The 144179-nt window shown below is 37.1% G+C and overlaps 3 protein-coding genes across 3 annotated transcripts; 2 read left to right on the plus strand and 1 right to left on the minus strand.

Annotated features, from left to right (window-relative positions):
• The first annotated feature begins 10239 nt into the window (after positions 1–10239).
• LOC145630585 (putative LRR receptor-like serine/threonine-protein kinase At4g29180) lies at positions 10240–16539 on the plus strand. The gene is made up of 9 exons (XM_081682825.1): positions 10240–10375; positions 10468–11017; positions 11904–12352; positions 12831–12966; positions 13050–13121; positions 13200–13271; positions 13592–13663; positions 15859–15930; positions 16013–16539. The coding sequence occupies exons 1-9, from the start codon at positions 10312–10314 to the stop codon at positions 16059–16061; spliced, it is 1536 nt and encodes a 511-aa protein (XP_081538951.1). The 5' UTR covers positions 10240–10311; the 3' UTR covers positions 16062–16539.
• Positions 16540–17839: 1300 nt separating this feature from the next.
• Positions 17840–18972, minus strand: LOC145632729 (uncharacterized). The gene has a single exon (XM_081685071.1). The coding sequence runs from the start codon at positions 18970–18972 to the stop codon at positions 18154–18156; it is 819 nt and encodes a 272-aa protein (XP_081541197.1). The 3' UTR covers positions 17840–18153.
• A 37528-nt stretch (positions 18973–56500) lies between these two features.
• On the plus strand, positions 56501–97532 carry LOC145632730 (uncharacterized). The gene is made up of 3 exons (XM_081685072.1): positions 56501–56851; positions 96629–97269; positions 97403–97532. Exons 1-3 carry the CDS (start codon positions 56501–56503, stop codon positions 97530–97532), a joined length of 1122 nt encoding a protein of 373 aa, XP_081541198.1.
• The last annotated feature ends 46647 nt before the right edge of the window (positions 97533–144179 follow it).

The raw sequence follows: 144179 nt of genomic DNA on the forward strand, positions 1-144179 counted from the left end.
TATGGTCTAGGCTTGATCACACCTATTGGGCCATTTCCAGAGCCAAAAGCTGAAGAAAGGAGCTCAAAATGGAATCCCAATGCCCATTGCAAGTACCATCATTGAAGGGGCCACACTACGGAGCAATGTTGGAATTTGAAGGACGACATTCAAGACTTGGTGGATGCAAACAAACTTCCTGTCCCTCCAGGCGGCAAGAGCGAAGTAATGAACACAAGGCGCACAGCAGATCCTTCGTGCAAGATTTCATTTTTTTTTCTTTATCATTCATCTCCATTCCCCCATTAATGTCTAGCATAGGTTTTCCATTTCGAATTCTTACATGTTTCATGTGTTTCGTTCACCTTTTCCATTAATAAATGAGAAAATTTCCTTTACATTTCGATCATAGCATTTTTCATTCACTCATTCTAAAAAAAAAAAAAAAAAAAAAAAAAAAAAAAAAAAAAAAAAACCCTTAATACAAGGTACACCAATGACTTGAGGCACCTTTGCAACCCTGTCATTCCCTATTAACCGTTCAATCACATTCCATTTCTTCATCAACCACTTTGAGCCTCGTCTAACGTTTGGCCTTCATTTCTTCAACCCACATTCACTTAATTTCTGGGATTGGAAGATGTGAAATTGTATAACATTTAAAAAGCAATTAAAAAAAAAAAGCAGCAAAGCAACAATAAAACAATGTCTAAAGGCAAGTGCTCCAATGTCTTTGATACGAATACGTCTCGAATTGCATCTCTTATCGAGTGCTTGGTAACGTGCTTGAGAAACATAAATGTTAAGTGAGTGATGGACCGCATGATCCGAGATTGCCTTCATTGATTCAAAAGAATTAAAGAAAAAAAATGAAAATAAATTCAAAACAAAATATATATGAAAATAAAACTTGCAAAGTCTAATACATAATTTCATATCTTGGGGGCTTCTCACGGGTCTTAAGCATTTTACCCCTTTCTTCCTTAAACCATCAGCTTCACCACATTAAAACCCTTGAAAGACCTCTTTGAGGTGTACATACACTTGTGCAAGGTTCGGTTAGAGCTACGTTCGGCCTGATTCCTAACGGATACGTAGGCAACCTCACATTGAGGTGCGGCCACATTCATATGCATGATCGAGTCAATGAATATCCAATGCTTACCCCTACCTATTTAGAGCTAGACTTGGGGGCTTGAACCCACATCACATTATCCTACCTAGACTAAAGAGTCATCATCTTTGACTCTTCTCACATATATTTCCATCACTATAACCCTTGCAGCCAGCCTTAGTATCACATTCACACACTTCACTCACACATACATATCCATATCACCTTTCCTTCTAGGAACCCTCTATCATGAAATCTTACTTCAACGCTGCGCATGTTTCGTCATCTTTCAAGACAACATCAAAAGAGACATTGTATACTTGCTTAGCTTCTAGACCTAAGCAATGTTCATGGTTTCATACATCGCAAATCGTGCTTAGCTCCTTGACCTATGTAACATTCATTATGCGATACTCATCGATCACTTCATCTATATACGTACTTAGCTTCCAGACCTAAGTAACGTTCAAGATCGTTTCTTTATACCATATATGATGCTTAGCTCCATGACTTAAGTTCATTCATCTATCGTGTCACATGACGTGATTGTCCTTAGCCTCCTAGCCTAACAACATGCATCATGCATACATTAATTTCGAGGGAAGTTCGAGAATAAAAGTTCAGTTTTCACGTCTTTCTTTTTCGAGAGAAAGTCGATACCCTCCACTCATGACAAAAATGACGAAAAATTTTTGCTTTTGCATTTTTAATTGTTTGTGTCAGTGCACACACTCACTCAAGACACACACAATCACAAGTCATACACATGCCATGTCATGTCAAGTCAAACTTGGTCAAGTTAGTTGGTCAAGTCAATCACAGTATATACGAGTCCCTTGGCAAATTTTATTTTGCAGGTCTCATCTACAGCCCACGTCCGGGGACAAACGGACCATTTACAGCCCACGTCTGGGGACAAGCGGGCCATCTACAGCCCACGTCCGAGGACAAGCGGACCATTTACAGCCCACGTCCGGGGACAAGCGGATCATTTACAGCCCACGTCTGGGGACAAGCGGACCATCTACAGCCCACATTCGGGGACAAGCGAACCATTTACAGCCCACGTTCGGGGAGAAAGCGAACCAAATATAGCCCACGTTCGGGGACAATCAAACCTGCCAAAATCAGACAAGTATTTCCTCAAGCATGGAAAGTGTCATCTGGTGAATTTCTTCGATCATAGAAAGCCGCCAAATTCATATGTCGACTTTCCTCAAGCATGGAAAGTATTATCCGGTGGATTTCTTCAAGTATAGAAAGCCGCCAAATTCATATGTTGACTTTCCTCAAGCATGGAAAGTATTATCCGGTGGATTTCTTCAAGCATAGAAAGCCGCTAAATTCATATATCGACTTTCTTCAAGCATGGAAAGTATCACCCGGTAGATTTCTTCAAGCATAGAAAGCTACCAAACTCATCAGTCGTCTTTCTTCAAGCATGGAAAGTGTTTCAGCGAAACATCATCCGGTGGATTCCTTCAAGCATAGGAAGCTACCAAACTCATTTGTCACCGATACACTGGTGTTAGATACATATTCTATCCCTTTACACTTTTATCTGTAGAACTAATATTTTTCTGCAGGTATTGGCGTATACAGAGTGATTTAGGATCGTAGAATGTCTTAAATCATTCTCCGTCCCTATCGACTACTTTGACTATCGTTTTTGAAACTGACGTTTCCACAAACTCAGTCAAAGTGGGGGCTTCTATAAACACCTAAATATGTCTCCCCAAAACCAAACCCGATGATGAACACCTTTCACCTCCATTATTGGTTGGGTTAAGTATTTAATATTTGGAGTGCTTAAGTCCATGTTCTATCCAATACATTTCATAAACCAATCCATTTCCTAGCTCATTTCCCTAAACCATTACTTGTTATCCATTTTTCGTGTCCACATCGCAAAACCGAGCTGAACTGATTTTATGGCTATATAATTTTGATCCAATTATTATTTTTTTTATAGGAATTGAAATAATCTTTCCAATCATATATCATAAGCCCAATACCGAGCTATAACGAAAAAGATATGAGCAAAACACTAAACTCGGCCCAAAACCGTTACCCTTCCACTAAAACGGCCATATCTTAAAATCTAATAATTATTTTGACCTTATTATAATTGGTTTGGAAATTATACTTGATAAGATTTCCAATGATATATTATATGCCTTATTCCGAGTTACGGATCAAAAGTTATCGCAATTTTAAAAACGTGTAAAAATCTGGAATTACCACGCACAATGCAAAAGCACCGTGTCACGGCGCGTGATGATGTGGCACGGTGCCTAGTGCCGTGACACGGTACATTACATCGTGTCACAGCGCTATTTTCGAAGCTTTTTTGCGTCAAATGCCACCGTGGCACGGTACCTGTTGCCGTGACACGGTGCCTGCTGTCGTGACACGGTATTTTTCACTGTGTCACGGTGCTTTTTCCATCTAATTTTCCTCATTTTCCCATACCGTGACACGATGTACTGTACCGTGCCACGGTGGACACTGCCGTGTCACGGAACTTTCTCGTGTCTTTTCCGCGTAAACCCTTCACGCGTTTTCAGTTCCCGTAGGTCAAATATGTCCCGCGTCACTCCAATTTTCTCCGCGTCGCGGGATTTTCCCCCATCTGACGGTGCCTGGCACCATGTCACGGTGTTCTCTGCCGTGTTGCGGTGTTAATTTTTAGGGTTTTTATCTTTTTAGGGTTCCGTGTGTTTCCTCTACTCATTTTCCCTATAAATACCCTCCTCCTTTCTGCAGTTCAGGGCATCAAATCCTTCTCTCTTCCTCTCTTTTACACCAAAAATCATTCTATTCTCTCCCATATTCTAAGCCTTAAACCTATATTCCTAATTACACCATTCTTCCCCTAAGCACTCCAAAGAGTCCATACTTAACCCGAGGTTCCGTCCTTAAACCAAGGCGTGAAAGGCACAAGTAACTAAGGGTTTGGACCAAATCAAATCTACATATATTTTATTTAATTTTCATTTGCTTTATATTTTTTATTGAAGTTACTGACAGTTTATTCATGATGTAGCAATTTAAAGGAACGCGCGGAATGTGAGTAATTAATTACTTTAATTACTCTTATTTTATTTTTTAATATTGCTAGTATCATGATTAGGTTTATTTATTATTCGATTTGACTAACAATTTATTGTTAAATTGCTTCCAATATTAATGTTTATTCTATTATTATTATGATTATCATATTGCATGTTTAAAGGGAATATGTAATTGAAAATCACGCCTAATAAGATAATTTGGACGACCGGTTTAGGTTCCTTTTTAATCTTGTTATTTAATCAAGTGATCACAAATATTTTAGAATTATGTGTTGCATTAATATTCAACCAATTTAGCTTAATAATAGTTTGGAGCAAATTGAATATTTTATTTGTATGCCTTTGAGATCGCATGAATCACTTTTCACAATAAGAATCGAGTATAGGCCAATACGGGCGAATGTGACTCAATGACTCACTTCGTACCATCATCCCCGATCCTCCTTTTGTGGTTTCGAACCATATGGAGTTAGTAATCTCATGGATTATGAATGGGGTGTAACCTTCACGGGTCAATCGTTGTTGCCTTCGTTGTCCCTTAATCGTGGTTATCTTTTATGATCCGTGAACGGTTTAGAAGTTCCTTAAAAACTTGTTGGCGGCTCCCTACTTTCCTTGTCCCTAATCGTATTATGTCAATTCTCACTTCCTATGAGTGTCAAGCATATTCACACATGCTAACGTAGGCGCACTTCGAGCGACGCCTACAATTTGGCGACTCTACTAGGGAGGTTCTTGGTTATCGATCGTAAACAATTAGGTCACAACAGGTTATGGGTCGTAAATAGTTCGGTCTCAACGAGTACGGGTTGGAAACAGTTCGGTCATAACGGGTTACTGGTTATAAATGGTTCGGTCTGGTCGGTTGGACCAGTTCAGGTTTATCGAATTTGGTTTAAACGGTTTCCGGCTTAAAGTGGGTCGGCTTACTATCGGGTTTAGACATTATCGGTTTGGGTTGTATTCAGTTTGGGGTTGTGAAGGTTTATCTTGATAACTAATTGGATTAGTAACGGTTCACACGAATTCAGTTCTATTCAGTTTTGGGTTATTGGGTTCGGTTGGTTTTTTATTTTCAAAAATTGGGCTTTTAACGGTTTAGTTTCCTTTCAGATCAGTTTAAAACAGTCGGATTTAACGATTTGGGTCACAAACTCACAACTCTAGTACTTATGCTGGCAATAAAAGCAATAAGTCTATTGTAGACCCTGGTCCATCTAAATTAGATGGACCACCGAGCCCATATACACTACAAACCTCATATCTTGCAGCCCAAACACTCTCAAAATTTATTCAGTTTCTTTCTTTATGTTATTTCACTGCAACAACATATTTCTCTGCTCTACAACAGCTTTCATTTATTACTTTCATTTCATTTTTCAATTGCTCAACTAGTTATCTCTCTCTTCTATAAATATCCATGGAAGATAAACAAGAAAATGGTCCAGAAAGGTAATTAAATATCTGAACAACTTAAAACTTCTTTAGATTTCTTTAAATTCGTTTATTGATTTCCTTCGAAATTGTTGTAATTTGTTAAAATTATTTAAATTTTTGTAATTTGTGAATAATTTCATAACATTTTTCACATTTTTTTTGTAACTTGACAAATTATTCTACAAGTAGTGATGAAGATGAATTGTTGAAGCTAATCCAATCGATTTCAAGGCATGCAGTGGTACAGTGAAATTGTTCGGATATTTTTACCAAATGTTCAAAATTTGCGTTGTTTAGATTTTTTTTAATAAAAAGTTCAAATTTTGAAATTGTTCAGATTTTTTTACTAAATGTTCAAAATTAAAGGTGGGTACATTGCGATTGTTCAAATATTTTTACTAAATATTCAAATTTTACGATGTTCGAATTTTTTTACTAAATGTTCAAAATATGCAATTGTTCAATTTTTTTTTACAAAATGTTCAAAACTATAGGCGTGATACATTGCGATTGTTCAAATTTTTTACTAAATGTTCAAAAAAATTGATGTTCAGTTCAAATTTTTTTACTAAATGTTCAAAATTTGCAATCGTTTAGATTTTTTTTACTAAATGTACAAAAATATGGGCATGGTACAATGCGATTGTTCAAATATTTTTACTAAATGTTCAAAATTTTCGATGTTTTAATCGGATTTTTTTACTAAATGTTCAAAATTTGATCGTTCATAATTTTTTAGTAAATGTTCAAAAGTATAGGCGTGGTACATATAACTAATTTTGAAACAATCAATTAATAAATTTCATACAAATTAATAAGATCGATAAAATTAATCGATCAAATTAATGAAAACAATAAAAAAATATCAATTAATCAATCATTATTGATTGAAATCTATCATAATGGATTGAGATCGATTAGATTAGCTTCAAGAAATTCAATTAATATTAAAACAAGTATTAAATCCACACATTCATCTCAAAAACAAAAAATAAATCAATATTGGTCACAATGAATTCAGAATAACTAACTTGGATTGATCACTTCCAAAATTTTGACGGTTTCCGTCATGTTTAATGCAGCCAATCAATGGAAAATATAATGGGAAAAAAAAAAACCAAAGAACAGAGGAGAGAGGAAATAAGAATTTGAAAAACAAAAGAATTATAATCGAGAAAGAAAAAAAGACAATCAGATTAAGAAGGGAAAGAGAGCTCATGTGAAGAAGAAAAAAAAAAAAAAAAAAGGGGAAAATGAAGCTGTGTTTAATTCAGAGAAGCATGTGTTTAGCAATGGTTCATCTAAAATAGGTGGACTAGGGTCTATAGAAGAATTTGTACAATAAAAGTTGGATACCAACAAAATATCACGACTCCTCAACATAGTTGGCGGCCCACGTTACGCATCACTAATGTTTAGTACTATCGTTGTACAGATGAACCGACTCCATGTTTTTCACAAGTTTTCACACCTTACCAACATACGACAACACCAACAATCTCACTTTTTCTTTATTTTTCTTTCAAGTTTTGACCCCCTTCTTCATTTCCTCATTTTTTAATTGCCGCCTCTTACAAGCCTTTTTTTACTCCCTCATTATAGGATGTCATATTATGATTGTTGATCATATTATCAACATTTTGATTAAAAATAGGACGGTTTGATCATAATATTTAAATACCCAACTACTCACTCAGATCTTACAAGTTGCTAATTATGTCCCAAATTACATTAAAAGTTTACAATATTTTAAATTAACACCTTTAACAATGTACAATTTAACTAGTAATATATAATTATATTACTGTAGGGAATAATTTCAAGCGTTAATCCCGTAGCTTGAGCCCCACTGTGATCATACACTAAAGTACGGTGGCGTCCAAAAGGGAAGAAGATAGAGTATAAGAGTCGCCAACAAGTTTTAGGAACTTGTAAACCGTTCACAAGGTGAAGGTTACACCCCTCAACGATCCAAAAAATCGTCAACTCCATAAGGTCTTGAACCAAATAAGGGTTCGGGGATGAAGGTACAAATCCAACCTAAAAGAGATTGAACCTGCCCTAATAATAGGCCTCTACTTTATTCTGATCGTATTCATGTGCGCTTTCTGACTAACATGCAATCAATAGGATTATCCTAAAGCTGCTTATCTATGTTGGTTGAATTTAATGCACAAATAAAACTATTATTGGTGATCACTTGAATTATAATCAAATTAACCCTAATAAGATTATTAATTATTTTATTAAGCGTGATTACAAGTACAAATTCCCTTTAAACATGCATAAAAGGTGTGATCAAGCAATAACAATAAATATTGTATCAAGCAACATAATAATCATAAATCATAACAATAATTATAACAATTATAATCATAAAGAATAATCATAATAATAATCATCATAATAGCAATCATAATTAATAATAAATAATAATCATGTTAAAGCATAGCAAGATCCTAGGCATGATACTAACAAGATTAATAACAAACCCTAGCATGTCACTAAGCAATAAAAAATCAAGTCTTTAACTCTAACATGATACTAATAATCATAAATATTAGGAAGAACACAGGAAGCATCGCAGAAATCATAATAAACATATTTGATATTATAACATTTTCCCTAAACATGATACTAGGAATCAAAATAACAATCTAAACATGATTTCTACATCATAACATCAATAAAAACCATTAAAGCACTTACTTTAATGCCTCGTACCTCTTTCTAATAATAAAATACACACGTTAGTAACTTCAAGGAAAATAATAAACAAAACAATTAAATTAAATAATTGAAATAAATATTTGGGACCAAATCCTCAGAAATATCAAATCTTTCACGTCTAGGACGAAGGCAACTTCGAATATGGCTAGGTGTCTCTGGATCTTGTGAATGCGGAATTTTGTATGTAAAAAGCTAGTTTAGAAGAAGAAAGAGAGTAATCAAGAAAATTGATGAGAGTTGGTGAATGATTAGAAGAGAATGAGAATGAAAACTGGTTGTAGGTCCATGAAAACGGAGTTTTTACGACGTTATTTATAGAGAAAATCAGCCAAAAAGATAAAATTATCAAAACAGAGTCTGGCGCATGTGAAACAAGGTTGGCGCCAACGCTGGCCATTGGCGCCAGACGCTAACCCTGGCGCCAAGGCTAGCGTCAGGCGCTACAGCTAGCGTTTGGCGCTGACCTGAAAATTTACGCGTTTTCCTAAAATCAGATAAAAATTACCGTACAGGAGGATAAAATCGTATTTCCTTCAAAAATGCTCTTTGATTTTAATTAAAACTCTGAAAAGTCAACAAAATTCAATTTATCAATGCTAATTGAATTAGGAATGAAAAGAACCTTCTAGAAAAATCTAGAAGACTAAAATCATTCCTAATTGCATTAGGAATGATAAATCTATATTAGGCCCTCCCCTAGATCATTGGGCCGCATATAAGGCTCAAACCGGGCCCAGCTTAGTAATTGGCCATAACTTCCTCAATACTCATCGGAATTGGGCATATAATATATCGTTGGAAAACTCTTGTCAAGCCCCATCCAACTACACTACTATTGGACCCATATCATGGACCAACCAAACTGGATTGACTGTTTTCTTAAAATAAGTTTTCAAAAACAGAGAGAAGAGAAAAGAAATTAAAACTATCCGCATCACTAAACTTTCCACACTTTCACTTCATTCGATTATGATTCGACGCGAAAGACACTCATCACTGGGTTTGGTTTTGGGGAGACACAAATGGGTGTCTACAATTACCTACATTATTATAAGTTAATAAAGATTAAAATTTGAAAAATATACCTTAAAATAAATTCAACATTTACGGTAACATTTACCATTTATATTAGCAAATAAATATAATTAAAATTAAATGTATAAATATTGCAAAAAAATCAAAACATGACAAATAATGTGAGACTTTAAGGGAGTATTACATTAAAGGGTGTTTGGTTACTTCTTATGAATTTTTTGTAGGGGTGAAAACGGAATCAAGTTACTATTTCCGATAGAATCCTTTTGGTTAATAAGTAACAAAAATCGTTTCTATATATTACTCCATTTTATTTCCGGTGTAAAAAGTGAAACAAATTTACAGTTTTTACCTTTAACCCAAAAAACACTTTGTAACCCAAAAAACCACTACTTTACGTCTTTGCGCTCTTCGCTCTTCTCTCTCCTCTCATTCGATGATTCTCCAATAGCTCGAACTTTGTAAGAATTTTTTATATACATCCGGGTGCACAGTACACTTAGGAGTCATTTGCTCATCTAATCAACAAATGAGCAAATAATATTTTAATTCATTTGTTGATTGAATTAGCAAATAATTCTAGGTGTATGGTACATCCGGGTGTAAATAATAGACTCTTGAACTTCGTTGATCAATTTCCCTAATTGACCTGTTCCATTTCCCTAATTAATAACTGCCGTCTAATCCAAACGCTGACCTGGTTAGTTCTTTCATTCACTTATCTTTTCCCGCGTTAACTCAGTCAATTCAATTCACTTTCTCTCTCCTCAATCATCAATTCCTTTCTCTCTCAACCAACTTTCACTTTCTCTTATTCCTTTCTTCCTTCAACCTCTCCAATGACTCTTTCTCTCTCCTCCCATTTTTTATTCCCGATCACCAAAACCAAAACCCCTTCTCATTCTCATGTCTTGACCTCCATTTTCTCTCTTACTCGCCGCCATGTCTTTCTCTCTCCTCCTTCTCCTCCTCTTCCTCCCTTCCTCCCTCTCCCTCGCTCCTTACAGTACGCATCGCATCGTACTCTCTTTGAATTATTTTCATTACAATTGTTATGATAATTTATGCTGTTGTTCTGATAGTATGTTAATTTTGTAGGTTTTTATATAAATTGCGGTGGTTCGTCGGTGATTAACTTTGAAGGGCATTTATGGGTTCCGGATTCGGATTTCATCTCTGTTGGGGAGAACAAAACGGTGTCGTATTCTGGGGTTTTGCCACTCCTATCAAGTGTTCGATCATTTGCGCAAGAGAGAAATACCCACAAGAAATTTTGTTACCAAATTGGTCCTGTGATTCGTAATGCGAATTACTTGGTTAGGACTACTTATTTCTATGGTGGGGTTAATGGGAAGAAAAACCCTCCTGTTTTTGATCAAATTGTTGATAATAATTTGTGGGGTTTGGTTAATACAACCAAAGAATATGATCATAATATGACATCTTATTATGAAGGGGTTTTTCGAACCGTTGGAAAGACAATGAGTGTTTGTATTGGGGTTAATGAGCTTACTGATTCTGATCCTTTTATATCTGCTATTGAGCTGGTTTTGTTGGAGAGTTCGGTTTACAATTCGACTGATTTTGGAAAGGTTGGGTTGAGCTTGGTTGCTAGGAATAACTTTGGATATACTAGATCGACTGTCAGGTTAGTGCTTACCAATTTTTCGTGTAATTCGAATTGTTTTGTCTAAGTTTTTGTTTGAGCTAGTTTGTTAATCTTTCTAGGTGTTTGGTTGTTGGATTTTTGCTTTATTTGTGTAATGGTTGCTTGATACTTTTTTGGGATCAATTGACAAAAAATGGTGTGGTTGAAAAGTTGGCTTTGACCTGGTATGGGATGTTTTTTTTCACCTAATTATGAGATAGTTATAAATAATTTAATAACAAATTTTGATAAAGGCTAATTGAAAGTCAACATTTAAACGGTGAAATTTCTTGGCAGCTTACATAGCATTTTTTTGTTTTATTAGTCATTTACAGACTACAATTTTAATACAAAGTATTTGAAACATTAATGGGAGAGTGTCTAATGTTGAGTGTATTAGTGATTTGAAGAAGACATTAGTTATAGGCTTACTGTATAATCTTGTAATCAGGTGGAATTCAGAACTTTTCTATGGGTGAAAGTTAAAACTATGAATGTTGGTTGGTGATGAACCTGTTAATAATTGCATGTTATCTTAACATTGAAGCTGTTGACTTATTTTTAGAAAAGTGGCTATAATGTTATATGCCTTTGTTTTTTATGATTGCCTCTCAGATGTTTTCTGTCTTGGTAAATGAGTAGTGTTATCATGGCTACTTGTTTACTTAGCCTCTTAATTGGGTTAGTTGATTCATGTTTAACTCAACATATCATTTTAGGAGTTGGAAATCACCCTAGGCTAGTGATATACCACTAAGAGAATCCTAGAAACACGAGTGTTACTTCTGTTGCACACTACCTGTAATACAGGGAGACTTGTAATCAAATGTAACTCAGCTTATACTTTTGCTTCAACTTAATTTTTTTGATAATTTTGGGATTTCAGGTCACCAGATGATCGATTTGATCGCTTCTGGGAGCCTTTTGGACCTCACCAAGCTGCTGCTCGAGCTCCAAATGTGTCTGTTTCTGGGTTTTGGAATCTTCCACCTGCTAAAATCTTCGAGACCCACTTAACAGTTTCTGCAGGACCAATGGATCTTCAGTGGCCTGCTTTACCTCTTCCAAGCTCAACATACTACATTGCTTTATATTTTGCTGATGACCGTGCCTCATCAAGGCGGGCATTTGACATTAGCATCAATAATGTGCCATATGTTCGTAACCTGAGTGTGACTCCATCTGGTGTGGCTGTGTTTGCAACCCAATGGCCCCTAGACGGTCTGACAAGGCTGAGATTTACCCCAGTTGATGGATCAGATGCTAGTCCCCTGATCAATGGCGGGGAGATTTTTAATGTTTTACCACTTGGGAATAAAACTCTCGTGCATGATGGTACGTCTCTGAAATTTACAAGTGTTGTGGTCTCATTTTGTACTTGAATTATGAAAGGGTTATCGCCCCCTCCTCCTAAGAACCGTGTCATGTAACTAGGTGATAAGCTATTTTTAAATCGTTGACCAAAGAACTTAAGCTGGAGACACCACAATTAATTCACCTAGCACGAGAATTAAAACATGTCAACCTTATGTTTTAGTAAGGAGGAGCTTATTTTACAACAACATTTGAAAAGAAATAGAAAAAGGATAATGATTGATTAGCTATGTCAGATAAATATTTATTATTTTATGTCCTAGATAATATTAGTTCGGACGACCTGGTTTAGAAAAGGTGTTGTTGTATGCATTTAAAGCTGAGTATGTTGTGACCTGGTTGGAAATTTTCTTTCTTTTAGATTGATTAAAAGTATAGAAAATTGCTTGAGGATTGTTATTTTTCAGATTTACTTATTGACTTTTGTTTCTTGCCTCAGTGATTATGTTGGAAACAATTAAACGCAGTTTCCTGAACCCTCCTGAAGATTGGAGTGGTGACCCTTGTTTCCCAATTGGGTACTCCTGGACTGGGATCACGTGCTCTAATGGTACAAGGATTCGCATAATATCTATGTGAGTTTTTGTTCAAGTTTAACATACTTTTCTTAAGTGATCTCTTATTCTCATTGGCACTTGCTCTTTTCTTTTGTGACCAGAAATCTGATGCATATGGGCCTTCAAGGATCCTTGGCACCTGAAGTTGGAAATTTGACTGCATTAAACACATTGTAGGTGCCTGATCTTAAAGATACTTTGCTAGTCATTTTTAGGTTGGTACTAATCCTAGTGTTTTATTCTGTTGACAGAATGCTTGGAAATAATAGCTTGTCTGGACCTATACCTTCCAGGCTCGGTACATTGAATCATCTAAAAATATTGTAAGCCTTTATTCTTCTTGTTTGCATGTTTGTGTGCGCACTTTTAACATGGAATCATTATTTATCTATGAGTTTGTTTCTTCAAGTGCTGGATGTTTCAAATCTATGTCTCAAAATCTGGTATTCCTGATGATGATTATGGATGTATAGAATTATGATAAAAGATGTGTTAAATTTTTGGTGATTGTGACAGCATGCTCCATCGATAGAATGTTAGTGCAACTTAACATACTTTCAATACTAATTACTAGGATTTCACTTGTGTCTGTATGCTGAGTTGGTGTTTTTATATCTCTTATATGATGTTATCATTTTTTCAGGAGCTTGGAAAATAATCGCTTCAGTGGAACAATTCCTTCATCACTTGCAAGAATAAGAAGTTTGCACGAACTGTAAGTTTTTATATCATCTGTAGCTTTAATCCCTGAAGACTAACTAATCTTATACAGTTGCATACTTTATTTTTGAAGTACTTCGTAGTTAGTTACTTGTGAGAGAGAAATACGCGGTGACATAGATGCACGTCCATGAGAACATCTACAAATTATGTGGAAAAGAGTACGTAGTATTAATGACATAGATTAAGAGGAATGCTCAACCAAAAGCCAATTGAATTGTTTCCTTTCTCTAACTTTTTGCTCAACCAAAACGCGTGAATTTAGTTTCTTTTTATTCACAAGATGTCCAGGTGGGCACAGTGTTATATTGTATAGACTTTGTTCCAGGAATTCGGAATTCCTCATCATGCCTTTTCCTTCCGTTCCTTTAAGTTTGGCCCATTTGCCTTTTTAGGTCATCCCTTATAGACTGACCCATACTATAAATGTCCATTAGGGACTACAACCTTACTCTCACAAACTTTAGGTCTCACCAATTTTCTCTCATCAATTCCACTCAACCATAAATTAACATAGTACAGTATAGTTAGGTCTTATGTTATTCACCTTGAAAAAACATGGTTAATGGTATTTAAGTTTTGCATAGGTATATAAGTTCTGACTTTAGATATGGATTATCAAGTTCCACTTACAACTAATAACTGGTTTCCTTATATCCGAGACCAATATATTCAGTAAAAAAAAATTCAGATGAAGGCCTCCTTTGCTATTGTGGAGTGGGTACCACGTGGCTTACCTAGTACATCAGTATATACTGAACCAATCTTCTCTATATGTTGATTCATCAAATCTTCAAGTTACTTCTGAGTGACAATTATGATAAGGCATTTACTAAATTTGATTTGTGCAAATGGCATCTTGGTCATTTTTCTTAACATAATGTTGGTTGATTATTCAGGATGCCTTTACAATTGATTCTCCAGGTTGGGCCATTACTAACTGCTTAAACATGCCTGTTTTTCAGTAGTATATCCCAGCCTATTTCAGTATATCTTTGGACCTAAAACCACTTGTTTTCAGATATTTGTGACACGAATAATATTTTGGCATCTCTATTATGATTTCTCTTCCTGTCTTAGTATTCCCTTCGACTTTTGCCACATGGAATTTGTTCTGCATGAGAAACTACTGGTCTGACAGATGCTTAGATCCAGTATGCCTCAACCATTATTTGAGGTTTCTGACTGCATTCCTTTCTCATCCGTGGTTGGATTGAGTCTGACTGGCTGATTGAAGGCCGGGGTCATTGCATTTTTACCCGTCGCCTGCTGATATCTAGTTCCACTCTTTCAATACTACTGATAGTAGCTGACCTCTGTTGTATAACAGTGCTAGTTGATGCTTGCATAAATGATTTCTATAAACCTCATTGCCTACCAATTAGTCCTACTTTGGTTAGGTATAAGGAAGCAAAGTACAGGTATGCTCTATATTAGACCAAATCATCAATCCACCGCTCCAAGAGGACCTACTCATAGTTACATCTAGGTCTAATTCAAATATACAATTTCTAACCCCAAAACCACAATTATAACTCTACACCTGATTAAACGTGCACATATATTGTCAATTGGCAATACTTTTGATTCAGAACATTGTACTGATATTCGAAATTTTGCCCACTCAATGGGTTTAGGTGGTCAAAACTGATATAGTTACTTGCTACGAGACCTATGACCAAGTGCAGAGAACTGTTGCTAGATTAGAGTAAGATCTTGCTATTTGCTTAGATGTGTAATTTGCTAATTGAGCATGGTGTTGAAAAAAATGCTTTAACTTCTCTGTTACCTTCTGTTTAATAGTTGACCAAGTCTGGCAAATATGTTGATGTGCTCTTAATCAATTTTATGCCTTAACTTCTTCTCTGTTACCTTCTCACTTTTATCATTTTTAACTAATTTATGCTGTATTAGACGCTCCTCTTAATCAATCTTGTCCCAATCATATTTCCACATGGGAGATTTAGATTGGTCAAAGGTCTGAGTTGGTACTAGTTTAGGGTCAACAGAAAAATTTAGGTGTTGCTAGTTTGGTATTTCAATAAGGACATAATGATCTAATAAGAGAAGCTCAAATTTTATTAAAGTATTATGGCACTTGTATTAGTGGTGATTATTTATTAATTTCTTGAGGTTCTTTCAATAATTTTCCCTTCCTTGTGATTATGACATAATGCTTCTACATTGCAGCCATGTAGAGAACAATAATCTAAATGGGACTGTTCCGAAAAGCCTTCTACAAAAACCCGGGCTGCAGTTTTCGTAAGTGTGAAATCTTCGTATCTGAATCACTTGAGGTGCATTCATCTTTCAATCTAACAATCTTATATGATCCGCTTTTCAGGTTCACTCCCGGTAACAGTTTCTCACAGTCGGCTGGACCGAATACATGATCCTTCCTAGTCCTCAATGAGTGAATGTTATTTGGCTGTCCCTACGATGTGAAAACGGTATTTGATTCATTTTTTGGCAACTTCAAATACAGCTGGAAACTTCTTGGTATTTTCTGCTCTTCGTCTCAGAACTAGTTGTCTGAATATGAGTAAAAGCTTCTGTGTTTGAAGTACTTGGTATAATTAAACAAGCTCCTCTATGCTGCCTGAAAGTCAGGCTGTCATTTTGTTGTACAAAAAAAATTTTCTGAGAGGTGCTTCTGACTTTGTTTAGCTGTATATGGTCCCCTGCCCCTCATAGGGAGGAAGGAAATACTTGATATTGTTCGTATACTAGTATTTTTTTTTTTTTTTCAATTTCGCTATTTTCGGCTGAAGAGTAATTACTGTAAATGTTAATACCCGTTTGTGTACTTGTAACTCTGTAAGTATTCATATTTTCTTCTGTTTGTTACATGGAATACAATTGAACAAATTAGATCATTTTTGTTTAAGTAGCTAGTTGCTTTGGTTTGAACTGCCAAGATACTAACCCCTCATTCCTAATTGATGTAATGTACTATCAATGTTGCTTTGTGTTGTCAGATTCAGAAGAAATGAAGCTATCGTAGCCAGTCCCTTGTCAAAAGCTTCTTCCTGAGAATCATGACATACAAAACTGTTGTTACTTGTGTCAATGGATTGCTAGACTTAGTTCCTTAGAGGTCGTTTAGTAGACATAGATTTACATATGAAGTTGAAGTTCTTAAGAGGTGGACAATCCTAATGTTTAGTTGACAGAAAACATACAACTTCCTTAGAAGTTTGACTCTTTCAGCGGAATAAGTCGTTTACCTAGTTCCTCTATATGTAAGTTGAACTTGTTACAAGAGATCTACTTCCTACGTTCAACCAAATAATGTTGGGCACTCTTTGGAAATTAAACTCATCGGGACCATTTTCGTGTCCGGCCAAACAGCTATTTAAAAGCTAAAGTACATTATTTGTTTGCCCTAGATGGATCGACAAAAGCATTTAGGAGATTATTGGATTATGGGAGTAGATAAAACAAGGGTATGTACTCAGTTACTTTTGGTACAATCTACTTGTGCCTTGTCTGCATAAGGAAAACTACACTTTACAGTTCACACAACACCTTTCCCATAAATCAAACATCTATATTTGCTTATTTAAGGACAATTCACTAAAGACCTTGCAATCAACAATGTTTCTATCTTATGCTCCATTTATTCCAAGGTCAATCATTGACATTCTCAGTATAGTTCTATCTATTTTATTTTGTAATACAGGAAAAATCTGAGAACTGAGATTTTGGCCAAATTTACATTCATTATATAGTCTGTGAACTGTTCTGAAAGAGTGACTGCTCTCAGAAAGAAAAGTGTATATGAACTTCTGCAGTGACTAATCTTCTACCATAGACTCTTGTTCTGTTTCTAACTAGGATTTATCAAAATCCGGAAAACTGAGTTTTTCGACCTGCATTCTCTATTACACCTTTCTACCAAGATCGGTAACTCTAAGGGTCAACTAAACATTTCTAAAGCGAATAACAAAGATTAAGATTCAGTCTCCTGTAACCTTTTGACTTCCCCTCCAAATATTGTGAGGAGACTGAACAGAAATTCAAAAAAATTCTGAGATTTCCAATATTCTTTTAGACCCTAGACTTCTGGTCAAGCTCATCAAATGCAGTTGCAGTAAATGAATGACATTAGTAATTAATACACATTAATTGTGAATAGCATCCAACACATAGACAATGTCAGGCATGTACATGGTAGTGATTCACTCACTTCTGATATCAGATCCACTAAAACCAAATTTTCTGAATAACATCAATAAAAAAGTGGAAAAAAAATAATATACCTCCAAAAAAGGGAGAAAAAGGGGGTGGAAATAGAGATAAAGGGGGGTCGGGAAAAAATTGAAAAAAAAAAAAAAAAAAGTAATAAGACAAGTTCATGAACATAATCAATCAAGAATCCTACAGATTCACAAGCTGATTGAGAACTAAACCCCAAAAACCCAAAAAATTAAAAATAAATAAAAATTAAAATTTAAAAAAAATAAAAAAAAAAAAATCCAATTTTTACCTATCAATCTTGTTTTTCTTGAGAGGAAACAAAGGAGGCAATGAGCTGCTCTTACCACTCTGAGTGCAAATAGGTACATTAACCATTGGCCTAATCCTCATACTTGCTGATCTAGTTCTCTCTAATCCCTTTTTAATCCTCTTAATATGCTTCTCTCTAGTACTTAACCCACTTTCCTTTTCCTTCTCTTTCTCCTCCATTGCAGCAGCATCTCCTAATGAACTCGAAGACGACGACGACGAAGAGGAAGACGACGAAGGGGACAAAGTAGAGGACCTTGTTTTCTTCAACCTAAGCAACTCTTTCCACAATACAGTACATTTTGGCGGCCTTGGTGATGGGTCATCGTCTACAAACCATATCCTCGGCTCCTGCTGGTCTCTCCCCAGCATTATCGCACTCGCATTCGCCTGTTGATCTCTGGAAGAAGTTGTTGTAGTAATGTTATTGTTTTTTAGCTTCATTTTCCCGGAGGACTCTCTGGTGGTAGTGTTGCTTGGGTTATCGTCCTCGTCGGGCGAGGACGATTTGAGGTTGATTCTAGTGAGCTTCTCAGCTGCATGGTTGATTTGCCAGTAAGGCAGGAGTTTCCCTTCAAAGAAAAGTTCATCTGCTGTCAACATTGTTGAATGACCTGCATCTAAACTGTTTTTACCTGATAAAAACTCAAACTCTGCTGCTGCATTCTTAACTATTTCCCTTTCGATTTCAATTTGGTCATCTTTATCTAATGACGAGCCTGGGCTTATGGAGATGAAACTGTCATCATCCATAAACTCTGCTGAAAATGAGATCCTCGGACTCGTCGTCGTCATCGTCGTTGTTGTTTCTCCCATTGATCTACTTCTTTCAGGTGACACCATTTTTTTTTCTTTATTTTTTGGGATTTTTGTGCTATAATGAGATAATGAAAGGATCTTGTTTTTTAGGAAGAGAGAGTAAGAAATGAGGGGAGAGAAAGAGAGAGAGGGGGGAGAAAAGGGTTGATTACTGGTGGGTGAATGTAGTTTTTCCAAGTTTATAAAGGAGAGACTGAAAGTAAATGGTTTTTTTGGGTGTTTTTTGGTTTAGCTCTGTTTTAAATCATGCTTTGAGTATTAACTTTTTTTTTTTTATTAAGGTATTGACTCTTGTGTATGCAACGGACGTATTGTACTTGCTCATAACACGTTTTAGTCTCTTTATATCACTTAAAAGTGGCTTTGTATTACGGTGATAAAAAATGTTGTATACAATACATTGGTGAAGTTCCAATAAAAAAAAAATTACTCGTCTAGTAAGGCCGAAACAGATTAGCTACATTGTGTTTAACTATACGGGAACAGAACTGCACATGGACACACTTGGGAGCTAAAAGACAAGTGATGCTCTGCTTATTTTTATTTATTTTTACCATTTTTTTTATATCTTTATGATTGATTTTTTTTTTATATAAAAAAATTTCACCTCTTTAACAATCTCTGTGACAGTACACTTTTGCCATGCAGATTTCTGTAGAGTTGCAGGGTTAGTTATATTAATTGTTATCAGAAATAATAATTAAAAAGAAAAAGACAAATAATTAAGAATAATATATTGTTAAGATGAAAATGCTTTTCCCTAATTCATGGTAATGAGAGTTATGATGGATCCACTTAACAAATAAGAAAATGCTAAGATTCCTATTCAACACTGATTCCAAGAGCAAAGATTAATACACACTCTGAACTCACAACCAAAACCTGTCTCTACAAATAAACTATGGAGTAAATTACAAGATATTGTACATATTATGTTTATATTCTCTCATTATGAAATATTGAAATGTATAAAATAAAGCTAATTTTTTCTCCTTTTAAGGATTATTTTTCACAATTATACTTTGTTCAAGGATAACTTTTTTTGGGGTTCATGAGTTCATCCATTTGATATGAAAACTAGACATATTTAAGTCAAAAAAGAGGGAAAAAAGGACATGGATCTTTGGCCAATGTGGCATGTTGGTATCTAGTAGGAACTTGGAACTCATAATTTTTAGAAAAATGAAATATATCCTACTCCGTATTTATTTTCATAAGTCATAAGTATTCAATTTTTAGCACAGCTATAATCGATTTGAGCTAGGCTCCCTCTAGAGTTTTTCTGGTTCTCTCTAGAGTTTTTTCCTTTAAAGGGTTTTCTAGCCTCCATTGCTAGATATTTTCTATTTATTTGAAGGTTTTCCTTCATCCTTCTCCTTTCAATTTTACTTTTTCATCTCTTTTCTTCTAGTCTCAATTATGAATCTTTGTAGGGGTTTCCACCGGTGTTTTACAAGTGGTAAACCCCCAAAATTTTTTTAATTGCTTTTAATAAATTAATCTCACCTCTAAGATGGTGGTTATTTGTTAGAGATATGTGTTATCGGAAAATATATGTGTGATATATTTTCCGTAGATATCATTAAAGGAATAATATATTTCACAAACTTTCATATGTGGCTGGCCACACCGTGTGGCCGGCCACAAATTAATTTTTAATTTTTTTTTTTTTTTAAAAAAAAAAAAAAATACAGTACACCACTTTCCTTCTTCCCGAGATAGCTATTGGATTTTCTCTCTCCTCTTTTCTTCTACACCACAAATATGGGTTTTCAATTAGGCGAAAATCGAATATGCTCCTTATCAAATTGTTGCAATTAATGGCCGAAATCATTATTATTGGTCGCTGAAACACTAATTGCCAGTGGATTAGAAGTCGAAATTGTTGTTGCTGGTTGTTTGGTTGCGTAGGGGAAAAGAGCAGGAGGAGTTGTGGTTTAACAATGGAGTTGAGAGGAGGAAGAAGAAGTTAAGAGTGAAGGAATGGGGGCGGAGATTCGCTGGACTACTTGGACTACTCGTACTCCCTCGTCAACCGTCATTCCATCAATGTCGTCATTTCTAGCTACTTTTTTTCAACACAATTTCCTAGCTACTTGATAGCAATCAAGGAAATATATATGGTAGGACTTTTTATTTTGTTTTTATCTTTTTCAACTTATTTTTGGGGTCATTTTGCACCCATTCAAATTCATAGATTTTGGAAGTGCGTGAGAGGGGAGATGGTTGATTGTTGTGGTGGTTGGAATTGGTGATTTGGTGCTGCTTTAGTGGTGGAATTGGTGGTTAGGTCCGGGGTTACTAGGTCGGAAGGGTTACTAGGTTTGAGGGGTTACTTGGTTAGGGGTTACTAGGTAGGTCAGAGGGGTTACTTGTCAGAGGTTACTAAGTAGGTCGGAGGGGTTACTTGGTCAGGGGTTACTAGGTAGGTCGGAGGGGTTACTTGGTCAGGGGTTACTAGGTCGGAGGGGTTACTAGGTAGGTCAGAGGGGTTACTAGGTTCGAGGTTACTAGGTAGGTCGGAGGGGTTACTTGGTCAAGAGTTACTAGGTAGGTCAGAGGGGTTACTTAGTCAGGGGTTACTAGTTACTAGGTCATCAATAGAGGTTACTTGATTAGGGGTTACTTTTATGTTAGCTGGCCACACCGTGTGGCCAGCCACACACAAAACCTACTGAATATATTTAGGTTTATTTTATGTTAAGATATGATTTAGTGAATATATCATTAGGATATATGGTATATCTTATGGGAAGATTGTTTCCTATCTTATGAGTACAGGTTTTGTATAAATACTCAACCTATTGATGAATAATAATCAAGCAATACAAAAGCTATTCATTCTCTCTTCTCCCTAATTTGTCATTATTCTATTAAGTTGATTTCTTAAGATGGTGGTTATTCTATTAAGCTAAACCCCAAAAACTTCTTAATTGCTTTCAATAAATTGATCTACGGAAGTATCTAGAAGACCATATGAGTATTTTTGCTAAAATAAATATTCATCAGTGGATCACAAGCCGAACTAGTGCTAACTCATATATTCTATTGCTTCGGATAAATATTTATATTAATGCGATCGTTGATCGAAGCTGCAATGTAACTAGTTCTAAGGTGATTTGTACTTGTATTGATATTTTAGATTTCTTGCATTGTTTTTTTATATATATTAAGGCGATCATTGATCGAATCTGCGATGTAACTAGTTTTAAGGTGATTTGTACACGCTTGCCCAACTATGAAGCCAGATGCTAGCATAATGGGTCCCCCTCCTTAGCACCACATTGCAACTCCTCTTTGAAACCCTACTTGTTGCCGCCTTTTCATGTTCCTGGCCATTGTCCCTTCTCTGATTGCTCAACATGTCCCCCTTAAACTGGTTCGAGTAGTAGTCACGAACATACCCTTCAGTCCTGTCGAAAGGCGTTCCCGCACTGAGCTCGCTCGTCTACTCCTATGGTTGACACACCATCCACACCGCACTCTGAGTGCCCCACCAACCCTTTATACCCGTGTCAAACTTAGCTGTGACGGCTCCCTTTCGCAACAATTGAAATGGTGGACCTTATTGATGGTGAATGGAACCTCCCCACTTGAGCGATGTTGAGATGACTCTGATAGTACATGTCACAAGATGAGCACCAATCTCCTACAGCGCAGTGCCTGAATATCTAAGACTCGATCCACGTCAGCCTTCCTTATGTGCATAACTAGCTTATAAATAGAGGAAACAAAACGTAATTACATTAACTTACACCAGAAACACATACATCAGAAAGACACATTGACATAGAGATGTTGCTCTTATAGGACTTGTTGTGCATGAATATCTAAGACTCGATCCACGTCAGCCTTCCTTATGTGCATAACTAGCTTATAAATAGAGGAAACAACACGTAATTACATTAACTTACACCATAAACACATACATCAGAAAGACACATTGACATAGAGATGTTGCTCTTATAGGACTTGTTGTGCTGAGACATTGTAAAAATTGTGTGACTTTGTGCTCCAATAATTAGTTATTAGCTAGCTATTTCAATAAACTAGTTGGAAGATTTTTTTTATTTAATATAACATTCCCCTTCTTTTGGCAATTTTTTCTCAGGCCAATTCGTTTTCCCAAGCTCATTTTCTTGGTCAAGCTCAGGGGTGCTTATGAGACGAAACAACCCGTAAGCTACCCGAGTTTGACTCGGTCAAAACTCGACTCGAGCTGTTAATGAGTCGAGTTGAGTAGCTTAGTACTCGACTCGAAAGCTCGTAATTAAGAAGCTCGAATTCCCTTATATAATAATATATTTACTAAAAATTAAAATATTTTAATAAATTTTTTTTCATTGATAATTAATAAATACAGAGTAAACATTATTTATACACTCGTACCATCACAAGTATATTTCTCAAATTACAAAATTAAAAAGAAAGAAGAGATGTTACACTAAATAGAGAGTTTTACTAAAACGGATCAAATTACAAGGCACTCAAGATCGATTCGGTCAAATCTCGTCTCGGTCAAATTTGGTCAAAGCTCAACTCGATCAAGACTCGACTTGATATGTTAATGAGTCTAGTCAAGCTACCCCAAACTCAAATTAAACTCGACTTGCATCATAAATTCATAAGTACCCCTAGTCAAGCTATTTTCATATTTTAGATCTAATGATCGAGCTAGTATTTAAAAACATTAAAAAAAAAATTATAAACAAGTCCCTGGTTATAACTGGTTAGAATGCAGGAAGTAATTTTCAACAATCTCAATGAGTTCATTTTTCAATTAGACTTTTATGTACTCTGTATTTATAACTCCGTATGACGGAGAGAGTAACCGTATTTCACTGGTGCATATTTTCTTCGTGTCTAGGAACGTGCACCTAAGTCAGGATAGACGTAATTCAGCAGTGAATCTATTTCCAAAACGTGATGATGGGACATTAGCAACGGCTTTACTTCATTTATGTATGGAATTTTACTTGCAACAACCTAAAAACCCAATTATGACTGCTAGTACTTGTGGTAACTCTAGTCTTACTTTACATATTATCATATTACTACTGTACCTATTACAATATTCGTATTAATCACCTAGCTATTTCTGACCGCGCCTGCTAATTAGTTCTATCTTGATTGACATGTCTTATAGATCATCTTCAATTTCTCATCCATATTTTTATTCAACAACAAATTAATGTTTTCTAGTAGTAATTAATTTGCAAATTACAGCTATTTAAAGTTTGTATTTTGTAAATTGCAGCCATTTAAAAAAAAAATGCAAATTGCAGCCCAAAAGTTCATATAAATAGTAAACTGCAGTCCGATTCAACTTTTTCATCGGTTTAAAAGTTTAAAAATATTCGATTAAGCTCTTAGGGGTCCGAATTGAGCTCGGAATTAGCAAAAAATAACGCAAGTATCTCATTTTGCGTAACGAAAATGTATCGATTTGTGGGAAACTGTAAATATGAGACACTTATATTATTATTATTTTTGCTAATTCCGAGCTCAATTCGGGTCCTTAAGGGGTAAAATGACCCCTAAAACTTTAACCGATAATTTTTCAACATGTAAACTGATGAAAAAATTGAATCGGGCTGCAATTTACAATTTATACGAACTTTTGGGCTGCAATTTGCAAAAAAAAATTTAAATGGCTGCAATTTGCAAATTTTCCATTTTATTTATATAATTTGAGGAGTCCCATTTCATCTTCATGATGAACAAAAAAAAAAAATGTTTTACTAGTAGTAATTCCGTAAATAAATCAATTTAAAATCTCAATTAGTTTGACATTTTTGTAAATACATCAACATTAATGGGGTCCACATTTGACAAAAGTTTTTGATTTATTTACAAAAAAAATGCAATTAGATAAATATTTTTTTTTTATCATGAAGATAAATTTGTATTTTTTCTTTTTTTTTTTAAAAAAAAAAATTGGAAACTTATTAATATTGATTAATGATAAACCCGTTTTAGTAGGTAGAGATCATGGTAGGGATAAGAGAACTTGTGAAGGAATGATTATGTAATAAATATGCATAGCAATATAGCAAGACTTTTCAATTAATTGAATTTAAACTCTCAACCAAATAATGGAATTATATAAAAAGCTTTATTATGATTTGGGAAAAATTAAAATAATGTTGTAGAAAGAATTATTGTTAAAAGAAAATATAAATACACATGTGAGTTGAGTTGAGTTGAATAAGCTGTCCATTATTTATGAAAATGAGGGGAAGATTAGCATATGACTAACAGGTACGGAGTACTATAGGCTTCATATAGCCTTATATAGTCAATATATACTTTATTTGTTTTTTAGTTGAATTCGTTTGGCTTTTACACTATTCACACAACACAATTTGACTCGCATTTGTGGTTTTTAGATACGATAAAACATATTAATGTGAGATTTTGTTTGAAATGTTTCAATATATATTTTTTTTAATATACACATTTTATAATTTTACAATGTTGATAATCAAAGATATTAATCGTTTAAAACATGCGTTGACAAGCGTAATAATAGAAATTTGTCAACTAAAAAAAACAAAATAAGTATATACTACTCCATATAAAACTTGTTACAGTAGACTATATAGATTCTCCTATTATTATTATTATTATTATTATTATTATTATTATTATTATTATTATTATTATTATTATTATTATTATTATTAATCTAAAAAACGTACAAAGTTATACAACCTATAGAAAATTAGTGGGAAGTCGAGATACAATCTGGGCCCCCACTCCTCTAGCTATTGAAAAGCCGATCCTAGTAAAGATATGATATGCAGCACGCGCCCCAATGTCCTGAGTCTTCGAAAACTCCTGGATCCGCTTCAGCAATGCAACAACCTCCTTTTCTAACTCCCCAAGAGAAGAGAAAGAGAAAGGAAGGAAGCCATATCCTATTGCTCGACAACTAGATTCGTACTTCACCCGCTTTCGATTAGCCGCATCAGTCACTACCCGTCCAGGAACAAAGTCAGAATGCCCAAACCGTGTCAATGGAGAAGACCCTGTCAAGTCAACACAGACATCGCGACCACGATCCCATGAATAAAGTAACACATCTGCAGGTTTGAGAGTCCCGTCGTTCCCTCCAGATAACCCAATGTCCACCTCCTTCCTAGCAGAAATCCCTGACCGATAGCAAATATCAACAAGGGTATCCCGAACAACATTATGTCTATGTTTAATACCCACCATACCAGCACACGACACCGCGTGATCACCGAAAATATCCCCTGTGAAAACCCTTGAACAAGTAGAGCACGACGACGAGACAGAGAACAATGGAACACCCAATCGGTAGCATAACACACATCGGTAAGTCTTTGCATTCATCGTCTGACCCAACCCTGAAATAGGAACCGCCCGAAGCCAAAGAGAGGTATGATCTCCCTGCTGCGATTTCCACAATGCTGATTGTCGAGGAGATAAAGAGAAGGCAGATTTTGCAGAAGCGGTAACCTTTGTGAAGTATATATCTGCCAATTTCTTCATAAGTTTAGGGGCAGCGACCTCAGTAGGATTACTCATAATGTCAGACTCAACCGTTCTATCAAACAGACTCAACGCATCCGCAAAGGCTTGACCAAGGCCAACAACGCCAGCGTGTCGTAGTAACTTTGTCTGCAACCCAGCAGACTGTAACTGAGAGGCAAGAAAAGCATAATGACGAACATCACCAGCAGAATAAACACCAAATCCGCCAAACGCAAATGGTAAGGTGGCAAGTCTCCACTGCCCATCGCCAAACCCAGGCCCCGAAGCAGTAACGATACGCTCCAAGGAAGAACGAAGAGCCTCGTCGAAAGTGCGCTGAGCCACCTCAAAAATACTCGGAGGACAAGTACGCAAAACAAAGTAGAGTTTTGAAACTCCGGTACATGCCCTAAGCAACAACAACTCACACTGGGGATCATCAAGCTTAGCAACCTTGTCCATCAGAGAAATGGTCTTGGTCTTGGTCACCCTTATTATTATTATTATTATTATTATTATTATTATTATTATTATTATTATTATTATTATTATTATTATTATTATTATTATTATTATTATTATTATTATTATTATTATTATTATCTCAAAAACAAAAGTCATACAACTTGCAATAAATTAATTGGAAGCCGAGATACAATCTGGGCCCCCACTCCTCTAGCTATAGCAAAGCCTACCCTAGTGAATATATGAGTTGCAGCACGAGCCCCAATGTCTTGCGCCGTCGAGAACCTTTGAATCCGCTTCAGCAACGCAACAACATCCTTTTTTAAATCCCCAAGCGAAGAAAAGGAGAAGGGAATGAAACCATATCCCATTGTCAGACAATGAGCTTCATACTTAACCCGCTTCCGATGAGCCGCATCAGCCACAACCCGTCCCGAAACAAAGTCAGATAGCCCTGTCTGTGTCAAAGGAGAAGACCTTGGGAAGTCGACACATACATCATGGTCCCATGAATAAAGTAACACATCGGCAGGTCTGAGGGCCCTGTCATTCCCTCCAGATAATCCTATGCCAACCTTCTTTCTTGCTGAAATTCCAGATCTGTAGCAAATATCAACAAATCTATCCCGAACAACATTGTGCCGATGTTTAATACCTAAAATGCCATCACACGACACCGCATGGTCGCCGAATACATCCCTAGTAAAAACCCAAGAGCAAGCAGAGCACAGTGTCGAGACAGAGAACGATGGAACACCCATCCGATAACACAGCACACATCGGTATGTCTTAGCGTTCATCGTCTGACCCAATCCAGAAATAGGGACTGCCCGAAGCCAGGCGGAGGTGTGATCACCCTGCTGCGACTTCCACAATGCCGACATTATTATTATTATTATTATTATTATTATTATTATTATTTTATTATTATTATTATTATTATTATTATTATTATTATTATTATTATTAGAAAACCTAAAAAGTCAATCAATTTACAAGAAATTGGTGGGAAGCCGAGATACAATCTGGGCCCCCACCCCTCTAGCTATAGCAAATTCGATCCTCTGAAAATGTGAACAGCTGCACGAGCACCAATATCCTAAGTCTTAGCGAACACCTGTACCCGCTTCAACAACGCAATATCATCCTTCTCTAATTCCCCCAATGAAGAAAAGGAGAAAGGAAGAAAACCATAGCCAATAGCTCTGCAACGCGCCCCATACTTGTCCCGCTTCCATTGAGCCGCCGCCGACACAACATGACCAGGAACGAAATCAGACAACCCCGATTGCATCAAAGGTGAAGACCCCGTCAAATCAACACATACATCAAGGCCTCTATCCCAGGAATAAAGCAACACATCTGCTGGTCGTAGAGCCCCGTCGTCCCCTCCAGAAAACCCAACGTTAACCTCCTTTCGAGCAGAAATCCCAGACCAAAAACAAATATCAACAAGGGTGTCACGAACAACGTTGTGCCGATGTTTAATACCCACCATCCCAGCACAAGACACTGCATGATCCCCATAAATATCCCCATCAAAAACCCTTGAGCAAGCAGAACACGGTGTTGAAATGGAGAACAAAGGAACACCCAGCCGGTAGGAAAGAACACTACGGTAAGTCTTACCATTCATAGTCTGACCCAAACCCGATATCAGGACCGTCCGCAACTAGGCCGAAGAGTGATCCCCCTGTTGGGACTTCCATAAGGCAACTTGATGCGAAGATAAGGAGAAAGTGAATTCCGCAGATGCAGTGACCTTCGTGAAATATATATCTGCCAATTTTTTCATGAGTCTAGGGGTAGCGATCTCACTAGGGTTACTCATAAGATCAATCTCCACAGTCTTGTTAAAAAGACTAAGAGCATCATCGAAGGCAGGTCCCTAACCAACAATACTAGTATTGCGAAGAAGCGTAGCCTGAAGACCCCAAAGACTGAAGACGCGACGCATAAGATCAGTCTCCCCAGTCCTCATTCATTATTATTATTATTATTATTATTATTATTATTATTATTATTATTATTATTATTATTATTATTATTATTATTATTATTATTATTATTATTATTATTATTATTATTATTATTATTATTATTATTATGAATTTATGAGTGACTATCTGACTTCAAAATATAATTACTCTCGGTTAAAGAGTACTCCGTAATACATAATTTGCTTAAGTTTTTACTCTTCTTCAAAATTAATAAGATCTAAATATCATTACAAATGACAATTAATGGTTATGTTTTAATAATTTATTTCATATGAGGAACATATATAAAATATATATTTATTTCAATAAATTTTTTATGTCGTGCATCGCACGGGACTTATCTAGTTATTATTATTATTATTATTACCCCTTCCGTCCCTATTTGATAGTCACTTATTTCATTTTTGGTGCCCCAAAATATTCACATTTGCTTTTTTTTTTCAAGTACCATTAATATTAATTTTTTTACCAAAATCCTCTCCAATTTGCAAAATATTTGTGCAAATTTAACTTTCCCATAGTTTTGCTTTGCCATGTACTTTAATTACTTTCACTCTCCACTATTTTGTATACCTAATGTAAATTTACTTTTTCAATGTACTTTTGATACTTCTTATTCATGTTTATTAATTCCCGTGAAAAGTGACTATCAAATAGGGATGGAGGGATTATTATTATTATTATTATTATTATTATTATTATTATTATTATTATTATTATTATTATTATTATTATTATTATTATTATTATTATTATTATTTTATAAAAATAACAAAATCTTATAAAGTCAATCGATTTACAAGAAATTAGTATGGAGCCGAGATACAATATGGGCTCCCACCTCTCTAACTATAGCCGATTATATTGAAAATGTGAGCAGCAGCACAAGCACAAATATCCCGAGTCCTAGCGAACTCTTGAATCTGCTTCAACAACGCAACAACATCCTTCTCTAATTTCCCCAATGAAAAAAGGAGAAAGGAACAAAATCATAGCCAATAGCCTTGCAACGCACCCTATACTTGTTCCGCTTCCATTGAGCCGCAACCGACACAATACATCCAGGAACGAAATCACATAATCCCGATTGTGTTAAAGGAGAAGACCCCATAAAACATTATTATTGTATTGTTATTATCTCAATGTGAGATGGAATGGACGTATTTTACTTACATTTATATTTAGTTAATTAATTTGATCATCATTGATTGTTTTGATCTAGAATTATAAATCTGTTTGTTTTCTCATAAGACAATGTGAATTCAAAAGTTGATGAACTTTGACTATAATAAAGAAAATGAAGCAAACAATTAGAGACGGAGAAAGATTTATTCTTAAAAGATAAAAGGGATGTTTGAATAATTAATTTGATCATTATTATTGCTTTGATACTTGAATTATAAATCAATTATGGCTTAATAAGCATATTAGTGATTTTATGGCTACAAATTGAATCCTAACTCCTAGCGAGTATGTAATCAATCTAATGACCATATCATATAAATGAAATCGAATAAGTGATGGTGGTTATATTTAATAATTACATGGATTACAATGGAGCGATACGGATAATTGACATATAATATGTGGGTTATTACTTATGCATATATATATTATGGATATGTGGATGATTATATGGATTATTTTTGTATGACTATGATTGATTCAATCTAATTGATACTTGCTAATACCTACTGTCATCTTTCCCTTTTGGTACCTAGGTGTTCCCTTGTGTTAAAATCCAACTCCTTTTGATGTATTATATTCCCTTTAGATGCTTTCTTTAGAGTTTACTTTATGTTTTCTAAGCTCGAGGTCCCATTATTGTGTTACCGTCAATTCAATGTTCATTAGGGATTCTCCTTGTAATCAAATAAAAGCTCTTTAGAGGGTGAATGATTAATAAAATCTTAAGCCTTCTACCAAGTGTTGCCTTGCTTTTATTCTTGTTTGTTGTTAGACCTTTATAGATATTGTGTCTTACTTGCATAATAGCTCCCCTCCAAACCAACTTGATGCACTATGCCCGCCTTGAAGTATCGGCCGTCACAAGCCCCAACCACCTGCACCCCGTCGCCCAAATAGATGTGAGTGCTCCTTTGATTTAATTGTCTGCTTGTGTTGCTTTGTGCTCACAAGCCCCTCTTCTTCTCAAAGCTAGCGTTCTTCCCACCAAAAGGCTAGAGCGCGCCGCACGTTTCGGGGTCCAAAGCCTCGGACCATGACAGTTGGTATCAGAGCCGAGGTCCAAATCTCATCGTAAGCAACCCGTGTAGGCACCAAGGAGGGCTACACAAAGATGAAGTTCATAGAAGAAAGGCTCTCTTGGCTCGAGGAGAAGGCGAACGAATGGTCCAAACTCCAAGTCATGGTACATGAGCAAGCTGAGAAATAGTGAAATTAATGAAAGATAGAGATGCTCTCTGCGAACAATTGCAATTTGTTCAAGGTCAAGCTGATGCAGCACTAGAGAAATGTGCTACCCTTATTCGCGCTGTGGGCAGAGACGCACTTGGTGTTGGTGCGGAGAAGATCAAGCCGCCCAAACCTCGCGACTACAGTGGCGCTAGAGATGCCAAAGAAGTCGACAACTTCCTCTTTGACATGGAGCAGTACTTCCGAGTATGTCAATTGAGTGACGATCAGAAAGTGGGTACTTCCATCATGTACTTGTCCGAGGATGCTAAGATTTGGTGGCGCACCAAGCACACAGACATTGAAGCAGGATGGATAAAGATCGATACATGGCCGGAGTTCAAAGAGGAACTCAAAGAACAATTCTACCCCGACAACACAACATTTGTTGCTCGGATGAAGTTGCTGGAGTGCCGCTAGAAGGTCTCTCTTTGCGACTATGTGAAGGAATACTCGACGATAATGTTGGACATCACAAACATGAACGAGAAAGATCGTGTGTTCAACTTTGTCAATGGGTTAAAGGAATGGGTTCAGCGAGAGATTTTAAGGCAGAAGATTGATACCCTCGCTATTGCTATGTGTGCTGCCCAGAGATTGATGGACTACTCATTCAGGAAGGGTCGTCAATCCAAGAATGATTTAAGTGGGACATCAACACACTCTAATAGCCCGACACCAAGCTCTCCAAAGGGTACAGAGAACAACTCTCGAGTATTGTCTAACACCGTCAATACATACCATAGAAGAAGTGGATGAGGTGATGCTTAGAGATCAACATCTACTCCCTCCCACAACTCCGGAAACTCAAAGGCCGACACATCCTCGGCAAACACAAGGCCAATAAATTGCATTCTTTGTCAAGGCCCACACAAATGGTGGGAGTGAGAGCATAAAGAAGAGCTTGACAAGATCCAGAAGAGATTGTCATCCATGTTTGTTCAGGAGGCCTTAAGAGAGACCAGCAACGATGAGGATCCCACATGCAGGATGGGTTCCATGTACCGAATGAGTGCTATGACAATGGTAGCACCTGAGGAAGAACCGAAAGTCTGATATCTATCGGCAATGCGAGTGATGGAGCCAGATAATAAGGCGACATCGAAGAAACAAGCTTGCGCCAGAGACACCCAGATTCGAGAGATGAAGCCTAGTGAGTTGACAACATCCAAGATACATCCCCGCCAAACTCAAAATCAGACACCTAGTTTGAAGCAAAGAGCAACAAGCCCAGAGACACCAAAGAGGCACCAAAGGAGAACCTCCCAAGAGAGAGGGAAAATAGTGGTCCAGCAAACAACAAAGGTCAGGCGTAGGGGATCAAAGAAACAATGGTCACCTAAGAAGCACCAGCCACAACTTGATGCTCACCACCACAATCTCAAGGAAGCAGCTCCCCAACAGATGATCGTGGTAGCAGTTCTCCCCCAAAGCTCAACAGACACTACTCCTAGGAGGAAATTTAGAGATGAAGCTCTCAACAAGTTGTTTGAGCACAACAACCCTAAAGACAAGCTCCTCGACAACAATTAAGATCCAGCTCTAGAGTTAACAAAGATTTAAGAAGTCAGCTGCATCAACGGCGCACCAGAGACTCAAGATAGTTTAGGATTTTCTAATTTTGATTGTAACTCTTGTAAGTCGATGAGGTTGTCAACATCTTAAGTGGTTGAGGATGTTAGAATCCGACTCCTTTTAATGTATTAGATTCCCTTTAGATGCTTTCTTAGAGTTTACTTTATGTTTTCTAAGATTGAGGTCCCGTTATTGTGTTACTGTCAGTTTAGTGTTCACTAGGGATTCTCCTTGTAATCAAATTAAAGCTCTTTAAAGGGTGAATGATTAATTAAATCTTAAGCCTTCTACCAAGTGTTGCCTTAATTTTATGCTTGTTTGTTGTTAGACCTTTATAGGTATTGTGTCTTACTTGCATAATAGCTCCCCTCCAAACCAACTTGATACACTAAGAACTCGTGGTTCGGACCTGCTTGTGCTCGCCTTGAAGTATCGGTCGTCACAAGCCCCGACCACCCGCACTCCGTCTCCCAAATAGACGTGAGTGCTCCTTTGATTTAATTGTCCGCTTGTGTTGCTTTGTGCTCACAAGCCCCTCTTCCACTCAAGGCTAGCGCTCTTGCCTCCAAAAGGCTAGAGCGTGTCCCACGTTTCGGGGTCCAAATCCCCGGACCGTGACACTTTGGCTAAAAAAAACTTTCCTATGATGAGTGTAAACCTCTGATTGACAAGGTAGGTAGTAGAGCAAAGACTTGGACTACTAAAACCCTTGCATACTTTAGCAGACTGCGGTTGGTTATGGTGATTCTCCTGAGTTTGCAGTCATACTGGTGCCAAATCTTTATCATTCCTAAGAAGTTCATCAAGGAAATTTGGAGAATATTTAGGCTGTTATTATGGACTGACAACATTATTTCTTCAAAAAAGCTCTTATCTCTTGGAATACTCTTTGCCTTCCTAACATTAAAGACTTGGTTTTGTGGAACAAAGCTGCTATATGTAAGCTTCTTTGGGCTATTTCTTGCAAGAAGGATAAGCTATGGGTAAAATGGATTGATGCTTATTAAACTAAGAACAAAGATCTTGCTAATGTTAACTACCCTACTAACAACTCTTGGGCTCCAAGGAAATTTTTTGACTGTATGCAAATCATATTGTCTGCTAGTGGATGAAGCAGATTTTTTAGGAATGGCTCCTTCTCTATTAAAGAAATGTACAAGTATTTGCATGGAGATCATGATAGAGTGTCCTGGTCTAGATTCCTTTGCCAAAACCAGGCTTCTCCTAGAAGTTTTTTTGCTACTTGGATGGCTATTCATGATAGACTGCCTACTTGAGACAGGTTGTCTGCTTAAGGTATTGTGCCTACTGTGACTTTCTGCTTATGCAAGAATAATCCTGAAATAGCTGAGCATTTTCTTTCATTGTGATTTCTCATCTCAGATTTAGTCTATGACTTTTAGAATGCTGGGTTTCAACAAAAGACCTGGCCTGCTACATTTAGTGAGTTAGAGTGGGCTATTAAAAGTGCTAAAAAGAGTATTGCTAAGCATAAGTTGTTTCTTATGTACTTTGTTGAGTGCTTGTATGATATATGGATGTATAGGAATGATCAAATTTATAACCAAGGCCAAAGGGCTATGACTGCTGCTATTCTATTTCGATAAATCAGCTTTAAGGTTGGTAGAAGATGTAGTGAAGATCAGAGGAAAATTTTGATTAGTTGATTGTTGTTTTTTTTTTGGTTAATTCTAGCATATAAGTCAGACTCTTTTGGGAGTGTGGGTGTAATTTTCCTATTCTTCATTTCGTAATTAATTAACAACAAATACAAGTTTATCTGCCAGATAAACGAATTATTGTTAATCTGGTGGCATTTATGTAAATATATTGAAAAAACTTGGTCAATTATTCAGTACTTTTGGTGAGCTGTCCAATGACCGTTTGCAACTTGATTTTAGTGTTTGGTGAGAAAATTACACATGTACCCCTCAACCAGTACATAAAAAGACGCATGTACCCCTCAACTGGTATTTGAAAAGACAATTATACCCCCAAATAAACAAATTTTGTTTATCTGGGAAATTAACTGGACACCGCTCATTAATAAATTGCTTTTATTTCCCATTAAAAAAAATAAAATAAAAGCTGAAATCATAGAATGAACGAAGAGATACCCTAACCATAAACCACCCAATTAATAAATTTTTTATATTTTAGTGTGCATGGATAAAGTGGCAATAAAGCTTAGAAAATAATTAATAAGAGAAGTATTGGACTTAATTAAGAAGATAAAGAAATTCAATTTCCTAATACCAAAAGAACATATAGTAGTTACTATAATGTGATACCAAAGAAATGGAATCTGGTACTTCATGATCGATCTAGTACAATTGCATGATCAATGTGAGTATTTTAATATCTTCAAACAAGAATAGTAAGTAAGTAGAGCTAAGAGCCAAACTATGAAGCTTCCTATGAAGCTTTTTAATCCTAGCTAACATCTATATTTGAATATAATTAAAATATTTTGATGATTTTTCAACGTTTTCAAGTAATAAATATTTATTAATTTAGTGCAATTAGGAAATATAGAATGAACACTACATTTAGATTGAAAAGATCAATAAAGACAAGATTAAGAAGGGAGATATAATTATCTTTGAACATGAGCTAAGTCTTGTTCAATAATAAGGGTCTGTTCTGAATTGAATTGAGCTAAGTTAAACTGAATTGCATTGAACTGATTATTGAAGCTGAAGTGAACTGAATATTTTATGAGATAAGCAAATTAATTAGGAATTGAACTAAACTGAACTAAACTAATTGGAGCTGAAGTGAACTGAAGTGAACTGAACCGAAAATAAGCTGAAGAGAGCGAGCCCTAAGTGTTCTTGGATAAAGGTATGTAATATACTCATTAAACATATAGTTGGAAAGAACTTAACTTTAATTAATGTTTTGTATGATCTGAGTTTATCTTGATAACTCTTAGGGGGTGTTTGGTATGGAAATTTGTAATGTAGGAAACGTAAACAAATAAGTGTTTCCCTTTTTATTAGTTTGGTATGAGTTACAAGTAACAAATACCGTTTCCAAAGGGTAACAAAATCCCCCAAATTGTTACCCTTACCCAACTAGTGGAAACAAATGTGTTTTCCCCCTCAATCATAAACTCCTCAATTTGTTTCCATTCCATAAAGATACCAAAAATATATCAAAGGTAACGTGTATCATTATCATTTCCCTTACTTATATAAATCCTTTTCATTCCGTTTACGGAATTTATACCAAACGCCCCCTCATTGTGAGCAATGATCATCCTTCAAGCTCACCTTTGATTACTTATTGTCGATCTTTTTACATACCACGGGCTCAATTCCGTCTCATCAAAACGATGATCTTTCACATATTCAGAGTAACAGACTATGCGGTTATAATAAGCTAATATTATTTAATTGTTAAGTACCATTATTTATTAGTAGAGCATAGCATTTTTTGTCGTTGCTACTACTAGTAGTAGTAGTGTTACCCCTAGGTTATGTAAAGAGATCATTCAACATGAGAGGTAGTGTAAAGCAATGTACTCCGTATTAAGAGTGCAACTAGTGCCATTATTTATTAGTAGAGCATAGCATTTTTTGTCGTTGCTACTACTAGTAGTAGTAGTGTTACCCCTGTTATACTACTAAGCAATAAAATAGAAATTACTTATCTCTTGATGCGTGAACCAAAGTGACAATAGCCGCGTCGTGGAAAACCACTGACCTAAAAGACGATTCCGCGCTACCTCCCGGTGCAGTAGACTAGAAGCGGTCGCCCTCTAGGATAAGCACGGCGGCGGAGTTTATGTGCACTCACAAACCCGACTGGAACTCAGAATACTTGCCCAGAAAACAGAACAGAAGAAACTCGTGTTTAGATAATTTTAGAGAGGAGAGATAACTGAATGTGTTGTGTATTTTTGACTGGAAAAAGCAACGAGTATATATAGGCAGAAGAAGGGAGACATGAAACGTAAAACGAGGTACGAATCTGGCTAAGAAAACGACCAGATTCATTCAACCAGTCAACAACGTAAGCAAGAAACAAGGAATTAATTAATCAGCTATAATCAAGGGATTAATGACTGACTTAATTCCGTAATCCCAACAGTCAGAAAATAATATTCCCAACAGACAGAAAAGAATATTCCCAACAGACATAAAAAGAATATTCTGTTTAACAAGGAAAAAGAAATAAAATTCCTCCAAAAAGATAACAAGGACCCACGCCCGCGCATCGCATTCCCTAAGACCCAAGTCCCGAGCCTGAGCCTGAGCCCGACCCGGCCCGGCCCGGCCCGGCTTGGCTCGGCGCGCGCGCGCGCGTGTGTGTATGGAGTAACACTTAACTCCCACTCACTCAACTAAGTAGTGTTAAGACACTACAATATAAAAACAAGGAAAAACCTTTCCCCACAACCAATGTGGGATTTTCCCCTTTCATTTGTTTTTCTCTCTCTCTTGTTTTCCCCATCCCTCTTATTTTATATCAAGAACTTCCAACAATCCCCCACAGGTTCGAAGATATGAAAAAGAAAGGAAGGAAAAAATGAATTCTGGGCAAAACAAAACAATTGCATAAGTGTCAATGTCTCGCGACTTGAATTAACACATAGTGGACATCAAGCTATGATCCCTCACCTACCAAGTGACTTTCGTCTTGAACTTAATAGGGAGTTAGGAACCCGTCACTTTGAGCCACACAATTGAACATGTATAATATTCTGAAATTCCGCGAATAAAGGTGACGCATTATACTGGCCATACGTCCAGCCTGGATGCTCATAGGTGCTCTAGAGTATAAGCCCACGAAATACTCATAGGAAGCGGCCACACTTCCACACCTAAGTAGGTGAACTCCATCAAGTGTGAGCTACAACACACCTCCAAAAATATGGATATGGGTTCATTAAGAGCCATATGCTCAACCTCCTTCTCATTTGTAGCTAAGCACAACAAACATCTAGAGATGGTCCAATAAAAACAAAATGTGCTTTCGAATTATTATATAATGTTCCCCTTTGAACTCATGGTGAGTAGGAGTTCACTATTTCACAATTCATACAACGGGCTTTAGCCCCATCTCTTCCGATGTTTCCAAAACTAGTTTTTTACATAGGCCTTTAGTTAACGGATCCGCAATGTTCTTTTCGGACTTAACATAGTCCAGTGATATCACCCCTTCAGACAACAGATTTCTGACGGCTTTATGCCTCAGACGGATGTGTCTCTTTTTCCCATTATAGGCATGGTTGTGAGCAACAGCAATAGCAGCTTGCGAATCACAATGAAGTGCAACTGAAGGAGCTGGCTTCCCCCACAGCGGAATATCTGCAAGCATGTTCCTCAACCATTCTGCCTCATGACCTGCCAATTCAAGAGCAATAAACTCAGATCCCATAGTAGACATAGCAGTACAAGATTGCTTACAAGATTTCCAGGATACAGCTCCACCACCAAGGGTGAAGACATAGCCACTAGTAGAGTTAACTTCATCATTATCGGATACCCAGTTGGCATCACAAAAACCTTCTAAAACTCCAGGAAACTTGGAGTAGTGCAAACCCCAATCCGCAGTACCCTTAAGGTACCTAAGCAACCTCCTAAGAGCAATCCAATGATCACTGCTTGGGTTATGAGTGTACCTGCTCAACCTACTAACAGAATAAGCAATGTCAGGTCTAGTGTAGTTCATTAGAAACATAACACTACCAATAATTCGAGCATACTCAGACTGATTAACTGGATCACCATTATTTTTCTTTAGGTGGAAACTTGGGTCATATGGAGTCTTAACTGGATCGACATTAAATGAGTCAAACTTTTTAAGAAGCTTTTCAACATAGTGTGACTGATTAAGACAGATGTCTTTTGGAGTCCTTTTGATTTTTACTCCCAAAATCACATCTGCCTCACCCATGTCTTTCATTTCAAAATTCGAACTCAAAAACTGTTTTGTCTCATTTACTCGATCCAAGTCAGTCCCAAAAATCAACATATCATCCACATAAAGACAAATAATTACACAACCATGACTATCATGCTTAAAATAAACACAAGAGTCACCTTCATTAACATGAAAACCATTACCAGTCATAGTCTTATCAAATTTGTCATGCCATTGCTTTGGAGCTTGTTTGAGCCCATACAATGACTTGACTAACTTACAAACCTTGTTCTCTTGGCCTGGAACAACAAACCCTTCAGGTTGGACCATATAAATCTCCTCATCCAAGTCACCATTCAAAAAAGCAGTTTTGACATCCATTTGATGAACAACAAGATCAAAAATGCAAGCAAGAGCAATTAAAGTCCTAATGGTTGCAATTTTAGTAACAGGGGAGTAGGTATCAAAATAATCAATGCCAAACTTTTGAGTAAAACCCCTTACCACTATCCTTGCCTTATACTTGTCTATGGATCCATCGGCCTTTAACTTTTTCCGAAAGATCCATTTACAAGTAATGGGCTTACAACCTCTAGGAAGTTCAACCAATTCCCAAGTGTTATTATTGAGAATTGATTGTAACTCACTATCAATTGCTTCTTTCCAAAAAACAGCATCAACTGACCTCATTGCCTCATCATAGGTTCTTGGATCATCTTCCAAAACAAAAATATGCACAAAATCATCATCAATTAAGGAAGATTCAGATAAACAGGAAGTAATAAAATCAGGACCAAAACTGTTTTCCTTTCTTGCCCTTTTGCTTCTCCTTGGCTCTAAAACAGAATCATCGTTAGTAATAGGAGCATTAGCAATAGGCAAACTAAAAGAACTACTAGCATGCAATTCACTATCATTAGAAGAAGACATCTTCAAAGGAAAAATGTTCTCAAAGAACTCAGCATCTCTAGCTTCAATGATATGACCACCTGCATAAGAGTTGTTAGCACCTTTAACAAAGAAACGATAAGCTGCACTTTGATAAGCATAGCCAATAAAAATAGCATCAACAGTTTTGGGACCAATTTTATCCCTCTTGAAACTAGGTATGCCTACTTTTGCTAGGAACCCCCACACTTTCAAGTATTTCAGGTTTGGCACTCGACCTTTCCATATTTCGTATGGAGTCTTGTCAAGCTTCTTGTGAGGAACCCTGTTCAAAACATGACAAGCAGAAAGAATAGCCTCCCCCCACATGTTATTAGGAAGCCCAGAACTAATAAGCATAGAATTCATCATATTCTTTAAAGTTCTATTTTTCCTTTCAGCTATACCGTTTTGTTCGGGTGAATAGGGAGCTGTCGTCTCATGAACAATGCCAAGTTGCTCACAAAATTCCTTAAGAGTGTCAGGGCTGTACTCACCACCCCTGTCACTCCTAACCCTTTTAATCTTTTTGTCCAATTGGTTTTCTACCTCAGCTTTATATTTGAGGAACATTTCCTCAGCTTCGTCCTTAGACCCGAGAAGATAAACCATGCAAAAACGTGAACAATCATCAACAAAAGTAATATAATACTTTTTACCCCCTCTACTTTCGTGATTATTAAAATCACCTAAGTCACTATGAACAAGCTCTAGTACTTCAGTCTGTCTATCTACTGATTTAAATGGCTTCTTTGTAAATTTGGCTTCAACACAAACTTGACATTTTGAAAAATCCGTATTAGAAAAACTTGGAATCAAATTTAAGTGTTTAAGCCTTTTAACAGAATCAATATTAACGTGACCTAATCTAGCATGCCATAAATCAATAGACTCAGCAATATAAGCAGAAGAAGTACTAGCATTCTTATTCATAGTGTCAATCTTAACATCAAGAGTAAAAAGCCCCCCATTACAAAATCCCTTCCCCACAAATTCCCCATTGCGAGTAAGAACTAATCTATCAGAATCGAAAGAGAGCTTCAGTCCAGCTTTCATGAGTAAACTGCCAGAAATTAAATTCCTGCGCATTTCTGGAACATGCAAGACATTAGTCAGAGTAAGCAATTTTCTAGAAGTGAGAGTGAGAACGATCTTTCCTTTGCCTTGGATAGAAGCAGAAGCTGAGTTTCCCATGAAGACATTTTCACCTTCAACCTTGTCATAGGTAGTGAACATGTCCTTGTTGGCGCAGATGTGCCTGGTAGCTCCAGTGTCAACAATCCACTCAGCAGCATTACCTGTAAAATTAGCTTCTAAAACAACAGCAACAATAACGTCAGAATCCTCAATAAGATTTGCTTGACTTTGCCCATTCTTCTTCTTGACCTTGCAATCTTTAGCCTTGTGACCAGTCAGACCACACTCAAAACAAGTACCCTTAAACTTGTACTTCTGAATCTTCCCTTTAGGCTTAAGGTTACTGTTTTTGTCTTTGGACTGGTTGTTTGATTTGGGTTCAACAAGGTTGTCTTTGGCAGAAGAAGAGGAAGGAAAAACAGAAGGGGTTTTGTCTTTGATACGGTTTTCCTCCTCGATTTTGAGGTGGGTAGCAAGTTCCTCTAAGGTTAGGTCTTTCTTTTTGTGCATGAGTTGGTTACGAAAATCCTTCCAAGAGGGAGGGAGTTTCTCAATCAGAACAATAGCAAGGGTAGTATCACAAATAGACAGACCTTCAGCAACCATATTAATACAAACACTTTCATAAGCATGAATCTGATCAATAATAGGCTTATCATCAACAACTTGAAAACTTAACCACTTACTAACATAATAACGTTTAGTACCAGCATCATCAGTTCCATATTTTTTCTCTAAAGCATCCCAAATAGCCTTAGCATGATAAAAACCCATATAAATATCCAACAGACTATTCGACATATAATGCAACAACATGCCCTTACAGGTTCTATCATCCTTAGCAAACTTAACATCACTTTCAGACAAATTATCCTTATCATCAGGTTCAACAATATCATCAAGAACATATGCAACATCAATTTGCTCCAAATAAAAACGCATCCTAACAGCCCAACGTTTATAATTCTTTCCATCTAGAGGTTCTAACTTAGACATATCAGGAATCAGAAACTTGGAAGCCATAATCGTCTTTTAGATTGTTACACTACTAAGCAATAAAACAGAAATTACTTATCTCTTGATGCGTGAACCAAAGTGACAATAGCCGCGTCGTGGAAAACCACTGACCTAAAAGACGATTCCGCGCTACCTCCCGGTGCAGTAGACTAGAAGCGGTCGCCCTCCAGGATAAGCACGGCGGCGAAGTTTATGTGCACTCACAAACCCGACTGGAACTCAGAATACTTGCCCAGAAAACAGAACAGAAGAAACTCGTGTTTAGATAATTTTAGAGAGGAGAGATAACTGAATGTGTTGTGTATTTTTGACTGGAAAAAGCAACGAGTATATATAGGCAGAAGAAGGGAGACATGAAACGTAAAACGAGGTACGAATCTGGCTAAGAAAACGACCAGATTCATTCAACCAGTCAACAACGTAAGCAAGAAACAAGGAATTAATTAATCAGCTATAATCAAGGGATTAATGACTGACTTAATTCCGTAATCCCAACAGTCAGAAAAGAATATTCCCAACAGACAGAAAAGAATATTCCCAACAGACATAAAAAGAATATTCTGTTTAACAAGGAAAAAGAAATAAAATTCCTCCAAAAAGATAACAAGGACCCACGCCCGCGCATCGCATTCCCTAAGACCCAAGTCCCGAGCCTGAGCCTGAGCCCGACCCGGCCCGGCCCGGCCCGGCTTGGCTCGGCGCGCGCGCGCGCGCGTGTGTGTATGGAGTAACACTTAACTCCCACTCACTCAACTAAGTAGTGTTAAGACACTACAATATAAAAACAAGGAAAAACCTTTCCCCACAACCAATGTGGGATTTTCCCCTTTCATTTGTTTTTCTCTCTCTCTTGTTTTCCCCATCCCTCTTATTTTATATCAAGAACTTCCAACAACCCCTAGGTTATGTAAAGAGATCATTCAACATGAGAGGTAGTGTAAAGCAATGTACTCCGTATTAAGAGTGCAACTAGGCGCATAGCTCCTAGCTACTATATTTTTAGGATGCATATAGGAGGGTTAATTGGTAAATTCATTTAGTTTTTGAGAATTTTTTTATTGCTACAATGGTATGTTTGATGTATCATTATATTTACAGTGAAATTTTTAATGTACTACTAAATTATAAGCTATTTTAGTAGTACTATTTATAGTTATTTTAGGTAACAGACTAACAGTGGTACAAATATTGTACCACTGAGAAAAAAAAAATTCACCACTCTTTTGTCGTATAGCTGCTATTTACTTGGTATGTAAATAGAAGCTATGCGCCAATACTTAACCCCGTATTTAAATTCGTTTAAAAGAAGTTTAAGTGCCACACAAAGCTCTCCATCTTTTATTATTAATTTTTTTTTTAATTATTTATTTTCATGTCATCAATTACGTTAAAAATTGTAATGATGGTGGATGTAGGATTCAAACATGTAACCTCATTAATTATACTAGTTGCCTTACCAATAATCTAAGTCATCATATATATTTCATGTGCAATAGTGACAATATGAAAATCAAATTTTAACTAACATTATTAGCTTTGTAAAATAAAATTAGGCAATGAATAATTTTTTTCCTGTGTTTTTTAGGAAAAAAAATATTTATTTTCATAGATAAGAACTAGTTAACAACTACTTTATTGATCACTAGAAAATCATAAACAATTAGGAAATTATTAGAATATAAACACTAATTACACTGATTTACGCGTGTTTTTGTCATGAATTCTTAATTTATACAATTTTTAAGAGTGTATTTAATGTTTTTATATAGCCCTTAGGGCTACATAGCATTACCCATACTAATTTAATTATATATCTTCACAATTATAACTAACAATTACATGCACAACTAGCAAAAATCTTCATAAGTATGATTATGGGTCTGTTCTCATTGACTGAACTCAGCTGAACTGAACTGAACTGAGCTGAGCTGAACTGAACTGAATATTTTATAAGAGAAGGAAATTAGGAGCTGAACTGAACTGAACTGAGCTGAGTTGAACTGAATTGAACTGAGCTGAACTGAACTGAACTGAGCTGAGTTGAACTGAATTGAACTGAGCTGAACTGAACTGAACTGAATTTCAACGTAAGAGAACAGACCCTATGTTTGTTAGGCCTATTGCAACCATTCCGAAGAAGATGAGATTTTTGCTTATATTAATCATTTATCTCTACAAATGCATCCCTTTGAATTTTTAATTCGTGACTATATTAATGAATACCAAACAAATGTTACTGTATCATGTAAAATAACTAGTGTTATACTTGTATTTTTTTTAAACCAATGTTATACTTGTATTAAGTACAAATGTACAGTGTATGTTTTAATTATATAAGTACTCCGTAATTCATTCATAGATAATAAATTATATTAATGGTCAAAATTATATATATACAAGTGTGTTAGTCAAAATAATGCATAAATGCATCTATATATGTAAATGATAAAGAAGGAATATTTTAAAACCAACATGTTTGTACTACAAATTTACAATACATTGACATGTATAGTCATATAAATAAGATGAAACAACGAGTGAGTGGAGAACTCACCTTGTGACATTGAGGTCACAAGTTTGAGCTTCACCAACTACATTTGTTTGGGAGTAGGGGTGCTAATTGAGTTGAGCAGCTCGCGAGCAACTCATACTCGACTCAGTCAACGCTCGGTCAAAACTCGACTCGAGTTAGCTCGACTCGAATTCGACTCGACTTGAGATGTTAACGAGCACGAGTTGAGCAAGCTCTAACTCAACTCGATAAACTCGTGAGCAACTCGATAGTATATTATTAATATAGAATTTGCAAACAAAGTTACTATCTTTAAACAAATTTGACACTTATTAAGCCTTAATTTATATCATAAAAAGAAAGAGAAATTTTTTAATAATATCTATATATAATAAGGAAACACAATATAAATTGAACAAATAATAAATAAAGAATAGAAGGACCAAAATTTTAACGAGCTGATTGTGAGCTACTTGACTCGACTCGAAACTTTAACGAGCACGAATCGAGCATGTTCTATTTGCTCGAAACTTTAGCGAGCACGAGTTGAGCACATGTAAAAAGTTTTCGAGTTGAGTCGAACACCCCTCAGCTCGTGATCGACTCGCTCGATAAGCCCGAGTAGGGGAATTCCATTACCTCCCCTCTCTTCACTCTCAAGCGTTGACTTATCGAGCTAGGCTGGCTTAACCTGTAAGAGATGCCGATTCAATAAGGTCTTTCATCTTACCTTTAAAAAAATATATAAAAATAATATGAAACTCAAAATGAATTTATAACGGTAAAGAAGGCAGCACTGTGTAAAATGTCGATCATATTAATTTGCTCTTGGATAAAATAGTACTAGTATTACTATTACCAGCCTATCTGATACCACATACCAGTAAACATAATGTAAACTAGAGATATAATTTGCATTTACTAATCTATTCATCAATATTATATTATTATTATTACTCCATCCATTACATATTACTCGCAACAAATGAATATTTTATATCTCACAAATAATACCCCTTTGTTGCGAGTAATATGTAACTGAGGGAGTTTATGTATTTATATCAAATAAATGATACTTCCTCTGTTTTTTTAGTTGATGTCGTTTGACTTTTACATTATGTACACAACACGCTTTGACTCGCTTTTATGGTTTATAAATACAATATAACATATTCATGTGTAATCTAGTTTGAATCGTTTCATTTAATATCCACTTTTTATAATTTTACAGGGTTGATAATCAGAGATACTAATCGTTAAAAACATGCGTAGGCAAGCGTGATAATAAAAAGGTACTCCCTCCGTTTATGAATACTTGCTCCATTTCCTTATTTGAAAAGCTTTTACAATATTAAATCCATTTCTCTTGCATAGTAAACCCAATATAAATCGTATTTTATTAATGGCTTTCATATAATTTTGTCAAGTACTTTTGCTTTTTACAATTTTTTTTATTCTTTCGCCTACCCCATTACATCCATATTTTATTACTTTATCCAATTTCTCTTAAAACTCCGCACATGAAAAAATGGAGCAAATATTTAAAAACGGAGGAAGTATCCACTAATAAACAGAGGAAATTTTTTTTAAAAAATGAGCAATATTATATGGATAAAATTTGAAATTTGGTTATTTGTCCTATCATATGATATTTATTTTTAAAATTTGTTTGTTGTATGACAGGACTATTATATATGTACAGAGTCTGCTTTATATTGGTATGGCAGGACTATAATGTTATGTATAGCAGCAGTCTGCCCATCTAAGATTCCAGCACTAGGCAGCTTCAATTCTGTCTATTCACCCCAACCGTCTAATCTCTCTCCCTAACCCAAAACCCATATATAGGGTTGGCAACCCTTATTATTCTTCCCTTAAAAAGGATAATAATATTGGTAGGATGAACAACTAAGCTAGGAATTAACTACTGTGTAATTCTTACTTTTATATGAACGACATTTGTCTATACTAGTGTGGATATTTTTGCTTAATCTTCATTAGATTTGGATATTTTAATTGAAGCATCTCATTGAACTAAACACGTTTATTGAACTTACTTGGTGTAGTTGACAGGATTCTGACGATGACATCAACTGAAGAACTATACTCATGTTACATGCTTAATTTGATCTCGTTTTGCAATGAGTTGTTTGACTAATGTATCCCGTAGCTAGTAGATTTATTTTTTTATTTTTATTTTTTATTATTATTATTATTTTTTTGTTTGTGTTATCAGTGGCGAATCTAGACATACAATAAAGTGAGGTCAAAATATATTTGCTTAACTACTCATATTATGATCAAATTTTGATAGAAAATATGAGAAACTCCCAAATTTTATAATTGAAAATTTCTATTTTGCAAATTCAAATGGGGTAAAGGGATCCCGCTCCATCGTATACTGCTTGTGACTTCACGTGAGTGAATTAATTAGTCGATGTTAAACTTGACCATATACTAAGCTTATTTTGTGTGATTTAGCAAGATTTTAAGGTGTCAATATTCCAAGTTTTTTTTTTTTTTTTTTTTTTTTTTTTTTTTTTTTTTTTTCCTGTATGGTTTAGCAAGACTATAAATGTAAATACAAATCCCCTTAACCATGATTCTTAAGATTGCAGACTTACCCTGACCTATATATCCTTTATTTCCACCAGTTCAATGACATACTATGATGAGTATGATTTGTTGGGGATTTTGTGTTTTAACAAGGGTCACAAAGAAAGCAAACAAATAGACCGGTAAAATCTTCGAGGCGTGAACGGAATCACTTTCCCAAAAGTATAATTCCGACCCTATACTATAACCGGGTTTCACGGAAATTTACTTAGGAGATACAACGAAGAACAATTGCAATCACAAATAGGATGATTAGAATTCAATGTAGATAAGCCTTTGGATTTATGATGATGATAATAAGTTGCAAAAAGGTTTCAAGAAAAATAAATGTCTCATTATTTTTCTCAAGTTCTTCCTCAACATATGTTCAAGAACATATATATATTAAAGCTAAAACAACCAACAGTTACCATTCGTAACCGTCAAGACCAAGCAAACCGACGAAATAAACTGCCAGTTTCAAGCTCCGCTGACGCGCGCCCGATCGGGCTAACTAGAACGCCAGAAATTTCGCTTCCCCTCGCGCCCGATCGGGCGGTGGTTGCCCGATCGGGCGATAGCCCCTTTTTCCAGAAACTTATTTCCGTCAAATTAACATCCCTCACGCGCCCGATCTGGCGGTGGTGGCCGATCGGGCGACGGAGAGAACAATTTTCAGCCTACCCTCGCGCCCGGTCTGGCGAGCACCACCCTGACCGGGCGGCTGACCGGGCAAACAAATGGTGAAGCGACTTTGTCTTGTTGAATCAGAGAAATAAGTTTTCTCAATTATCAATCTTTAACCATGACTAATAGCTTTAATATTCTTAACTAATTAAATTACAACACCATTGCCTAAGTAATTTAATTATTAACTTGAGATTTGTCTACAATTCTCAAAATAATTCAACATGATTCTTAGGCTTAGATAATTATCTCACATCTTTTTTCTCCACTCCAATAACAAAATAGTTTAACTTGAACTAAGGCCCTGTTTATTGGACTTCTCTGCATACGTTATCAGTTTATTTCAACAAATTTTAATTCAATTCAGTTTAGTTTAGCAAATTTCAATTCAATTTAGTTGAGTTCAGTTCATCAAATTTCAGTTTAGTTTAATACAACAAATTTCAATTCAACAAATTTCAGACTATAAGATTGGGGCCGAAGTCAACTAGTTAGAGACCAGATTCATTTGTGTCTCAATATTTTAATGTGTTAAGGAAATCAAAACACTTAGATACATATATTTGGTGGTCGAGTCAAGTGTATGTCCAAATAACTAGGGGGGAGAAGAGAAAATGAATGAGCAGCAAATGTACTTTATTCTTAAGCTAGATTCACAAAAGGACAAGGGAACCAGGTGTGAGAGAGAGAAGGAAGAGGGACCTCTTTTAAGTGTTTGATTTAATGTATTTGTTAGCTTCGGTGTCAATGGATGTCCACATAATAATAACGACTAATTAGTCAAAGAGAGATAAGGCATTGGTAGTTTGACTGCATCCTCCTCATTATCCCTCTTACTTCCAAAGATTATTAACATGGGACTATCCTTAACCATGTGGTCACATGAGAGTTAATTTCTTCCCATGTGACTTCCCATTTTCCAACAAAGCCTATGTGCCATTTTTGCATTTTTATTACCAAAACTAACCTCAATCATAGATTTAGATTTAAGGTGGTTGTAATTTCTACAATACTGTAATCGTTTCTGGATATATGTATTATTTTGGCTGAACTCGTGAGTTAATGAATGACATTATTAAAATATTCACGTATAACTCTATCATTTAGAAAAATAATGCTTCATATTATACACTTTTTTTAATTTTATTTACAACATATGACATTTAGCAATATTTATAGAAAAGAAATGTTAGATAAAAAAAAGGAAATAAAACATTTGTTACAATATTTGCAGTTTCCATTTAATGTAAATGTTACAAATATATTGAAACAAAAGTACGAGTAGTATTAATAATTAAATGTGATCAAATTAGGATATATGAATTACATTAAACTCATGCATCTATTAAAAAATATATGCAAGGTTTTTTGTTATTCACATACTTAACACACAAATAGCAAAGGGGTTTGCTTGTCATTTTATAACTAGCTAGCTAGTTCCCTAAGCATTTAGAGATGCTACTATATGTATATATATATTGGTGGCTTTAATTAAGATTTGGGTTCATATGATCTAATCTTAAGACAACTAAACAATTGAGAGTAAATCTTTTGGGTATCATATAAAGCCAGCAAAGGTAAATTATTGTCGACTATTTTATTTAGTCGATTAATTAAATAATAGGGTAAGTATCAAATTATTCTCGTTCCCCAAAGCAAATTACTCACTCCCCTTATAAACTTAAGGTTATCATTACTGTTCATAGGAATCGATGATCATTTTTTTTTTTTAGGGGTAAGGAGTGGGCCCACCTTAATTTCCTATCACAGGAATATCAAGGGGGTATTACCCACAGGGGAGGAGGGATATGAGCCTCCAACCCGGGTGACTACCAAGGGAACTGAAGCTTAGCTCCACTGAGCTATAGGCTTCTTGCTCGGAATCATGATAATTTATCTCCAGCTTAACTGCCTATTTTAGCACACTGTATTATATACTTTGTTTAATCACAGTTGTTGAATTCTAGCATAATTGGTAGAGTACATTTTATCTTATTAACCCTAGTACCCTACTATCATTACGAAGAAGGCTACACATACAGTGGTTGTATGTGGTAACCATTGATGACATCATTTGATTGGTTTATATTTTGGGGTCCACCTTTTCCATCTTACTTCCCCTATTTTTCCCCTCTTATTTTCATCCTCCCTTTTAATGTGGCATACATACAATGGTATTGTAAGTGGGCTACCACATACAACCATTGTATGTGTAGCATTTATTACACATACAATTGTATGTTAATTATTACTACTGTAGTATTACCTTCGTTTCATAGTCCATCCGTCCTTTTATTAAAAGGAAAAATACATTTTAATAATCCCAACTATGGGCGATTTACCTACAATAATCCCAACTAACGTTTATTTTCTAATAATCCCAACTATGCCATGAGTTTTCCTTCAGTAGTCCCAACCGGTAAACATAAAGTCAATGACCTGTTATAACAGGTACCATGACACGTGTCAACACTGGATTGGTCAATTTTTTTAAAAAAAAAAATAAAAATTAAAAAAAAAACCCAAAGTGGCAGCCACTCTCTCCCCCACCCTAAACTCGCCGGCACCCTAACCACAACCCTCGATCTCGCCGGAAATAGGCCGACCAACCACCGAAAATGGTCGGTCGACCTCTACCACCCACCCCCAACCTCTGAAACCGCCCAACCAGCCCTCCCCGACCCCCAAAATGAGATCCCAACCTCGAATTTGACCACCTTAAAGGTCGTCACAGGCATGGATTGGGTCTGGAGGTTGAAGATGATGTCAACGTTGAGAATTCGGTGGGTGTTCGTGGGTGTTTGTCAGCGTGGGTGGTCGTGGAATCATGGGTATGGTGTTCGTGGAATCGTGGGTGTTCAGCGGAGGAGAGAGAAAGAGGCACGAGAAGGAGAGAGAAGGGGGTTTTGTGGGTGTTCTTCGGGTCAATCGGGTGGGTTGCGCTGTTGCGGTTGGTCGTAGGGGATAGGCGAAGGTGGAGGCGGCGGAGCCGCGGTGTTGGGTGAAGAAAAATGATAGAGCCGCCATGGTCTAGGGTTTCATGGTGGGTGTTCAGGTGGCTGAAGGGAGGAGATGGTGGCTGGGTGACTTTTGATATTTTTTTTCTTTTTAATTTATTTTTTTATATTAAGCCAATCATGTTTTGACATGTGTCGTTTTTAAAAAAAAAAAAAAGTTCACCCTTTTAGCAGGTAACCGGTTTTTGGGACTGCTGGAGGAAAACTCATGGCATAGTTGGGATTATTAGAAAATAAACGTTAGTTGGGATTGTTGTAGGAAAATCGCCCATAGTTAGGATTATTAAAGTGTATTTTTCCTTATTAAAATTCCATTTCTACCATTTATTATTCGCATAATAAAGAGAAATGAGACTCTAATAAAAGGATGGAGAGAGTAATAATTAACACTAGGTGCACAATTAGGAATGAAAATTATTGGGGCCAAATTTGTTGTATTATTACTTTACTAGATTAGTGCCCGTACATCGCACGGTAGTAACAATTTTTTTCATAATTAATTTGTGATATAATATAAAAAATGACGCAATTCACTAAAATACACAAATGCAATGTGTATAAGAAAATTGAAATAATTAGGCCATATTATTAAAATTAAATTGAGACAAATTATTGTTGATCAGTTGTGTTGAAAATATTTAAAAGTAGTATACATTATATTGCATTAATGATGCATCTCTTTTCCAAAAATAACTATACAATGTATTTTTAAAAAATACGCTAAGTAAAATAACAAAAACAAAAAAAGTAAATAAATAAATTAATGATGACATCTTATATTGTTTTGGCGGGAAAATTTTTAATGATAGTTTGACATATATTTTTTTTTGAAACAGTATGTTCAGTTTTAGTATTAATTAATTAATAGATAGATTAGAATAACATATTAAAAATAAATAAATAAATAAATAAATAAAATAGGCAGTGCAAGTGTAGAACTGAACTCAATTGGGCCACAGGAGGGTCGTGGCCCTTGCCAAAAATCACTTGGTTTTATTCCTGATTGACATTGTCAAATTTAACACAATTATCAATGTACTATTTTAACTTTAAATACTACCTCCGTTACATATTATTTGCAACGATTTGACATAAAGTAGAGAGGAAAAATATCTAATCGTTGCATACTTGCACATAATATGTAACGGAGGTAGTATAAATTACTTTGTACGAAGTATTATAATTACTAAAAATATAGGGTAAAAAAAAGTTATTATGAAATGCTATATCATTACTTATTTAAATTAATTTACCTTAAATAATTTTTTTTTTTAATATATGTTGGTAAATAATCATAATCAAAGTTAATAATTTTTGATGAAAAAATTTTAGTGTGTCAATTATTATAAAACAGAAAAATTATTACAAGTAATCAGTATTATTTTTGTTGTTATTATTAGTATTTGGTTTCCAAAAGCTTAAAGACAAGACATGGTCCATGCTACACAACCATTTGGGCATAATGCAGCAGTAATCATGATAGGGCCTATGGGTCATGTCTAAGGACGAAGGCCTAAAGAAGCCCAATCATTGTGCAAAACCCAATGGACAATATACAAGAGTACTCCGTGATAAATAGCACAGTACAAACTCCAAAGGTAATAATAACAACAATAATAACAACAATAATAATAACAATAATAACAATAATAATAAGAACAATAACAACAACAACAATAATAATAATAATAATAATAATAATAATAATAATAACAATAATAATAATAATAATAATAATAATAATAAAGTTCAAATGTAGCTAAGAATCTAAGAGTAAGACACATTATTTATACAACCTTCGTCACATATTATTTGCAACGATTAGACATTTTTTCTCTCTACTTTATATCAAATCGTTGTAAATAATATGTAACGGAGGTAGTAATTTTATACTCCCTTCATTTTGTAATAATTGCATCACTTCATTAGTTAGTAAGATTTCATTAATATTTTATTAATTTTCTTTCTTACCAACCCCACTTACTATACTTTTTTCAGTCCGTCTTGTGTGCAGCTAGCCACACTATGTGGCCAATTGTAAATGAACTAAGTAGGGGTGTCAATCAGGTTTTCGGTTTGGTTTTGGGTTTGGTTTACCGGTTTTCGGTTTGTAACGGGTCGGTTATTAACGGGTTGGTGTGTGAGCAACTTATATGGTGAAGGTGCGGAACAGCATGCTCGTTTCAACACCTTCTGGGTTAAAGTAGAGGCTGCGGGCGAGGCTGGTTTGTTGAGCTACCTGCTAACCACCCTCGTGCTGCCAGTTACAAGGTTCCTGAGCATGCTGTGCTGAACTTGGAAGTTCCCCATTGTCCTGATGTTGCTGAAGCTATTGGGGTGGAGTCCTTGGTTGGTGGACAATAAAGGTTATGGCGGCTGTCACCTTCCTACTCCAGTGGTTCCTCCGAGTTTCCTTCACCTAGATCTGTTGTAACTAGGTAGTTTTTGTTACTATCTTTGGGGTGTATAGCCGCTAAAGATTATGTTTCTTTGTGTTTCCTCAGAATACTTTGTCTTTTGTTGCTGGGTCTGTCCAGCTTAACTTGAATTTGTGCCTTTCTGGCTTTACTTGTTGAGTGTTTCCTTATCCTGGTGGACGAGGGCTCAGCTTTGCATATGTTGTAACTAACCTGCTGAATGTTTACCCTGCCTTGGTGGGCAGGGATTCAGCTTTGTATTGCATGTATTTCTGCTACCTTGTCTGTTGATTATCTCATAGTCTGCGTGTTTTATTAGCATTTTCTTTGTTGCGCTCGGCGAGGCCTCGTAGGATGGGCCTTCCTGCTTTCCTGATTTTTCTTTGGGTGCTTGTGCCTTATGTACTCTGTTTAGGTTTGATAGAGACTCGTGTGCATGTTGACTAGTTTATTCAGTTGTTGCCTTTCTAGGCATTACTCAGTCTGCTCTATTGAGACTTACTTGTGTCAATCAGCTCTTTAACCGCGCTTGTTTAGTGTCGTTCAGCTTGTTTTGCTGTGACTTATTTATGTCGTTCAACTTGTTTTGCTGTGACTTATTTATGTCGTCCAGCTTGTTTATGATGCGACTTGCTGTTTTGTGCCACTTACTCCTTTTTGTAAGGGCTTATATGTATCTACTTCCTCTTCCTCTCCCTCTCGAAAAGGTGAGCTGGGTGGGACTACGAGAACCTTAGTGTTGCCCACATAGCTCATCGTCTTCGTTTTCCCTGCCCTCTCTTGCTCAAGTTGAACGTGCCAGGCCTCCCCCTCAGGCGTCCCCGAGGTGGTGCCCTGTTTTACTTGGAGCATGTGAGGTTGGGTTTTTGGGAGGGATGCTTTCTTCTTAGCTTAACGTTGTTTTGTTGCTTTGTGCTAGAGTGCTTTAGTGCCCTCATCACATGCATTTTTATTGCTCTCTTCTTTCCTTTTTATTTTTTTTATTTTTTTTTTTATCTTTACTTCTGTATGTTAGTATATGATGCTAAAGCATGATATGTCAAAATAGGTTTACGCAATATACTTCTCACGTAGAGGCTTGTATTTCATTAAATTAAAAATGACTCATATGCCTTAGTTAACATAACATGAACTAAACAGAGTTCTTGCAAAATTGAAATAGCTGTCTCCGTTTCTACTTAACTTCTTGCCTTTTAAACAAAATATTTTTTTAACACTTCAAAATTAAAACTATTTCTTAAGTCCTGACCTTCTTGATCTGCAAGGAGGAATGCACCTGGTCCTACTTGCTCATGAATGATGAAAGGACCTTCCCAATTGGCTGACAGTTTTCCATGTTGATTTCCTCTTCCCACTGCTGCTGTCCTTTTGAGGACCAAGTCTCCAGGCAGGTCCCTGTGCTTGACCCTTTTATTGAAAGCTTTGGAAATCTTGCTCTTCTGGGCTGCCAACTTTAGGGCTGCTTTTAGCCTTACCTCCGGCAGGAAGTCTAGCTCTTTTAGCCTGCACTTTTTGTTTCCTTGTTGTTCATAATGCTGTATCCTCAGGCTAGGAATCTACACCTCCACTGGGACAACTGCATCAGCCCCATAGGCCAGGGTGAAAGGGCTTTTACCAGTAGACTTTTTCTCAGTGGTTTTGTTTGCCCATAGGACCTCTGGGACTAGGTCAGCCCATAGGCCCTTGTGCTCCTTTAGCTTTCTCTGCAGGGCTGTTAGGATCAACTTGTTTGCTGCCTCGGCCTGACCATTTCTCTGAGGGTGGAAGACTGAGGCAATTGCATACTTGGTGCCCATGTCCTCCAGATAATCCTTGATTGTGTCGCAGTCAAGTTGGCATCCGTGGTCAAAGACTATGCACTGTGGCACTCCGAATCTTGTGATGACGTTCTTCCATATAAACGTTCTCACTTGGGTGGCCTTTATGTACTTGGTCGGCTTAGCTTCTATCCACTTAGTAAAATAGTCTACCGCCACTATGAGGTATTTTTTGCCCGCTGACCCAATGGTGAACGGTCCCAATATGTCCATTCCCCACTGGGCAAACAGAATCGGGCTGAGAATTGGAGTCAAATCATTTGCTGCCTGGTTTATGACTGGGGAATACTTTTGACATTTGTTGCACTTTTTCACATATGCCAGCGCGTCTTGAGCTAGAGTTGGCCAGTATGCGCCTCTTCTTAGAACTTCTACTCCCAATGCTTTTCCACCAATGTGGTTGGCACATATTCTTGAGTGGGCTTCTTCCATAATGCTTTCCTGCTCCCACTCGGGAATACACCTCAGCAGTGGTTTCGAGAAGCCCTTCTTGTTAAGATCCCCGTTCATTACCACGAACCAATTGGCGTCTTTCTTTACCTTTTTAGCTTAGACTTCGTCGTCTGGCAGCGAGCCATGAACTTTGTAAGCCAGAATGTCTGTGAACCAAGCTCGCTGTTGTCCAATGCAGTTCACCTGCTCCTTTTCGGCGACACAATCAAGGATTATCTGGAGGACATGGGCACCAAGTATGCAAGTGCCTGCAGATTCCCAGCCTGAGGATACAACATTATGAACAATAAGGAAACGAAAAGCGCAGGCTGGAAGAGCCCGGTAGCAAGCCGCTCTGCATGGCCAGCAATACTACCTCCTGGCTCATATTCGGGATGGTTGTTGCCTCCTTATTGAATCTGGTGATGAACTCCCTCAGGGGCTCATCCTTCCCCTGAACCAGTGACATTAGCTCAATTGTCATCTTAGTTCGATCTACCAAGGTTATGAAATGCTCCATGAACATCCTCTTCAGCTGATTATACGAGTATACAGAACCTTTAGGGATGGCTCCATACCATTCCGCAGCTAATCCCTCCAAGGTTGGTGGGAACGCTTTGCACCAAACCGAATCCGTCATGGTATAGAGCACCATGTGGTTCTCAAAGGCTGATATGTGGCTCTTAGGTGTTGTGGTTCCATTGTACCTACAACTCGACATCTTTATCTTCTTCATTGGTTCTTCCAGAATCTCCGACAAAATGGGGAATCATCTGGAATAACCTGGATCCGCGCTCGCTTGTCTCTGTCCGGGCTGGGCCCCCACTCTGAGGCTGGTGACCTGCTGCGGGGAACTCGCCTCTCCGGGCTCGTCCCAGCCTGGGCTATCTCCTCCACACTTCATTATCGGTTCAAGTTGCGAGCTTCCAACTCCAGTACCTTCTTCCTCAGCTGAACGAGCTCCTTCTGCTCGGGGGTAAGGATTGGGGGTGCTGGTTTCTTTACCGTTGGCTCCGCAGCTGCCGTTGTTGGTGGCGAGCGCGTTCCCTTACCCATATTGACAAGGACTGCCGTCATTGCCGCCAGCTATTCCTTACTGCACTTAGAGAGGTTCTGTAGAATGACTGGTATGTTTACAGGCTGCGGTTTTTGGGCTATGGGTGTTGAAATAATGGGTTCACTGTTTGCGCCTGCCAACAACATTCCGTATTTGAAAATGGAATTGGATCCTGTCAGATCGATTGGTTTCGACGCTGCTTTAGCTGCAGCTGACGTCGGTCCGATGGGGTTGGATTTTTGTAAGATGGTTGATTTGGGTTTTTCGGCGGATCCTTTTGGATCGACAGTTGCTGCTGGTGTTTTTTGTGGTGTTTGGTTGGTGTCGCTGGCTTTGGGTATGGGTGTTTGTACAACTTCCTCCCCGACCATGGTGGTTTGTCAACTAGTCCCTAGCTCAGTTGGTGAACCTCAGGTTAGATGATCCTACCCCTCCTTCTAGCGCCAATTGTTCCAAGTATGGATCCAAGGGTTCTGCTGGGTGAGCCGGGTCTCGTCGGCAACCTCCACACGACAACACACGTAAACTGCCCTCGGGGGAGGCTTGAGGAACCCCCCTCCGAAGCTTAAGTCAGAGAGTGTTTAGAGAGAGAAAGTGTACTTAGAGAGATATAGAAAGTACAATAACTTTAGTGTCTGACCTCTTTTCCGCTGTACCTTACCCTCTATTTATAGGCGTACTATCTCCTTTATGGAGAGTCTAGCCTCGTCAGCCCTGCGGGCTGACTTCATTAGGCTGTAGAGCCCTTCTTAACTACTTTCTCGGCAGTGAGTGCGCACCCTGAGGGATGGGCGATAGTTCAGCGGGAGCTATCCTATACATGTGTGATTTAGAGATTTAAGCAGTAGAGTTGAAACAGGAGGAGCTTATCCGGAGTTTGACGGCTGCCAACGACGAAGCTAACAGCCGGGCTAATGACCTTGATCAAAAACTGAATGATGCTAAAGCTGAGCTCAAGGCATTGGAAGACTCTGACAAGGAGAACACGAAGCTCCATGCAGACGTCGCCCGATTGGGGTGGAGATCGTCAACATGCGGAACCAGCATGCAGATGAAATCGCCAAGGAGCAGACCCGACTGATGGAGGAAAACGAGCGGGACAATGCAGCCCGCCTAAAGATAAATTGGGGTCTCCTCTATCCGGATATAAACTTTGAAGTCTATAAACTTAGGTATGATTACGCCACTACGGTGTATGATGCCCAATTGTTGAGAGAGGCAGCTTCGCCTCGCTTCAAGGAATGGGCTGCAGAGCTGGGATATGATGTCTCAGATAATGAGGAGGAGCCGGCGGAGGATGAGCAGAATGAAGGCAGCCAGCCTCAAGCAACTGATAACCAATCAGAGACCCTCCCAACCATTCAGAACCAGCCAGATCAGCAGCCTCCACCTCAGCCTTATGCCAGCCTCCCCAAATTCAGCGGCAGTATGCCAAGTTTCTTTCTTTTCCGGCTTGTAAGCCGAGTATGTTGTATTTTTACAACCTGTGGAGTTGGGTTAACAATTATTTCTTTGCTTCTTCACCGGATGTGATTCCGGTTACCAATTATTATGGCCTTAGTGCCATTTTTAATATTTATATGAAGTATTCTAACTCAGTCGGTTGTTTATACATATTTGTGTTTGAATTTTTTCAATTTAAATTTTGCGTATATACTGCAATTCTTTGATATTTTGCCTAACTTAAAAAAGCATGCGGCAATTTGCATTCCAGCTGTTCTTGCCCCTGGACGGCTGTGTGGTTGGTTTCATTTCAATATTGATTGATTGGCTTGAAAACACTTGATACTTGGAGAAGTATGAGGTGTTTTAAGGCCAATCAATCACAATGGTGATTGCCCTAAACCAAGTGCACAGGCGGTCATTTAAACGGGTGCTTCGAGCCTCTTACCCAGGCGGTAATTTTCCGTCTGGGTTTATTGCATAGCCATTACACAAAACTCTTTTACACAAAACTCTTTTAGAATAAATAATCTAAGTAAGAACTTCAGCCGGTTATCGACTGATGCCTCAGGGCATCTGGTATTCGGAAACTTAATCGTTCTTGTAGACTATTCCGGTCAGACGGCTATGAGTTGACCAATTTAGTCGTTCAATCTTTGCCGTCTGCATGGGTACATAGAGTTGACAAAGAGTTTGCTCTCTACGATGATTGCACCCGGAGGGGTGTTGCCGGACGCCATTGTCCATATCGGGACAGGCGGTTTTGTAAATTAGGCAACTATCAGGCCATTGGCCTTTGGTCTTGTTTGAGACCGGTTGTATAGCTACTAAGAATTTTTGTGCTTAGTTTTTTCAATCTGGAAATTGGCCGCGTGTTATTTGATCATTGAATTTAACACTAAGTATCGAACTTAGTTGGTTAAGCAAATAAGCCGTTTGGGTATTACCCAGACGGATAAGTAATTATAAAGATAACAAAACAATTTTGAAAACAAAGCCTGATTTCTCATTAATAGATTCTTTGTTTACAAAAATTTACAATTCTCAGAAGTAGTACTTTTTTAAGTTATCTACATTCCAAGTTCTAGGTAGGCGTCTGCCTTCTGGGGTTTCCATACGGTAGGTGCCATCCCTGACTTCTTCATAGATCCGGTGGGGACCTTCCCAATTGGGGCTCATTGGCCCTACCGGTTGCCTCCATTTTTCGTTACACAAAGTCGTCAACTTTCAAAGGACGCTTGTGTACTTTCTTGTTGTAGGCTCTCGTCATTCTTAGACGGTATATCTCATGACGCAGGGCAGCATTGCCCCTGCGTTCCGGGAGGGAGTCCAATGCCAACCGCATGGCCTCCCAATTTTCCTTTTCATCATAAAGCATGACTTTAAGAGTCGGCTCGTAATGTTCAATGGGCAAGACGGCTTCAGTACCGTACACCATGAGAAATGGGGTTTCACTGGTTGCCCCTTTGGCAGTTTTCCGGATGGCCCATAGGACATGTATCTGTTCTTCTGCCCATAAGCCACCGGCTCTTTCAATTTTCTTTTTAATGCCGTCTGAGATAAGCTTGTTGAAGGCTTCAACTTTGCCGTTTGCTTGGGGTCGGCCGACTGATGCAAAACAATGTGAGGTTCTCTGATCTCCCAACCAAGTCTTAAGGTGAGGAGTTTCAAACTGAGGGCCATTGTCGAACACCATAGACATAGGTACCCCAAACCGGGTGATGATGTTCTTCCAAATGAAAGAGATGACATCCTTTGTCTTGATGTTCTTGACCGGCTCAGCCTTTACCCATTTGGTGAAGTAATCCACAGCCACCAAAATCTAACGCTTTCCGCCTAGCGTAGGCGTATAAGGACCAAAGATATCCATGCCCCACTTAGCAAACGGGACTGGGCTGTGGATTGCCGTCAGATCAGTAGCCGGACGATGTATAAGCTGGCCAAACCTCTGGCATTTGTCACACCTCTTCACCAACTCTTTAGCATCTGCTTCAAGAGTAGGCCAAAAATAGTGCCGCCTGGCTCTGACGGCTAGGGACCTGCCGCCTATATGAGAGGTGCAGTATCCCGCATGCAATTCTTCGAGAACTTCTTTTCCTTTTTCTGGGGTAACACATTTCAATAGTGGTTTAAGGAAACCCGCCTTGAAGAGCTCTCCATTTATCATCTCAAAATTTGCTGCTCGTTTCTTCATGACGGCTTCCTCCTGTGGTGAATCAGGAAGTGTGCCGTCTGTTAAATATGCCCGGATGCCATCCATCCAGGTAGAGCTTCGGTCCAGGATTCCAATGGTTCTTCATATATACTTCTTTTTTCCAGAACTTCCCAAAAGACTGACCGAGGCGTATCACAGCATGCGGAGGATGCCACTTTGGACAATGCATCCGCCTGGTTGTTATCTGACCTGGGCACTTGACTCAGACAGAATTCTTCAAGTGTCCCAACCTCTTATTTGACTGCCTGAAGATACTTGATCATAGACGGATGAGTTGCCTCATATTTTCCCTCATACTGGCTTACGACCAACTGTGAATCAGAGTAGGCATCAATTTTTGTTGCCCCTGCTGCCTTACACATGCGGATTCCGGCTAGCAGAGCTTCGTATTCCGCATTTTTATTCTAGGCCAGGAACTTAAACCGCAGTGCATATTTAAATCTGTCCCCCTCAGGGGACTCATATATAATTCCTGCACCGTAGCCGTTCTTCGTTGAGCTCCCGTCTACGTACACTTTCAAAACCTGATCAATGTTATCCGGTGGTACCGGTCGTGTCATTTCAATAATGAAGTCGGCAAATGCCTGACCCTTCACCGCCTTTCTGTGTTCAAAAGTGATTTCAAGACTTTTCATTTCAATAGCCCATTTCAACATTCTGCCGGATGACTCCAAGGTAGACATTGGCCGCTTGAGGGGCTGATCGGTGTAAATTACAACCAAATGTGCCAAAAAGTACGGCTTCAATTTCTTGAATGCCATATATAGAGCAAGGCCAAAATTTTCAACCATAGGGTACCGGAGTTCAGCATTTTTTAGCACATGGCTAATGAAATAGACTGGAAGCTAGATGCCGTCTCTCTCAGAAAGGTGAATAGCACTGAGGGCATGGTCTGAGACGGCTAGGTACATGTATAACGTCTCTTTGGGCAGAGGGCTAACAAGCCTTGGCAAAGAGTGCAAGTGTTCTTTCAGCTTTTGAAAGGCCGCCTCAGCATCATCCCCCCATTTAAATTTGGTCTTCTTCCTGATTGCTTGGAAGAAGTAAAGTCATTTGTCACTTGACCGACTGAGGAACCACCCTAGTGCCTCCAGGCAACCGGTTAGTCTCTGTACTTCCTTAACAGTGCGGGGCGAATTCATGTCAATTACCGCCTGTATCTTCTCAAGGTTAGCCTCTATCCCCCTTTGATCAATCAAGAATCTGAGAAACTTCCCAGATTCAACACCAAAGACGCATTTCTTAGGATTTAACATGACATTATGCCGCCTGAGTGTGGTGAAGGTTTCTCGGAGATCAGCAAGGTGATCCGCCTGCATCTTGGATTTGACTATCATGTCATCTATGTACGCCTCCATATTCCTCCCAATTTGATTAATGAAGACTGTATTAATCATCCGTTAGAATATAGCTGACGCATTTTTCAAGCCAAAAGGCATCACAGTGTAACAGAATAACCTCTGATCAGTGAAGAAGGTCGTCTTCTCTTGATCGTTTTTCCACAGGGGTATCTGATGGAAGCCGGAGTAGGCATCCATAAAACTCATCAAGGCATGCCCGACTGTAGAATTGACCAGACTGTTGATCTTTGGAAGCGAATAACTATCCTTTGGACATGCCTTGTTGAGGTCTGTGTAATAAACACACATACGCCAGGTACCATTCGACTTCTTTACAAGCACAACATTTGCACGGAGTCGGGGAAATTACATGGCCGAATGAACCCAGAATCCAGCAGCTTTTTTTACTTCGGCAGCTGCCGCCTGACTTTTTTCCTTCCCGTGATTTCTTTTCTTTTGCCGGATGGGCTTCTTTTTTGGATCCACGGCGAGTTTGTGGACAGTATGATCCGGGCTGATGCTGACATCTTTTCCACTTCAAAGGCAAAAATGTCTTTGAATTCTTTCAGCAATAGGTGCAGGTCTGCACCCAGCTTAGCATAAGCAGCCGTCCCAACCTTAACAGTACGCTCTAGACGAATGTTGTCCATAGGTATATCAATGTGTTCTTCAGCCGGTTGGGGACGGAGTTCATTTGACCGTTCCCCAGTCAGTGATTGCTATTTTTTCTCTTTCTTCACCTCCACCAGCTGAGGAGCCTTTATTTTCTTCCCGGCTGCTGGTAGGGCTGGATTGGCATCCTTGACATTTTCAAGGTCTATTGGTTCCTGCCCTTGGCCGTCTGGGGCCACAGTATCCTTGACGGATGAGAGGTAGCACTCTCGGGCCGTCTTTTGGTTGCCATTAAAGGAACTAACAGAGCCATCATCCCTCTCATACTTAATGAGCATGAGAGAAGGGATGATTACAGCCTTGGCTTTGTTGAGGGTTGGACGGCCTAGGATGATGTTATAGGTGGTCAGTTCCTCAACGTCCAAGAACTTGACGACCAGGTGTCGTCCTTTTCCTTTTTCACCTAGCCGGATAGGTAAGTCGATCCTACCGACTAGGTAAACCATCCCACCCCCAAAACCAACCAAGGAGTGGGTAACCGGATGCATGTTGCTGAGGTTGTATTTCATCTTTTGCAGGCACCAGAGACTTATAATGTCCGACGAGCTGCCAATGTCAATAAGGGTTCGACCAACCAGCTGGTTGGCGGCCTTACATTCAATGACGACCGGATCGTCATGTGGACGGCGTACAGTGCCCCTGTCCTTCTAAGTGATCAGTACGTCTGGGAAGGAGGAGCTAACTGTCGTCTGCTCATCATCATCATCATCATTGTCCATCTTTCGAAGATGGCTCTTGGTGCCCCGGATGGTAGGGCCACCGCATGAGAACCCGCCTGCTATGGTGTAGACCGGTCCTTATCGGTGTCCGAACTACTAGCAGGCTGGGGTGTCTTAGATGATTGCCCCGGGTTCTTCTTATTAGTCCCTTTGGACTTAGAAATGTAGGACTTTAACATCCCCATGTCAGCCAGACGCTACAACGCCCGTTGAAGGCTGAAACAGTCGTTGGTGTCATGGCCAACTTCCTCACAGTATTGGCAGAATTTATTTTTGTTCCTTGATTGAATGGAACTTTTCATTGGATTCGGCTTCTCTAGAGACAGTCGGTCCTTGATCTCCATGAGGATAGAGTTGCAATCCTTGTTAAACTCGTACCTGGGGACGTACGGTTTAAATTCTTTCTTTTTCTTCTAGGACGGCTGGTCAGAATCACTCACCGCCCAGACTTCTTTTCTCTTTTTGCTCTCATCTTTTTTCTTGGCCGGATGAGCAGGCCGGCTGTCTTTTCGCCTGTCTTTTCCTTATTTATTGGCAAGTTTTTCCAAGTTCGGATTGTCATACATTCATCGGCTCGTTGGCAAGTTTTCCGAGATTGGATTGTCATACACCTAGTTCCCTATGGAAAAATTTCCCAAAGGATTGTCGTAGGTCTCTACTCATCATAAATTTCGGCAAAGGTTCCTCAACGTGGATTGTCATTCATTTCAATAAATGGCAAATTTTCCCGAAGTGGATTGTCGGTCAACTCTTTTTGCAAATGTTCCAAGACGCGGATTGTCAATAGTGGCAATATTTTCCCAAAAGGATTGTCGCATAGCGTTGGCAAATTTCCAAGGTGGATTGCTTTCAAGAGTTATATTCCAAGATGTGGATTGTCAATCGTAGCAAAGTTCTTATGAAAGATTGTTACGAAGCATTGGTAACTTTTCCAAAGATTAGATTTTGGCAAATTTTCCGAGATACGGATTATCGCTTCATCGTGGCAACATTTCCAAGGATGGATTGTTACGTGGCATTAACAATTTTCCCTAAATCGGATTGTCATACATCATACAAGAGTTGTGTTGGCAACTATTCCAAATAAAAGAGAATTGTCGACATACTGGTTCACAAGCAGCAAAGCGCCGACGTACAGGCAAAGCGGAAGCAAAGTTCAGGCGAACTTTTAAAGATCGACAGGTGTGGATCTTCGGTAATTTCCTTTGGAAAATTATCGCATCAAATGAGGATGACTTCAAGTGAGGATATCTTCGACGACATTCCCTAGCTTGCGGAGAGTTGTCACAAACAACTGGAGGTAATTTCGGGCGAAGTTGTCTTCGATCATATTCCCTTAGGCATGGAAGATGGTCATACTGCGGATGGAGATTGTTTCCAGAGAAATAATCTTCGATAGTATTCCCTTGGACGCGGAATATTATCAATGCGGATGAGGATTTGTTTCAAGAGAAGCAATCTTCGATTTGGAAGCAGTTACTATCATAGCGGAGGAGGATCGTTTCGGGCGAAGCAATCTTCCAATTTGGAAGCAGTTACGGGCGTAGCGGTTTTCAAGCGGGATAACATTCTCTAGCTTGTAGGAGGTCATCAAAACAACAAGGATACAACAACAATCGGTTACTTTTAGAGATGTGTGCTCGACGGTGCAAGATACGAGTTTCTTAACTCTTTTATCTGTTTAACTAATGCTAGTTTTGCAGGTATCGGCGTTACAAGATTGGTTTAGAATCGCAGAACGTTCTGAATCATTCTCCGTCCCTATCGCTACTTTGACTTTTGTTTTTCAAAACTTGCGTTTCTCAAAACTCAGTCAAAGTGGGGGCTTCTGTAGACACCCATTTGTGTCTCCCCAAAACCAAACCCGGTGATGAGTACCTTTCACGTCGAATCATAATCGAATGAAGTGAAAGTGTGGAAAGTCTAGTGTTGCGGATAATTTTATTTTCTTTTCTCTCCTCTCTGTTTTTGAAAACTTATTTTAAGAAAACAGCCAATCCAGTTTGGTTGGTCCATGATATGGCTCCAATAGTAGTGTAGTTGGATGGGGCTTGACAAGACCTTTCCAACGATATATTATAAGCCCAATTCCGATGAATATTGAGGAAGTTATGGCCAATTTACCAAACTGGGCCCGGTTTGAGCCTTATGTGCGGCCCAATGATCTTGGGGAGGGCCTAATATTATTTATCATTCCTAATGCAATTAGGAATGGTTTTAGTCTTCTAGAATCTTCTAGAAGGTTCTTTTCATTCCTAATTCAATTAGCATTGATAAATTGACTTTTGACTTTTCAGAGTTTTAATCAAAATCAAATAGCATTTTCGAGGAAATTATATGATTTTATCCTCCAGTACGGCAAACTTATCTGATTTTCGAAAACGCGTTGAAAATAGGCTTGGCGCCTAACCCCAGGCCTTGGCACCTGGAACCAGGCCTGGCGCCTGGCGCTAGTGTTGGTGCCTGGCGCCAGTTAGCCAGGGTTTGCGCCAACTCTGTTTTTTGTGCGTCAGACTCTGTTTTGTTTAATTTATCTTTTTGGCTGATTTTCTCTATAAATATCGTATCAAAAACTCCGTTTTCATTCATCAAAAATCATCTACATTCATCTATGTAGACACCCATTTGTGTTGCCCCAAAACCAAACCCAGTGATGAGTACCTTTCGCGTCGAATCATAATCGAATGAAGCGAAAGTGTGGAAAGTCTAGTGTTGCGGATAGTTTTAATTTCTTTTCTCTTCTCTCTGTTTTTGAAAACTTATTTTAAGAAAACAGCCAATCCAGTTTGGTTGGTCCATAATATGGGTCCAATAATAGTGTAGTTGGATGGGGCTTGCAAAGACCTTTCCAACGATATATTATAAGCCCAATTCCGATGAATATTGAGGAAGTTATGGCCAATTTACCAAACTGGGCCCGGTTTGAGCTTTATGTACGGCCCAATGATCTAGGGGAGGGCCTAATATGATTTATCATTCCTAATGCAATTAGGAATGGTTTTAGTCTTCTAGATTCTTCTAGAAGGTTCTTTTCATTCCTAATTTAATTAGCATTGATAAATTGACTTTTGTTGACTTTTCAGAGTTTTAATCAAAATCAAATAGCATTTTTGAGGAAATTATATTATTTTATCCTCTAGTACGGTAAACTTATCGGATTTTCGAAAACGCGTTGGTATCAGGCTTGGCGCCTGGCGCTAGCCATTGGCGCCTGGCGCTAGTGCTGGTGCCTGGCGCCAGCTAGCTAGGGTTGGCGCCAGCTCTGTTTTCTGAGCGTCAAACTCTGTTTTGTTTAATTTATCTTTTTGGATGATTTTCTCTATAAATATCGTATTTAAAACTCCGTTTTCATGGACCGATCATCTACATCTATCATTCATCAATTGATTTCATTCATCACCTATTTTCTCTTAATCTCTTTCTCTTCTTCAAACTTTGTTTTCATACAAAATTCCGCATTCACAATATCTAGAAACACCTAGCCATATTCGAAGTTGCCTTCGCCCTAGACGTGAAAGGTTTAATTTCTGAGGGTTTGGTCCCAAATCTCTCTTTCAATTATTTAATTTAATTGTTTGATTATTATTTTCCTTGAAGTTACTAACGTGTGTATTTTGTTATTAGAAAGAGGTACGATGCATCAAAGTAAGTACTTTAATTGGTTTTTATTGATATTATGATGTAGACATCATGTTTACATTGTTATTATGATATTCCTAGTATCATGTCTAGGGTAATTTTAATATTAAATATGATTGTTGTGATGCTTCCTATGTTCTTCCTAATATTTATGATTGTTAGTATCATGTTAGGGTTAAAGATTTGATTTTTATTGCTTAGTGACATGCTAGGGTTTTTTATTAATCTTGTATGTATCATGCCTAGGATCTTGCTATTATTATGCTTTAATATTAACATGAACATGATTATGATTATAATTGTTATAATTTATGATGATTATTATTATTATTATTATTATTATTATTATTATTATTATTATTATTATTATTATTATTATTATTATTATTATTATTATTATTATTATTATTATTATTATTATTATTATTTTGATGATGATTATTATTATTCATGATATTGATTATTTGTTATGTTGCTTGATTATATTTTATATTTATTGCTTGATCACGCCTTTTATTGCATGTTTAAAGGGAATTAGTACTTGTAATCACGCTTAATAAGATAATTAATAATCTTGTTAGGGTTAATACGATTATAATTTCAAGTGATCGCCAATAATAGTTTATTTGTGCATTTAAATTCAACCAACATAGATAAACTGGTTTAGGTTAATCTTATTGATTGCATGTTAATTAAAAAGCGCACATGAATACGATCAGAATAAAGTAGAGGCCTATTATTAGGGCAGGTTCAATCTCTTTTAGGTTGGATTTGTACCTTCATCCCCGAACCCTTATTTGGTTCTAGACCTTACGGAGTTGACGATCTCTTGGATCGTTAAGGGGTGTAACCTTCACCCCGTGAACGGTTTACAAGTTCCTAAAACTTATTGGTGACTCTTTTGCTCTATCTTCTTCCCTTTTGGACGCCGCCGTACTTTAGTGTATGATCACAGTGGGGTTCAAGCTAGTGGGATTTAAAGGTTTGAATTTATTCCCTACAGTTTTTGGCGACTCCACTAGGGAGGATTTCTATTTTAATTCCTGAATTTGTTTCGACAATGATTTAGAATGAGTGGATGAGACTCGAAAAGTTCTAAGTATTTATGTGCGTAATTTTGATTAACATTATTGTCATATGCATAAAAAAGATCTCATTGGAAAGACCATCCGTAATGAGTTAAAAACATAGGATTTTACACGTAGGAAATTTGAGAAACGTCTTTCACAACTAGGACTGAAATAACACCGCGCGAAACTGGAAAATTTTATCGAGCACAGAAAGCTGCTGAGGCATGTGGGAAGTAGCGTCAGGGGCCAGAGCTTGGCGCCAGAATTTTAGTTGTAGCGCCAGACGCCAGCATTGGCGCCAGGCGCTACAGTTAAAACCTGGCGCCAGTCTCTGATTGCTGGCGCCAATTTCCCCCAATACCGAGCCAGAAATATGCGTTCTAATTTTGACCGGTTTTTCGTATTGTTTGCTCGATCCTACTTCCTGATTGAATTTTTTCTCACTTTTCTGAAACCCATATGTGTTCTACATATGGACATAACCCTCTGGGAATTCATGCTCCATCTACCCGATTGAACTCTCCGTGCAACAAAGGGTACATCCGAGATGTTGAATTCACCAAACCATGGAAGCGAGTTTTTTCTAAAGCTCGCGGTGTCCCATTCACTCGCGCCAACCCTTCACGGTTAGGCTTCCGCGCGGTGCATCCGGACAATTAACCGTGGTCCCTTTTTGACTAAACCATATCCCGAACTTTAGAGAACTTGAGCCATGGTTAGGTTGCGAACTCATTGCATCATATTGTGCCTACTTGACTAATTGTGCATTATTTGTTGTGCATATATATTCTATGTTTTTCTTAACCGTTTGTTGACTTGTGTTCAGACTAAATAAATTAATGACTTAAAGAACTTTGCCTAATTAATTAATTAATTGGAGTCAATAAAGTCTAACATTTTAATCGGAATTGACCTAGTACGACTTTAGGCATACCCTAGTTGACTAATAATACCAAAAACAGTCCCAGACCGAAGCTCCAATATTGGCGCCAAGGTCTGAGCTGTAGCGCCACACTATGAAGTGTAGCGCCTAACGACAGCTCTGTCGTCTGGCGCCAAGATCCATGGTGTGACGCCAGTCCTGTTGCTTGGTCGACACTTTGGATTATTGGTCGAGTCATCACCTAGGGTCTAATTAACCAGTTTGCTAATTAATTCGGTTAATTTTCGCTGTCAATAACACCTTGTCGAGTCATTAATCGAGTCTAGTCACATAGTCTAGCCACATGGTCATGACACGAGTCTTAACGTACCATCTACACTCACTAGTCTTAGCACACACTTTGTACATACTCTTTTCACACCATGACCCTGTCTTAGGTTCATGCATGAGTCGATCTTTCCGTCATTTGAGTTGAGGGTAAATTTTACTCCTAATTCTTCATATCCCTCCACCTAAATCTTCTTCACATTCTATTCCAGTCTTTCTTCACTTCCTCCATCCATTGCATGTTGAATAAAGTTTGAGTCAAATAATTAACAATAAGTATCCCCAAATTCCTTTTCCACAGTACTTGGTCAAGGAGAGAAGGGCGATTAATCAAGGACAACCTCTTTATTCAAGTCTCACTTTTTGATAAACCGATTCGTCAAAAGAGGAAGGCTAAGAAGGTAATGGCAACTCAAGAAGAAGTCAATGATCTTAAGAACCAACTGGCTACCGTGACTGAGACACTGAAGCTTCTCGCTCTCAAGATAGATGATCCCGTGAAGCAGCAACAGATGGACCTCATGCAAGAGAGCCTAAGCAAGTTGTCTAGCGATTACAAGTTTCAAGAGCTTACATCACAAGGGGTCTCGGTGGACAAAGATCTTCTTCCGCAGAAGTTCAATGCCAACGACATCCCAAAATTCAAGGCAACGGATAATCCTTACTTTCATCTAAGAGCTTTCGAAACTATAATGAGCATTAAGGGTATCGATAAGAAGGTTTTCCCCTCTCTGTTCTCACTATCTCTTGAAACCGTTTGCCAACAGTGGTACTTCTCCCTTGACAAGGAGAAAACCTCTACCTGGGAATCGATAGTAAACGCTTTCGTTGATAGATACAAGTGCAATATTCAAGTTGGAACCGATCATAGACAACTTGAGATGCTAAGACAAAAAGAGAATGAAGGTTTTACTTCTTTCTTTAATAAATGGAGGGAAACTTCTGCCAAGATGATTGAGGTCCCCACCGAAAAGGAGTCTGTGAGGATGTTTATCAAGAATCTTCAAGAGAAGTATTCAAAGCACTTAAAATATCAACACAACTTGAATACTTTCAAGGCCGTTTATGACATTGGAATTGAAATCAAAGACGACCTCGCAAAGCAAAAATCTACTAACAATAGTAACCACGGTGGCTAGAAAGGAAAGAATAGCGACAATCCTTCTTCTTCCAAAAACGCCCACTCTAGTAATAATGTTAGTACCTTTGACCATAATGATGTCTTAGCCATGGACAATCAAGGATCTAAAAGGAAACCCAGGCGGGAGTTCACATCCATTGGAATGACCTACGATGCTGCTTTCGATCGTCTCTATGATCGAGGATTAATTAAACCTATTGGCCCTACCGAGGACCTAACACCAGAAAATCGATCTTCGAGATGGAATCCAAACTCCTATTGCAAGTACCATCGAGGAAACGGTCATACTACTGATGAATGCTACAGGTTTCAAAATCTCATTCAAGATCTCATAGAGGCAAATAAGATCCCATTGCCTCTAGCTAGCGAGAAGACTGGGTGATGATGAAGCGAATGACACAAGACAAGAGGCGAGCTTTAACGACAAGATTTCATGACTTTTTTTTTTCTATTTCTTTTTCTTTTTTTCCTTTCCCTAATAAGTCTAGCATAGGCACCTTTTCTTTTCCTTTAGATTATTTTTTGTAGTTTTTCTTTTCTTTTCCTTTTTTTAATAAAAATGAGCATTTATTTCCTTACATATGATCATTTCATTATATTGCATCAAATAATAAAAAAAAAAACATGTCGAATTAAGCACAAGGTATACCAATGATTTGAGTCACCCCTTGTAGCCACATCATATCTCATTTCACCCTTCAATTATACATCCTTTCTTCATAAACCACTTTGAGCCTCGTCTAATGATAGACCCTTCTTTTTTCAACCTACATCTACCTAACCTTGGGATGGGATGGTGTGCAACTTATGCAGTTTTCAATTTCATAGAAAACTTGAATGATTCAAAAAAATTAAAATAAGCAAAAGCAAAAATAAAATAAAAGTGTACAAAAAGGGCAAGTGTTCCAATGTCTTTGATATGAAAATATCTTCGATAAGAACACGTCTCAGATTGCGTCTCTTATCGAGTGCTCGGTACCGTGCCTTTGAAACATGAATGCCAAGTGAGTGATAGACCGCATGATCGAGATTGCCCACACTTATAAAAATAAAATAGATGCTAAAGCAAAAGAAAAAGCTAAAAAAAGAGTAGAAAACCTCAAGCATGAAAATACAAATATTCAAAAGCAAGGTTGCACACCTTGGGGGCTTATCTAGGGTCTTGAGCCTTTATCCCCTTCTTCTTCAAACCTTTAGCTTAACCACGTTACAAACCTTAAAAAGACCTTTTTGAGGTATACACGCTTGTGCGAGGTTCGGCTAGAGCTACGTTCGGCCTGATTCCTAACGGATACGTAGGCAACCTCACATCGAGGTGCGGCCGTAATAAACATGCATTCATATTCACATTCACACACTTGCACATTGATCATATCAAGGGATTTCCTATGCTCATCCTTATTCATTTAAAAGGTAATTGAAGAAGCGGATTGGGATGGAGAGGTGGATCCGGACATGACCTGGTTACGAATGAAGAACTGTTTCCTAAGAGTGGCCAAAGAGGTCTTAGGGGAAGTAAGGGGAAGAACTTCGGTACAGAGAGATACTTCGTGGTGGAATGAAGAGGTGAAAGCAGTAATTAAGCAAAAAAGGGAATGCTATCAAGCCTTAGGAAAATGTAGGAGTGATGAAACCTTTGCAGCGTATAAGGAGGCTAAGAGTAAGGCAAAGGCAGCTGTTCGCCAAGCAAAAGAAAAGGCATATCAGGAGGTTTATGAAAAGCTTGATTCCAAGGAGGGAGAAAGGATCATTTATAAGATGGCAAAGAGAAGACAAGAGGCAAGGAAGGATATTGGCATGGTGAAGTGTGTCAAAGATAAGAACCAAATGGTCCTAGTGCAAGAGGAGGGCATCAAGGACAGGTGGAAGGGGTACTTCGATGAATTATTTAATGGAAGTAATGGAGTTGTGATAGGAGATACCTCTATGAGTGATGAAGAAATCAACATGGAGTATGTGCGAAGGATTAGGAGAGTAGAGGTGGAGATTGCACTGAGGAAGATGAAACCTAAGAAGGCGGTTGGCCCTGATGGGGTACCGATAGAGGTGTGGAGGTGTTTGGGTAAGATTGGTATTGATTGGTTAACAAACCTTTTCAACAAGATATGGACGGCTACAAGGATCCCACAAGATTGGAGGAAGAGCACCTTGGTCCCGGTTTATAAAAACAAAGGAGACGCTCAAGATTGTTCTAACTATCGAGGAATTAAGCTTATGAGCCATACTATGAAGTTGTGGGAAAGGGTGATTGAACAAAGGTTGAGGGCATGCACAAGCATTTCAGATAACCAATTTGGTTTTATGCCTGGGAGATCTACTATGGAGGCAATCCATTTGATAAGACAAATGATGGAGTTTTATAGGGTAAAGAAGAAAGATCTTCATATGGTCTTTATTGATTTAGAGAAGGCATATGACAAGGTGCCAAGAGAGATACTTTGGTGGGCAATGTTGAAGAAAGGTATCCCACGAAGGTATGTAGACCTAGTTAAGGATATGTATCGGGATGTGTCAACAAATGTGAGGACATGCGGAGGGTTGACAAAAGATTTCCCTATTACAATCGGATTGCATCAAGGGTCTGCATTAAGCCCTTTTCTTTTTGCAACGGTTCTAGATGAATTAACTAGACCAATTCAAGATGAGGTTCCATGGTGTATGCTGTTCGCAGATGATATCGTTTTGGTGGATGAGACTAAGGATGGGGTTAATGTCAAGTTGGAGCAATGGAGGCAAAGGTTGGAATCTAGAGGGTTTAAGCTAAGTCGGAGTAAGACTGAATATTTGGTATGTCGTTTTGGCACTCAGAGGGGGACAAGCAATGAAGTGGTGAGTTTGGATGGAAAGGATCTGACCATGAGTGAATGTTTTAAGTACCTAGGGTCGATCATCCAGAAGAATGGTGACATTGATCAAGACGTGACCCACAGGATTAAGTCAGGGTGGCTTAAATGGAGAGCGGCCACGGGAGTGTTATGCGACCGCAGCATTCCCTTAAAGTTGAAGGGAAAATTCTACAGGACTGCCATAAGACCAGTGTTGCTCTATGGTACAGAATGTTGGGCTTCTAAGAAAGAGCATATTAAAAAGATGGAGGTTACGGAAATGCGCATGTTAAGGTGGATGTGTGGAAACACTTTAAGAGATAGAATCAGAAATGAGGTTATTCGCAAGAAAGTAGGTGTGGCGGGCATTGTAGATAAATTAAGGGAAAATCGTCTGCGTTGGTTTGGACATGTAAGACGGAGACCCGAGGGTGCACCGGTGCGAAGAGTGGAAGAGTGGGACCATGGAGGGATTAAACGAGGAAGAGGGAGACCAAAGATGACTTGGTTGGAAGGAGTGAGGAAGGATATGAAGTGCATGGATTTACGTGAGGATGAAGTTTTGGATCGTAAGGGATGGAGGAGAAAGATTTATGTTGATGACTACACGGAATAATCAAATTTGGTTCATGTTAGCCGACCCCACTTTTGGGATTAAGGCTTTGATTGATTGATTGATTGATTGATCCTTATTCATTTAGAGCTAGACTTGGGGGCTTGATCCTTATATCATTAGCTTACCTAGCCTAAGAGTCACCATCATTTGACTCTTCTACAAATAATATTCTTTCCACACACTTAGCCCTTGCGGCATAACTTTAGTGTCACTTTCACACACATCACAGATACATGACCAAATAGTCTTTCCCTTAGGAACCCTTTGTCATGAAATCATAACGCTGAAGCATGCCTTATCATATCAACATCGCTCATCAATCATAATTGTCATTGCATCACGAAGTATGAAGTGCTTAGCCTCCGTGCCCAAGTTACCTAAATGCTTTCATCTTTGAGTCAACAGTTGAGATAGCCTATGATGAATTAATCCTTGCACCTTGAGGGACAGTATCAAATGACATTTGACTAAGCTCATTCAACATGCATCTTCAAACTTCGATTCTTTTTCGCGTCTTTCTTTTTCGGGAAAAAGTCGGTACCCTCCACAAAAATGACGGAAAATTTTTGCTTTTCGCATTTTTGAGTCACATTGAGTCAACACTATGCACACACGAGTCATGAGTCACACGTGTCATTTCACTTAGAGTCGAGTCAACCTCGAGTCAGTCGATCACATCGAGTCAAGTTTATGCCTTGAGTCGTGTCAAGTTATTGAGTCAATCAATGCTAAACCTTAGGTCAACCCTAAGATAATCGAAAAGATTGGCAAAGTTCTATGGTCAAAATAAATACAGGTGCAGCAGAATAGGGAGGACCCTACTCCAATTCTTGGCTCCAGAGATATTTCAGCAGCGACAGAGCTCGAAGCCTCTCAGAAAGGTGATTTTGACCTCATACAACAATTTCGGGTTCCTTGGTACGCCAGTTAGCCCCTCTAAGCAATTTGACATGATTGAGTAGTCGATTTGATTACAGTCTAAGTGATCGATCTGACAAAATATCGTCTCACTTAGCTTAAGAGCCTAAGTATTGGCTCATTACAAGCACCAAAACATCAGTTCAAAAGCAAGCACTTAAACGACAATATTTCCAAATATGGATTGTCGCGCATTCTTATTAAACAACAAAGTTTCCAAAAATTGGATTGTCACCCCCAACTGACAATTTTTCCAAGATTGGATTGTCATCTCTGGCAAAGTTTCCAAGCGTGGATTGTCGTGCTCCTTCTTTGTTTGGCAAGTTTTTCCAAGTTCGGATTGTCATACATTCGTAGATCGCTGGCAAGTTTTCCGAGATTGGATTGTCACACACCCAGTTCCCTATGGCAAAATTTCCCAAAGGATTGTCGTAGGTCTCTACTCATCATAAATTTCGGCAAAAGTTCCTCAACGTGGATTGTCATTCGTTTCAGCAAGTGGCAAATTTTCCCGAAGTGGATTGTCGGTCAACTCTTTTTGCAAATGTTCCAAGACGCGGATTGTCAATAGTGGCAATAATTTCCTAAAAGGATTGTCGCATAGCGTTGGCAAATTTCCAAGGTGGATTGCTTTCAAGAGTTATATTCCAAGATGTGGATTGTCGATCGTAGCAAAGTTCTTATGAAAGATTGTTACGAAGCATTGGCAACTTTTCCAAAAATTGGATTTTGGCAAATTTTTCGAGATACGGATTGTCGCTTCACCGTGGAAATATTTCCAAGGATGGATTGTTACGTGGCATTGACAACTTTCCCTAAATCGGATTGTCATATATCATACAAGAGTTGTGTTGGCAACTATTCCCAAATAAAAGAGGATTGTCGACAAGCAGCAAAACGCCGACGTACTGGCATAGCAAACATTAAGAAGCAGTGATCTTTTCGAAGACTATCACAACAGAAATTGAGTCATATCAAAAAGAAACTCTTTGCTCAGAGACGGGTAAACATCAAAACAGCAAGGTGGCGTTCCCTAGCTTGTGGAGAGTTGTCATAAACAACTGAGGATTGTTTCAAGAGAAGCAATCTTCGATAGTATTTCCTTGGACGTGGAATATTATCAATGCAACTGAGGATTGTTTCAAGAGAAGCAATCTTCGATGGTATTCCCTTGGACGTGGAATATTATTATAGCGGAGGAGGGTCGTTTCAGGCGAAGCAATCTTCTAATTTGGAAGCAGTTACAGGCGTAGCAGTTTTCAAGCGGGATGGCATTCTCTAGCTTGCAGGAGGTCATCAAAACAGATCGGTTACTTATAGAGACGTGTGCTCGATGGTGCAAGATACGCGATTCTTAACTCTTTTATCTGTTTAACTAACGCTAGTTTTGCAGGTATCGGCGTTGCAAGATTGATTTAGGATCGCAGAACGTTCTAAATCAGTCTCTGTCCCTATCGATACTTTGACTTTTGTTTTCGAAACTCGCGTTTCTCCAAACTCAGTCAAAGTGGGGGCTTCTGTAGACACCCATTTGTGTCTCCCCAAAACCAAACCCAGTGATGAGTACCTTTCGCGTCGAATCATAATCGAATGAAGCGAAAGTGTGGAAAGTCTAGTGTTGCGGATAGTTTTAATTTCTTTTCTCTTCTCTCTGTTTTTGAAAACTTATTTTAAGAAAACAGCCAATCCAGTTTGGTTGGTCCATGATATGGGCCCAATAGTAGTGTAGTTGGATGGGGCTTGCAAAGACCTTTCCAACGATATATTATAAGCCCAATTCCGATGAATATTGAGGAAGTTATGGCCAATTTACCAAACTGGGCCCGGTTTGAGATTTATGTACGGCCCAATGATCTAGGGGAGGGCCTAATATGATTTATCATTCCTAATGCAATTAGGAATGGTTTTAGTCTTCTAGATTCTTCTAGAAGGTTCTTTTCATTCCTAATTCAATTAGCATTGATAAATTGACTTTTGTTGACTTTTCAGAGTTTTAATCAAAATCAAATAGCATATTTGAGGAAATTATATTATTTTATCCTCTAGTACGGTAAAGTTATCGGATTTTCGAAAACGCGTTGGTATCAGGCTTGGCGCCTAACCCCAGGCCTTGGCACCTGGAACCAGGCCTGGCGCCTGGCGCTAGTGCTGGTGCCTGGCGCCAGCTAGCTAGGGTTGGCGCCAGCTCTGTTTTCTGAGCGTCAGACTTTGTTTTGTTTAATTTATCTTTTTGGCTGATTTTCTCTATAAATATCGTATTTAAAACTCCGTTTTCATGGACCGATCATCTACATCTATCATTCATCAATGGATTTCATTCATCACCTATTCTCTCTTAATCTCTTTCTCTTCTTCAAACTTTGTTTTCATACAAAATTTCGCATTCACAATATCTAGAAACACCTAGCCATATTCTAAGTTGCCTTCGCCCTAGACGTGAAAGGTTTAATTTCTGAGGGTTTGGTCCCAAATCTCTCTTTCAATTATTTAATTTAATTGTTTGGTTATTATTTTCCTTGAAGTTACTAACGTGTGTATTTTGTTATTAGAAAGAGGTACGAGGCATCAAAGTAAGTACTTTAATTGGTTTTTATTGATATTATGATGTAGACATCATGTTTACATTGTTATTATGATATTCCTAGTATCATGTCTAGGGTAATTTTAATATTAAATATGATTGTTGTGATGCTTCCTATGTTCTTCCTAATATTTATGATTGTATCATGTTAGGGTTAAAGATTTGATTTTTATTGCTTAGTGACATGCTAGGGTTTGTTATTAATCTTGTTAGTATCATGCCTAGGATCTTGCTATTATTATGCTTTAATATTAACATGAACATGATTATGATTATAATTATTATAATTTATGATGATTATGAATATTATTATTATTATTTTGAAGATGATTATTATTATTCATGATATTGATTATTTGTTATGTTGCTTGATTATATTTTATATTTTTTGCTTGATCACGCCTTTTATTACATGTTTAAAGGGAATTAGTACTTGTAATCACGCTTAATATGATAATTAATAATCTTGTTAGGGTTAATACAATTATAATTTCAAGTTATCGCCAATAATAGTTTATTTGTGCATTTAAACTCAACCAACATAGATAAACAGGTTTAGGTTAATCTTATTGATTGCATGTTAATTAAAAAGCGCACATGAATACGATCAGAATAAAGTAGAGGCCTATTAGTAGGGCAGGTTCAATCTCTTTTAGGTTGGATTTGTACCTTCATTCCCGAGCCCTTATTTGGTTCTAGACCTTATGGAGTTGACGATCTCTTGGATCGTTAAGGGGTGTAACCTTCACCCTGTGAACGGTTTACAAGTTCCTAAAACTTGTTGGCGACTCTTTTGCTCTATCTTCTTCCCTTTTGGACGCCACCGTACTTTAGTGTATGATCACAGTGGGGTTCAAGCTAGTGGGATTTAAAGGTTTGAAATTATTCCCTACAATCTACAATCAGTTTTAATTAGCATTCTTCAATCTTTCAATTCTCTCTTTCTTTCTTTAAACTTTTTTTTTACATACAAAATTCCGCATTCACAAGATCTAGAAACACCTATCCATATTCGAAGTTGCCTTCGCCCTAGACGTGAAAGGTTTTAATTTCTGAGGGTTTGGTCCCAAATCTCTCTTTCAATTATTTAATTTAATTGTTTGATTATTATTTTCCTTGAAGTTACTAACGTGTGTATTTTGTTATTAGAAAGAGGTACGAGGCATCAAAGTAAGTACTTTAATGGTTTTTATTGATATTATGATGTAGACATCATGTTTATATTGTTATTATGATATTCCTAGTATCATGTCTAGGGTATTTTTAATTTTAAATATGATTGTTATGATGCTTCCTATGTTCTTTCTAATATTTATGATTGTTAGTATCATGTTAGGGTTAAAGATTTGATTTTTATTGCTTAGTGACATGCTAGGGTTTGTTATTAATCTTGTTAGTATCATGCCTAGGATCTTGCTATTTTTATTATGCTTTAATATTAACATGAACGTGATTTATGATGATTATTATTTTGATGATGATTATTTTATCTATGAAGATATTATTATTATAATTATTATTCATGATATTGATTATAATTATGTTGCTTGATATTTATTTTTATTGCTTGATCACGCCTTTTATGCATGTTTAAAGGGAATTGGTACTTGTAATCACGCTTAATAAGATAATTAATAATCTTGTTAGGGTTAATTTGATTATAATTTCAAGTGATCGCCAATAATAGATTTATTTGTGCATTGAATTCAACCAACATAGATAAACATGTTTAGGGTTAATCCTATTGATTGCATGTTAATCAAAAAGCGCACATGAATACGATCTGAATAAAGTAGAGGCCTATTATTAGGGCAGGTTCAATCTCTTTTAGGTTGGATTTGTACCTTCATCCCCGAACCCTTATTTGGTTCTAGACCTTATGGAGTTGACGATCTCTTGGATCGTTAAGAGGTGTAACCTTCACCTGTGAACGGTTTACAAGTTCCTTAAAAACACTTGTTGGCGACTCTTTTGCTCTATCTTCTTCGCTTTTGGACGCCACCGTACTTTAGTGTATGATCACAGAGGGGTTCAAGCTAGTGGGAGTTAAAGCTTGAAATTATTCCCTACAGCAATCTTTTTCTCTCTCCCTGCTTAATGGTGCTCAAGTCAAGACTTGTTTTCTTCGCAGGGATGTTCATTGAGAAGTTGGAAGCAAACAAGAAGGCAAGCTTCTTGGAACTATCAATGGAGCCGGGTGGCAGGTTGCAAAACCATTGTTGGGCAATGCCCTTCAATGTAGCCGGAAAACATTGGCACCAAGTGGCATCACCCAACCCCTATTAATACATGAGGTTGGTGTAAGCCATGAGGTGATATTCCGGGTTGGAGGTACCGTCATAAGTACCCACCAACACATTTTTAACCTTGGTCGGCTGTGCCGCCTCGGTTATTTCCTGGGTGAACGCAGAAGGTTGTTCACCCAGGCGAAGCAGACGAAGCTGCCAGTCCAGTGGCTGGACATTTCTGAATGCCGCTTGACCTCCGAAGAGGGCCGGCTGCATGTAATGAGGAGTATACGGACCGTAGACCATATGTGGTACATACGGTGCATTCCCTATCATATGAGGGCGCGAATGGACGGTATTATCGCCTATATGGCTCTCATTCAAGGATTGCACATTCCCTGCAGATGTATTCTTAAAGCTGTCTGGAAAGCTTGATGTAGAAGCAGACTCAGACAACTATTGATTCCTCTTGTGGATGATGATCTCCCGAGCATCAAGAGTTGATTTTTTGTTTCCCACCGGCAGTTCAGTCCGGCGGGTATTGTTGGTATTCCTCTTAGGCAGAAGAATCTTGGACCAATGAATGGTCCCGGCTTCCTTCTCCTTTGGATGCGGAGTTGGCTGCCTATCTTTAACCGACTTCCCCTTTCTCCAGAGGAGTCCTCCTTGCCGACTGGCCCCTGCTTGGGCCAGCCCGGCTCTTGGTGATCAAATCCTTAATTTCACCCTTGAAACTAGTCATGAATTTCATGAGTTCGTCTCGAGTGACGAGAGCAGATCCACTGGCCGTATGGGTTTCCCGTTCTGGCTTTCCAGGAGGTCGGTTTGTACCTGCTTGGCTGGTACCCCGCTCCAGAGTGTCCCTGGGCCGGATGCGCTTGGTTATCAGAGAGCCATCACTGGCTGTATAAGTTTCGACCTGAGGATCTTCGTCCTATTGGTCAGTAAAGACTTCCGGTTGGTCTACCGGACGCTCGGGAAGTGGTACAGACTCTTGAACCATCCTTGAGGTACTCTCCCCACAGACGGCGCTAAATGTTTTGGGTGTTTTTGTCCCTCAGGAGAGTTACGTCACAAAGATTGGTCTGACTGAGCTGTACCTGCAAAAACAACGGAGACTCCGGGTTGTAGGAGCTCCGTCTCTGAAGATCAAGTTAGTAACTTGAAAGAGAATAAAGAGTGCGGAAATTTAGGTGGGGATCTGCTTGGATTCCAAGCTCACGTGTGTCTCTGATGAGAGAGAAAGTAGGTGTAATAAATGATTGAATGTGTGTCCCCAAAATGAAAAAATATCTCCCTATTTATAGGGTCATTGGTAGGTGTGCCCCTATCTAGGTCACTTGACCTAGATTTTAGTGGGCTGCGCCGAATTATGGCGTTTTCTTGGGATTTGGGCCCTTGAAGGCCGCCATTTCAGAATCTATCTGAAGGAGCCACGTGTTAGATGGCTAGGGGGCCACTTGGGTCATCCTGGTCTTGACACGTGGCCTTCACTTATTGGGACATCTGTCTAGGGTAATGTTTACCCTAAAAACGGTTCATTAACAGTTCTCAAACATTTGGATCGATTCAGTTTCAGGTTTTGAAAAATTGGGTCGTAATAGGTTCTTATTGGTTCGGTTCCTTTTCGAAACAGTTCAAAGCGGTTCGGATTCACCAGTTTGTGCCGGTTTTTGACAAATCTAGAATTAAGTAATCTTACAACACTGACCAAGTAACACTTATAACACCCTTATAACACTAGTGAAGTAACCCTTGTAATTGAAGGTGGGTATCATGCCGGGCCGTGCCTGAGTGGGGCTCGTGTTGTGTGGTGCCCCGCACGGCCCACAGGACTGGCGGGCCGTGTCGTGCCAGGCTGCAGGCCAACCCATAATTTTTTTTAAAAAATATATATATATATATATATATATATATATATATATATATATATATATATATATATATATATATATATATATATATATGAACAACTTAAGTTTATATAAATAATGTTATTTTTTTTAAAAATGTTAATTTTTTTTATGTTTATGTTTATGTTAATAATTTATATATTTTTTTTAACAACTTTAATTTGATTAAGTTTATATAAATAATTTATGTTTAAGTTAATTAAGTTTATATAAACTTATTTAATTAATTTTATATAAACTTAATTAACTTAAACATAAATTATTTATATAAACTTAATTAAATAAGTTAATATAATAAACGTAATAAAATAAATTTATATAAATAAACTTATTTATTTATGGGCCATGTCGGCGTGCCGACCCACGGGCCGACGACTGTGTCGCCTGCCATGCCTGTGCCGTGCCCGTGTCGGATTTCAATTTTTTGTTCACGACCCAAGGCCCATAAGTGGGCCGCCGTGCCGTGTCGGAGTTGTGTTAGGCTTGTGCCGCCCGCGTGCCGGCACAACCCATGCCCATCTTTACTTGTAATACTGACCATTACCCCTGTAATACTGGTCGAGTAACCCCTATAACACTAACAAAGTACCCTTCGTCATGGCTGGCCACACTGTGTGTCCAACCACATATAAGAATGTGTGTACTATATTTATTTATTTATTTATTTTTACTATTTCTCACTCCTACTTATAATTAAATATATTCCTACAAAGAAAAAGTTGCATCACCAGCTAGAATAACAAGTTGATGTGCTTGGGTTTGGGAGCAGGGTGGTGAAGGTTTTTGGTTGGTTGGGGTTGGGTTTTTGAAGGTAGGGCGGGGAAGGGAGGCAGGATGGTTTTGGGGTGATGATGTCAAAGGGAAGGGAGGCCAGGCCATTTCGGAGGTGGGACTGGGAAAGGGGACGGTTTCGGAGAGGTTATACACACAGTATCTTACCATATAATCAATTTTTAAAAAATCTAACATACATGAATTTATGTACTACCTCCGATTTTTTTTAGTTGTAAATTTGGGATATTATTTGAGAATTATATAATATTCCAAAGTTGTAACTAAAAAAATCAGAGGTAGTATTATTGTAAAAAGCTAATAAATGAAGTAGACCTAAATAAGGGGGGAGAGGGTATCAATGTTTGTATAATCAATTGGTAGCTTCTTTTGTTCTTTATTGTAATATCTAACATTCACTTCTACATGTTGAGCAGTATGAGTAGTATGACCATGCTATATAGAATTTGAGAATTGATTTCGAACTTTATGGTGACTTGATGAGAATGACATGAGTTATGAGCTAGACATGTCCTACAAGTTTTGAACATATAAATTTAAAATTTAGGTTTATAAACAAATTTCTGGACATTTTATATAATTTTTTGATATATTTTCACATTCGATTTTTGATATATCAATATTTGGCATTTACACCTAAGTCTTTAAAAATTCATACTCTCTCCATTTTGTAGTAATTGCAACACTTTCCTTTAAAGTCGTTTCATAATAATTGCGACACTTTCTTAATTATTTGGTAATGATCCACTATTATTTACTTCCTCTATTTTATTTTAAATGTAACATTTCTCATGACACGGTTGCAAATGTATTATTTTAACCATTAATTCCTTTTAAAAAAAATTGGATTAATACCTTATATTACTAATATGTTAAAAAATTTTTTTAAAAATTGATATAAATCAATCAGTTAATAACTATTTACTAAAAGACACATCAGCAATGACACGTGTCATCTCCTGGTATTTTTTTCTTTGAAAAAAAATTATATTTAAGAAACAAATCTTTACGTATATAATACTGTAATAATATCTTAGGGTTGTGTAATAGAAGATTTGATGTATCATATCCTTCCAAAAAAAAAACATATTAACAATTATAAACTTAAATTATTAACATAATTTGTGATATATGGATATTTTTTTTGAAAGAAATGTACCATGGTGTGTCAAAAAAATGTACTATATTTATTATAACAAGATCATATATATTTTTTTTCTTGAATTTATTTATTTTCCAAAATTGCAAAGCTACAAATTTAAACAATGAAATGTGAATATCAAATCAACAAAGGATACTTTTGTTATTTCCTATGTAATTCTTTAAGTTCCTCTTTAATATCTAAAACAACACATATTAGTTTCTCCTTAGAAAAATGTCTTAATTCATTTTGAGAAAACCATACCTCAGCCTCGAGTTCCTTCAGTTTGGCCTTTTCATCAGTTTTGGCCATTAAACATAGATGCACATTTTCTTCGCGACGTTAGTCTTCTTCCTCTTCAAAATTTGTGTCTCCCTAGGCAGCTAGCATTGCCTTCTTCACATTGTTCTTAGTGAAGTATGGCTTATAGACCCTAGACTCCTTGGATTTCTCCTTTCCTTTAGTCTTTCCTTCCTTAAGTGGACAGTCCTTAATGAAATGATCTTTTTTCCCACAGTTGAAACAGGTAGTGTCTCTAGAATTTGTGAACTTCTTGTTCCTATCAAACTTCCTGTTATTCATCATCTTTTAAAATCTTTTAACTACCATTGCCATCTATTCTTCATCAACTTATGAGTCCTCTGAATCTTGAGCCTTTAGAACAAGGCTTTTGTTCTTGGAACTTTCAGTGTTGGAACTCAGGTGTAGTTCATGAGTCATCAACGATCCTGCTAGCTGTTCCATATTGAACTTGGTGAAATCCTTTGCTTCCTGCATTGCAGTAACTTTGGATCTCTAGCATTCATCTTGTGGTAGGCTTCTCAAGATCTTTCTAGCCGGTTCACCAATAGGAATATGCCTGCCAAAGGAACTCAGTTCATTAATTATATCATTAAACCTAGTGAAAATTTCTTCTATGGTTTCCTTTGACTGCATTTCAAACCATTCATATCTAGACATCAATAGATAGATTTTAGAACGTTTTACCTCAATTGTACCTTCATGAGTTACCTCCAATAGATCCCAAATCTGTTTAGCAGACTTGCACCCCATGTACGATTATGTTCATGAGGTCCAAGTCCATAGTGTAAATAATTTATAGCTAAAGCATTCAATTCAAGTTTCTGATAATCCTCTTTATCATAATCAGAAATAAGTTTAGGAACTACCTCGTTTTTATCATTGGTTGAAGTTACCTCAAAATCACTAGCTTCAATTACACGCCAAACCTGGTAATTTTCAGCCTTGATAAAGATTTCCATTCTGTTCTTCCAGTAGGTGTAAAACTTACCATTGAACATAAGTGGACGTTGCGTAGCATACCCTTCTTTAAGTTTCTCCTTGTATTTCATCTCTCCTCAAGAACTTACTCAGCAAAGTTATCTGCTTACACGTGAGAACCTTGCTCTGATACCAATTGTTAGTTGAAACAAACACTACAAGAGGGGGGTGAATTATATGTGAGTTCCTAGTGACTACTTTTGCAAAATATAAAACAGAATATAAATGAACTTTGCAATGCACACAGGATTTTACGAGGAAACCTTACAGGGCCCAACTGGAAATAAAACCTCGACCCTTCTAAGGGATTTCCAAACCAAACCAATTCACTATAATAGGGCAAACACCAAGTTACAACCTATTATCAAACAGACCTTTACTCACAAGTTCCAGATTGAACTTGCTACACAGTAGGACCTTATCCTACCCAGCCCAAGTTCCACAATTAGATTCACTCGTACAACTATAGTAATACCTCATAGCTTTTCACTCAAAGCTCACACACCTGTATGCAATATAAATTTCACACACACACCCAATAACCCAACCAATATAGAATATAGAACACCTAATATATGTTAGGCAAGCAATGCACAAAATTCGAAACTAATAGCTTGGCAAACTTACACAAATTAAGCTCTGAGATTTCTTCACACATAAACTCACCCAAACTTATGAAATGAGAACTCTACTATTTATACAAGATTAACTCGTATAGTAAGTAGGGTTTTTCAAAAGATAAATAAGTTAATTTAACTGAATCTCAAAACATAGTTTTATGTAAATCATTTTGAATAAAATCTTTTCGGAAAAATAAGATAAAGAAAGATTTAACAAAAAGAATAATATATTTTTGTTAAACGGACTTTAAAAAATAAAATCAATTAGAAAATCTTAAATTAAAATCTATCTTTTATCTTTTCCGTTTTAATTGAACTTGCCAAGCAACTTGTCATGCTTCTAATAGGTTTCATGTATATTTACTTAACATATTTAACAATAAATCTAGAAGATAAAATCTTAACTAAATAATTATTGTTGTGCCGCATTTCTGTAAGTGGATTACTTGGGCTTCACGCAGACCAGGAACAAGTTCCTGCTGTCACTTATGCTCCAGTCTTCAATTGGAACTTCGCAGACTAAGTTCTTTTCAGAACTTACTGTCTTCAGCTAGATGTCTCCAAGTTCTTGTTAGGGAACATTCCTGTTAAGGAGCTTAGTTCTTGTTAGAGAACTCTTCTTCTATTTTGACTAACTTTTCTTCAAAGGCCTCTTCATGTTTTCTTAGCTTGGGTTACTCTTCCACCACCAAAGTCTACTTTACCTGTACTAATCAAACACTAATAAACTTTTATGAGTTGTGTTTGCTTTAGTTTAAGTTCATCATCATCAAAACCTTTAAGCTTCAACACACATCATATCTCCTTTCACCCTTCAAATATGTAATCCTTTCTTGATAAACCACTTTGAGCCTCGTATAACGATAGACCTTTATTTCTTCGACCCACATTTACCTAAACTTGGGATGGGATGGTGTGCAACTTATACGATTTCAAAAGCTTGAGTGATTTCAAGAGATTAAAATGGCAAAAAAAAAAGCAAAAAAAATATAATAAAGGTGTACAAAAGGGCAAGTGTTCCAATGTCATTGACATGAGCATGTCTTTGATATGAACACGTCTCAGATTGCGTTTCTTATCGAGTGCTTGATACCGTGCCTGAGAAACATGAATGCCAAGTGAGTGATAGACCGAATAATCGGGATTGCCCACAATTATAAAAAAAGGTTCAAAATAAAAAAAATTCAAAAGCAAAAAAAAGAGAGCAAAAATAAACAAAGAAAGAGCTCAAAAGTGAGAAACTTCAAGCATAATAATACAAAGATTCAAAAGCAAGGTTGCACACCTTGGGGGGCTTATCTAGGGTCTTGAGCCTTTATCCCTTTCTTCTTCAACCTTTAGCGTAACCAAGTTACAACCCTTAAAAGGCCTCTTTGAGGTACACACATACTTGTGCAAGGTTCGGCTAGAGCTACGTTCGGCCTGATTCCTATAGGATACGTAGGCAACCTCACATCGAGGTGTTACCGTAATGAAAAAATGCATTCATATTTACGTTCATAATTGATCACATCAAGGGAATCCAATGCTCATCCCTATCCATTTAGAGCTAGACTTGGGGGCTTGATCCCTACATCATTAGCTTACCTAGCCTAAGAGTCACTATCATTTGACTCTTCTTAAAATAATATCTTTTTCCATACACTTAGCCTTTGCAGCCGAGCTTTAGTGTCACTTTTACTCACATCACAAATACATAGACAAATAATCCTCCTCTTAGGTTCCTTTGTCATGAAATCTCGACACAACATTGAAGTAAGCTTTATTATATCAAAATCACTCATCATTGAATCTTGAAGTATGAAGTGCTTAGCCTCCATGCCTAAGTTACCTAAATACTCCCATCCAAAATTAATAATGGAGATAACCTAGGATGTTACAATCTTCACACCCTAAGATACGACATCGACACATACATTTGTTAACGCTCAATCAACATGCACCTTTAAAAACTTCGCTTCTTTCTTTTTCGCGTCTTTCTTTTTCGGGAGAAAGTTGGTACCCTCTACAAAAATGACGGAAATTTTTGTTTTTTTTTTAGTTTTCAAGTCACACATTGAGTTATGAGTCAACACTTTGCACACACGAGTCACACTAAGTGAGTCATCATTAAGTCAAGTTTACACCTTGAAGCCATGTATGTCAAAACGCTTTGAGTCGAGTCATGATAAGTCATATGTGTTAAAAACACATTGAGTATAATTATGCAATGAGTCAAGCAACACTAAGCCTTAGGTTAACCCTAAAAAAAGAAAAGATGAGAAAAGTCCTATAGTCCAAAATATAAATGCAGGTACAAAAGATTTGAAGCAAAAGGACGCAAATGGCTTAGCAAATCAACTAAAGTCGGCCTGATCGCAGTGAGCACATCCATATTTTGATCAAGCACCTCAGACTCGGTAAAATCCTTAAGAATAGAGTTTTCAACAGAGTTTCAAGGTATAGGAAGCTATCACTTCCAAAGAGCAAGCGAGCAATAATGTTCCCGGATTTTTTGAAAAACTGCAAATATAAACGCATGAAATTCTTCCAAGATAAGAGGAAAGATTTGAGCAAGATTTGGTTGAAAGGAAACGACCAAGTTGAAGGTTCAGAAAGAAACCGAGCAACGAACAACAGCAGTAGTAGAAATGAAGAAGGAAAAACTTGTCAGTTTTAAAACTTGTCAGTTTAAAAACTTGACTCTATCGCCAAACGAAAAACTTGTCGTTTGGTGCTGACCTTCTTCGCCTGGTGACAAAGATAATTCCTGGTGATAGTATGTTCAAGCGTGCATTGGTGCGGCGACAGAATATGTGGCCCTCATAAATGACTATGTGGACCTTATGCAGCAATTTTGGGTTCCTTGGTACGCTAGTTAGCCCCTATAAGAAATTTGACATGATTAAGTAATCGGCTCGATTACAATCACAATAGGTGATCGACCTGATAAAAGATCGTCTCACTTAGCTTAAAGCGCCTAAACATTGGCTCATTGCAAAGGCATCAATATAATGGTTCATAAGTAGCTGAAGGCACCGACATAATGGTTCATGAGCAGCAGAAGGCACTGATGTAATGGTTCACAAGGAGCAAAAAGCAACGACGTAATGGTTCACAAGTAGCAAAATGCGCCGACGTACTGGCACCGCGGAAATTTTAGCAAATATCACAGCGGCAAAGTTCAAGTGAGCTTTAAGGATCGACAAGCGTTGGTCTTTGGTAATTTTCTTCGGAATATTATCGCAACGACTAAGGATGACTTCAAGTGAAGTTATCTTCGACAACGTTCCCTAGGATGAGGAAAGTTGTCAGAAAGCTAAGGGTGACTTCAAGCGAAGTTATCTTTGATGGCGTTCCCTAGCTTGCGGAGGGTTGTCTCGGAAAACTAAGGATGACTTCAAGCGAAGTTATCTTCGAAGACTTTCGCTAAAATTGAGGAGGTGTCACCTAGATTTGAGACGATAGCACGAGATGGGCGATCTTCGATGACGTTCGCAAAGATCGTGGAGTTTGTCACCTAGATTTGAGAAGATAGCACGAGATGGGCGGTCTTCGACGACGTTCGCTAAGATTGTGGAAGTTGTCACCTAGATTTGAGAAGATGACACGAGATGGGCGGTCTTCGATGACGTTTGCTAAGATTGTGGAGGTTGTCACCTAGATTTGAGAAGATAGCATGAGATGGGCAGTTTTCGACAGCGTTCACTAAGATTGTTGAGGTTGTCACCTAGATTTGAGAAGAACAGTTCGTGATGAGGCGGTCTTCGACGACATTCTCTATGATTGGGAAGGTTGTCACCATGATTCAAGAAAAAGCTCGAGATGTAGCAGCATTGATAGACGTCGTTCCCTAAGATGTGGAAGGTTGTCAGGAAAATAGAGGTTGGCTTCAAGCGAAGATATCTTCGACGGCGTTCCCTAGGATGTGGAAGGTTGTCAAAAGCAGGAGGTGATTTCAAGCGAATTTATCTTCGATCGTGTTCCCTAGCTTGTGAAATATGGTCACAAAGCGGTAGAAGATCGTTTCAAGCAGAGCAATCTTCGATAGTGTTCCCTAGTGACGAGGGGAAAACTAGGTTGTTATCTAATCTTCCCTCGGTCAAACTAAATTTATAAATACTTAACAAACCTAAATACGAGTATAAAGGAAAGTCAAGGGTCGAACCCAAAGGAACGTAATGTTCAAATGCTTTCGATTTGGGTGCCTAAGCTAAGTCAAAGCCAAAGATAAATAGAGAATACTAACAACTAACAAAACAAATAACCAAGGAAATAAAACACTAGAAACAGGAATCAACAAGTAATCATGTCAATTGCAACAACTTGGGAAGATCATGCCAATTAAAGGTTGTGAAGACTAATGATAAGAGCAATCAATTGGAATCAAAGAGCTATCTCGTAATTGTTAAGCTAGGGTTCACTATGAATAACAAACTAAGAGAATCACAACCAAACCAATCGATAATTGCAATTCCTAAATCAATTGTTCGTGTCATTAGCAATTACAATGCAATCTAGCATAATTCTCAAGGCCTAATCAAATTACACACATTCAAACCTTCATTAATCACTTTAATCTCAACAATCAATCAATACAATTCCCAAATTAATCACAATGAATCAATCATACAAGTTTAACCCAATTCCTAGCCAAACAACTATTCAAGAATCATCATCTATCAACTAACAACTATAGAAATCAAGAATCAACAATATATCAAGAACAACTACACTAATTAAGAGTCAAACATCAAAATTAAACCACACAAACATGAAATTAAACAAATCAATAAGGTGAGATAGAGTTAAGAATGCTCATTGATAATAGAGAAGATCTTCAATACAATTGTCACCCTTGTATCTTCAATCTCTCAATCACCATTGAAATCCTTCACTTTCTCTCTCTAAAACTACTCCTAATCTAGAGAGAGAGACTCCTAAACTAACCTAATCCTTATTAGAGGAGAGAGAAACTATTCTAAAACTAAAGAATTACATGAATCCAGAATAAAGAAGGCCGTACAATATATATACAAATGAAGAAAAGAAGTTAAATCGCGAATAAAACCCAGAAAGCCGCGCCCGCAGAGAAATCGGCCGCGCCCGCGGAGGAGAAAAGCTGGAACAGATCAGCCCGAGGCCGCGCCCGCGCTCGCTCCCACAGCAAGTTATTGCTCAAAATAGTGGTTTTGGGCTGCAGCAACCCGCGCCTGCAGCTGCGTGGCCCGCGCCCGCGGCTCTGGGTGCGTGGCTGCTCGAGTGTGCTGTTGCGTTGCGTGGTTACTCAAGGCTGCTGCTTTGTTGCTCGAGGTCACGGAGCTTGCTTGGTTGCTTGACTTGCATGCTTGGCTTCTCAAACTCGGCTCCATTGAATTCCTTGAATGCGCTTGAGTTCCCTCCTTGATGATTAAATCCAAGATACTCGACACACCTACAAAACAAGTCAAAGGAACGGAGAAGAAAGAGAAAAATCCGAGAAATGAATAAAATAATAACAAAACCATTAAAAGCACGCATTTTCCTAAACTTACACACAAACACGCAATTCGAGCATTATTACCTAAAAACACGACATAAAGACTAAAGACGAGCATAAAAATATGAAGAAAACCTACCCTAAGAGTGCCATAAATGGAACGCATCACCTAGCTTGTGGAAGATTATCACAGCAAAATTTGGAGGTAGTTACAAGCGTAGCAGTCTTCAGGTGGTATCCCTTAGCTTGAGGAAGATCGTCACAAATCGGTTACTACAGTGACGTGTGCTCGACAGTACAAGATACGCATTTCTTAACTCTCTTATCTATTTTAACTAACGCTAGTTTGCAGGTATCAGCGTTACAAAAATGATTTGGGATCGCAGAACGTTCTGAATCATTCTCCGTCCCTATCGTTACTTTGACTTTTGGTTTCGAAACATAAGTTTCTCCAAACTCAGTCAAAGTGGGGGCTTCTGTAGACACCCAAATGTGTCTCCCCAAAACCAAACCCAGTGATAAATACCTTTCACGTCATTTGATTATCGAACGTGGTGAAAGTGTGAAAAGTCTAGTGATGTAGATGTTTTTATTAAAATATGCTTCTTTTATTTTTCAAAAATATTTCTTTTCTTACTCTATTTATGAAAAACATTTAGTCCAGTTTAGTTTGGTCCATGATAAGGGTCCAATAATGGTGTAGTTGGATGGGGCTTGAAAATACCTTTTCAACGATATATTATATGCCCAATTCCGATGAATAGTGTAGTAGTTTATCCCTAGACCCAAGACTAGGCACCTATACCGACATCCCCTCCTAAGTCCTAAACGATGCGCCATAGTACCCACTACACAACAACTATTACAATACTTTTTAAAAAAAAAATCACCATTTTTCAGTTATTCATTTCAATTTCTCTGCACATTCTCTCTCCTCACCCATTCTCTCTTTACATCATTTCTCTTCCGCTTTCTCTCTCATAAAAAACTTTAATTGCAAAATTATTACAATATTATAACAAGAAATCTTTCTATCACTATGAAATTTAACAAAACAAGACAAAATTAGAAAGAATAAGTTGTTTGTTCAAATTTGGAACAAAAAAAAAAGTATAGTTTTATTAATTTTTTTTGTTGCGATTGTATTTTAGAAACATAATCAAAACATCAAAATAGGTAAATGTATCATTGTAAGTATCATACTGTTGTTTTAGTATTTTTTTTTTGTTCAAAAACTAGTAAATTAAACCAGTACATTCTTCAATTTTTTTACTGAGCGAAAGAAATAGTAGTACTCCCTCCGTTTTTAAATACTTGCTCCATTTCTCTTGGACACGCATGCCGATGCTAATCTTTGATCACTAATATCTTTAATTATCAATAAGTATAAATTATAACAATTGAAAATTAATAATCTATTCATTGAGATGATTCCAACAAGTACCCACAAGACTATATTTTTTCTTATGTATAAATCACAAACATTAGTCAAAGTAGGACAAATGAATAGTGCAAAAAATAGAAATGGAGCAATTATTTAAAAACGGAGGGAGCATTAATAATTAGTTTGTAGTGATTTTTTTTTTTGGACAAATGGTCATTTTCATTTTGAAAAATTTGCATTTATATATATTATACTGTCATTCACATAATAATGTTAATTATTTTTCAAAGTTTGGAGTGGAAAATTATTTTGATGAATGTTCATTTTTTTTATTGTAAGATGTTCAATTACATATTAGTATATAGTTATTCACAATTTTACATATAAACATTTTGATAAAAGTTTATATTTGTGTCATCTTCTTCCCAGTATTTCATGTTCATTTCAATTTTAAATTTCAATATATGTTTCTTCTCATATGAATATATGGTCAATCCCTTATTGATAGCTTCAAGGTTTTATTCACGTATATATATATATTTCATGTTCATTGATCGTTATCTTTCACAATCATTTTAAAACTAATATACAAAGTATGTTCATTTATATATTAATAAATATTCGTTTCCATAAAAATAGTTGATTATTTCCAAATTAATATATATTCATTCATATATTAATAGATGTTCATATTGATCATGTCAATTGTTATACTCATCCATGTTCATATGCAGATAAAAATTGATTCAATTCAACACTTATATATTCATGTTCAAATCTAGTGATTTATATGCTTTTGTCTATTATGAATAGTGGATAAATTAAATTAGACCATGCAATAGCATGAAAAAATGAAGATGGCAAACATAAAAAAAAATTAAAAAAAAATCAAGAAGGCATGGATCGGAGTCGCCAAGCAACTTAAACCAATAACACAGTACAATTATCTTGAATTGTTCGAATTTGGCCTGGATTACTACCCAATAGTTCATTTTTTGGTGATATACAATTTCATTTTGATTTTTATGAAGGACATAAACCTTTCTTTTTTCCTTAAGTAATACTATAAATCACGTCCTTCAAAAGAAAATATATACACAGTATATATATAATATTCATAATAGGAAAGCAACATGTTCATAAACAAAAAACTAAATATTCATAACAACTTGAATTGGTGATTAAGCATTAACAAATGTAAATTTAAACCTTCACTAACTATATATATTAGAATATTTGAGAAACAAGTTATACTTTGTATGTCATAATTCATACAATATTATGTATTGTTTATTAATCATTATCAATATAATAAATGTTCATTTACAAATTTAGTAATAAACCAATAAAGAAATACATTTAACCTTAGCTATAAAATAAAATATGATACAATGTTCATGAACCAAAAATCATACGATCAAAATAAATTATAGAAAATCAAACACCTAATAATTACCAAGACATAGCTACATTAAAAAATGTTCGTTTATTATTACATAGATGAACAAATTTCCCAAACAATAAATTTGACATGCAACAATAAACGTTCTTAAAAAAAGAAAATGTTAAATCTTTAGATACTTGTTTTTTTTAAATAATAATCATTAGAAACTTGTTTATTTACCAATCAAATAATTTATTTGAAAAAGACATGTTAATCACGATAAGAATTTTTTTTGAAAGAAACTAATAAATAAATATTTTTTTCCATGAACATCTACCATTACCCCCACAAATTAATTAAAAATAAGTACAAAATATATAAATTTAATACATTTTTCTATAATAATAGTTCACAATAATATTAAAATATTCAATTAAAAATAATTATATGTTCGTTTGAAAAACATTATAAGTTCAATTATGTAATAATTACATGTTTATTTATAACCATTATTAAAAAATGTTCATTTACAAAATATTGTATGTTCACTTATAAAGTTAAATACGTTAACTTGTAAGAGCTATATATCTTTATTAAAAATAAAAAAGGAAAAATCAGTAAATTGAAAAAATTAAAGGAAAAACACATCTGTAACTTTTCTCTTTTTCTTCAATACCATAGCTACCTCCATGACCACCGTCCTGTGCAGGTGAGTTGTTACACACTCCTCCATAGCTACCTTATGAAGCTTATTATTTCTCTCTCTCATGATACTCATATCACAAGAATTCATGAATGGAGGGAGTAACAACATATCCAATTATTTACCACAATCCTCAATTACACTAAATAACTTCTAGATTTTAGTCAATATTCACTCTAGAATTTCATGATTTCATCAATAATTTCTTTAATCGAGGGGGAACCTCAAAGCAAGCTACCTCCCATGGAAGTCAAACACACCTCATAATCAAAATCACAACTTCAACCAAATGAAATTAACCATCATAAACCCTACTATTTAATTAAATAAACACAAATATAATTATATTAAGCAAATTAAATGTTTAAATATCAACTACTTTTGCCTCATCATCGTCACTACCACAACAAATCAACAAAAATAGTCAATTTTGGATCAAATTATTCGAACAATTATTGTATTTGTTTGTTGAAATGGCTTCACTGCGGCGGTGGAAAGCGATGGTTTATCATTGGAGTAATACTCATGCATACATAGTGGGATTGGGAATACTAAATAAAACGGTGTAGTTTGATAGGGGTGTAGGTAGTACTAGATACACCTAGGTCTAGGGAAAAATTTGTATGAATAATGAGGAAGTTATGGCCAAAATACTAAATTGGGCCCAAACCGGATTTTACCTACGACCCAATGATCATGTGGAGGGTCCAAAGGTTTAATCCTATTCCTAAACTAATTAGGATTAATTAGAAACTTCCATAAGTTTCTAAAATATCTTAATTATCCTTTTTAAAAAGATAAGATCATAGAATTTGAATTAAATAAAAACTTTCCTTTTTAAAAACTTTCCTTTTTTAAATCCTAATTCTATTCGAATTTAAAGATGTTCAAAGACAGTCAAATATTATTTTCTTTCCTCATAATTTTTATCTAAATCTTATATGGTTGGATAGATATTGAAATTATCTTTCCAATGATAGATTATAATATTAATTCCGAGCTATAACGAAAAAGATATGAATGGAATACGAAACTCTATCCAAAATTGATACCGTCCCACTATTTCGACCATATCTTTTTATCTATAAAAGATTTTAATCTGATTCTCTGGGTTGGAAATTAGACTTCAAGATCTTTCTAATGACATATTATATGACTTATTTGGACTTCTGGATCAAAAGATATGATAAAAACAAAATTCGCAAAAAAGTTGTCCTAGCGCCAAACGACAGGTTTGTCACTTGGCGACAATACCTGTCGTCTGGCGCTAACTCCTATCGTTGGCGATAGGAGGTCTTTTATTCCGAATAGGACTCAAACTCTTTTCTTTTGATTTCCGTGCTATTTTTTCTATAAATAGGGGTCGTATCACCCCTGTTTTTAATCATTAACAACAATCATCTCTCTCTCCAATCTCTCTCTCTAAAAAGCTAGAAGATTTCTCTCTCTCTTCTTTTTCTAAACCTTCCCTCTCACAAAATTCCTCACTTATTAGCTCTAGAAACACCTATCCAAGTTCGAAGTTGTCTTCGCCCTAGACGTGAAAGGTTTGATATTTCTGAGGGTTTGGTCCCAAATCCCTATTTCAATTATTTAATTTAATTGTTTGATTATTATTTTCTTTGAAGTTACTAACATGTGTATTTTGTTATTAAAAAGACATACGAGGCATCAAAGTAAGTAATTTAATTGCTTTATTGCTCTTTTGATATAGACATCATGCTTAGATTATTTTGTTGATTCCTAGTATCATGTTAGGATGTTTTATTGATTCATAGTATCATGTTTAGGGTTAATTAATATTTCTAATATCAAGTATGATTATTATAATGCTTCCTATTTCTTTCCTAATATCATGTTAGTATCATGTTAGGGCTAAAGCTTTGATCTTTAATTTTTAGTGACATGCTAGGGTTTGTTATTAATCTTATTAGTATCATGCCTAAGATCTTGCTATTAATATTATGCCTTAATATGATTATTTTAATTATGATTGTTATTATTATTATTATTATTATTATTATTATTATTATTATTATTATTATTATTATTATTATTATTATTATTATTATTATTATTATTTCTATTATTATTATTATTATTATTATTATTATTATTATTAATTATTATTATTATTATTATTATTATTATTATTATTATTATTATTATTATTATTATTATTATTATTATTATTTATGATTATGATTATGATTATGATGATTATTATGTTGCTTGATATATATTATTGTTATTGCTTGATCACGCCTTTTATGCATGTTTGAAGGGAATTTGTACTTGTAATCAAGCTTAATACGATAATTTTTTAATCTTGTTTAGGGTTAATGTGATTATAATTCAAGTGATCGCCAATAATATTTTTGTTTTTTCATTAATATTCAACCAACATAGATTAAACAGGTTTAGGGTAAATATATTGATTGCATGTTAGTCGGAAAGCGCACATGAATACGAGAAGAATAAAGTAGAGGCCTATTATTAGGGCAGATCCAGTCTCTTTTAGGTTGGATTTGTACCTTCATCCCCGAACTTTCAGTCATGGTTCCAAACCTATTGGAGTTAACAATCTCTTGGATCGTTAAGGGGTGTAACCTTCACCCTGAGACGGTTTACAAGTTCCTAAAACTTGTTGGCTACTCTTTTACTCTGGCTTCCTTCCCTTTGGACGCTACCATGGTTAAGTGTATGATAACAGTGGGGCTCAAGTGTGGGATGGCTTAAAATATTCCCTACACACTTCCTTTGAGTGCCAAGCATATTCACACATGCTTAACGCAGGCGCACTTCAAACGACGCCTACACATACACTATTATGATGTGTTGCTTAGTTGCCTATTTCTGGAAATGCATTTAACATGTATAGCTTGTATTGATGTACAGCGCATCTTGCATGGAGTTTTAACTGTGTTGCCAAATGCAGAGCAAAGGCACTATGAAAGACAAATCTTTGCACACTGGCACAACACACATAGGGGAGATGAATTGAAGTTTCTCTTTTGGAGGGTTACTAAAGCTTATAGCATGGCTGACTACAATGAGAACCTTGAGAAGCTAGGACAAGTGAACATGAATGCTATGAATGATTTCAAAGCCCGCAACCCCAAATTATTTTGTGGGGCTTTCCTTAACCCTGAAATAAAGACAGATGCAATTATAAGTAACATTGCTGAGACTTTCAATGGCTACATTATACAAGCCAGAGCAAAGCATTTTCTTTACTGCCTGGAGGATATCAAGTCAGCTTTGATGCAGAGACTAGTGGTGAAGAGGCAGGCAATGATGAAAGCAACAACCATGCTATGTCCAAGAATTCAAGCTAAGCTGGACATTGAGAAGCAAAAGGCAGCTGAATGTGTGGTCATGCCATCATCTGAAACACTATTCAATGTGAGCTATTACTTGGACCAACTAGTAGTGAATTTGGAAACAAGGAGCTGCACCAGTAGGAAATGGGACATGCTTGGTATCCCATGTTGCCATGCAGTTGCTTCTATTTATTACATAAGACAAGAAGTTGAGCAGTTTGTAGATCAATGCTACCACAAGGCCACCTACCTCAAAGCTTATGCAAGTATTAAACTAAGTACCTGAAAACTGTTCACTTAATAGCATAGTCTAGTATAATGTATTAATTGTATGTTTGTATGGTTTAAGATATGTTCCCCCAAGTGAAGGGGAAAGGCATTGGCCTAAGGTCTCCATGCCAATTGACCCACCTCCAATTAAAATTGGACCTGGGAGATCTAGGAAGAACAGGATCAAGGATCCTTTTGAAAACCCCTAAAGGCAGGAATCATTACAAAGAATGGGGTGGAAATGACCTACTCCCTATGCCTCACAAAGGGACATAACAAAAGAAAGTGACCTGAGAAAGACACTAAGAAAGCCCCTTCTCCTCTTGCTAAGAAACCTAGAGGGAGGATTATAAAGGAGCCTGTAGTTGCAAAAGATACAACAACTTCTCAGGCTGCACCATCTACTACCCACCACTCAATGACTACTCAACTAGGTAGAGGTGGAAGGATGATTCACATTAGCAGGGGATTAAGAGGTGGTAGGGTAGGCTCTAGTTTTGATAGGGGAAGTTTTGCTACAAGGGGAGGTGGTGCTGCAAGGGGAGGTGCTGCTGCAACGGGATCTGGTGTTGTAAGGGGAGGTAGTGTTGTAGGAGTTGCTGCAAGGGGAAGGGGCAAAGGTAGAGGCAAGAACCAGCTTCCTGTTGGTGTAGGTGTCTTATTTGCACCTGATGGGTCAGCAATAACTTCAAAAAGTTTATGACATTGCATTTTTTTAAAAAATTCTATACTTAACACTAAAGCCCAACTTCTGACTCTTTATGCTTTGGCCTGTTTGCAGACATCAAGACATCAGAGAGCACCAAGGTCAGGCCCAACTGGAGAAGCTACAAGACCAGGGCATAGATCAACTATGGCTTGGTTCTAGATGAGTCAGTCAAACCAGACCTTAACCCTGCATCAGCCTACTCAGTAGTAGATGGATGTCTCACTTAGTCATAGTTTTAAAACTCTGTTTTAATCAATATTTTGGGTGACATTGTTGTGTTGTCTCATATTTTGAAAACAATGTTTATTTGTAGTGTATTTTGAATACAATAACTATCACTTTGTAATATTTTGCATTCACTAAGTGCTTATGAATTATGAATCGCAAATGATATCACAACATGTTTATTTATTCATTACTTGAACATCATACATTAGATTGATTAGGTAGCTAATAAACAACATCTACCTACCCTTAACCCCTAAATTAAGCCACCTAAACCACCATCATTAATACAAAATCAATATTAAGCTTTCAAATAAACAAGAAACATTGTAAAGAAAAGGAAATTTTGTCTAAAACCACCCGCCAAATACTGTATTTTGTCAAAAATCACCCAAAAAAAATGTTGTCTAAGACCACCCAAATACAAAATTTTGTTGTGTAAGACCACCTAGCTCAACTTTCCGACGTTGACCTCAAAATCCGGTGCGTTGACTCTGGGCACGTGATAAACACGTGACCCCCCTCCCCATTTATTTTTTTTTCCATTGATTTTTCTGGTTTCCCTTTCTCTCTCCTCTCTTTCCTCTTCTTCTCTACTAGTCTTCTTCTCTTTCTCTTGTCCTCCCTCCTCTTTCTCAATCTTCTAGCTTTTCTTTGTCCCTCATCTTCTCTCTGTTCCACCACCAACATCAATGATCATCAGCAACAACAACGGTGCAGCAACATCTCCACCAATCACCACCAACATCGACCGCAACAACACCTCCACCAACATCAACCAATCACCACCAACATCAACCGAAACAACAACAACGGTGCAACACCAACAACAACAAAGGCAACAACCACCGTCGCAATAAATTTGTAGGTCTAATGGTGGTTTTGATTAGTTTTTTATTTTTATTTTTTTTGTGTGTGGTATTTTCGATTCTTTGAATTTTCGGTTTTTTTGGGTTGATTTTTTGTTTTTTTTGGGGTTAATTTTCATTTTTTGGGCTAATCTTTGTTGTAATAGATTAATTTAAGTTTTTGGCATTAATATCTGAAATGGTGGTGCTGTGTGGTGGTGTTGCCGTGTTGGTGGTGGTGTGTGGTTGTGTGTGATGGTGGGGAAAGGGCTGGTGGGAGTGGTGTAGGAAGTTTAGTGGTTGGGGTTGTTGTGTTGGTGTGGGGTTGTGTGTGACGGTGGGGAAAGGGTTGGTGGGAGTGGCGCGGTTGGGGTCGTTGTGTTGGTTGGGTGAGCTGGTGGCTATGACGTGGGGCTGGTAGTGTGGGGGGGGGGCTGGTGGTGTGGGGGGGGGGGGGTGGTGGTGGTGTGGGCGGTGCCGCGGTGGTGGTCTTAATACCAGAAAATTCGAGAAAAAAATAAAAGAAAGGGGAGGGAGGGGTCACGTGCTTGTCACGTGCCCTGAGTCAACGCCGGAAAGTTGAGCCAGGTGGTCTTACACAACAGAAATTTGAATTTGGGTGGTCTTAGAAAATAATAATTAATTAATTAGGAAAATACGTATGAAAATACGGGGTATTACAGTCTACCCCCCTTAAAATAAGTTTCGACCCGAAACTTAGCCAAAAGAAACGAAAATCATTTTGAAATTATTGGTTCATGCACATCCTAACTTGACTCAAGACTCCAACTAAACTTAAATAAGACTCGAAATCACTCAAAAATTACTCGAAAAACAGACGCGCGAAACTCTATCGCCCTCTACCCCTCTTAAAAGGAGTTACGCCCCCGTAACTCAACCACTAACCTTAGGCAAACAACTCTGGGTAGCGTTTCCTCATATCAGCCTCAACTTTCCATGTAGCCTCTTCAGTTTTCTGATTTGACCACAACACTTTCACAATGCTCACATCCTTGTTCCTTGTGCTCCTGACCTTAGAGTCAAGAATCTTTACTGGTCTTTCCTCATAAGTCAAATTCTCATCCATCTCAATGGTTTCTGGTTGAAACACATGTGTCACATCAGGAATATACTTTCGGATTTGGCTCACATGGAACACATTGTGAACCCTTTCTAGCTCACTTGGCAAATCCAACTTATAAGCCACTTTCCCCACTTTTTGATTGATCTCATATGGCCCTATGTACTTTGGGCTTAACTTTCCCTTATTTCCAAACCTCATCACCCCTTTCATGGGTGAAATTTTCAACAAAACCTTTTCTCCTACTTCGTACTCCTCTTCCCTCCTTTTCAGATCAGCATAACTCTTTTGTCGATCCTGGGCCGCTTTAATCTTTTCTTGGATCAACTTAACCTGCTTCACCATATCCTCAATCATCTCCGGTCAAAGAACCATAGTCTCACTTATATCATTCCAACACACTAGGCTTCTACACTTCCGACCATACAATGCTTCAAACGGTGCCATTCCAATGCTTGCATGGTAACTGTTGTTGTAAGAGAATTCTATCAAATCCAGGTAGTCTTCCCAAGACCCTTGATACTCCATCACACAAGCTCTCAACATGTCCTCCAATGTCTAAATCGTTCTTTTCGTTTGACCATCTGTCGCTGGGTGAAATGATGTGCTCATTAACAACTTAGTTCCCATTGCCTTTTGCAAACTTTGCCAAAAGTTAGACAAAAATCTTGAATCTCTATCCGAAATGATATCCGTGGGTACCCCATGGTATTTCACCACAAACTTCACATATGGTCTTCCCAACTGATCCATGGTCCAAGTACTTCTCATGGGTATGAACACTGCTGACTTCGTCAACCTGTCCACTATTACCCAAATAGTGTTATTCCCTGCCTTGGTCATTGGCAAGGCTCCTACAAAATCCAAAGAAATCGAATCCCATTTCCACTTGGGCACCTCCAAGGATTGGACCTTTCCTTGAGGTCTACGATGCTCAATCTTTACCTTCTGGCATGTCAAACACTTAGCCACAAATTCAGCCATTTCTCTCTTCATATTCGGCCACCAAAAAGTCTTCTTCATGTCCTTATACAACTTATCCCCTCCAGGATGCATTGAATAAGGAGAATTATGGGCTTCTTCCACCAATCGTCGTTTCAGATCACCACGATTTTGCGGTATACACCATCTTCCCTTAAATCGAATACTTCCCTCATCACCAATGGTGAAATCCAACACTTCTCCTTCATCAATCTTCTTCTTTATTGTCTTTAACTTCTCATCTTCCAATTGACTTTCCCTTATCTCATCATAAATGGATGGTTGAACCACCAAGGCACTCAACATCCTAGCCACTTCACCATGCCCCACTACCTCCAAGTTCAACTTCTGAAATTCCACACACAACTGATCTGGTACTACCATCACATTCACCGTATGCTCTGACTTTCTGCTTAATGCATCTGCCACCACATTAGCCTTTCCCTCATGATACTGAATATCCAATGTATAATCACTCATATACTCCAACCATCGTCTCTGCCTCCCATTCAAGTGCGTCTGGGTGAAAATGTACTTCAAACTCTTATGGTCCGTGAAAATCCTACAAGTCACCCCATACAAGTAATGTCTCCAATCTTCAAGGCAAACACTATTGCAGCTAACTCTAAATCGTGGGTTGGGTAATTCCCTTCGTGAACCTTTAACTGCCTCGAGGCATAGGCAATCACTCTTTGATTTCGCATCAACACACATCCCAATCCCAACTTCGATGCATCACTGTACACGTCATATAGATCACTTCCATCCGGCAAAGCCAGCACAGGTGCTGTGGTTAACCTTTCTTTCAAGATATTAAATGCCTCCTCACACTCTTGGGTCCATGAGAACTTTTGCTCCTTTTTCATCAAACTTGTAATGGGCTTCGCGATCCTTGAATAATCTTTCACAAACCTTCTGTAATATCCTGCTAAACCCAAGAAACTCCTTACATCCGATACATTCATTGGGGTTGGCCAATCACTCACAGCTCGAATCTTGCTTGGGTCCACTGCAACTTCGTCCTTGGAAATCACATGGCCCAAAAATGCTACTTCCTCCAACCAAACCTCACACTTAGACAACTTGGCATACAACTGATGCCCCCTCAAACATGACAACACTTGTCTCAAATGCTCCTTATGTTCTTCTTTATCCTTTGAATAGACCAAAATATCATCAATAAACACTACCACAAACTTGTCTAGGTATGGCCTGAAAATCCTATGCATCAAATCCATGAACACTGCAGGTGCATTGGTCAAACCAAATGGCATCACTGGGAACTCATAATGACCATAACGGGTCCTGAAAGCACTCTTTGAAATATCTTGCTCCGCAATTCTCAACTGGTGATAACCCGATCTCAAATCTATCTTTAAGAAGACCCTTGCTCCCTTCAACTGGTCAAACAAATCATCGATCCTTGGTAATGGATACTTATTCTTCACTGTCACATTATTCAACTCTCGATATCTATACATAACCTCATGCTTCCATCTTTCTTCTTCACAAACAATATTGGAGCTCCCCAGGGTGATGAACTAGGCCTAATATAACCTTTCTCCAACAAATCATCCAATCGGGTCTTCAACTCCCTCAACTCAGCTGGAGCCATCCTATATGGAGCCTTAGAAATAGGTCCAGTTCCAGGCACTAGGTCGATAGTGAACTCAACATCTCTTACTGGTGGCATACCAGGAATCTCATCCGAAAATACATCTTGAAACTCTTCTACAACAGGAATACCCTCTTCACCTTTCTTTTCCTCACTTTCAACCTCTTGAACACTACACAAAAACAAAGGATAACCCTTCTTAACCAGCTTCTGTAGTTGCATTGCAGACACCATTCTTAACCCTGAGCTTTTCCCTTCCTTTTTATACACCACTTTGGTCTTACTTGGGCTAGTCAAGGTGACCTTTTCAGCCGCACAATCAATTTTTGCTTTATACTTTCCCAACCAATCCATACCTAGAATCACATCAAAGTCATTCCAGTCAAACTCGATCAAATCGGCCAGAAACTCTACCCTAGAGATGGAAATAGGCACACTCAAAACCAATCTCGAACAACTCCTCACTTCCCAGACGGAATAGACACACCTAGAGAAACTGACTCAGGACTCTCTAAACTGAGACTCCCAACTACTTTCTTAGAAAGAAAAGAATGCGACGCCCCTGAATCAAACAAGACTTTCACAGTAAAAGAACTTATAAAGAAAACACCAATTACCACATCATTAGCAGACTCAGCCTGACGGCTATCCATCACGAACACACGACCCTTTGGGGCACTTCCCGCACCGCTACTGGTTCCGGCTTTGGTTGTAGGTCCACTAGACTGAGGTAGTTTACTAGATGCACTAGACTCTTTCACCTTCCCATACTCAACATCAACTTCCTTCTTGAAACACTCGTACTCAAGGTGTCCCAACTTTTGACAGTAACGACAAGTTACCGGGTTTCCCTCACAATCCTTCCCTGGGTGATCTTTCTCACACCGCTTGCAGAAATAACTCCTCTTGGGTTTCTCACCCCTTTGGTTTCCATTCCCCTTATGGTTGGACGGCTGGCCTCCATTCCCCTTCCCAAAGTTTCCCCTGTTGTCCTTCCTGTCTCCAGAATTCCCTTGGTAATTCTCATTAGGCTTGTGTCTCTTTTCACCCCCGTGAAAAGAGTTCGGGTTCTTCCTTTTCTCTCCTACCTTCTCCATCTCTCTCCCCTTAATTTCGTACAGATGGGCTGCACGGCCATAGACTTCATCTAAGGTCTCAAAAGTCACTCCCCCTAGCTTCCCTTGGAGGGTCAAGGTTAGGCCTTGCTCAAATCTCTAAGCTTTGATGGTTTCAGTAGGGACTACTTCTTGGGAAAACCTCATCAACTCAATGAACTTGTTTCAGTATTCACTTATTGACATGTTTCCCATTCTCAGGTTGGTAAACTCCATGCATTTCTGCTTTCTAAGGTAGAAAGGGTAAAACTTTTCTCTCAAGGCTTCCTTGAACTCATCCCACCCAAAGTTTGGCTTTTTCAACAACTCACCTTTTCTTTGGGCCCACCATAAAGCTTCCTTCCTCAAGTAGTACCCCATTGTTCACCCTAAGTTCACTTGGGCAATTGATAGCATCAAACAGCTTGTCAAACTCCCTAATCCAGTTTTCAAGGCTGGCTGGGTTCTCTCTTCCCAAGTAAACAGGTGGTTTAGGTGCAGCTACCCTCTTAAAGACTTCACTATAGGCATCAAGCTCGGGATTTCGATGTTCCCTTTTCACCACTTTCGTGATGTTCTCAGTAATACGGGTTAACTACTTAAGGACCTTTCCAACTTTGGATCCAGTGCGCTTACTCCTTGATTGATCCCCCATTCTTGGAGACATACTTCCTGGGTTTAATTACCACACTTTGAAAATTAAGACAAGTTTTATCATACAAGCATTTAATTCACTTAACAACATAGAGAAATTTCAAATAATTCATTTTATTTCATTAATAATTAATGAAATTACAACTTTGTCACTTAGGACAATTATTGAAACATGAAACAAAAACATAGTTAAAAAACAATCAAATAACACTATGAGCATAACCATCTTCAATAGGATCATAATCTGGATCATCACTTATATTGCTTGGTTCGGCCATGAGAGTTGGGTTATAACCACTATAGCTTGGAATAAGGCCTGATGAGCTTGACCCTAATTTACTTATATTTCTGTCTGGGGCAGGAGTTTAACTTGGGCTTTTTGTTAGGCTTACATCCCCACAAGGTTGGCTTGAAGAAGCTTTGGGGTTTTGGGCTCTTTCTTTTGCAGTTTGAGAACGAGTTCTGGGCCTTTTTGCAACATGGAAATGGGCTTTTGGGCTAGGTTGTTTGGAAGATTCATAGATTGGAGTTTGGCTAAGAGAACGGTAATGCTTGCTCCTTCGACCAAGAGGTGGTATGGACTCATCACTAGATTCCACATACTCATGTCGCTTCTTTGGGTATGAAAAAGGTGCTTGGGCATTTAAGAAGTACATTTGGTCATTAGGTCCAAAGGCTCGATCTTTTGGGATCGTGGGAATTTTCACATTTTTCCTCTTAGGTTCATACTTGCGCTCCACATAGTGCAAGTCCCTCTTAAGGCTAGACATGGTTGCCAACCATTTCCCTTCATGATGATGCTTCTCATTCCACATTCCGTCTTCCTTAATCACATCCCTATATTTGTCAAAGAGAGGTTGGTATTTCTAAATCCTAAGTAAATGGACCAAAGCCAAAAGGACCATCCATGGTTGTTGGGTCAAGACTTCCTCACCATCCTTCTCATAAAGGGTCAAGGCCAAAGCAAAAATTCCAGTCATGAACTCACTAACTGAGACTCCACTATCTTTCAAGTAATGAATGTCAAAATATAGATGTCTCATTTGATCAATCTTTTCCATCTGTTTCACACACACATGCAAAACAATTAATTAAATGCCAAATCACACAAACAATCCAATTTGAAATTGCAATAAGCAATTCATAACTCAATAAACCAAGTGTAACTCAAAATCAACCAACCATGGGTAATACTCCAAAATTTCGGACCCCCTATACTCACTTCAAGGTGTTTTAGCACCAACTTTAATGCACACATAATCGCATACTCAAGTTTTAAATAATTTCAATTCTTTTTATTTTCGAAAATAATAAATATGTACTTGAATCAAGATTAAAGGACGGTCGAGCCCGCGTCTCCCAGGAAAGTTACCTACGACGTTGAGGCGAGCCTTTCCTAGACAGAGAGTCGTACCCATTATAGGCCTCCGTAGAGAACTCAAGAATCCTTTTCTCCTTCATCTTTCCACAAATAAGAAAATAGTTTTTTAAGTAAAAATAAGGCTTTTGACTCACACACAAATGCAAAACTCTATCTATCCTATATGCCCTCTTAAGTCTACCCACAATTTTAATTACTATTCCAATTTTAATCTTTTTAGGACCTTGAAATCTAATACCACTTTGTAACACCCCCAAATCTCCCTCTACGGAAATACCAGTATAATATGTATAATTATACCTTAGAGATAGACTTAGGCGTATTACCGCCGCGTGATTACGCAAGGCTACTCAACTTACTAAACAAAACAATACTTTGCCACGGAAACTTCAAAACTCTTCTTATTAATAATAACTATAAATAGAAACTAATGTCATGAGTACTCAAATTAAATACAAAGACCAAGATTCCTAAATTAGTGAACCAAATCCCGGGACTCCAATGCATCACTTTATTCACTTCACCTGAAATAACACTGCTTACCATCACGGTAAATAGGGTGAACCAAAACAAACAAGAAGTACGGGTTAGCAAAATATGCTAAGTACGGTAAGTGCAAAATAATTAAACTCAATTTATTTGCAAACATGCTTTTAAAACAATTTTCAATAATTCTAAACTCATGGTTTAAAACCAATTCTCAATATTCCAATAACCAATAAAACCAATGCCAATTATTTAAAACCATTTCCTCATATTAAAACCCAGTTCCTCATAATAAACCAATTAAACCAATTCCTCTCCTAAGTGTGCACACCCCCCAAGCTAGTCTCCTTATGTTACAAGGCTATTCTTGAGGAAAGACCTGGTCATACAAAGTCCAAGGCCTTATCAATAAACCAAATCCGCATAGTGGGATTACTAACATGCTTATAAAGCATAATAATAAATCAATGATTCAATAAATCCTCTTTTAAATCCAATAATTCAACCTTTAATGAAAACAATCCAAACTCCTTTTCAATAAATCCAACTTGCTTTCAAAATCAATCCTTTTTAAACATGAATAATAAATTAATTAATCAAAACATGTTATAAAAAATCAATACTCCAATTCAATTATTAAAACCAAACTTTTAAACATACTTTTATTTCATAAACCATGATTCAAGTCAATTTAATTCAAGCAACATAAATCATTCAAACATTTTCATTCAAATCGATCACTTTCAAGGTATCTAGCCACCTAACGTACCTTGATCCTTGCTTAGCCAAAATTAATTCAAAAGAACTCTCAATTAGCTTGATAAAAAAAACCCTACAACTAAATATAACCTTAATTAATATAAGGTTATCAAATAATCACAAACAATTAAATTAAACCCTCCCAACTATATGTGCATGAACCTTTTAAATTAATTCCACATAACATCATTAAAATCAGATTTTATATAATTAAAACTTCTCATAATAATTTTATATTAATCTCCCATAATAATTGAATAAGAGAAAAGGAGAAGAAAGATAAGAAACCAAGGAGAAAGAAGAATTGGATTTTCGTTGGAAAAAGTACGCAGAACTTGCAGAGGCTATAACTCCTTTGTTATAACTTTGAATTGGGTGATTCTTGAGCCTAAACTCAAGGATTTTTCAAGAGGAACAATTTTCTGTGAAACGTCAATACCACAAAACTGACCAGAAGTGCTTGAAAATAGGCTTCAAAGATAAACTGGATAATTTGTGTAAAATTGAGGAGAAGAAAAGAAGAGAATTGGTGTGAAGAATGTGAGAGGTATGAAGGGGTATTTATAGGCTAGCTCATGCAAGAATTATGGTAGGAAAATGTAGGAAGAATTATGGTAAGTAGGGTTTAAGGGATTACTTGGAGAAGTGAGTACAGATTTAAGGAAAGTTTTAATATTGAAGAGATTGTGTATAATTGAATATGGAAAGTATGTATGTCATGAAAAATATTAAGGAAATTGGAATTACTTGGGGAATAATTAATAAGAATTAATAGAAAGAAAATATAATGATTGGATATTAAAAAGATGGAGAATTAGAATTAAGGAAAATAGGAGATTTTAAGGAGATAATTAAAAATACAAATTACCAAAGTATTTTTCCCAAAATCTACATGGGATGGCCGAAATTTTTGAGCTTTCCTAAGTTCATATTTTCAGCCCTCCTATTTAGTATTTAAGAAATTATTTTGCTAGTTTTAAGGAATTAAAATAATTGTGTAAATAATATTTATTGTATAAAATAATTAAATGATAAAATATCAAATATTCACCAAATAATTTAACTAATAAAATCAGATTTTCACATAGTAAAATCCAAAATTTATTAGTCAAATAAATGGGATTTTTGGACTTATTAAAATAATAATAAAATATAACTTTTGCCTTAATTAAAATATCCGAAATATCTAAATAATCCGGCTTTTAAAATAGGATAAATGGATAATAAATCTTATCCAAAATAATAATTTCTTTTTAAAATAATTTTGGCGCCAAAATTCAAATATCATTTTGGCTCCAAGATTTAAATAGTAAGTTGAATTACTAAAATACCCCTTTTAGAAAATAATAATTAATTAATTAATTAGAAAAATACGTATGAAAATACGGGGTATTACATTATTTTTTTCGGGTGGTTTTTGAAGACAACATTGTTTTTTTCGGGTGGTTTTTGACAAAAACAAGAATTTGACGGGTGGTTTTAGACAAAACTTCCTAAAGAAAATCTACGACACAAAGAGTGCAAGTGAGAAATTTTTTTCATTCCTTGTAGCCTTCATTAGTTCAACTCGAGTGTGGGAGAGCTCCATTTTTGTATCATTCAACTCCTCTGTCTTTATGTCCAATTTCTTCTCCGCGGCCTTCAATTCGTCTTTCATGAAATCAACTTCCATTTCCTTCTCAGCAAGAGAATTGTCTATTTCAAATAGCTTAAATCGCAAATCGGCATCCAATCCATTGCTTACATTAACCCACTAGAAAAACTCACAATCACCAACCTGCAATTCAATTGAAATTTAATACCCCCAATTCAATTGAAATTAAAAACCCTAATTCCTATAATTCAACACAACAATTTAAATTCACTGATAAATTTAACTCATAGGCCAATTAGGGCAACCAAAGAACTTCATCCCTGCATTATCACCACTTTTCGCCATTCGCACCACCGTAACAGCCCCACATCTACACTTCAGTCGTGAAGACAGCAACTCAGCACCCCTTGAAGAAAAAGACCCACTTGACATAGCGCGAAAATGGTGAAAATCGTTAAGGTTCACAGAAAAAAGGGGAGTAATAATGGAGAAAGGGATCTTTGTTAGGGGGAGAGAGAAAGAGAGAGAGAAGAAAGATCAAACCTTTTAACATAAAATATAAAAAAGGAACCGTTGGAGATGCCACGTAGGATGGGTACAGGCTACAATAGGTTACTTAACTGGTAGGGTGCAATAGAAATTAATACCCCGTAAAGTTGGGAGTGATGGTGAATAATCCAAAGTACGAATTATTATTGGCGGATGGGGCAAAGTTCAGATTATTGGGGGAAATTTTTCTTTAGAAAGATAAGATCAATTTAATTAGATTAGATTAGTAATTATGTTTAAAGTATGTAATTGAAGTTAAACAGATTTATGTAAGGGTGTTTTTGTAAGTTAATTCAAAAAAAAATTATTAAAAATGAAATGATTTTGGAAATGTTGCAAGTAATAGGAAGTATTCGTTTTTAGTAAATAATGTTGCGCAAAATAAAAACACAGAAAGTACAATACTTCCTTTGTATCTGAATAAGTGATCCATTTTGACATACACACGAGTCAATGCACAATTTATCCATCAATATCTTTATTTGTCTATTAGCTAAACTTTAATAAACATTTGATATTATGGAAATATATGTTGTAACTTATGTAGCATAAGTTTACAAAACAACTTTTGCATTTTATATAATGCGTAATTGTATAAAATCAAGTCAAAGTTGATTCGTAAGTGGTCAAATATCAAATTAAATTTATGCACATATTCACTTATGAAGGGAGTATATAGAAAGCGTTAGAGCATAGCAAGTCGTTAACCATTTAGAGTGGTTATTAGGAGAGAAAATGTGCAAAAATAATTAAAAAAAAAAAATAAAGAGAGTGAAATTTTTGGGAAAAAAAAACGCAATAACCTGGCTGTGGAAATAACCACGTTGCATGTAGCTTGGAGGGATTTTAAAGGGAATAGTGTCATGCATGTAGAAATGCATTAAAAAAAAGGGGATATTTATGTAACTACACATATATATGTACAAACAAATACTCCCTCCGCTTTTAAATACTTGCTCCATTTCTCTTGGACACGTATACCGATGCTAATCTTTAATCACTAATATTTTTAATTATCAATAATTATAGATTCTAACAATTGAAAATTAATAATCTATTCATTGAGATGATTCCAACAAGTACCCATAAGACTATATTTTTTCTTATGTATAAATCACAAACATTAGTCAAAGTAGGACAAATGGATAGTGCAAAAAAATAGAAATTGAGCAAGTATTTAAAAAACAGAGGGATTACATATATTGGGATTATTAGATGATCAATAATACCACTGAACATACGATTGTAAGGAGGGGGTTCCCATTGTAAGGGGTCCTCTCCTTAAATGCCCATGTCCCTTTAAAAGCCTAGGACTTTACACTTGTTAGGGTGTAGTAGGATTATTGTTTGGGGGACCTTGAATTAGAATTGATTCTATCATTACGTTTTTTTGTAAGAAACAAGTAGGGAGTCGCCAATGAGTTTTAGGAAAACTCATAAACCTCGTTCATGCCTTTCTTCCATGTGGAGTTCATGGAATAACTAGCACGAATCATAAGTTTACCCATGCCCAACTTGGTCTATAAACCAGAAATGAGTTCGAGAGCGAGGGTACTAAAATAACGTTCCCTTTATAGGGGAATCGTTATCCTAGCCCTAGTGCGGCCTCTACTAACTCTTCCTTTTTTACAATTTCATCACCAAATAATATATGCAATGCGATACCTAAAACTATGTTAGTTGATTTTATTTACACATACCAATTCATGTAGGAATTACATCGTAATGTCGTTAATCTTTATTTAATCAAATTCGTGAAAAGGACAAGAAAATAAACAATATTTGCCTTGGCTTAAGTGATCAACCAACAATTATTTAATTCAATTCTAATCTTTATTTAACGCAAGATACTATGTGGAACTAATTAATTAATTATTTGAAAGGTTATGAAACAACACTAATTAATTAATTAGGGTTCTTTTAAACAAGAAAATAAATGTGATTTAACTAAGTGCTCGGGAACTTACCACTTCTCTTTGCTAGATCTCTGTTTAGAATACTTATGGTCCTTCTTGTTGGGGAACCTCCACCGTAGTAACAAAATATCAAAAGGGGTGAGTATTTAGGACAAGAGGGGCTAGGTTGCACAAGTTCACAAGTATTTTGCCAGAGTTTTAGGTTATTTTTCTGTCTGTCTAAGCCTCGGTTTAAGCTTTAATTTATAGGGAATGATTAGGTTTAGGGTTACGAGCATTCTGCTGCAGCAGGTGTCGCGCATAACAGGATGAGTTGCGCGCGGCATCTCAGTGCAAGTGATTAGGTTGCGTTGCTATCAACTAATTGTCTTGCGCGCGGCTTTATGGTAAGATTTGATTTTATATTTTTCGTATAAATCTGAATCTTCCACAGCGCAACTCTGGAGGTTGCGCTGGGTGTCGCGCGCAACTGAATTAGTTGCGCGCGGCAGCCCAGCGCGACTGTTTGAGATGCGCGCGGCTTTGTTTGCGGCAGCATTAAAATTTAATCTAGGCGCTCCTAAATCCGTCATTATTTGGTTTTAAGCACGGTCTTAAGCCTAATTATGATCGGGTTAGTTAATTGAACCTTTGTGTTGGCTTTTATCTTTAATTCGGGCTAGTCTTTTGTGTTTTGTGGATTAACCAGTTCTCCATAAGTATTCTTCACTTTGATCCAACACGGAGATGGTTTTATTTATCGTCATTGCACTTCTTGTCGGGACAGAAGGCCAAAAGTAGATGTCTACAGTTAGCCCCCACTTTGATCGAGTCTAGAATAGACGATGATCAAAGTAGTCAAGGAGATAAATCCGAGACTCATTCTGCAAAGTTCTCTAAGGATAGAGAATCTTTCAGTAATGTTTAAGGATGTCGAAACAATCCTTGGTTCGCTAAGTGTTTGAAACAAGTAGCTATTAAGGCTAGAAAAAAGTTTTTCCTAGTCTTAACGTGCTAAAGAATCTAGATTGATCCTTTGCAATTGTAGAACGCTTTTACAAGCAAAGGTGTTCTGGGTGATGTCAAGTCATGAGAAGTGATTGGTTTTAAGAGGATAAAAGGGGAAGATTTCCTCTCAATCGTGTCATCGTTGGTCTAAAGTCCCTCGATATGTCATTGAAACTTTAGCCTGACTTTAACAAAGTAAAAAAGATGAAAAGGGGTTTTCGGTATTCGATCCGAAATGGTCCGGTATTCAAGCTGGATTTCTACAAGATAGAAATACATGTCTCAGGACTGGAGGCATATATCCAAATCCAATGAGAGGGAAGAAAGTCAGCAACTCTCTCAGCAGTTTTGTCCACAAGATGAGTACACGTGTCTCAGGATTGGGGGCATGTGACTACATAGGCGCGACATCGTCTCGCTCGTCGCTTTTTTATACAGGGGGTGGTCGGACACCCTAACTGTCTGGTAAGTTAGTAAGCGCACTAACTACCGTATTTGCTCCAATTCAAGAAGTGCCTATTTCTGATGGTTCGGCGCGCCTGTCGACTCGTGAGCTAACGCCTACAGTAATTCTATACCTTTTAGTTCCTAGAGGTAGATCTCGCAAAGCTTGGGCTGAAGTGAAATTTTACGCAACACCTACGCCGTACAATTTTGCGCCGTACGATACACCATTTGCATTTTTACGCTGCATGAAAACGCCTTCCTTTTTTGCTTCAGACGTGAAAAAAGAAGAAAACCTGGACATTTGTAACGTCTGTACAGTAAAATGACAAACCTGTCTATGGGTGCTTTTACGTAAAGCACCACCACGGAACGTCTTAAGGCACTCTTACGAAAAACGTTCAAAACGTATGCTTGGGGAAAGCACAAAGCACGGTGTGCATGCAAGAATGATGCAAAAAACTAACAACGAAGAAAACAAACTACAATATGCAAAGCAATTGAAAAAGATTTTGATAATTTGCGTGCCATTCCGTCTAATAACGAGCAAAAACCGTTAAAAAATGATTAAACGGATCAAAATCAAGATTCCGGTCATTTTAGTGACCAGTATCCGTGCGCAACTCAGTAGGTCGCGCTGGCCAGGCGCGTGCATCTTTTTGAGTTGCACTGGTCTGTCACGCGCAACTGACTCAGTTGCGCACGACACTCAGTTCAGCAAAAAGAAAATCTCAAAACGCGATTTATCATTTCGCCTTCTCTCTCCTTCCTTCATCTATTTTCGCCTCTTTCTCTCTCTAAAGAGCTCGATTTCTTGCGATTTTCAAAGATAAAGGAAGCAAATTTGGTCCTTAATTCATATTTTCTGTAATCCAATGTAAGTTTTTTGCTAAAATTTGTTCTTTTCCGGCTGAATTTGAACGATTTTCGAATCGTTAAACCCCAAATTTCGAATTTGGGGGTTTTCAATTCACTCAATTATTCTTGAAATTGTTTGCTCTATATTGTTATACTATGTTTAAGGAGTGTTTTTCAACAAATTTCACGAAAAATGGTTTAGTATTGAACCTAGTATGAGCATTTCTTTGTTCAAGTTCGGTCTTGCTCTTTTCCTTCAAATTTTGCTTGATTTTATTGCTTTTTCTTGCTCATTTTGGTTATAATAGCTGATTATGAAGTAGATTATAGTGATGTAACCAATATTACTTTCATAATTCATTTTCGCAAATTTTGAATTGTTGAAAAATGGCGCGAAACATACTCTCAGCTTATTCTTGCCATGTTCAAACTTCAAAATTGTTTGGTAGACGATAATCATGTTTACATTACTGTTATTCGTCTAGAAGTAGTTGATTCTTTGAGATTTTTGAATTACAATCCCTTGAATACTTAGTTGAAACTGGTATAGGATGGCTTTTGTGGGTGTTAGAAGCCCCCATTTACAGAGTTTAACTGCAGGTATCGTAGCCCCAAGTATGGGTGGCATTCGATTTTCTTGTTTGCCCTATCGGCAGCTATTATGCTGCCGAAATGGGTCTAGAATACGTTAGTTTATTTTAGGAAATAAAGTAAACTAATTAAAGAAACTTTATCCATCATAGCATGGACTCGCCTCCATTTGTCGATGCTGAGGAGATTCTAGGTGGTCCTGACGAGGCGGTTCGCCCTCGGAAGAGGGGGACCCGTCCTTGAGAGGAGGTTCGAGAGCGACGCGTCGCAGTCGATCGACGTCGCCAGGAGGATGTGGTTTGGGAGGCTCCTCCCAATTAGGACCCTAGGGTCCTTAAGTGGGACCTAGACCATCATGTGTCGGTCAGAGGGTGGCATGGCATCGTGAGTTCTTTGCGCCTTTGTCTCTTTCTTTTTCCTTTGTTATTTATCCTTTTTAAACCATAATTGTTTCTTTATTTTTATTCTTTTATTTTTCCTTAGAGTGAGCCTAGCATGCGTTTATACGGCTCTGGTGACCTACGAGTCATAGGCCGTCGTCGAGCCTACCAAAGATAAAAACCTAACTTGGTCTCTCTAATGGGTAGAAAGGGAAAGTAAGGGTCGATTCCACAAGGACTAAGGGAAACACTAACAAGTATTGATTTGTGATAAGCTAAGTCAAGTCTTTTTGGGTTTTGAGTTATAAAGAAAAACTACAAACAATAATAAAAAGGATCTTGGGAAGGTATCCCCCAATTAAGTCATTCACATACTACAATTTAACATACAAAACATAGCAATTTGGGGATAAATTAGGGGAAGTCATCTAAGGCACCCAACTACTCTCTCAAGATAGAGGGATTACTTGAGTCATGAATACAACCTACTCTCGTGGTTACAAAGCATAAAACAAGTGTTAAAGCTTAATCACGATGACATAAACATTCCCTTAACTGGAAATTCCTATTCTCATGGCATTTCAAGTCAATTAAGCATAAGGGAGCTAACTCAAGTTCATCTCTCGATCCTTTGTTGAGAAAGCTTAGATAAATAGTTCTAGCAATGACCACTTACAAGAACTAACAATGAAACCACTTAAGCTCAACTAATTAACATCCCACATTAGCTAAATCAACACATGCAAACAAGTATTTGAGAATTCATCAATGGTTTCAACCATCCCAAGTAAAAGAACTACTCACAAATCATAATAAATTGCAAAACTAAATGAATAATTAACAACTAAGAACATGAAATCAAACACTAATTTAACATAAACAAGTAATAAAACAAGAAAAGATACAAAAATAAGCAATTAAAGCAATAAAATAAAAGAGAGAGTAAGAAATTCTCATTGATAATGCAAGAAATAATCAAATCTTCAAGTCTCCTTCCTTCAATTCTTCATATTCCGAGCTTTCAACAAGTTTTTCCCATTTTCTCTCTTTAGAAATTGAGAGTTTCTCTCTCTAAAAACCTAACCTAAGCTAAAACTACACTAAGAAGATCTCTCCCCTTTACAAATGAAGCCAAAGGGGTATTATATAACCTCCAAGTAAAAGGACGGAGAACACGAGGAAACGACCCGTCTACAGGTTGGCACGGACGTGCCAAAGGTTACACGGACGTGCAGACCTGTTAAAATACGAGCACTAGTTATTGCATGACCTTGTCGGACGTGCTTCATTTGGCACGGACGTGCAGGGACTTGCACGGACGTGCCACTTATTGGCACGGACGTGCAGCCCTTTTCTGGCGAAATAGCTTACTTTCGGAAGGTCATAACTTCTTCGTTACTAATCAAAATAAGGCATGTGACCAATCGTTGGAAAGCTCTTGAGATGAAATTTAATCTCCAATTTGAATAACTTCAAAATGTTGAGTGGAACAAAAGTTATGGTCAGTTGAAGTTGACCCTAGTGCAAAAAACCCTTCAAGGCTTTCCAAAAGCTTTTCATTTCTCTTTAAGGCACTCATCCTTCTTCCTCCATTGCTCTATCAACCAAGCTTTCCCTTCTCCTTGTTCACTTATTCTTGATCACGTCCATATATAGTGCTAAAAATAGCTACATTACATCAAAAACACAAACAACCCGTGAAGCATGGATGGTACAAAATTTGTATAAAAATAGGATAAATAATGAACTTTAATGTCGAATAATCACGAAAAAAAGGTTCATAAGTACCCTAAAATTATACCAAATAACAAGTTATCAAATCCCCCCAAGCTAAGCTTTTGCTAGTCCTCGAGCAAAACAAACATGTCAAATCAAGAAGGAAGATAACTTGCTAATGATCAAACCAAGGAGAGGTAATAAAAAGGAAACACAAATCCGCATGGTAACAACCATAAACACTTTTAGCACAAGTGAAAAGCAATTTAAACCCCTAAGTCTCCTAAGAGGACGAGTTTTTATCTCGTGAGGGTTTCCATTGAGCTTAACCCACAACTCACACAAACCACAACACATCATCAAAAATCATGCATACAATTTCAATGTTTTTTTCGCCCAAGTCAACTCATCGAGATATGAGACACAAGCAAGACAAGTGAGCAACTTTCAAGAATTACTAATCATAAAAATTTACACATGAGTTGGGGTAAAGAGGAAAACTAAGCAAGGTTGCACTAGGATACTTCTTTAGACCTTTTACTAGTTCATTAGATCACATCTAGATATTCCAAAGTTGCAACAAGCCCTCTTTCGGTTATAAAATCTCAAAATGCAAGTCCACCTCCAAAATTCACTCCCAAACCCCTTTAACTACACTCTAACTACCTCCAAAATAGACAATGTGTGGGAGGCGTCCACAAGTTGACCTCCAAATTAGAAAAAGGAAGGAAAATTTTTGAGAATTTTTGTAGGAGTTTTTTATTTATTTATTTTTTTTTTTTATCTCCCTTTCTTTTTCTATTTTTTTTTCTTCTTTTTTTCTTTTTTTTTTCAACATACATTGCATTTGCCTCTTTTAACTGTGAGCGGCTCTTTCTTTATTAAAACATGTGTCTTATTATGCCACTTATTACACATGATACAAGTAGAACCAATTCCCTAATAGAGTTTCATTTTGGGGAGGAAGGGAGGAACATCAAGGGCACAAGGGACTGCAATTCGATTCAAACATATCCTACTTTGGGAAAACTTGACAATATCCTATGCTAGACGTGCAATTGAGCATTCATCGGTTTTCATTTCATATACTCTAATGCAATCAAGATTAATAAGCCTCTAAATGACCCTAACTCTTGCACACACCATTCTAAAGAACTAGTACTCATCACTCAAGAGTCAAGCAAGCATAACATATAAGCATCGTCATTTGAGTCTTATCCTTGGGCATTTTTTTTTCAATTTTTTAAGTCGTTATAAGGAAATAAGAAAATGAAAAGAAAAGGCATGAATATCCAAATGTACAACTATGAAAAAATTCAAGCATCAAACTAACAATCAACCCCTTCATGAAAGCGTGAAGCTACCCTCCCCCCAAGCTTAGACGAAGCATTGTCCTAAATGCTTTGAAGAGATAATCAAGGGGGATAGAGGGAAGGGAACACAATCAATATTAACAAGTACATCTAATCCAATATCCATAACTACAACGAAAAGCTACAACATACAATAAAATCTAGCCCCAAGCCAAACTCTTTAACAAGCAACCAATGAATGGCAAAAATAATTATAAAATCAATAGTTTGAGAAGGGATGAAGAGAGAAAGAGATGTTACACAATTTGATGTGAATTTCTTCATAAATTCTTCAAAACTTGGTAGAGTATGTTGTGTCTTTCCAATGTAGCAAAAACTCCAAAATTCTTGTGAATTTGAGACTATGAGATGTAATTTGGAGTGGAGAGATCATAGAGAGTACCTAATTGAGAATCATTTCATAAAGCTTGTTAGTTCAAATCATCATACAATTAAAATCCATGCACGTCATTATTAAAAAATAAACAAAAAAAAGGATGAAAATTTGCCTTTCTTTTCGGTCTTTGGCTAGACCTTAGCTAGTAAGTAATTTGACAAAATCCTAAGGAGCTTATCATATGCACTTGAGCACATTTCATAAATTAAAACCATAAAAATAAGAAGAAAACTTAATAAGAAGAAGAAAAGGATATACATTAATTTACAAAGCTTCCTAAAATAAAAATGAAAAGATCTAAAAAAAGGTCCTAGATTGAAAAGAAGAAGGAAAAATAAAATTATAACTATCAACAAAACACTTTGGAGATTCATTTGGTCAATCAAAAACCATACCTACATCAAATTCACCAAATTGAGTATCATTGGTTAGATAATGGCCATGCAATTCATAGAATGAAGTACACAGTGGCTCATGTGAAGTGAACTTGGGAAGAGGAGGGGGGCAAAGGTTTGGAAATGAGACAATAATATCAAGAGTTTTTGAGAAAGGGACATGAGGCTCAAAAAATGAATGTTAAATTGGTAAAGACTCAAAAAATACCTCACTCTCAACTCTATGGTCCTCAAAAGAGGGACTTTCCTCCACTTCATACCTTTTATCCTTACTTTCCCAAAATTCATCATGAATATCTAGGCCACTCTTACCTAATTGATAGTTATCCTTAACATCTCTTGAATAATCATCAATATAATCAAATTGAAGAATACCATTGTAGACACCCATTTGTGTCTCCCCAAAACCAAACCCAGTGATGAGTACCTTTCATGTCGAATCATAATCGAATGAAGTGAAAGTGTGGATAGTCTAGTGTTGCGGTTAGTTTTTAATTCTTTTCTTTCTCTTTGTTTTTGAAAACCTATTTTAAGAAAATAGCCAATCCTGTTTGGTTTGGTCTATGGAAAGGGTCCAATAGTAGTGTAGTTGGATGGGGCTTGAAAAGAGCTTTCAAACGATATATTATAAGCCCAATTCCGATGAATAATGAGGAAGTTATGGCCAAATTACTAAACTGGGTCCGGTTTGATATTTATGTGCGGCCCAATGATCTAGAGGAGGGTCTAATATTGATATTTTAGTCTTCTAGATTCTTCTAGAAGGTTCTTTTCATTCCTAATTTAATTAGCGTTGATAAATTGAATTTGGTTGACTTTTTAGAGTTTTAATTAGAATAAAAGAAGTGTTTTTAAGGAAAATACGATTTTGCCCTTCTATACGGCTAAATTTTATCAAAATTAAGAAAACGCGTGAAAATTGTTTCTAGCGCCTGGCGCTAAGGCTTGGCGTCTAGCGCTAGACTTAACCCCTGGCGCTAATGCCTGGCGTCTGGCGCCAATAGTGTTTTATTCTCTTCAAAACTCTGATTCGTTTTTCTATCCGTCCGGCTGATTTTTTTCTATAAATAGCCTCCTAAAATCTCCGTTTTTAATAATCAATTTCCATAAAAAAATCATCAATTCTCTAATTCTCTCATCACCAACTCTCATCAAGATTCTCTTGATTACTCTCTCTCTCTCTCTCTTTTCTAAACTAGCTTTTGCATACAAAATTCCGCATTCACAAGATCTAGACACACCGAGCATAGTTCGAAGTTGCCTTCGCCCTAGACGTGAAAGGTTTGATATTTCTGAGGGTTTGGTCCCAAATATAGTCTAAACTTTCTTTAATTCTCTCTTTCAATTATTTAATTTAAATTAATTGTTTATTTTAATATTTTCCTTGAAGTTACTAACATGTGTATTTTGTTATTCGAAAGAGGTACGAGGCATCCAAGTAAGTGCTTTAATTGATTTATTGATATTATGATATAGAAATCATGCTTAGATTGCTATTTTGATTCCTAATATCATGTTAGGGCGTTTTGATCTTCCTAGTATCATGTTTAGGGTAAAGAATAAGTTCCTTAAATCAAGTACGTATGATTGTTATGATGCTTCCTATTTTCTTTCCTAATATTCATGTTAGTATCATGTCAGGGTTAAAGCTTTGATCTTTATATGTTTAGTGACTTGCTAGGGTTTGTTATTAATCTTGTTAGTATCATGCCTAGGATCTTGCTATTATTATGCTTTAACATGATTATGATTATTTTTATGATTCATGATTATTTTAATTATGATTATTATTATTATTATATTAATTATTTTTATGATTATTATTATGTTGCTTGATATTTATTTTTATTGCTGGATCACACCTTTTATGCATGTTTAAAGGGAATTGGTACTTGTAATCACGCTTAATAAGATAATTAATAATCTTGTTTAGGGTTAATTTGAGTATAATTGAAGTGATCGCAAATAATAGATTTATTTGTGCATTAATATTTAACCAACATAGATAAACAAGTTCAGGGTTAATCCTAATGATTGTATGTTAGTCAGAAAGTGCACATGAATACGATCAGAATAAAGTAGAGGTCTATTATTAGGGCAGGTTCAATCTCTTTTGGGTTGGATTTGTACCTTCATCCCCGAACTACCAATCATGGTTCCAGACCTATTGGAGTTGACGATCTCTTGGATCGTTGAGGGGTGTAACCTTCACCTCGTGAACGGTTTACAAGTTCCTAAAACTTGTTGGCGACTCTTTTGCTCTATCTTCTTTCCCTTTGGAAGCCACCGTACTTTAGTGTATGATCACAGTGGGGTTCGAGTTTGGGATAATGCTTGAAATATTCCCTACAGTTTTTGGTGACTCCGCTGGGGAGGATTTCTATTTCAATTCCTAAAATTTATTTTGGCAATTATTTAGAATGAGTCGATGAGACTCGAAAAGTTCTAAGTATTTCATGTGCGTAATTTTGATTAACATTATTGTCATATGCATAAAAAAGATCTCATTGGAAAGACCATCCATAAAGATTTAAAACATAGGAATTTTACACGTAGGAAATTTGAGGAATATCTTTCACGACTAGGATCGAAATAATGCTGCGCGAAACTGGAAAATTTTATCGAGCACAGAAAGTTGTTGAGGCATGAAGGAACTAGCGTCAGAAAACAGAGTATAGTGCCGATGATTCGACTCTGGCGCCAGGGGACAACTTCTGTCACCAAGCCCCAAAGCCAAATTGCGGCGCCGACCTCTGTTCGCTGGCGCCAAGTTCTTCTAATACCGAGCCAGAAATATGCGTTCTAATTTTGATCAGTTTTTAGCACTGTTTGCTCGATCCTACTTCCTGATTAAGTTTTTCTCATTTTTCGGAAACCCCTATGTGTTCTACATATGGACATAACCCTCTGGGAATTCATGCTCCATCTACCTGATTGAACGCTCTGTGCAACAAAGGGTACATCCGAGAATGTTGAATTCACCAAACCATGGAAGCGATTTTTTTTTTAAACTCGCAGTGTCCCATCCACTCGCGCCAACCCTTCAAGGTTAGGCTTTTGCGCGGTGCATCCGGACAAATAACCATGGACCCTCTTTCAATAACCCATATCCCGAACTTTAGAGAACTAGAGCCATGGTGATGTTGCAAACTCATTGCATCATATTGTGCCTACTTGACTAATTGTGCATTATTTGTTGTGCATACCCTATGTGTTTTTCCTAACGTTTGTTTAACTTGTGTTAAGATTAAATAAACTGCTAAAAGGACTTTACTTAATTAATTAATTAATTTTGAGTAATTAAAGTCTAATAATTTAATCGAAATTGACCTAGTACGACTTTAGGCATACCTAGTAGAGTAATAATACCGAAAGCAGTCCCAGATCAATGTTCCAGCAATGGCGCCGAGATTTGGACTGCAGCGCCACTCTGTGGAGTGTAGCGCCTGGTGACAGTTCTGTCGTTTGGCGCTACACTGCACAGTGCGGCGCCAGTCTTGTCGTTTTGACGACAGTTTGGTATGTCGCTCGAGTCATCACTTTGTGTCTAATTGAATAGTTTGCTAATCAATTCGATTAATTTTTATTAATAATAATACCTCGTTAAGTCCTTAATTGAGTCTAGTCACATAGTCTAGCCACATGGTCATGGCACGAGTCTTAACATGTCACCTACACTCACTAGTCATTAGTCTTAGCACACACTTTGAGTATATGTCACCATGACCATGTCTTAAGTTCATGCATGAGTCGGTTTTTTCCGTCATTTGAGTTGGGGTACATTCTATTCCTAATCTTTTCATATGTCTCCATATACATCATCTTTCCATTATCTACATCATCTTTCTCCATATCACAACCTGCATTCTTCCTACCTTCTTCCATATTTGCATGTTTAATAGAGTTTGAGTCAAGTAATTAACAGTGAATATCCCTAATTTCCCTTTTCGCAGTACTTGGTCAAGGAGAGAAAGGCGATTAATCAAGGACAACCTCTTTGTTCAAGTCTTACTTTTTGATAAACCGATTCGTCAAAAGAGGAAAGCTAAGAAGATAATGGAAATTCAAGAAGAAGTCAATGAACTTAGGAATCAGTTGACTAATGTAACTGAGGCGTTGAAGGTTTTAACCCTCAAAATTAATGACCCCGTGAAACAACAACAAATGGAGCTCATGCAAGAAAGCTTGAGCAAGCTATCTAGTGACTACAAATTTCAGGGCATTAGTTCACAAGGGGTCTCGGTGGACAAGGAACTTCTTCCGCATAAATTCAATGCCACTAACATCCCTAAAGTCAAGGCAACGGATAATCCTTAATTTCATCTAAAAGCTTTTGAAACTATAATGAACATTAAGGGAATCGATAGAAAAGTCTTTCATTCCTTGTTTTCTTTATCTCTTGAAACCGTTTGTCAACGCAACAATGGTTCTTTTCCCTTGACAAAGAGAAAACCTCTTCTTAGGATTCCATAACAAATGCTTTCATAGATAGATATAAGTGCAACATCCAAGACGAAACAAACCACAGACAATTTGAGATGTTAAAACAAAAAGAAAACGAAGGGTTCACTTCTTTCTTCAACAAATGGAGGGAAACTTCTGCTAATATGGTTAAGGTTCCTACCGAAAAAGATTCTGTAAGGATGTTCATCAAAAACCTTCAAGAAAAATATGCAAAGCCTTTAAAATATCAACACAATTTGAATACTTTCAAGGTTGTGTATAATATAGGCATTGACATTGAAGATGACCTTCTGAAAGATAATAGTGCGAGAGGAAAGAAGAACGGTCATCCTTCTTCTTCCTCTCCCATTAACAAAGTACATGCTACGAACACCCCCAAACCACGAATCCAAAGGTCAAAAGAGTGTTCACTCCACTTGGTATAAGTTATGAAACGGCTATCGAAAAGCTACACCATAAAGGACTAGTCATGCCCATAGGGCCTATCAAAGATCCAGTTCCAGAAGCCAGGCCACCTAAGTGGGATCCTAATAAACATTGCAAATATCACCAAGGAAAGGGTCATGACACTGAGGAGTGTTGGAAACTCAAAGAAGCTATTCAAGATCTAATCGATGACAATAAAACTTCCGAGATTCTAGCCATCGCAGAAGATCAAACATCCTTCGATCCTTCACTCATTATCACACCTGTAGGTGAGCCCATGATCGAGACATCTTATATAACCTCTCTTGATGAAGTGGCCATGATTGAGGAGGATGAACGTCTTTTCTTAGATAATACCAGGGAAAGAATGTCAAGTCTAAAAGAGGACGTTCAAAAACTGCAAGATGTCATTGCCATGCTCTTGAATGTGGTAGAAGGACTAGCAAATTGGATGATGGTTATCGAATAAAATTCTCACCAAGGATTTAATGAAGAACTCAATGATCCTAATCCACGGGCAAAGCGAACCATTAAAGAATACACACCGATAGGAATGACTTACAATGAAGCTTTTGACTGTCTTCACGATCAAGGTCTCATTCACCCCATTGGTCCCAATCAAGACCCTCCGCCTGAAAAACGGTACCCCAATTGGGACCCAAAATCTTATTGCCAATATCATAGAGGTCGTGGTCACACCACCGAGGTATGTCTCGCTCTCAAAGATCGTGTTCAAGACATCATTGATTCAAATTTCCTTCATATTCCTCCGCGCGACAAGAAGGCTAAGGCTAGTAACAATAACAACAGTGGCTGTAAAGGAAAGAAGAACGACTATCCTTCTTCTTCCAAAAACACCTACTCTAGTAACAATGTCGGTACTTTCGACCTTAATGAAATCTTAGCCATGGATAATTGAGGATTTAGAAAGCAACTAAAAAAGGATTTCACCCCTATTGGAATTATCTACGATGATGCTTTCGATCGACTCCGTGCAAAGGGACTCATTACTCCTATTGGACCCATTCAAGATCCCCCACTTGAGAAGAGATTGCCTAGTTGGAACCCAAATGTACGCTGCAAGTACCATCAAGGTAGGGGTCATACTACTGAGAGCTGTTGGAAGCTAAAAGAAGCAGTCAATATTTGATCGACAATAACGGGCTTCCAATACCTCCAGTCGACAAGAACACCAAGTGATGATAAGCCAAGGGAAAAGAGGCAAGCTTCAACGACAAGATTTCATGAACTTTTTTCTATTTTTTATTTACCCTTTCCCCAACAAGTCTAGTTGTAGACACCCAAATGTGTCTTCCCAAAACCAAACTCGGTGATGAGTACCTTTCACGTCGAATCATAATCGAATGAAGTGAAAGTGTGGAAAGTTTAGTATTGCGGATAGTTTTAATTTCTTTTCTCTTCTTTCTTTTTTGAAAACTTATTTTAAGAAAACAGCCAATCCAGTTTGGTTGGTCCATGATATGGGTCCAATAATAGTGTAGTTGGATGGGGCTTGACAAGAGCTTTCCAACGATATGTTATAAGCCCAATTCCGATGAATATTGAGGAAGTTATGGCCAATTTACTAAACTGGGTCCGGTTTGAGCCTTATGTGTGGCCCAATGATCTAGGGGAGGGCCTAATATGATTTGTCATTCCTAATGCAATTAGGAATGGTTTTAGTCTTCTAGATTCTTCTAGAAGGTTCTTTTAATTCCTAATTCAATTAGCATTGATAAATTGACTTTTGTTGACTTTTTAGAGTTTTAATTAAAATCAAAGAGCATTTTTGAGGAAAATATACGATTTTATCCTCCAGTACGGCAAACTTATCTGATTTTCGAAAACGCGTCAAAAACAGGCCTGGCGCTTGGAACCAGGCTTGGCGCCTGGCGCTAGTGTTGGTGCGTGGCGCTAGATAGCCAGGGTTGGCGCCATCTCTGTTTCGGTTGCGCCAGGACTCTGTTCTGTTAATTTATCTTTTTGGCTGATTTTCTCAATAAATAACGTCGTAAACCTCCGTTTTCAACAACCAATTCTCATCAACAATCAGTTTTAATTAATATTCACCTACAATCAGTTTTCAATTCTCTCTCTCATTCTCTTTAACCATTCGCTAATTCTCATCAAGATTTCCTTAATCATTCATCCTTCTCTTTCTCTCCTTTTTTCAAAACTAATCTTTTGCATACAAAATTCCGCATTCATTAGATCTAGAAACACCTAGCTATATTCGAAGTTGCCTTCGCCCTAGACGTGAAAGGTTTAATTTCTGAGAGTTTGGTCCCAAATCTCTCTTTCAATTATTTAATTTAATTGTTTTGTTTTATTATTTTCCTTGAAGTTACTAACGTGTGTATTTTGTTATTAGAAAGAGGTACGAGGCATCAAAGTAAGTGCTTTAATGGTTTTAATTGATGTTATGATGTAGAAATCATGTTTAAATTGTTATTATGATATTCCTAGTATCATGTCTAGGGTAGCTTTATTATTAAATATGATTGTTACGATGATTTCTATATTATTCCTAATATTTATGATTGTTAGTATCATGTTAGGGTTAAAGATTTGATTTTTATTGCTTAGTGACATGTTAGGGTTTGTTATTAATCTTGTTAGTATCATGCCTAGGATCTTGCTATTATTATTATGCTTTAATATTAACATGATCATGATTATAATTATAATTGTTATAATTTATGATGATTATGAATATTATTATTATTATTTTATTTATGATGATTATTTTATTATTATTATTATGATTATTATAATTTTATTGTCATGATATTTATTATTATTACGTTGCTTGATATTTATTGTTATTGCTTGATCACACCTTTTATGCATGTTTAAAGGGAATTAGTACTTGTAATCACGCTTATATAAGATAATTAATAATCTTGTTAGGGTTAATTGTGATTATAATTCAAGTGATCGCCAATAATAGTTTTATTTGTGCATTAATATTCAACCAACATAGATAAACAGGTTTAGGGTAAACCTATTGATTGTATGTTAATTAGAAAGCGCACATGAATGCGATCAAAATAAAGTAGAGGCTTATTATTAGGGCAGGTTCAATCTCTTTTAGGTTGGATTTGTACCTTCATCCCCGAACCCTTATTTGGTTCAAGACCTTATGGAGTTGACGATCTCTTGGATCGTTAAGGGGTGTAACCTTCACCCTGTGAATGGTTTACAAGTTCCTAAAACTTGTTGGCGACTCTTTTGCTCTATTTTCTTCCCTTTTGGACGCCACCGTACTTTAGTGTATGATCACAGTGGGGTTCAAGATAGGGGTTAACGCTTGAAATATATTCCCCGCACTAGTATAGGTACCTTTTTGTTCTCCTTAGATTTATTTTGTAGGATCATTATTTCTTTTCCTTAAATAAAATGAGCATTTTATTTCCTTACATATGATCATTGCATTGCATTGCATCAAAAAAAAAATCTATGTCAAACTAAGCACAATGTATACCAATGATTTGAGGCACCCCTTGTAGCCACATCATATTGCCTTTCACCTTTCTAATTTACAATCCTTTCTTCATAAACCACTTTGAGCCTCGTCTAACGATAGACCTTTCAGTTTTCAACCCACATCTACTTAACCTTGGGATGGGATGGTGTGTAACTTATGCAATTTTAAAAATCTTGAGTTATTTCAAAAGAAAAAAATAAATAAATAATAATAATAACAATAAAAGTGTACAAAGGACAAGTGTTCCAATGTCTTTGATATGAACACGTCTCAGATTGCATCTCTTATCGAGTGCTCGGAACCGTGCCTGAGAAACATGAATGACAAGTGAGTGATAGACCGCATGATTAGGATTGCCTACACTTATCAAAAAGGTTCAAAATATAAAATTGCAAAAGCAAAAAAAGAGAGCAAAAATATAAAAGAGAATTCAAAAGTGAGAAACCTCAAGCATAATAATACAAGGATTCGAAAGCAAGGTTGCACACCTTGGGGGCTTATCTAGGGTCTTGAGCCTTTTATCCTCTTCTTCTTCAACCTTTAGCCTAACCACGTTACAACCCTTAAAAAGACCTTTTTGAGGTATACACACACTTGTGCGAGGTTCAACTAGAGCTACGTTCGGCCTGATTCCTAACGGATACGTAGGCAACCTCACAAAGGGGTGCGGCCATAATAAACATGCATTCATATTCACATTCACACACCATGATCATATCAAGGGATCTCTAATTCTCATCCCTATCTACTTAGAGCTAGACTTGGGGGCTTGATCCTGACATCATTAGCTTACGTAGCCTAAAGAGTCACAATCATTTGACTCTTCTTGAAATAATATTTTCCCACACACTTAGCCCTTGCAGCCTAACTTTAGTGTCACTTTCACACACCGCATAGATACATGACCAAATATACTTTCCATTAGGAACCCTTTGTCATGAAATCTTAACATAACGCTTAAGCATGCCTTGTCATAACAAAATCACTCATCACTCATCATTGCATCACAAAGTACGAAGTGCTTAGCCTCCGCGCCTAAGTCACCTAAATACTTTCATTATTGAGTCAACTAGGATAGTCTAAGATGTTACAATCCTTGTACTATGAGAGACAACGTTAACGGATTAAGCTCATTCAACATGCACCTTCAAAAACTTCGCTTCTTTCTTTTTTCGCGTCTTTCTTTTTTCGGGAGAAAGTCTGTGACCTCCACAAAAATGATAGAAAATTTTTGCTTTTTTGCATTTTAGAGTCGCACGATCACAATACAATGCACACACGAGTCAAGGATTTTTTTTAAGTCGTGCGGCTTTTTTTTATTTGAATTTTTTTTTTACCTATCGTTTGAATATGACTCTAAATCAGGAAGAGACAACTTCGTAAATGGGAACCTAGACCAAACTAAAGAAAAAAAAAAGAAGATCATCCTAACATGTTGCATATAGTCATATAATCACATAAGCATGCCATAATACAAGATTCACGTAATGCCATTCTAAGGTCAAAAAAGGCTTGGGTGTCCAAAGATATCATATCTTAATAAACGATGCACAAATCAATCACTCAACGTGTTGACTCATGGCATCGCCCTCCTAACATTTTGTTAGCAATATGGGTGGGATGATTGTTATTGATTTCGGGATAGAAGCCTAGTGTTGGGGACCCCTGGTCAATGAGCCAATCCCCAATGGTTTAAGTGTGTTATGCTTATGCATGATGCAATGTTGCTTGTTTGGTTTTTACTTTTGTGCAAAAGGAAGATATTATGCGTTCAAGTCTCGTTCTCTAATTAGAGATTATCCAAGTTAATTCTCATTACAACCCATACGCAACCTAGTGTTGGAAACCTTGGATCATAACAACGAACTAATAATCATGTAACCTCTAAGTCCCCAGTGGAGTCGCCACTGTAAGGAGGGGGTTCTCATCGTAATGGGTCCTCTCCTTAAATGCCCATGGACCTTTAAAAGCCTAGGACTTTACACTTGTTAGGGTGTAGTAGAATTTGAATTCTTGACTGTTTGGGGGACCTTGAATTAGAATTGATTCTATCATTACGCTTTTTTGTAAGAAACAAGTAGGGAGTCGCCAATGAGTTTTAGGAAAACTCATAAACCTCGTTCATGTCTTTCTTCCATGTGGATTTCATGGAATAATTAGCACAAATCATAAGTTTACCCATACCCAAATTGGTCTATAAACCAGAAATGAGTTCGGGAGAGAGGGTACTAAAATAACGTTCCCTTTAGAGGGGAATAGTTATCCTAGCCCTAGTGCAGCCTCTACTAGCTCTTCCTTTTTTACAATTTCATCACCAAACAATATATTCAACGCGATACCTAAAACTATGTTAGTTGATTTTATTTACACATACCAATTCACGTAGGAATTACATCGTAATGTCGTTATTCTTTATTTAATCAAATTCGTGAAAAGGACAAGAAAATAAACAATATTCGCCTTGGCTTAAGTGATCAACTAACAATTATTTAATTCAATTCTAATATTTATTTAACGCAAGATACTATGTGAAACTAATTAATTAATTATTTTAAAGGTGATCAAACAACACTAATTTTTAATTAGGGTTCTTTTAAACAAGAAAATAAATGTGATTTAACTAAGTGCTCGGGAATTTACCACTTCTCTTTGCTAGATCTCCATTTAGAATACTTATGGACTCCTTCTTGTTGGGGAACCTCAACCGTAGTAACAAAATATCAAAAGGGGTGAGTGTTTAGGACAAGAGGGGCTAGGTTGCACAAGTTCACAAGTATTTCGCCAGAGTTTTAGGTTAATTTTCTGTCTGTCTAAGCCTCGGTTTAAGCTCTTATTTATAGGGAATGATTAGGTTTAAGGTTACGAGCATTCTTTTGCAGCAGGTGTCGCGCGCAATAGAATGAGCTGAGCGCGGCATCCCAGCGCAAGTGATTAGGTTGTGCTACTATGGGCAGCGCAACTAATTGTCTTGCGCGCGGCTTTATGGTAAGATTCGATCTTATATTTTTCGTATAATTCTGAATCTTCTGAAGCGCAACTCTGGAGGTTGCGTTGGGTATCGCGCGCAACTGAATTAGTTGCGCGCGGCAGCCCAGCGCGACTGTTTGAGATGCACGCGGCTTTTTTTGCGGTAGCATTAAAATTTAACCTAGGCGCTCCTAAATCCGTTATTATTGGGTTTTAAGCATGGGCTTAAGCCTAATTATGATCGGGTTTAGTTAATTGGACCTTTGTGTTGGATTTTATCTTTAATTCGGGCTAGCCTTTTGTATTTTGTGGCTTAACCAGTTCTCCATAAGTATTCTTCACTTTGATCCAACACGAAGATGATTTTATTTATCGTCATTGCACTTCCTGTCGGGACAGGAGGCCAAAAGTATGTGTCTACAACGATGATACTATATATGCATATAGTGATAACATATATGCATTCAGTTGTACCAAATTTATACTACCTCCAGTCCAAATTACTCGCAACTTTGGGGTATTATTTGTGAGATATAAAATATTCCAAAGTTGCGAGTAATTTGGACCAGAGGTAGTACATAAATAATACCATTGAAGATTTAATGGTATTATATAAGCTTTAAGTAGAACAATAATCAACATGTGATCCCCTATCACGTGAGATAAGTTGACCAAAAAATAGGTGGGCTCCATCTACAGACCTCTCTCTTCCTATCTCTCTCCACTTTCTCTCTCTCTACCAAGTGTTTTTAGAATATTTTAATCAATGTTATGTATTTATGTAGACACCCAAATGTGTCTCCCCAAAAAACCAAACCCAGTGATGAATATTTTTCATGTCATTGATTATCGAACAAAGAAAAAGTGTGAAAAGTCTAGTGATAAGGATGTATTTATTAAAATATCTCTTCTTTCTGTTTTTGAAAATATTTCTTTTCTTACCCTATTTTTGAAAAACCTGCATTCTAGAATATTTTGGTCCATGATATGGGTCCAATAATGGTGTATTTGGATGGGGTTTAAAAAGACCTTTCCAACGATATATTATAAGCCCAATTCCGATGAATAATGAGGAAGTTATGGCCAAAATACTAAACTAAGCCCAAACCGGATTTTACCTACGGCCCAATAATCATGTGGAGGGTCCAAAGGTCTAATCCTATTCCTAAACTAATTATGATTAATTAGAAGCTTCTATAAGTTTCTAAAATATCTTAATTATCCTTTTTGAAAAGGTAAGATTAAAGAATTTGAGTTAAATCAAAACTTTCCTTTATAAAAACTTTCCTTTTTCTTAAATTCTAATTCTATTCGAATTTAAAGATATTCAAAGACAGTCAGATATTATTGTTGTGCCTCCTTTATCCAAATCTTATTTAGTTGGATAGATCTTGAAATTATCTTTCCAATGATATATTATAATATTAATTCCGAGCTATAACGAAAAAGATGTGAATGAGATACAAAACTCTATTCAAAACTGATACCCTCCTACTATTTCGGCCATATCATTTTATCTACAAAATATTTTAATCTGATTTTAATTTATTTAGAAATTAGACTTCAAGAGCTTTCCAACGACATATTATATGCCTTATTTGGACTTCTGGATCAAAAGATACGATAAAAACAAAATCCGCAAAAACTGTTGTCCATCGAGTTTAATTTCGATTCGAATTCGGATTCTTTTCTTATTCTTCGACCCTCTTTTTTCTCTATAAATAGAGGTTATATCTCCCCCTTTTCAAATCATCAACTCTCATCAACTCTCATCAAGAATTTCTTTATTCTCTCCCTCTTTCTAAGCCAACCTTTTTACAAACAAAATTACTCATACATTAGCACTAGACACACCTAGCCAAGTTCGAAGTTGCCTTCGCCCTAGACGTGAAAGGTTTGATATTTCTGAGGGTTTGGTCCCTAATCCCTATTTTAATTATTTAATTTATTTGTTTAATTTTATTATTTTCCTTTTATTACTAACGTGTGTATTTTGTTATTAGAAAGAGATACGAGGTATCCAAGTAAGTACTTTAATTGATTTATTGTTAACATGATATAGAAATCATGTCTAGGTTGTTATTTTGATTCCTAGTATCATGTTAGGATACTTTCCTTAATTTGATGTTTTGAATGAGAACAATAAGTTCCTAGTATCATGTTTAGGGTAAAGTTATAATATCAAATATGCTTATTATGGTTTATGTGATGCTTCCTATTTTCTTTCCTAATGTTCATGTTCCTAGTATCATGTTAGGGTTTAAATCTTTGACTTTTGATGTTTAGTGACATGCTATGATTTGTTATTAATCTTGTTAGTATCACGCCTAGGATCTTGCTATTATTATACTTTAACATGATGATGATTATTTTTATGACTCATGATTATTTTTAATTATGATTATTATGATTGTCATGAGTATTATGATTATTATGTTGCTTGATGCTTATTATTTATTTTTATTGCTTGATCACACCTTTTATGCATGTTTAAAGGGAATTTGTACTTGTAATCACGCTTAATAAGATAATTAATAATCTTGTTTAGGGTTAATTTGATTATATGTCAAGTGATCGCCAATAATAGTTTTGTTTGTGCATTAATATTCAACCAACATAGATTAAACAGGTTTAGGGTAAACCTATTGATTGCATGTTAGTCAGAAAGCGCACATGAATACGAGAAGAATAAAGCAGAGGTCTATTATTAGGGCAAGTTCAATCTCTTTTAGGTTGGATTTGTACCCTCATCCTCGAACACCAGTTTTGGTTCCAGACCTATTGGAGTTAACGATCTCTTGGATCGTTAAGGGGTGTAACCTTCACCCTGTGAACGGTTTACAATTTCCTAAAACTTGTTGGCGACTCTTTTGCTCTAGCTTCTTTCCCTATGGACGCCACCATGCTTAAGTGTATAATCACAGTGAGGTTTAAGTTTGAGGTAATGCTTGTAATATTCCCTATAATTTATAAATACATAAAATTCCACCGTTACTACTTCCTCATGTAGCTTGGTTATTAAGTGAAATAATACTGTCAACTTGCCTTGTCATTGAGTGAAAGAGGGAGATTGTGTGGTGGGGTTGGGCAAAAGTAGGAGAGAGAAAACGTATAACTAAAAATTTGTGACCATATATAGGGTACATTGGTAAAAATAGGTAAGGTAAAAGATAAAGAAATTATAGAGTAATAAATAAGTGATAACCATAATAGCTGTGGTCACTCTTAGACTCAAAACAATACTCTCTTTTTTTTCTTTTTTTTTTTTTTTGGGGAGACTCAAACAATACTTTATGTAGTTTAGTGCTACAAAGGATGCAGTAAAGATAGGTTAGCAACTAAGTTTATTAAAGTTAAGAGAACAAATTATAAACTTATGTTGATCATGAGAACTTTAAACTCGTATAACACACGTAAACTGCATAAATAAACAAGGCTCAAAGTTACTAAGCTTAAAAAGTAATGAGACCGTAATCCAATCATAAGAAGTACCTTTACTTTAGGGAGCATTCCAACATTATGTTATCATTTCTTTAGAACTTGATATCTTTAAGAGTTCAACTCTCTTTATCTCCAAATCAAGTTATCAATTGTCATTGTTACTATTATTTCATATCTTTTCATCTACAAGATTTATCGTCAAAAGTTAATGAGATCATGTAATGATTTGGAATGACGGTATGAGTACATGTTCCATCATGACCATGCACAAACTTTGGTGGCGTAAGTAATCATGACCATGCACAAACTTTGGTGGCGTAAGTAAGTCTAGTTTGGAGAGATATCAATGGATCAAATTCGAATCCATAATATATCAGCTCCATCCACATCTGTTCGTCATTCGCTTTCCTGATCACCCAAATCTACCTTACCAGTTTCAATATCACTTTTAATTTTTAAAATTTTAAAACATAGCATAAAGGATCTTAATAGATAAAATGTAATTTCTAAATATTGATTTTGTAGAATCTTTTTTCATATCATATTGAATATATACGCGATCAAAGATAGATATTGGAGAATGATTTACAAAAATATGGTTGTTTTACAATTTTATTTACACTTTTGTGTTGAAATAATCTTAAGGCCTGCTCTCTTCAATTCAGGTTGTTTTCAGTTCAGTTCAATTCAGCTTCAATAAGTTCAGTTAAGTTCCGTTCAATTCAGTTCCTAATTCCCTTCTCTCATAAAATATTTAGTTCAATAAGAGAATAAAAGAAGTAGTCTCTTAGCCTTATAAAGTGTTTAACTCTCTCTCTTCTTCAATAAATGTGAAACACTTACATGTGGTGATATTTGGGAGGCCTATTCTCCAACATGAATCAAGCAATCGCAAAGGACACCGACAGAATAGGACGAGGAATTTTAAAGGGAGTAAAGTTAGGCATTTATAAATGCATAACATTGAATAAAATATTTTAAAAAACGTGATAGAGAGAGAGAAAAGAGGAGAGAGGTCTGTAGGTGGACCACACCTATTTTTTGGTCGGATTGTATCACGTGATGGGGGACCACATGTTGATTGTTCCACTGAAAGTTTATATGGTACCATTGAATCCTCAGTTGTACTAGTTATGCATAAATTTTGTACAACTGAATGCATATATAATACCATCATGTGCATATATATGATATCACTGTATATTCAGTGGTACCATTTGATCATCCAATGATACCAGAAATCCAGAATATGTATTCGTTTGTACGTATGTATAATTACATGAATACCCCTTGTTATCAATTTGTAAATGCCTAACTTTCCTCCATTTCTAGTTCCTCATAAAATGACTAATGAATACATGCCATGTGGCTGGAATTGAAAAATCATGGCTACATACATCTATTATGTTTGGCAACACTAATTAAAATAAAACTAAAACTAATAACTTAGGGTTCGTTTGGCATCGCTGTGGTTTTCTGTTTTTTAGTTTTTTATTTTTTAAAAGTATATGATATGTGTCATATAATGAATAAAAAATTATTAAAACTTAGTAAAATCATGATAATTTTGAAAACTGACAACAGAAAAGTGGTGTAGGGAATAATTTCAAGCCTTTAAAATCCCACTAGCTTGAACCCCACTGTGATCATACACTAAAGTACGGTGGCGTCCAAAAGGGAAAAAGATAGAGCAAAAGAGTCGCCAACAAGTTTTAGGAACTTGTAAACCGTTCATAGGATGAAGGTTACACCCCTTAACGATCCAAGAGATCGTCAACTCCATAAGGTCTAGAACCAAATAAGGGTTCAGGGATGAAGGTACAAATTCAACCTAAAAGAGATTGAACCTGCCCTAATAATAGGCCTCTACTTTATTCTAATCGTATTCATGTGCGCTTTCTAATTAACATGCAATCAATAGAATTAACCCTAAACCTGTTTATTTATGTTGGTTGAATATTAATGCACAAATAAACTATTATTGGCGATCACTTGAATTATAATCACAATAACCCTAAACAAGATTATTCATTATCTTATTAAGCGTGATTACAAGTACCAAATTCCCTTTAAACATGCATAAAAGGTGATCAAGCAATAAATAATAAATATCAAGCAACATAATAATAATCAACAACAATAATCATCATAAATAAAATAATCATCATCAAAATAAAAATAATAATAATAATCATAATCATTATAAATTATAACAATTATAATAAATATTACAATCATAAAATCATAATCATAGCAATCATAATTAATAATAATTATAATAATCATAACAATAATTATAATAATATTCATGTTAAAGCATAATAAAAATAGCAAGATCCTAGGCATGATACTAACAAGATTAATAACAAACCCTAGCACGTCACTAAGCAATAAAAATCAAATCTTTAATCCTAACATGATACTAACAATCATAAATATTAGGAAAAAAATAAAAGGCATCATAACAATCATATTTAATATTAAAAAATACCCTAGACATGATACTAGGAATATCATAATAACAATATAAACATGATGTCTACATCATAATATCAATAAAAACCATTAAAGTACTTACTTTGATGCCTCGTACCTCTTTCTAATAACAAAATACACACGTTAGTAACTTCAAGGAAAATAATAAACACACAATTAAATTAAATAATTGAAAGAGAGATTTGGGACCAAACCCTCAGAAATTAAAACCTTTCACGTCTAGGGCGAAAGCAACTTCAAATATGGCTAGGTGTTTCTAGATCTTGTGAATGCGGAATTTTGTATGAAAAGCAAAGTAAGAAAGAATTGAATGTTTTAAGAGAGATGAATGATGGATGTAGATGATTATTGATGAATGAAAACAATTGGTGATTATTGATGAATGAAAACGAAGTTTTTAATACGATATTTATAAAGAAAATCAGCCAAAAAGATAAATTAAACAAAACAGAGTCTGACGCATTAAAAACAGAACTGGCGCCAACCCTGGCTAGCTGGCGCCAGGCACCAACACTAGCGCCAGGCGCCAGGCCTGGTTCCGGCGCCAAGGCCTGGGGTTAGGCGCCAAGCCTGATTCCAACGCGTTTTCGAAAATCCGATAAGTTTATTGTACTGGAGGATAAAATAATATAATTTCTTCGAAAATGCTATTTGATTTTGATTAAAACTCTGAAAAGTCAATAATGCTAATTGAAATAGGAATGAAAAGAACCTTCTAGAAGAATCTAGAAGACTAAAATCATTCCTAATTGCATTAGGAATGATAAATCATATTAGGCCCTCCCCTAGATCATTTGGGCCGTACATAAAGCTCAAACAGGGCCTAGTTTGGTAAATTGGTCATAACTTCCTCAATATTTATCGGAATTGGGCTTATAATATATCGTTGGAAAGGTCTTTGCAAGCCCTATCCAACTACACTACTATTGGACCCATATCACAGACCAACCAAACTGGATTGGCTGTTTTCTTAAAATAAGTTTTCAAAAACAGAGAGAAGAGAAAAGAAATAAAAACTTTCCGCAACACTAGACTTTCCACACTTTCGTTTCATTCGATTATGATTCAACGTGAAAGGTACTCATCACTGGGTTTGGTTTTGGGGAGACACAAATAGGTGTCTACAGAAGCCCCCACTTTGACTGATTTTGGAGAAACGCAAGTTTCGAAAACAAAAGTCAACGTATCGATAGGGACGGAGAATGATTCAAAACGTTCTGCGATCCTAAATCACTCTTGTAACGCCGATACCTGCAAAACTAGCATTAGTTAAATAGATAAAAGAGTTAAGAAACGCGTATCTTGCACCGTCGAGCACACGTCTCTGAAAGTAACCGATTGTTTTGATGACCTTCTGCAAGCTAGAGAATGCCATCCCGCTTGAAAACCGCTACGCCTGTAACTGCTTCCAAATTGGAAGATTGCTTCGCCTGAAACGATCCTCCTCCGCATTGATAATATTCCACGTCCAAGGGAATACCATCGAAGATTATTTCTCTTGAAACAATCTCCATCCGCATTTATAATATTCCACATCCTAGGGAATACCATCGAAGATTATTTCTCTTGAAATAATCCTCATCCACATTGATAATTGTAGACACCCATTTGTGTCTCCCCAAAACCAAACCCAGTGATGAATACCTTTCACGTCGAACCATAATCGAATGAGGTGAAAGTGTGAAAAGTCTAGTGTTGCGGTTAGTTTTTGTTAAAATTCTTTCTTTCTGTTTTCGAAAACCCACTCTATTTTATGAAAACGTCCATTCCAGTTTAGTTTGGTCCATGATAAGGGTCCAATAATGGTGTATTTGGATGGGGCTTGAAAAGACCTTTCCAACGATATATTATAAGCCCAATTCCGATGGATAATGAGGAAGTTATGGCCAAAATACTAAACTGGGCCCAAACCGGATTTTACCTACGACCCAATGATCATGAGGAGGGTCCAAAGGTTTAATCCTATTCCTAAACTAATTAGGATTTAGTAGAATCTTCTATAAGTTTCTAAAATATCTTAATTATCCTTTTTTGAAAAGATAAGATTAAGGAATTTGATTTAAATATAAACTTTCCTTTTTTATAAAACTTTCCTTTTTTAAAGTCCTAATTCTATTCGGATTTAAACATGTTCAAAGACAGTCAGATATTATTTTCGTGCCTCATATTTTTTATCCAAATTTTATATGGTTAGATAGATCTTGAAATTATCTTTCCAATGATATATTATAATAATAATTCCGAGCTATAACGGAAAAGATATGAATAAGATATCAAACTCTATCCAAAACTGACACCGTCTCACTATTTCGTTCATATCTTTTATTCTAAAAAATATTTTAATCTGATTCTAATTGTTTTAGAAATTAGACTTCAAGATCTTTCCAACGACATCTTATTAATATTATTCCGATTCCTGGATCAAAAGATATGATAAAAACACAATCCGCAAAAATTGCTGTCTACGAGTTTTATTTCGATTCGAATTTGGATTCTTTTCTTAATTCATCGACCCTCTTTTTTCCCATAAATAGAGGTCATATCTCCCCTTTTTCAATCACCAACTCTCATCAAGATTTTCTTGATTATTCTCTCTCTCTCTCTCTTTCTAAACTAGCCTTTTCTCAAATACAAAATTCCGCATTCATTAGATCTAGAAACACTTAGCCATATTCGAAGTTGCCTTCGCCCTAGACGTGAAAGGTTTTAATTTCTGAGGGTTTGGTCCCAAATCTCTCTTTCAATTATTTAATTTATCTATTTTGTTTATTATTTTCCTTGAAGTTACTAACGTGTGTATTTTGTTATTAGAAAGAGGTACGAGGCATCAAAGTAAGTACTTTAATTGATTTGATTGTTATTATGATGTAGATATCATGTTTATGTTGTTATTATGATTCCTAGTATCATGTCTAGGTTAATTTTAATATTAAATATGATTGTTGTGATGCCTTTTATTCTCTTCCTAATATTTATGATTGTTAGCATCATGTTAGGGTTAAAGATTTGATTTTTATTGCTTAGTGACATGCTAGGGTTTGTTATTAATCTTGTTAGTATCATGCCTAGGATCTTGCTATTTTTATTATGCTTTAATATTAACATGAACATGATTATGATTATAATTGTTTATTATTATTTTGATGATGATTATTTTATTTATGATGATTATGATTATTATCATGATATTGATTATTGATTATGTTGCTTGATACATTATTTATTCTTTATTGCTTGATCACACTTTTTTATGCATGTTTAAAGGGAATTGGTACTTTTAATCACGCTTAATAAGATAATTAATAATCTTGTTTAGGGTTAATGTGATTATAATTCAAGTGATCGTCAATAATAGTTTATTTGTGCATTATATTCAACCAACATAGATTAAACAGGTTTAGGGTTAATCCTATTGATTGCATGTTAGTCAGAAAGCACACATGAATACGAGCAGAATAAAGTAGAGGCCTATTATTAGGGCAGGTTCAATCTCTTTTAGGTTGGATTTGTACCTTCATCCCCGAACCCTTATTTGGTTCATGACCTTATGGAGTTGACGATCTCTTGGATCGTTAAGGGGTGTAACCTTCACCTCGTGAACGGTTTACAAGTTCCTTAAAAAACTTGTTGGCGACTCTTTTGCTCTATCTTCTTCCCTTTTGGACGCCACCGTACTTTAGTGTATGATCACAGTGGGGTTCAAGCTAGTGGGATTTAAAGGCTTGAAATTATTCCCTACAATAATATTCCACATCCTAGGGAATACCATCGAAGATTATTTCTCTTGAAATAATCCTCAGTTGTTCGTGACAACTTTCCGCAAGCTAGGGAACGATGTCGAAGATATCTTCTCTTGAAGTCATCTTCATTTGATGCGATAATTTTCCAAAGGAAACTACCGAAGATCCACGCCTGTCGATCTTTAAAAGTTCGCCTGAACTTTGCTTCCGCTATGCCTGTACGTCGACGCTTCCGTTGCTTTGAACCTGTACGTCGGTGCTCTTTTGCTTTTGAACCTATATGTCGGTGCCTTTTTGCGCTTTTGAACCTATATGTCGAAGCCTTTTTTTAATGAGCCAATGCTTAGGCGCTTTAAGCTAAGTGAGACGATCTCTTATCAGGTCAATCACTTTATGTAATCAAGCCGATTACTAAATCATGTCAAATTGCTTAGAGGGGCTAACTGGCGTACCAAGGAACCCAAAAATATGTTGCAGAAGGCTAGCACAACCTCATCAGGTGGCTGGGTGATCTGGCGCCACTGAAAAACCATCAGCGCCACCTTATTAGCATTAGCGCCAGGCGCCAAGCCAAATTTGTGACGCCAATGCATAGGGCCTGGCGCCAGCATGGGGACTTCCTTAAATACCCCTTGCCTCTTCATTTCGCTGCTTTGTTCGTCGCGAAACTGCTCGAAGAAACCCGAAACTTCAATTGCTCATTGCTTGCTTGTTTCTCAACCGAATTCGCTCAAATTTGTTGCAAATCAAAGCTCTTTTCATCTATTTTCCTGATCTATGTAAGTTTTCTTCAAACTCACATCAGTTTTTATGAATTTTAGGCATGTTTATTCACGAATTTCATGAAAATTCGAAACTTATAATGCTCAATTTGCTTTGTTTGTCAAGTTTTATGCCATGAAATTGCTTGATTATGTTTGTATATTGCCTTGGGAGTAATTTGAGACTTGTTTGACTCAATTTGGTGAAGAAATGAGCAATTTGCCATTGTTGGACCTCTTAAGGTCGTGAAGAACAATGTGGCTTGTTCTTGATGTTATTGCTAGCAATTCTTGTTCAATTTGTCACAATAATCACTATAGTGTTGCAAGAAATTGTTTGATTGCTTGACCACTGTTGTTATGCTCAATTTGAATTTGTGCTCTGTTTTAGTACTACGTACTCTGTTTTTGTGAACATAGTATCATGCGGCTAGGCGAACCTTAGATACTATAGAACCTTAATTCATGATTATTTTGCACAATGTAGCATGGATAAACAACGAGGCTCGGGTTCACGGTCCTGAAACACTAGACGGGAGCATGAGCCCGTAGAGGATGACATTACGCCTTCCACTTCACTTGGTCGGCTTCCGGAGTGGGATGAGCGGACCTTGTTCTTCGCCCCTGTCCACCATATTTCTGAGAGGGTGAGACAGGGCATCGCGCCCGAGAGGACACGGCATCACGACTCTGGTTGTGATGGTTTAGGCGATTTGTACAGGATGTACATCGCCAGGGATCTTGAGACGAGACTCCTATGGGAGTCTTGCGGACTAGCTACTCTGTTCGAGACCTCCGAGGCTATGGTTGCCTCCAGCGGGGGTCATCATGTAGTGCGCGCTTTGGTGGAGTTCTTCTGGGACACCACCAACACCTTCCATTTCCCCTAGGGCGAGATGATGGTCACCCCTACGGACTTCAGTCTCATCACAGGACTGGAGTTCACTTCTGTGCCACTGCCGTTTGATAGTGGGATCGACGTCTTGTCTTCGGAGGTTGAGGAGCTGTTGGGGCCGATCGCTATTCGGGCCCGAGCTGAGGTCGAGACGACTCAGTTTAATGCTAGAGGAATTCGTCGCTCGACGCTGGCAGCGGCTCTTGATGATGATACGACCACCCGAGAGCAGCGGGTGCACATCTTTGTGCTGATGTTGTTGTCAGGGACATTCTCTCCTGATAAGGGTAGTAGGGCATTGCTTTACTACCTCCCTGCTGTCCGTGATCTTCACCGGATCGGGACTTATGACTGGGCCAGCTTGGCCTATGCTGACTTTGTTCGTGCGCTGAGGTACTCGTGTCGACACCGGTCCTTTGGGACGAACGTTGCTTTGTCTTCTTTTTGGAAGGTCGTAGAGGTAAACATTTATTCCCTATAAGTTTTAGCTCTGCATATTAGTTAGCATTTACTCACAATTCTAAATCCTTGTAGATTTGGTTCTACTAGTACTTTCCTTCTGCTGCGCCGGCGAGACTATCGCTGAGGGGATTTCCAGTGAGCGCCTCTTGGGGCGGCCACCATGTGGACATGTCCACTACACATGTCCGGAACCATGTGGACATGTCCACTACACATGTCCACTACACATGTGAGCTATTATTTATTTTGCATTTTTCGGGGTGCTTAGATATATTCTTGTCTGATTGATGCTCTTTATAGGGACCTGAGGTGGTATACCGGCCGTGGGGCGGTTGGACAGTCCCTGGGCTAGCCGCACAGTATTCTACTGAGCGTCGCTATTTTCTGGGGACTTATGGAGCGGTCGCGTACTTAGGAGAGAGGGTTGCTAGACAGCACTCTTCTGATGTCTTCGTCGTTCCTGCTGCTCCACCACGTCATATGTTTGACGAGGCGCGGTTGTCGAGCATGTCTGAGGGAGCTGGTACCCCTTGGCGGTCCCATGTGATCCTCGGGCGGTGTTATGCTGAGGAGCTACTACCTTTGTTAGCTCCAGCCCCCGTACCGGCTGAGGATGTGAGGGTAAGATTTTCTTAGCTTTACTTTCCACTAAGTAGCCCCCAAGTAATGCTTTACTGATTTTTTTCTGTTTTATCAGGACGGTGCTGCTGAGTTCGTGCCACCCCGTATGTCCATCCACTATCAGGGGATGTACGGGCCGATCGAGGAGATGATTTCTCCGGCTCCCGAGGGTGAGCGCTTCGTAGAGCGGTCGATTCCTCGCCACCAGACTAGAGTAAGCCTAGTTTTTTTTCAGAATGTTTGTGTTCATATATCATGTATATTTACTAACTTATTTTTCTGACAGTATTCACGCGAGGTGGTTTCGACGATGGCACGATGCATAGATGCCTTCCGGAGCCAGCTCGTCCGGATGAGGAATGCGGCCACTTGTCGTCGGGATGACGTCATCCGAGAGGTAGCCTTTCTTTACTCGTTATTTTTGCATTGCTGCTTCAATTTTACTTTGTTTCTAATTTAACTCTTTTTGCAGGGCCAGCCTATTGCTTCTCACACCCGCGCGAGACCTGAGGGGCGGAGGGATCCAGCGAGGTCTAGCTCGAGACGTCGTCGCACTTCGTCAGGGGGTAGAGGCGGTCGCTCTGAGGCTGCTCGAGCTGACGTTGCTGAGGGCTCGGGATCTTCTTCTGAGGGTGCTCACGCTGCACCGGTAGGAGAGGCTACCTCGGCTTTTAGAGGTGGTGGGATGTACGAGGTAGGCTCGTCATCGCAGCAGCCTCCGCGGCCTCAGCCTCAGGCTGATCCTGGTTGGAGTGGTCCTATATGAAGTCTTCCTCCTCCTACGGAGACTGGAGCTGGGACTGGAGCTGGTGGAGAGGTGACTCCTCGTACAGCACAATTTTATGACATGATGGGCCTACGTCCTCCGGTGCCGTAGTTTGTTCCTGTGTATATTTTATTTTGACTTTTTTATAGAACTTTGCCTTAAACTCATTATTTATAGACACATTTTGTATATTTATGTTATTATGAGTTTATTTAATGTTGTGTGTATGTTTGTGTGTGCAAGAAAAGTGTGACAACAATTTTGCACAAAAATTCCGTCATTTTTATTACTGATGGAGGGTATCCGACTCTCTCCCCCAAAAAGAAAAAATAAAAAAGGAAAAAATTGAATAGAATGTCGGGTGTGTGGAATTTAAAATAAAGAGCAAAAAGAATAATATAAATTAAAAATAATAGCTATATTTAATTAATTAAGAAAAAGGATAAAAAAAGATGTTTAGGAAAATTAAACGGAGCCATAAAGTCATTAACCGACTCGAGTCTAATATTAAAAACGCAAGTTGAGCACGCGCGGCTGGTCTGGCAACTTGGCGCCAGCTGGCGCCACACTATGGCGCGTGGCGCCAGGCGCTACACTTAGCGTGTGGCGCCAAGCACTGGCTGCTGGCGCTAATTGACGCTGATGTTGTATTTTAATCTGATTAAAATTCCTCGCGATTTCTGTATAAAAATCCCCCTACCCAGTCGATTCTTTTCATAATTCCAGCGAATAAATAATTTTCTTCTTTAGAAAAACAATAATCATGTCTTTAGTCACCAAGACCTTCACCCAATACACTCATGAATGGTGTCGATCTCTTAATGCGAGGGAGAGAAAAGAATTAGATTTATTTCACCTGGGGGGAATTTATGGCATCAAAGGAGTAGATCTTGACCTAGACTTCATACATACCGCTTTAGAGTTTTGGAATGTTGATACTCATTGTTTCAGAATAGGGTATGATGAGATTAGCCCTTTGCCGGAGGAATTTGGTGCTATCTTAGGCTTCCCTGCGATAGACCTTATAGCAATTCCTAGAATAGATGCATACTATTATAAGGATTTTGAGCGCTTCTTTAATTTGAAGAAAAGGGATTTATCAAAAATAGTGGATGGCAATTGTAGGGAATAATTTCAAGCCTTTAAAATCCCACTAGCTTGAACCCCACTGTGATCATACACTAAAGTACGGTGGTGTAGACACCTAAAAATGTCTCCCCAAAACCAAACCCGATGATAAATAACCTTTCACCGCCACTATTGGTCGGGTTTAGTATTTAATCCCGAGAGTGCTTAAAAAATCGTATTTTATTAAATT

This window comes from Chenopodium album, chromosome 5, assembly GCF_948465745.1.
Source record: "Chenopodium album chromosome 5, dcCheAlbu1.1, whole genome shotgun sequence".
NCBI classification, from domain to species: domain Eukaryota; kingdom Viridiplantae; phylum Streptophyta; class Magnoliopsida; order Caryophyllales; family Amaranthaceae; genus Chenopodium; species Chenopodium album.

What these genes read in the sequence shown, in the direction of transcription:
- LOC145630585 (XM_081682825.1), top strand. Translation starts at nt 10,312, where the DNA reads ATGTCTTTCTCTCTCCTCCTTCTCCTCCTCTTCCTCCCTTCCTCCCTC. An exon ending in TATACTAGATCGACTGTCAG is followed by an intron (nt 11,018 to 11,903) that starts GTTAGTGCTTAC and finishes TTGGGATTTCAG; the next exon opens with GTCACCAGATGATCGATTTG. An exon ending in AAACCCGGGCTGCAGTTTTC is followed by an intron (nt 15,931 to 16,012) that starts GTAAGTGTGAAA and finishes TCCGCTTTTCAG; the next exon opens with GTTCACTCCCGGTAACAGTT.
- LOC145632729 (XM_081685071.1), bottom strand. Translation starts at nt 18,972, where the DNA reads ATGACGACGACGAGTCCGAGGATCTCATTTTCAGCAGAGTTTATGGAT.
- LOC145632730 (XM_081685072.1), top strand. Translation starts at nt 56,501, where the DNA reads ATGACTGGTATGTTTACAGGCTGCGGTTTTTGGGCTATGGGTGTTGAA. An exon ending in GCTCAGTTGGTGAACCTCAG is followed by an intron (nt 56,852 to 96,628) that starts GTTAGATGATCC and finishes ATTGATGTACAG; the next exon opens with CGCATCTTGCATGGAGTTTT. An exon ending in ATAAGACAAGAAGTTGAGCA is followed by an intron (nt 97,270 to 97,402) that starts GTTTGTAGATCA and finishes GTATGGTTTAAG; the next exon opens with ATATGTTCCCCCAAGTGAAG.